At 35.3% G+C, this 144,179-nt stretch overlaps 3 protein-coding genes across 3 annotated transcripts; 1 reads left to right on the top strand and 2 right to left on the bottom strand.

Annotated features, from left to right (window-relative positions):
• Positions 1-14,538: 14,538 nt before the first annotated feature.
• Positions 14,539-15,533, bottom strand: LOC101892201 (uncharacterized). The gene is made up of 2 exons (XM_005176319.4): positions 15,252-15,533; positions 14,539-15,182 (listed from the first exon to the last, which is right to left on the bottom strand). Exons 1-2 carry the CDS (start codon positions 15,276-15,278, stop codon positions 14,646-14,648), a joined length of 564 nt encoding a protein of 187 aa, XP_005176376.1. The 5' UTR covers positions 15,279-15,533; the 3' UTR covers positions 14,539-14,645.
• A 16,398-nt stretch (positions 15,534-31,931) lies between these two features.
• On the top strand, positions 31,932-35,431 carry LOC101892368 (adhesion G-protein coupled receptor G6). The gene is made up of 2 exons (XM_059123811.1): positions 31,932-33,023; positions 34,354-35,431. The coding sequence occupies exons 1-2, from the start codon at positions 31,949-31,951 to the stop codon at positions 35,412-35,414; spliced, it is 2,136 nt and encodes a 711-aa protein (XP_058979794.1). The 5' UTR covers positions 31,932-31,948; the 3' UTR covers positions 35,415-35,431.
• Positions 35,432-53,423: 17,992 nt separating this feature from the next.
• LOC101892540 (uncharacterized) lies at positions 53,424-123,149 on the bottom strand. The gene is made up of 4 exons (XM_011297697.3): positions 122,523-123,149; positions 57,114-57,692; positions 54,294-54,381; positions 53,424-54,227 (listed from the first exon to the last, which is right to left on the bottom strand). Exons 1-4 carry the CDS (start codon positions 122,623-122,625, stop codon positions 54,035-54,037), a joined length of 963 nt encoding a protein of 320 aa, XP_011295999.1. The 5' UTR covers positions 122,626-123,149; the 3' UTR covers positions 53,424-54,034.
• Positions 123,150-144,179: the final 21,030 nt, after the last annotated feature.

Genomic DNA, 144,179 nt, shown 5'->3' with positions numbered 1-144,179 from the left:
ACTAACAGCACGACGGAGTGCGTAAATATTGGGCAAATGTCCCTGGTAAAAATGCTAAATTTAATATCTCGGCAGTGCTCCGTAATATAATTTCAAAAGCGAAATCTTCCAAAATGGATTTGGACATAAGGAGGCTTCTAGGGTATCACATGGTCGGCCCCGCACGACTATAGCCTTTGGTTACATGTTGAATTTTAGAATTGAACTCATCGTTAAAAATAATTAATAATAATCTTTACTCAGACGCTATACACAAAAATTGAACCGGCAAGATCCATTTTTTGATAAAATGATTCCCAAAGTAATCAAAAGCTCTCAACATAATTTCATAACTGTTATTAAAATTATATATTTTTTTTCAAATTTTTATTAAATGTTAGGAAATATAGCTCAAAACTAAAATACTATACCCTACAATACTATATGTTGTGGATATTATAAGTTTGATTGGCCAAAAAGTTGATATACGATAACGTGAATCGATATATCTCATTTTCAATAGAAACCATCCGAGGAAGTACACAAACTAATATGCCAAATATCAAAGCTCTTAAAAATAGGGACTGTAGCGTTATTTCAACAGAAAGACGGACGTTGTTAAATCGATTGCTGATTGAAATTTGTCATTACGTTTGTAATGACCGACTGACTGTGTGGAGGATATAAAAATATTAATTATTTTTCTGTCATATATATATTCTGATATTCTTTTATTTTTTGTCATATTTTTTATCGCATAATTTTTTTTTTTTTAATCTGAATAATAATAGTGAGTTGTAAATTTTGTAAAACTTTTTTTCACCTTACAACACTGTGTGTTGGTGGTATTATATTCAGGTCGCAATAATCGTCCGATCCTCACAAAATTTTACCTGGAGATAGGGTAAGGATCAAAATAGAAGCCTATTGTTATGGAAGATGTTCGGAAAATATTTAAGACTCCAAAAAAAAAACATATAAATTGTCTAATGAATACTGGTGTCGAATGAATAAAATCGCAATCTGTGTGCAATTTATGTAAATGCAAAATATAATTTTATTTCAAGGCAATCGATGGAGAGCCGTTATGTGCATCTTCATTTCCACCATAAAATATAGACAAAAACCATGTTCGTCTCAACCTAATGTACGTACGACTATATATTAATTAATTATTTGTTTACACAAATATCTCATAATCTTGACATGTGAAAAGGTTTTGTACGTCTCAACCTAATGTAGCCGCAACATATTTGTACAATTGTTATTGTGATTGTTAGTGTTGTTGTTGTTATTGTTGTGGCCAATTTGTATAAACAAAACAAAAAGATCAGCAGAATTGAATACCAACTGTTCGTTAGTTGGACGATACTCGTACATACGTTTGGAAGATACAACGTGTGAAATGTCCGATTACAGATAGCAGATTATTAGTGATTTGTAGGTTTGTCGATATATGAGCGATTTTCAGGGACAGGCCAACAGTGGATGTAATGAAATGTGCAGTATTTGTAAATATTTGTGCAATGCTTTTATTCAAATAGAAAAAAAAAATAAAAATAAATAAATAAATAAATTAAAATTAAAATAAGAAAATACCGAAAATCATTAGTTACTCTAATATGAAGATGAATATGAAGATCTATATTGGAAATTATTCCCAATGGGAACCTGAAATGTCTAGTTTTAGTGTTTTTTGTTTGACATTGTGATAAAAGCTTTCAAAATACTGATAATTATTATGGATGTTTTGACCTATACTGTCACGTTTTAGGGTCTTCGATAACACAAGTTTATGCTTTGAAAACCGAACACTATCGTATGTTGAACTGTATAAGAGTGTTATAACCAAAAATGAGATTCAGATTTAAGTCGGAATCCATTCTAAATAAAGTTCATATCCAAGCCAGATCAACAGTATAACATTCAAATAAAATTAAATATGGCCTCCAACTGACCTATAGTATGTCGAAATAAGGATGATTCTAGCATTTTTCAAAAAAAAAAAAAATAAATAAATAAATAAATAATATAAAAAAACATATAAGCTCGGCCGGGCCGAAATTTTAATACCCTCCACAATTTTGAAGGAACTTGAAAAATGACAAAAAATTCATCCAAAAATACCGCTCAAAGAAGGCCAGTTATATGGAGGCTATACGAAGACGTGGTGCTGCATATTATTTTGTCATCGGCTTTAGTACCCACTACGAACTTTAAATTCGAAATTAGAAACAATTCCGGTCAATAATATCGCTATTATCGTCAAAATATATAATTATGGAAGGTGTCGTTATATGAAGACGTGAACCTACATAGACAATTTTCCGTCGAAATTTTAATAACCTCCACAATTTTGAAGGAACTTGAAAAATGTCAAAAAATCCATCCAAAAATACCGCTCAAAGAAAGCCAGTTATATGGGGGCTATACGAAGACGTGGTGCTGCATATTTACGAATTTTAAATACGAAATTTGAAACAATTCCGGTGAATAAGACATCGTTGAATGGAGCCTATACGAGGGGGTAAAGTGCTCAGAAGGAACTCTCTCTCTGAATTTACAGACAATTCTATTGAAAAATGTCGCTAAAGTTATCAAAATACCGCACATCGAGGGTTACCGATGTATGGGGGCAATACGATATCGTGGCCCCATATTGACAATTCTCTTCCAAGGGGTAAAGTTCTCAGAAGGAACTCTTGGGGTAATTTTTTCTTATAATTTCATTGATAATGTGGCTTAAATCATCAATATATCGAATATCGAGAGGTACCGTGGATGTCGGGGACCTATACAATTCTCTTTTGTGTGGATTTTCAGACAATTACAATAAAAAATGTGGCTAAAATCATCAAAATACCGAATATCTTCGAACTTGACCTGCCTGCAGACAAAAGACTGATATGTGCAAAAATGTTCCTATCTTAATTCGTTTTTACTCCTGCGTGATTACAATAGACGGGGGGACAGGCTTAGGATTTTACGATGATCAAGAATATATATACTTTATTTGGTCTAAAATTACAATTTCGTTGAGTTACAAAAGGAATTACGAACTAATATAAACTCCATACTAAATTTTACATTTTTTGTTTTCAAATTTTATTGAACAAAAGCAAAAAATGTCGGAAATAGCTTCAAATTTTAGAATAAGTTTAGATTTGTTCGATTTTGTCACTTTTGGCACGAATTATGGCCTTCAAACGGCCAATGTAACCGTCACACGCTGCCCGAATGTTGCTCTGCGGCATTTTGCCCCATTCCCGGCGAAGCGCTTCCTATAGGTGATCGACACTTTGGTATTTTTTATTGCCAACCTTGCTTTCCAAAGTACTCCAGACACAATAGTCCAACGGATTGGTATCCGGAGATTTTGGTGGCCATTGTCGCTGGAAATGAATCGAGGAACCTCATTTTGTAACCATTCTTGGGTGGGTCCTTTTAGAATGTCCAAGGACTGCGGCAAAAATGTTTGCATTCCAAAGGCTTTTATACACCCTCCAGAATAGTTTCGCGATAATATTCGACATTTATTCTAATGTCACTGTCGATTAATACGAGCGGAGAGCTACCATCGGCTGTTATGGCGACCCACACCATCTCCATGGCCGATTGAGTTCTGGTGGCCAGCCGAAAGTGCACATTTTCAATAAAAGTAAACACGATCATTTTGTTTGTTTACAAACTGCTGGACAACGAATGTTTTCTCATCGGAGGAAACCAAATTCGACAGTTCGCCACTTTCGGCCAAGCGAAGCAACTCTTAAGCTCTTTTGGGTATATTTTCTTTCTGTTGCTGTGTAAGTTCTTGCACTTTTTGGAATTTCACTGGCTTTACCCCGAGCTCATTTTTCAATATTTGCTGAATGGAATATTGCGATATGTTCAGCTCACGAGCCATTTTTCGGCCACTGCGACATGGGTTTCGATCAAGTCGCTTCTCTACTTTTCGAAACATTTCTTTCGTCCATTTCCTATGATAGAGTTCTTCTATACAGCATTACTTCCGTTCGACCACAATTTTCAAAGGAAATATTAGTAATAGGGCACCGACATTGGTCAACGTTTCGAAACTGGCCTTGCATAGAACAATTTCGGCATGGGAAAGTTGTTGCAATATAAAATTTGGAACTTATATATACAATTTGCCTGTTTTTCTACATTATAAGCTATTTTATATTCAGTGTAAGGGTCTCTCTTTGTAAGAAAATACGATAGAAAATGCGAAAGAAAAATAACATTATAAATATGTTTTTTTAGAATTTTTGAAGCTCGAAAAATTTATTTCGTTTTCTTTCGTAGTGACTCTTTTCAAGTCATACCGAAATAGACCCTATGTAGAAAAAGAACATACTTTTAAATATTACCCTACCACCAAGTTCTTGTAGCGTCCTAATAATATTTATTTATTGTTGTTATTCAGTTAAACAGATATTTGATCTTTTACTTTTGCCAATTACCTCATTGTCCAAAACTATGATCAAACATATTTTCAAGCTTATCATACCAAACATATCCTATAAATCGTTCCATACACAATCAGCTCTTTTTATATTTGGGCGCCACGCGATAATTTATAGATTTCCAGTCGCATATCATATTAAATTTATATGTTCCAAATGTGAGAAATCAAAGTTTCAGTGGAACAATAAATTGTACATTATTTTAAATCAAAATCAATAACTCTCTATATTTAAATAGAAACAGTTTTATTGTTGCATACAAGACTGTAAATCGAAAATTTGAGGTGGTGGAAAATTTCTCTTGGATATGAAAGGCCTTAGATAATATATAAATAATTCCTAAGAACTTTGATTTGAACTTCTGAGTTAAAGCGTAGTGAATTTCTCGATTTGGGATTCGGAATACAATACGAGGGCACTTCTTAGCCTAGCACAAAAAGCGCGATTTAAACAGAAAAAAGTTAAGTGTTTTGAAAACTTCCATCTCTGTTATGAACACATGTTAAATTTTGTATCGATATTGCAATTCATTCATATAGAAACAGGTGTTCCAAAAACACGCGTCTGCGATTTTTTTACAATGGAAAATTAGAAATGCGTGCTGTCATTACATATTTACATAAACAAGCTAAAACAGTACCAGTCGGTTCTGCCGACAGACGTATACCCTCAGCCAGAGTTTGATTATTCAAATTTATTTTAACTTCTGATATGATTATTCAAACTCTTGACCCTCTTTTCGTATCGGACCTAAATAAATACGATATAAATATTGCAACATGCCAAATTTGAACTATATTGGTAACTTATTTTACTTTACATCAGACATGTGATAATTTTTAGAAAATGTTAACAAGTGCGTGAGGTACCAGATATTGTCGACGGAAGTATTCAATTTTCATGCTTAATCTAACACACATAAAAATATTGAATTGGCCAAAATTCAAAATAAGCAAATCGAACATTTATATCCAATCTATGTCAAATCATAAATTCATCTTAGGTTTCTGGTTATCCATAATCGCTGTCTTGTTTCGCAAGTTATCACAGATCAAAGTATTGAAAAAAGATATATATCATCTGCACAACAGATAGCAAACATGTTTGTATATGCGAAATTTGAATAGTGTTGAATGCTTATTTCGGTTTCTTTGAGCGTTTTGTTTTTCAAAATCTTGAACCCTATGTGGACAGAAAGCAAAAGAAATGGTCCGATCTCTACCATCTTTATAATAGATCTTGTGTTGATGGAAATATTGAGATGTACAAAGTCTTGAATGGAATTGGATGTTAATTTGCTTTTTATGAGCCTCATGGATATTCAAAATTTTGAGCGGAGCGGACCGATATATCCCATATTCACAACATATCTTTAAAGCAAAACTGATGCTTATTTCGGATTTTATAAACGTTTTGGTTATTCAAAACTTTGACCCTTTGTGGGGGAGGTACCAGAAGGAATGGACCGATCTCTAACGTATTTATAACAAATCCTGTGTTGATAGAAATATTCAGATGTGACAAGTCTAAATAGAATTGGATGTGAATTTCGCGTTTTATGGGTTTTATCTATATTCCAGATTTCCATCTTTTGTGGGAAAATTACCAGAAGGAGTGGACCGCTGTATTCCACCTTTACACCAGATCTTGGGTTTATAAAAATATTGAGATGTGTGAAATTGGAAGACAATCGGATTCTTACATCACATTTTTTAAGAGTTATAATTAATCATAATATGTACCCTTTGTGGGGGAGGCACTTGGTGGAATAGACCGTTATTATCCATTTTTGCACCTAAGCTAGAACTAATGCAAATATTAGTATTTGCAAAGTTGGGGCAAAATCGGATTATTGCTTCTCTTTATGTGCAGAAAATATATTTTTTGAAAATTTCGAGCTTTTGTGGGGGAGGTACCAGAAAGAGTGGACCGATATGTTCTGTCTTAACACCAGATCTTGGGTTAATAAAAATATTGAAATGTGTAAAATTTGAAGACAATCGGACTCTTACTTCACATTTCATAAAAGTTGTAATTATTCATAATATTTACCCTTTGTGGGGGAGGTACTTGATGGAGTGGACCGTTATTGTTCATTATCGCACCTGTAATAGCAAATATTAGGATTTGCAAAGTTGGAGCCAAATCGGATTATCGTTTCTCTTTCTGTGCAGAAAATATGTTTTTTTTTTTTTGAAAATTTCGACTTTTTGTGGGGGAGGTACTAGAAGGAGTGCGCCGATATTGCCCATCTCCGAACTCGATCTAAGTTTGACAAAAATATTACGATGTACCAAGTTTGAACCAAATCGGATACTCCCTTCGAGAGTTATCGTGCGCACCACGACAGACGAACGGACGTCGCTAGATCGACTCCAAATATCCCGAAACGGATTTGGTCCAAAGAGACCTATGTTCTTAAATAATTATTTCGATGAGGCACGTTTTGGCCGGAATCAATTTATATATACCCTCTATAGCCATATGACTGAGAGTATAAAAAGGGTTTATCGGGACAAGAAAATCATAGCGTTATGGAGAATGTGTTAGGTGAAAGTTCTCCTTCATATGCAAGAGTAATACATTGAATTTCTGAATGCTTTAAACGTGGTCGTACAAGCATTGAAGATTTACCACGTAGTGGACGTCCAAAAACAGCAAGAACAACCGAAATTGTAGCCAATGTGCGTGATATCGACAAATAAAAGTGCGTGAAATTGCCAATATCATGGGCATCTCACATCATCGAGTCCATTTAATTTTGCATGAAGAACTACCGATGAAAACGCTTTATGCAAGATGGGTACCGCATTTGTTAACAGTCGATCAAAAAAGCATAAGAATGAACATTTCTCAAGCTTGTTTGGATCGTTTTAAGCGAAATAAAATAGATTATAAGGGTCGTTTCATAACTGTTGATAAGACATTGATCCACCACTATACTCCAGAGACAAAAAAAACCTTCCAAGTATCGACTGGTAAGGTCCTGGCAACGGTTTCTTTTTTGTGACTTCAACGGTGTTTTATTAATTGTCTATCTGAAAAAGGGTAAAAAACTCGATTCAGAGTACTATTGAAAACTTTTGGACCAATTTAATGTACAAATTCGAGAAAAACGTCCTGGCTTACAATACAAAATAATAATTTTTAATCAAGACAACGCACCAGCGCACGTGGGTTTTTTGACAATGGCTAAAATCAACGAATTAAAGTACGAGTTGCTGACCACCCACCTTATTCTCATGATTCAGCTCCCAGTAACTTTTACTTGTTCGCGAATTTAAAAAAATGCCTTTGTGGCATGCCTTTTACCTAAAATGAAGATGCAATTATTTTGAAGACCTTGAGGAAAACTATTTTATCAAGGCATAGAATTGCTAGAAAAGCGTTGGACGAAGTGTATTGAAGTTTCAGGAGATTATATTGGAAAATAAAAATATTTTTGAAAACTAACTATTTTCTTTCATTGATAGGCTAAGAGGTTTCCGAACCGCCCTCGTTAGCATTTTAGAAACTTCCGAATTTGTATATTTTCTGAACATTTTTTTTTGTGATTTTATTGTATCATGTTTCATATCAGGTCTTAAGTGAAGAGAGAAACAACCATGGAACAGCTTAGCAATAAAGTCAAGTCAAGTTTTGATAATATTAGACTTCAATCTGCTATCCATAATACATCTATGGCCACTATTCACGGCCCTTGGTAGGGAGATATATATTTTAAGTAAACCGATGTTAAATTAGCCAGACATCCTAAAATCATACTCAAATAATGTTTCCACGTTCTTTTAAGACTTGAAGTTTATTAAATTAATTTTATAGAATGCTATAGAAGATTAGTACCACAATGGAACAATCTGATAATAGCAAACCGAAAAACGTATTTAATGTAATGCGATTTATTTTGTCTTTTTTTTTTGTTAGTTCACACAGTACAAAGGTTAAATAATTTGTTAATTTTTTTATTTTTGTACTTGTTGTTTGTTCAAGTCAAATGACTAACTATTTGCTCTTCACATCACAATCAGTTCCTTAATATTCTTGGAATTTATTTGCAAAAATTGTAGGGGTATTAACAAATGGCGGGTGGAATGTCACGCTGGTAAATAAATCATATCGATTTTTATCTAAAAAAAATCGATATGAAAAAGCAAGTTAAGCAATTAACTAAAATGTTTGCACAATGTCACAAAGTAAAGAGACGTATTTAGAACTTCGCGGGGATTTTTTACAAATTTCTCACCATATAAATTTCTTGGATTTCTTAGTGTCAAGGTATATTACAAAAAACAATAGAGCTTACAGTTTTTATACCCTACAACACTATGTGTTGGGGGTATTATAAGTTTGATTGGGCCAAAAATTATGTAACACCACGAAATATTGATTTCCCACATAGGAAAGTATATATGGATCCTCCTATCTCGCCGAGCTTAGTCGATCTAGCTATGTATGTCCGTCCGTCCGTCTGTCCGTCTGTCCATGTTAATTTGTAATCACTCTACAGGTCGCAATTATGGCCCGATCTTCTCGAAATTTAGAATGGAGGTGGGGTTGAGGTCAGAATAGAACCCTATTTCTTTTGGAGATGATCGCCAAATGTTTAGGGGTTGAAATGGACCAAATACTGAAAAAATGTCGGATTTTGCAGTAGCTATACAGGTCGCAATTATAGACCAATCGACGCGGAATTTCGCATTTCGGTAGAGTTTAGGGCAGGGAAGAAGCCTCCCAATTTGGGTGGTCATCGGATAATATTTAGCGGGTAAAATAGACCATATCTTTTGTGTTGAAAAAATTCAAAATTTTTCTTTAAACCGCGAATATTTGAAATCCCGGCTAAATCACAAAGCCATGACAAGGCTACTTCTGATCTTTACATTGATGTTAACATCCAACAAATCGGATATATAGCAAAATATGTGCGATATATATGTCTATCAAAGAGGATATGCTTGAAAGATCTCTTATATGTCGAGAACGGCTGAATTGATTTCGACAGTTCTCATTAATTCAGAATGGCCTCTTGGCAGGAAAGAAAAAACGTCTAAAAAAATCGCGTAAAAATATCTCTCTAAAGTTGAAAATATCGATTTTGTAACATTTTTTCAAATTTGTCATATTTTTGGCATATTTTCATTTTGAATTAAACATTTGGTAATATTTCTACAGTTAACAAAACTAAGTAGTTAGGATATCACGATATCATATACAGATCGCATTTATCGCCCGATCCTTAGGAAATTTTGCATGGAGATAAGATGAGGGTCAGAATAAAAGCCTATTCTTTTTGGAGATGTTCGCCATATATTTAGAGGTTGAAATGGACCAAAAAACTGCAAAATTGTCAGCAGGTCGTAATTATGGGGGTTACCGGACATTGCAAAAGCCAAGCAGTTTTGGATGGCCATTCAAAAATATTCAATGTGTGAAGGCATTTGCCAACTTTTGTAGACAAAATACGAAAATGTCCATTCCAGTGACTTTTTGGAGAATTCACAAATACAGGAAAGACGCACTTCTGACTATTTCGTTAACGCTGATTTCGTTGAAGAATATAGTCAAATGTCTGTATCTCATATAGATGCGTTTCAGTCAAAAACCAATAATAAATGTTAATCTTTTGCCACTTCTGAGAGATTATAGGTCTTTGGGAAATATTGCTTCCAGATCTAGGAAGACCATTTAAGTGCAACATCTACCAATAAATTGGAAATGAGCAGATTAGTTTAAGTTGCTATTATTCGAAAATTAAAGAACGAAGCTGATGGTTTTCTTTTATTATTTGTCACAATATCTTGTGGAATTCTTTCGAGTATCTCGCCTATATAAACTGTATCGTTTATTATAGTGTTGTAGGGTATTCAACGGTCGGCCCCGCTCGACTGTAGCCTTTGCTTACTTGTTTTTTTTTTTAATTTTGTGAAATTGACTGACGAAAATTTTGATTTATTTTCTAAAATAAAAAAAATAAGTATATCGCGTTAAAGCAATATGTAAAACCTTTGGCATTGCTGTTATAATGATTTAAAGTAATTTTCAGCAGACTTCCTGAGAGATAATTTGTTGTGTAGGATTACAAGTGTGTAATTAAATTGTTTAAGTCATATTAACGAAAAATCAACTCTCAACATTATTACATTAAACAAAAAACAAAAGAAGGCACGAATGTGTGCAATTACGTTCAACATTAAATGTTCAAAGAATTGATACTACGCTCAAACATGCTATGGAGGCTATATAAATTTTGTCTTTCCGTTTGTAACTCCTCAAAATACATAATCATGTTAGATATTACGATGTATATACAGAGTGACCAACCAATTTCAGCCTGCTGTCATTTCGAAGCCACTTGTCCGACAGCTGTTAAAATTATTCCAGTGACAGCTTATATATTGTTTACAACCGTGCTAAAGCATTGTGGTGAGCATTTTCCAGAAAAAAGTTATTCGTAATGGATTTCAAGCGTCATAGAGTGATTTCTTAATATTTGGCTGGAAAACCACAAGTGGCTATCGTTAGAGCACTCCAGCATTTAAATGAGAATAAATATTTTGTGTCTCGAACCATCGCTCGTTACCGTGATACTGGTTGCGTAGCCCAACGTCAAGGAAGTGCACGGAAGAAAACAGCAACACCAGCAGAAATGGTTCGAAAAGTAAAGAAGCGACTTGATCGAAACCCGCGTCGCAGTGACCGAAAAATGGCTCGTGAGCTGAACATATCGCAATGTTCCTTTCGGAAATATTGAAAAATGAGCTCGGGGTAAAGCCATTGAAATGAAGAACTTACACCGCAACAGAAAGAAAATAGACTCAAAAGAGCTAAAGAGTTGCTTCGCTTGGCCGAAAGTGGTGACCTGCCGAATTTAGTTTTCTCCGATGAGAAAATGAGTTTGCACACAAACAGAATGATCCTGTTTACTTGCCAAATAGGTCAGCTGAAAATGTGCATCTTCGGTTGGCCACCAGAACTCAAGCGCTCGCCATGGTGATGTTGTGGGCCGTAACAGCCGATGGTCGCTCTCCGCTCGTTTTAATCGACCGTGGCATCAGAATAAATGCCGAATATTATCGCGAAAATATTCTGGAGGGTGTATTAAAGCCTTGGGTACGCAAACATTTCGGCCGCAGACCTTGGTCATTCCAACAGGACTCAACACCATCGCACTCAGCACGCACCACCCAAGAATGGTTACAAAATGAGGTTCCTCGCTTCATTTCCAGCGCACAATGGCCACCGAAATCTCCGGATACCAATCCGTTGGACTATTGTGTCTGGAGCATTGTGGAAAGCAAGCAAGCGCTTCGCCGAGAATGGGTCAAAACACCGCAGAGCAACAATCGGGCAGTGTGTGGCCATTCGTGCCAAAGGTGACCAATTCCAGCAAATCTAAACTTTTTCTAAAATTTGATGCTATTTCCGACATTTTTTGCTTTCATTCAATTAAATTTAAAAAAAAAAATTAAAAATTATGGCGTTTGACTTTGTTGCAGTTTTTTTATCTCACTCTGTACATAAGTTTTCAGAATTTCAGCTCTATTCTTCACCCAATACTAAATTTAGTATTTATACCCTACAACACTATGTGTTGGGGGTATTATAAGTTTGATTGGGCCAGAATTTATGTAACACCTCGAAATATTGGTTTCCCATATAGGAAAGTATATATATATATAGCTATGTATGTCCGTCCGTCCGTCTGTCCAGGTTAATTTGTAATTACTCTACAGGTTGCATTTATGGCCCGATCTTCGCGAAATTTAAAATGTAGGTGGGATTAATGTCAGAATAGAACCCTATTTATTTTGGAGATGATCGCCAAATGTTTAGGGGTTGAAATGGACCAAATACTGAAAAAATGTCGGATTTTGCAGTAGCTATACAGGTCGCAATTATAGACCAATCGACGCGGAATTTCGCATGTAGCTAGGGTTTAGGGCGGGGAAGAAGCCTACTAATTTGGGTGGTCATCGGATAATATTTAGCGGGTAAAATAGACCATATCTTTTGTGTTGAAGAAATTCAAAATTGTTCATTAAACCGCGAATATTTTAAATCCCGGCGAAATTAAAAGCCATGACAAGGTTACTTCTGATCTTTACATTGATGTTAACATCCAACAAATCGGATATATAGCAAAATATGTGCGATATATGTGTCTATCAAAGAAGATATGCTTGAAAGATCTCTTATATGTCGAGAACGGCTGAACTGATTTCGACAGTTCTCATTAATTCAGAATGGCCTCTTGGCAGGAAAGAAAAAACATCTAAAAAATCGCATAAAAATATCTCTCTTATGATGAAAATATTGATTTTGTAACATTTTCTCATATTTTTTCAATTTTGTCATATTTTTGGCATATTTTCATTTTGAATTAAACATTTGGTAATATTTCTACAGCTAACAAAACTAAGTAGTTAGGATATCAGGATATCATATACAGATCGCATTTATGGTCCGATCCTTACGAAATTTTGCATGGGGATAAGATGAGCGTCAGAATAGAAGCCTACTCTTTTTGGAGATGATCGCCATATATTTAGGGGTTGAAATGGACCAAAAACGACCAAATTATCAGCAGTCGTAATTATCGCCCGATCCTCACGCACATTTGAATGGGGGTTACCGGACATTGCAAAAGCCAAGCATTTTTGGATGACCATCCAAAAATATTCAATGTGTGAAATAGTTTGCCAACTTTTGTAGACAAAATACGAAAATGTCCATTCCAGTGACTTTTTGTAGAATTCACAAATACAGGAAAGACGCACTTCTGACTATTTCATTAACGCTGATTTCGTTGAAGAATATAGTCAAATGTCTGTATCTCATATAGATGCGTTTCATTCAAAAACCAATAATAAATGTTAATCTTTTGCCACTTCTGAGAGATTATAGGTCTTTGGGAAATATTGGTTCCAGATCTAGGAAGACCATTTACGTGCAACATCTACAAATAAATTGGAAATGAGCAAATTAGTTTAAGTTGCTATTATTCGAAAATTAGAGAACGAAACCTGATGGTTTTCTTTTATTATTTGTCACAATATCTTGTGGAATTCTTTCGAGTATCTCGCCTATATAAACTGTATCGTTTATTATAGTGTTGTAGGGTATTCAACGGTCGGCCCCGCTCGACTGTAGCCTTTGCTTACTTGTTTTCTTTTGAATTGTAGTATATATTTCTAAAACCACCCCCATATCTCATTTAAAGGTACCAACAGAGACGTCAATATCAATTTTTAGAACATTTTTGTACTTTTCGTACCCGTTTGGAACGAATTTCCAAAAACCCAGCCTTATCAAAAACTGATCCTTGTGCATAATTTTAAGATTCTAGCTTCAGGCGTTTCGTCTGGGCGTTGATTCTCATTTAGTCAGTTATGGGTTGGGACCCAAAAAGCCTAATGATGTCACACATTAGCAAGAGGATTTTAATTTTACTGGCACCAGACTTAATAGTTTTAAGGGTCTTATACCATTTGGGCAGCCTTCTTAATTGAATCTCTGCTTGAAAAATGCCACAATTATATTCAAGTTTATTTCATGGTAAAATAAGCCAGTTATAGACCAAACGTGTCCATCTCTTATTACATTTAAGTAATTGAAGTCGAAAAAGGTGGACATGAAATCGTCATTCAGACAACATTTTTGGAATTCTATTGTAAGTGGGACATATGAATACCAATTTATTCTGAGTTTTTCAAGAATCCCTAAACCGAATTTTGTGAAAGATTTATTGGAGAAAAGTTACCATCTTACCTTTCCAAAAACAATTACTTACAATTGCTGTTCAAAAGTTGACTGGGAATGACTATTCTGAACCACATTTCATTTCCCCCTTTTTAGCAACTTTTGTCATAATATAAACATAGCCGCCGTAAGGAAATCAATTCTCTTAATTCCATGAATACTTTTCAATTTTTTCCTATCGTTTTATATTATATTCCCGACAGTTTCTCACATTGTCATAATATAAATTAGATCGGTTGATTTTTCTTGGCTCTAATCCACAATATATTGATGTAATCCAAATGACAACCCTATTAAGCAGAACATGCCAACACTGGAATACTAATTAGAATTCAATTTGCATTTAACACAGACTTCTGTACAGTAAGTTATCTGCTGAATGACATTTATTGAAAACAAAAAAAAAAAAAATGAAAAATAATTTGAATGCAAACAACAGCATTAGCCAGAGTACGAGATTTGAACATTGCCTCCGTATTGTTGAATGATCTGAGCTTTAATTCGTTCAGCATCGGCCGGTTGGTTGTAGGTAACATAGCGAACCTCGGGCTTCTGATAGACTGGCTGGGCTGCCGGTTGAGTGTTGTATGTAACGTAGCGGAGCTGTGGATTTTGATAGACCTGACGATAGATCTGTTGGCTAGCCTGTTGTTGTATTGGGCGGGGACTGTAATTGGGATCTTGAACTAAAACATAAATGAGATTTTTGGGTTCGGCAGCACTGGGTGCCTGCACGGCTTGTTGCGCATACTGTTGGCGTGGTACCAGACGCACTTCAGGATTTTTGTAATACACTAGATTTTGCTGGAATTTCGGTGGTGCCGGATACGTTTGAGGTGCCAATGCTACCGGCCTCTGCTGGATGGGGTATTCATAATGAACATTGTATCTCACGAAATTGTGTTGGGCCTGGTTGGCCGGTATTACCACGGCTGCCGTTGCTCCTAACCAACTTAGTACAACCAAACTACACACCAACTGTAATGATATAATAATTGTTGAGTGAATTTATGCAAATCATTTAAGTAGAACATCAGCACTTCATACCGCACACGAGAGCTTAAATGCGAACATTTCGGTAATTTCAAGTGCCCACTCAAGCGCTTATTCACTGTAACTTCCTCGTTAAATGGTTTGTTATTTGTTTTTTTTTGCTATGTACTCCACTTCACGTCACATCAAATGTAGCACTCCCCGTGTTTGTTTGTCTGCCTGCTTGCCTGTCTGTCTGTCTGTCAAACAATCGAGTAAATCACTCAAATATTCACTCACTGTTTGACACAATTCGTTCGCCTGCAACCGACGATTGGTAAATGACTCTGCCCAGCAGCATGACTTTCTCATTTATTTATTTGTTTTCGAATTAGAACAACATGCATTCACCCCAATAATGCCCAAAATCGCTGCATCATTAATATGCTAATAAGCGGGATGATAAATTTTTACATTGCCAAGATCAAGGTTAAACTCTCTCCCTGTCGTCGTCGTCGGTGGCTGTGTAATATGGAATTCCACTTTGGTATAATGTATTCAAAAAATTCGGCCATAGACCACATAAAGTGTTTTACTCAAAACAAGCAAACGACAACAACATTGCGCCGGTAACCGGTTATGGTTTTTTCTTCTGGCCAGTGGCGTTAATAATGGCGGTGTTATGTGAGGGAAATTAATATTTTAATTATTCATTTCCCTCAATATTTTAATTAGATGAGTTTAGTTTATCAAGTATAAGTATATAAAGTCTTCGGCAAGATTACGGATAACAATGCGAAAACTATTTTGTTCACATATTTTAACTGGCAAACGAGTCAACGAAGTGGTCGTATTTACATGGGATTGTTGCATGTCATAATATTATACAAAATCGGACTCCTCTTTCACATTTTATAAAAGTTATAATTATTCCAAATGTTGGACCTTTGTGGGGAGAAGGAATAGTCCGATACATTCCGTCTTCACACCAGATCTGGTGTTGGTAGAAATATTTGGATTTGCAAATTTTAAAGACAGCCTGACTCTTATTTAACATTTTAGAAGAGATTATAACTTCATATTCCAAGTGTTGACCTTTTGTGGAGGAGGTACTTTATGGAGTGGACCGATATTATCCTTTTACGCACTTGACTTAGCACTGATAAAAATATTGGGATTTGCAAAGTTTGCATAAAATTGGATGATCCTTTCTTGTTATATGAGGTAAATTATTTCCCGTGAAACTGTTGACATTTCGTGGGGAAGCACCAGAAGGAATGGGCCGATAATGTCCATCTTCGAACTCGATCGAAGTTTGGAAACGTTTCCCGGCGATTCGTTCGCAAACGATACAGCTCGGCAACTCACAGCCGAATTACATTAAGGCAATCGTATTGTTTGTGTACTACTGCCATTGAAATATATGTGGTTTTGTTAGTAGTACAAAACGATTGAAAAAACAAGTAAAAAAGCTGTAAGTTCGGCCGGGCCGAACTTTTAATACCCTCCACCATTTGGTACAAATTTGGCAATTTCAAAAAAAAAAAAAAAAAAAATACGTTAAAAATTCTGTTAAAATCTTAAAAATACCGATTGCTTATACGACGACGTGGACCTGCATAGGCAAATTTTGTCATAAGTTATTACAATATTTAAATGCGTAACGTGAAGAAAAATCTGTTTATAATGTAGCTAAAATCATCAAAATACCGAATATGGGGGGTAACGTTATATGGGGGCTATACGAAGACGTGGACCTGCACAGACAATTTTCTGGCATGGGCTGAAGTATCCATTACGAACTTCACATGCAAAATTTGAAACATTCCCGGTAAATAATGTCGCTAAAATCATCAAAATACCGAATATCGGGGGGTACCGTTATATGGGGGCTATATGAAGACGTGGACCTACATGGCTCATTTTTTGACTTAGGATGTAGTATCCATTACGAACCTCAAATACCAAATTTGAAACGATTCCGGTAAACAAGTCGCACAAATCATCAAAATACCGAATATCAGGGGGTACCGTTATATGGCGGCTACACGAAGACATGGACCTGAACAGATAATTTTCTGTCTTAGGCTGTAGTTTCCATTACGAAATTCAAATGCCAAATTTGAAACACTTCCGATGAATAATGTCGCTAAAATCATCAAAATACCGAATACCGTTATATGGGGGCTATATGATAACTTGGACCTACATGACCCATTTACGAATTTAACCTGCCTACTGGCAAAATATACATGTGTGCAAAATTTTAGCCTTCTATCTCATTTTTTTCGAAAGATAGCGTGATTACAACAGACAGACAGACAGACAGACGGACAGACAGACAGGCAGACAGACGGACATGGCTAAATCGTCTTAGAATTTTACGCTGATCAAGAATATATATACTTTGTTGGGTCTGACATGAGTATTTCGAGGAGTTACAAACGGAATTACAAAATTAATATACCCTCCATAGTATGGTGGAGGGTATAAAAAATATTAGTTTCTGACTACGTGTGAGCGGTACGTTATTAGTTTCGTTTGTTTTCATTTATGGTGTTTGAACCAAATCGGATGCACCCTCTGAGAGTTATCATGCACACCAGCCGGTTAGACAGATAGATAGACGGACGGACGGACAGACAGACACCTACAGTTCGAACCCAAATGCCCTGAAACGGATTTCGTCCAAAGTGACCTGAAATCAAAAATCGTTTTTTCGATGAGACACGTGGACCCATAGATACTTTTGAGGATCTTCTTAGAATCACTTTCAGAGTCGATTTATGCATGATAGTCCGTCCGCCTCTCTATGTATTTTTGTGAACAAAATCCGATTCCGATTGAGATGAAATTTGGCCCAAAGATGAACCCAATTGAAATTGGTGAGAATCGGTTCAAATTTAAATATAGATATTCAATCGATTTCGCATTAATTGTGCACCAAAGGGCAAATATCAGTCCAAATTTCCTGGATTTTGGCACATTCGACCGAATTCAGTCTAGAATCAAGTACATCAAGAAAATCGATTTAGATATAGCTATATCTCCCATATATATTTTTCATACGATTTGGGGATTTCAGTCCATCACAAAAGAATGATATTTGGTACCAGATAAATTGTGGAGCCCAAAAATACATCTGTTAGGATATAGCTCCCATATATATATCTTTATCCGATATCAGGTTTATAGTGTAACAAAATGGGTAATATCAGCCCAAGTGCACTGAATTTTTGAAATACCAACTGAATTCGTCCTTGAAACAAGTACTTCAAATTTGGTGGAAATCGGTACAATAAAAGCTATATTCCAATATATATGTTTCATCCGATTTGTGGTTCTAAGTCCCTCGCATGAGCAATATGGACTCCACAACAACGATCTTTGGTACCAGATATCAGATACAGCTTAGAAATATATGTTTCAAATTTTGTCAAGATCAGTTCAGATTTGGAAATAGCTCCCATATATATCTTTATTAAATTTCAGGTTTGCAGTGCACTAAATCGCTAATAATAGCCCAAATTGACTGAATTTTGACATATCCTATCGAAATCATTCTTCAACCGATTTGGGTTAATTGTGCACCAAAGTGCCAATATCAGTCCAAATTACCTGAATTTTGTCATATTCGACCGAATTTAGTCTAGAAGCAAGTACGTTTAATTTTTGAGGGAAAATTGGTTCAGATATAGCTATAGCTCTCGTATAACCATCCGAGTTGGTGTTTAAGTATCTCACATTCGTAATATGCATTCAAAAACAGTTATATTTGGTACCAGATATCTTATAAAGCTCTGAAATACATTTGCAAAATTTTATCGAGAACGGCTAAGATATTTCCCATTTTGCGCATCTCGGTTTCGATATATATTTTTTAATATGATCCTCCTCCAAGTGATATAAAAGCCAAATTTTGATAGATGGTATGATCTACTTGAAATAAGTTCTTTTGTTACGAGAGCTCTACTCAATATGCATAGTGGTGTAAGGTATCATATAGTCGGCCCCGCCCGACTTTTGACTTTTCCTAACTGGTTTCTTTTATGATTTTAAAAAAATAAATTAAATTGACAATAAAAAATATAATCATTTGTGGGGAGGTACCAGAAAGCATGGACATATATGTATTATCCTCGCACAATGTCTAGAACACAGAACTTGAAGACGGACACTGATTTCAAATTAACTATTAAAATTCAAACCAAGGTTGTTGTAGAGTACCGGAAGGAATGGTCCATATTGGTCATCTTCAAATTCGATCAATGTTCGATAAAGATATACCCTTCGAAATTTATCGGCCGCATTGCTATAAATGTCCACAAACAGATTTCGTCCAATAAAAGCGGGGTCTAAAGTCGTTATTTCGTTGATACATATTATGACCGTACCAGATAAAAAATACCCCATTGGGCTGAGGATATAATAAAAATCTTGTTTTTTTGAGAAATATTATCGATACCATCAAGCTCATTATACTCTACAACACTTTGTGTTGGGGGTATTATAAGTTTGATTGGGCCAAAAATTATGTAACACTTCGAAATATTGATTTCCCACATAGGAAAGTATATATGGATCTTCCTATCTCGCCGAGCTGAGTCAATCTAGCTATGTATGTCCGTCTGTCCGTCTGTCCATGTTAATTTGTAATCACTCTACAGGTCGCAATTATGGCCCGATCTTCACGAAACTTAAAATGGAGGTGGGGATAAGGTCAGAATAGAACCCTATTTCTTTTGGAGATGATCGCACAATATTTAGGGGTCGAAATGGTCGAAAAAAATCTTAATTTTGCAGTGGCTCTACATGTCGCAATTATGCAATTATTTATTGGGTGAAATAGACCATTACATTTGTGTGAAATAAAATTCAAATTTCCCATTAAACCGCGAATATTTTTAATCCCGACGAAATCAAAAATGGACAAACAGGTCAATTCTGACCATTACGCCAATGCCGATAATAAATATATCGGATTATATAGCAAAATATATGCAATGTATATATACAAAGGAAGGGAATGTTAGCTAGAATGTTTATATATTAAGAATGGCTGCAGCGATTTTGACAAATTTTGTCAATTCAGAATGCCCTCTTGGCATAAAAGAATAAAATCTAAAAAAATCGCATATAAAGATGTCAAAAATGATGTTAATATAAATTTTTTGGTCTTTTGTGACATATTTTTATTTTTTCATATTTTTTATCGCATGCGATTTTTTTAATTTGACTTAAAATATTGAAGTGTATAAATTTGTAATATTTTTTCATATTACAACACCGGTTGGGGCTGTTATATACAGATTGCAATTATTATCCGATCCTCACGAAAATTTTCACAAGAAGGGATATGCCTATTGGTTTTAAGATGTCCGCAATATATTTGGGGGTTGAAATGGACTAACAACTAAACATTTTCCTGATTTTGAATCCGTTATAAAAGTACCAAATAGAAACCAAAGGTGACGAAATCTCGCATGAAATTGGAGTTTAGGACAGTAAGTAGAATGGACCACTACTTTTGTGTGAAAAATACCAGCACTACTTACAAGCGATATCCGAAATACACAAAAGCCGAACTTTTGGCTCTTTTATGCTGATTTCGTTGACGAATATAGCCAAATATCGTAGACAAGCAAATCATATAGATGAGTCTTAATTTAGAGATACAGAGCGGACTCTTGCTTTTGGAGATGATCGCAAAATATTTAGGGGTTCAAATGAACCAAATACAGAAAAAAATTTCTTGATCACACAATTGAAGCCAATTGACACGCTTGAGAAGAGAGTTTAGGACAGGGAAGGATTTAAGCATTTTGGATGGAAAATTGACCACAACAACTAACTGCATGACGGACTGCTTAAATATTGGGCAAATGTCCCTGGTCAGGTCAGTGCTCCGTGACATAATTTCAAAAGCGAAATCTTCAAAAAATCGTGTTGTAGGGTATCACATAGTCGGCCCTGCACGACTATAACCTTTGCTTACTTGTTTTTATTATCCACTTGTGGCTACAGAAGTCTATCCAAAATATGTATACTATGCAGATTGTTTTTTCAATTAATCATTTCGAAAAATATAAATTTTGCATTGGCAACTTGAATGTCATAGAGAATGTCAAAACTAAAAAAATAGTTTATTTCCGAAAGCAGGCGCTAGTTGTATATTTGAATAAAACGTCCCCGAAATTTTCTGAATTAAAAAGTTTCCATCAAATAATTCCCTACGCCAATGACTTTTCAAAAATATTTTTTATTTATTAATTTTCGAATCAATTTAAATACCAACAAAACACGTCACAATGAAACATTGTTTTTTTGTCGCGTATGCCTTAATTATTCAAATTGTCGCATTTTATTAAAAATTGGGTAATAAAAGAATTATTTGAAATTAAATTATACTAATTAAATTTTTTCAATTTTTATAAATTATTTTTTTGAAAAATTGAATGAACTGTGCTGATTAAGTAAGCATGAAAACAAAATGTTTATTTAACACCTACGTAAACATTGATTTATTAATTTTTTACAGCCAATGACTCCATAATAAGAGCCAGATTAATTCAATATTTTTGTTGGTATGAAAAACCGTATCTGATATTTTGAGTCTAACAAAAATAATGCTGAAGGTATTGAATGAATTACTGTAGATATAAAATACAAATTCATAATTAAAAAAATGATTAAAATTTAATTTTTACGCAATAAGGAGTATTAAATTAAATTGAAGCATAAATCTTTCTAAGGTTTCCTATATTTTAAAATGTGAATAAAAGTTCAAAGACTTGAACTCAAGATAAGAAAACAAGTAAAAACGATGTTAAGTTCAGCCTAGTGGAAATTTGTATTCCCTTCACCATGTGAAAACTTGATTTATGAAAAGATCGGATACCCTCAAAATCTATAAAGTTTGCCATTACAATAGAATATTGGCAAACAAATAAGGTGACGTGAGTGTTGTTGGTGGCAGGTAAAAATAGCCAGACTAATATACGCATTTTGGAATACCTGGGACAGAAATTTGAAAAACACAGGGGTGGTATTTGCGCCACACAATATTTTTTTGTGGTGACCCATGGGCCATTTTTTTGGGAATTACTGGTATATATGTTGTATTTGAAACAAGTAAGAAAAGGCTACAGTCGAGTGGGGCCGACCGTTGAATACCCTACAACACTATAATAAACCATACAGTTTATATAGGCGAAATGCTCGGAAGAATTCCACAAGATATTGTGACAAATAATAAAAGAAAACCATCAGGTTCCGTTCTCTAATTTTCGAATAATAGCAACTTAAACTAATTTGCTCATTTCCAATTTATTGGAAGATGTTGCACGTAAATGGTCTTCCTAGATCTGGAACCAATATTTCCCAAAGACCTATAATCTCTCAGAAGTGGCAAAAGATTAACATTTATTATTGGTTTTTGACTGAAACGCATCTATATGAGATACAGACATTTGACTATATTCTTCAACGGAATCAGCGTTAACGAAATAGTCAGAAGTGCGTTTTTTCTGTATTTGTGAATTCTCCAAAAAGTCACTGGAATGGACATTTTCGTATTTTGTTTACAAAAGTTGGCAAACTATTTCACACATTGAATATTTTTGGATGGCCATCCGAAACTGCTTGGCTTTTGCAATGTGCGGTAACCCCCATTCAAATGTGCGTGAGGATCGGGCGATAATTACTACCTGCTGAAAATTTTGCAGATTTTTGGTACATTTCAAAATATATGGCGATCATCTCCAAAAAGAGAGGGCTTCTATTCTAACCCTCTCCCTGCAAAATTTTGTAAGGATCGGGCCATAAATGCGATCTGTATATGATATCCTGATATCCTAATCACTTAGTTTTGTTAGCTGCAGAAATATTACCAAATGTTTAATTCAAAATGAAAATATGCCAAAAATATGACAAAATTGAAAAAATATGAGAAAATGCTACAAACTCAATATTTTCACCTTTAGAGAGATATTTTTATGCGATGTTTTTAGACGTTTTTTCTTTCCCGCCAAGAGGCCATTCTGAATTAATGAGAACTGTCGAAATCAGTTCAGCCGTTCTCGACATATAAGAGATCTATCAAGAATACCTTCTTTGATAGACATATATATATCGCACATATTTTGCTATATATCCGATTTGTTGGATGTTAACATCAATGTAAAGGCCAGAAGTAACCTTGTGATGGCATTGTGATTTCGCCGGGATTTAAAATATTCACGGTTTAATGAAAAATTTTGAATTCTTTCAACTCTAAAGATATGGTCTATTTTACCCGCTAAATATTATCCGATGACCACCCAAATGGGTAGGCTTCTTCCCCGCCCTAAACTCTAGCTACATGCGAAATTCCGTCGATTGGTCTACAACTGCGACCTGTATAGCTACTGCAAAATCCGACATTTTTTCAGTATTTGGTCCATTTCAACCCCTAAACATTTGGCGATCATCTCCAAAAGATAGGCTTCTATTCTGACCCTAACCCCACCTTCATGCAAAATTTCGTAAGGATCGGGCAATAATTGCGACCTGTAGCGTGATTAAAAATTAACATGGATAGACGGACGGACGGACATACATAGCTAGATCGACTCAGCTCGGCGAGCTAGGAAGATCCATATATACTTTCCTATATGGGAAACTAATATTTCGAGGTGTTGCATAAATTCTGGCCCAATCAAACTTATAATACTCACAACACATAGTGTTGTAGGGTATAAAAATGAAAGAAAATAGAACCATTGTTTTTTTAACGATCTTCATAGAATCATATTCTTTTTTCGATTTATGCATTTCCGCCCATTCGTCCGACTCTTCAAATATTTTTGTATGAAAAGTAAAGGTCTCATTTATTGTTCGACAAAAATTGATAAAATTATAATGCTTATAATTTCGGTAACTAACGAAATTATAAGCTTGCGACGAAAATAAAGTAGGCTAAGGACTACCGATATATTCCAATGTTGTCAACTTTTATTTCTTTTTATACCCTCCACCTTAACTCTGTCACTCAGTTTGTAACACTCCCAAATATTCATCGTAGACCCCATAGAGTATATATAATCATAATCAGAATAAGTCGATTTGACGACGTAGAGCTTCAAAATTTGGCACAACAATATTGTGTATATGTTAAAATTATTCAAATGACAGCTCATTATATTGTTTACAAGCATACAAAAACATTTTGGTAAGAACTTTCCAGAAAAAAAAGTTATTCCTGTTGGAATCTAAGCGTGATAGTGTGATTTCTTTTTACAGAGTGGGATGAAAAAACTGCAACCAATTTCAGACTGTTGTCATTTCTAAGCCACTCTTCCGACAGCTGTGAAAATTATTCCAGTGACAGCTCATTATATTGTTTACAAGCGTACAAAAGCATTTTGGTGAGAATTTTCCAGAAATGAGTTATTTATGATGGAATTCTAGCGTGATAGTCTGATTTCTTTATATTTGGCTGGAAAACCACAAGTGGATATTTTTCGAGCAGTCCAGCATATAACTGTGAATAAATCTTTTGTGTCTCGTACCATCGCTCGTTACCATGATACTGGCAGCGTAGCCCGACGGCAAGGAAGTAGACGGAAGAAAACAGCAACATCAGTAGAAATGGTTCTAAAAGTAAAGAAGCGCTTGATTGAAACCGGTGCCCGAAAAATGGCATCACAATATTCCATTCGGCAAATATTGAAAAATGTTCTCGTGGTAAAACCATTGAAATTCCAAAAAGTGCAAGAACTTACACCACAACAGAAAGAAAATAGACTCAAAGCTAGAGAGTTGTTTCGCTTGGCCGAAAGTGGTGAACTACGAATTTGGTATTGTCCGATGAGAAAACATTCATTGTTCAGCAGCTTGTAAACAAACAAAATTATCTTGTTTACTTGCCAAAGAGGTCAGCTGAAAATGTGCACCTTCGGTTGGCCACCAGAACTCAAGCGCCGGCCATGGTGATGGTGTGGGCCGCCATAACAGCCGATAGTCGCTCTCCGCTTGTATTAATCGACCGTGGCATCAGAATAAATGGCGAATATTATCGTGAAAATATTCTGGAAGGTAAATTTGAGCCTTGGGCACGCAAACATTTTGGCCGCAGACCTTGGACTTTCCAACAGGATTCAGCCCCATCACGCTCAGCACGCGCCACCCAAGAATGGTTACAAACTGAGGTTCATTGGCCGTTTGAAAGCCATAATGTGTGCCAGAGGTGACCAATTCGAGCAAATCTAAACTTATTCTAAATGTTGATGCTATTAACGACAATTTTATACCCTCCGCCATACTGTGGAGGGTATATTAATTTTGTCATTCCGTTTGTAACTCCTCGAAATACTCATGTCAGACCCAACAAAGTATGTATATTCTTCTAAGACGATTTAGCCATGTGCGTCTGTCTGTCTGTCCGTCTGTATGTCTCTCTGTTGTAATCACGCTATCTTTCGAACAAATTGAGATAGAAGGCTAAAATTTTGCACACATGTATATTTTGCCAGTAGGAAGGTTAGGTTAGTAAATGGGCCATGTAGGTCCAAGTTATCATATAGCCCCCATATAACGGTACCTCCCGATATTAGGTATTTTGATGATTTTAGCGATATTATTCACCGCAATTGTTTCGAATTTGGCATTTGAAGTTCGTAATGGATACTACATACTAAGTCAAAAAATGAGACATGTAGGTCTACGTCTTCATATAGCCCCCATATAACGGTACGCCCCGATATTCGTTATTTTGATGATTTTAGCGACATTATTTAACGGAATCGTTCCAAATTTGGTATTTGAAGTTCGTAATAGATAGTGCAGCATAAAACAGACAGTGAGCCATGTAGGTCCACGTCTTCGTATAGCCCCCATATACAGTACCCCCCGATATTCGGCATTTTGATGATTTTAGCGACATTATTTACCGGAATTGTTTTAAATTTCGCATTTGAAGTTCGTAATAGATACTTCATCCCATGCCAGAAAATTGTCTGTGCAGGTCCACGTCTTCGTATAGCCCCCATATAACAGTACCCCATATATTCGGTATTTTGATGATTTTAGCTACATTATAAACCGATTTTTCTTCAAGTTTCGCTATTAAATATTGTAATACCTTTTGTCAAAAGTTGCCTTTGGATATTTTTAAGATTTTAACAAAATTTGTAACGGATTTTATTTTTTTTTTTTTCTTTTTGGAAATTGCCAAATGGTGGAGGGTATTAAAAGCTCGGCCCGGCCGAACTTACAACTTTTTTACTTGTTTTGCTTTTATGCAATAAAATTAAAAAAAAAAATAAAAATTATGGTGTTTGACTTTGTTGCAGGTTTTTTATCTCACCCTGTGCATTGGGTACTTCATTTTCTCAACAAGAAACTTCTATTTTAGGTTTGTAAAATTTGGTAACAATACTAAAATGAACCAAGTTTGGACCAAACCGGTTAAAAAAAATCGACTCCAAATGATCTGAAACCGATTTTGTCCAAAGAGATCTGACGTTTGAAACGATGATTCTATGAGGCACCTTTAGGCTATATAAAATGATATAAAGGCATATGTATTCCCCTTTTTTCGTATTCCATTAAAAATAAAAAAAAATCAATTTTCCAAGTATCATATTTTCCAAAAATTGCCACTTTTATCCATTTGCGTTTTTAGATTTGGTTGTTTCGGTCTGGTACCGCGTTTATTTTTTTTTTTTTTTGGGAAAAATATTTTATAAGCGCTAAGAGGTAAAACGGTTTATATATAGTCGAAGCTATTGGTCAAGCGAATGTGTAGATAACAAACAATGAAATGGATAAGGCATTGAACATTTTACGTCTATCAATTTTAGGTATCTAATTTTTGTGTGTTCGAGATTTTGTTGTGTTGCGAGATCTGCAATCATATACATGATCTTTAAAAGTTCCTGATCGCGCGTCACGAATTGACCTAAATTGAAAAAAAAAACTTTTAAAATTGACTTTTAAGATGTGAACGTCATTTAATCGTTGATTAAGATATTATTACACAAATATATATTCCTCATTTAGCACGCTTCTACTTGCATTCCAATTGGAAAACCATAAAAAGTGTGGTTTAGTCATAAATTGAGAAAAAACATTAAAAAACTCGTTTGCTTCAACCGATTTTTTAATATTAACACAATCACTGCTTCTAAGCCAATTATTTTCGGGTCAATATTTTTTCGATATACAAAAATAGCCAATTTTTTTTTTGGAAAAATATTAAATTTGCATAAACATGTTGATGTTTTTTGACTGTAATTAAAACAAGTAAAAAACATTAAGTTCAGACGGGCCCAACTTTTATTACCCTCCACCAATTGGAAGGAACTTGAAAATTAAAAAAAAATCGGAAAATCACCACTTAATTGAAAACCCTTATATGGGGATTATACGAAGACGTGGACGAACTTCGTATTACGAACTTCAAATACGAATATTGGGAGGTACCGTTATATGGGGGCTATACGAAGACGTGGACCTGCATAGACAATTTTGTGTCTTAGGGTGTAGAACCCATTTCAAACTTCAAATACCAAATTTTTAACAATTCCAGTGAATAATGTCGCTAAAATCATCAAAATACCGAATATCAGGAGGTACTGTTATATGGAGGTTATATGAAAACGTGGTCTTACAAAGCCCATTTACGAACTTAACCTGCCTACTGAAAAAATAAACATGTGTGCAAAATTTTAACCATTCATTCGAAAGATAGCGTGATTACAACAGACAGACGGACAGATAGACAGACAGGCAGACGGACATCGCTAAATCGACTTAGAATTTTACGCTGATCAAGAATATATATACTTTGTTGGGTCTGGCATGAGTATTTCGAGGAGTTACAAATGGAGTGACAAAGTTAATATACCCTCCATAGTATGGTGGAGGGTATAAAAATAATTGTCTATATAGGGCTACGATATTGTATATCCACCATACCTTCCGACAACATTCAGTATTTTAATGATTTAGCAACATTTTTAAATTGAATTGTCTGAAATTCTACACAATGAGTTCTCTGTAAGTACTTTATCCCCTTAAAGAGAATTTTCTATATAGGTCCACGATATCGTATAGCCCCCATACAATGGTGCCCCCGATATTGGGTATTTTGTTAATTTTAGCCACATTTGTTAATGGAATTTGTTAATGGAATTGGTTTAAAATCCACACAAGAAGTCCCTTCTGAGTACTTCATCCCCTAAAAGAGAATTTTCTAAATAGGCCCACAATATATCCCCTATATAACTAAACCTCCCGACATTCAGTATTTTGATGATGTTAGTCACAGTTTCAATGACATTTTCTTAAATTCTACTCCAGAAGTTCTCTGTGAGTATTTTACCCCCTGAAAGGGAATTTATATTTAACGATATCGTATAGCCCCCATACAATGGTACCCCCATATTCGGTATTTTGATGATTATATCTACATTTTCAAAGAAATAGTCTCTAAATCCACACAAGGAGTTCTCTCTGAGTATTTTATCCCCTGGAAGAGAATTGTCTATATATAGGTCTACTTTTAGTATACCACCCATATAACACTACCCCGAGATATTCGGTATTGCCAGGATTATCGCAACATTATTCACCAGAATTGCGTCAAATTTCGTATTTAAAGTTCGGAATCGGTACTACAGCCTATGACAGAAAATTAGTTATCCACATATCCACCACGTATTCGTATAGCCCACATATACATTTTTTTACTCAAACGGTATTTTTCGACGAAATTTTTTGTTTGAAAATTTTCAAGTTCCTTCCAAATGATGGAGGGCCTAAAAAGTTCGTCTCGGCCGCTGCTTTTTTATGTGTTCTATTCTAGTTCGTGTTTCCCCTTTTCAATTTTTCTACCCCTAAGGCTGATGGTCCAGGTTTGAAAATTCACTTATAAAGCGGTACCCCGACTGAGCTGGTTGGAACCCCACCATAGCGCTTTATTAGGTGGTACGCATCAATAATAACAGAATGAGCTAAATTTGAATGGCAGTCACTGGTGGAGTGTGGGATCAAAGGATATCAAAGGGTTTTTGGAAATTCGAACTTTTAGGTTATGAAAAGTTCTAAAATGGTACCATTTGGTATTTTGTGAACGGATGTAGCCAAAAATTGGAATTTGGTATGAGAATCAAAGTAAGTGTGATCTGTACTAAATTATACGGGTAAACAAAAAGTCTTCATGTGTAGCCTGGACATATGAAGGTGAGAATTACTAAATGGTACTAAATTTGGTATTGGGTGAAAGCTCTATGAAATCATAGATGTCACTCTTGGAGTCTGTGGTTAAGATATGGTTATGGTTATGAAAATGCGTGCTGCATGGTAAAAGCATTGTAAAAAAAAATGGGATTGGGTCCTAGAAGAGAGCTGGAATTCTTAAATTTTATATGGAGGCCACTGTTGGTATACAGTTTTGAGAGAAGGAGATAGATTTGAAAGATAGAATGCGTAAGTAATTCGAAAAATACTAAATGCAGCCCTGCTCAAAACCATGTGCTAGCACATGAGTCGAAAAGTATTAAAAGTATTGGGCACCTATACAGGGTGAGATGATAAAACAACAACCAAATTCAGACTGCTGTCATTTCTAAGCCACTTGTCCAACAGCTATTAAAATTATTTCGGTGACAGCTCATTATATTTTTTACAAGCGTATAAAATCATTTTGGTGAGAACTTTCCACAAAAAAGTTATTCGTGATGGAATTCAAGCGTGATAGTGTGATTTCTTCATATTTAGCTGGACAACCACAAGTGGCTATCGTTAGAGCACTCCAGCATCTAAATGTGAATAAATCTTTTGTCTTGTAGCATTGCTCGTTACCGTGATACTGGTAGTGTAGCCCGACGTCAAGGAAGTGGATGGAAGAAAACAGCAATATCAGCAGAAATGGTTCGAAAAGTAAAGAAATGATTTGATGGAAACCCGCGTCGCAGTGAAATGAAATTCCAAAAAGTGAAAGAACTTACACGGCAACAGAAAGAAAATAGACTCAAAAGAGCTAAAGAGTTGCTTCGCTTGCCCGAAAGTGGTGACTTGCCGAATTTGGTTTTCTTAGATGAGAAAACATTCGTTGTCCAGCAGTTTGTAAACAAACAAAATTATCGTATCTACTTGCCAAAGAGTTCAGCTGAAAATGTGCACATTCGGTTGGCCACCAGAACTTAAGCGCCTTCCATGGTGATGGTGGGCCGCCATAACAGTCACTCTCCGCTCGTATTAATCAACCGTTGCATCGGAATAAATGCCGAATATTATTGCGAAAATATTCTGGAGGGCACTCAAACATTTTGGCCGCAGACCTTGGACATTCCAACAAGACTCAGCACCACCGCACTCAGCTCGCGCTACCCAAGAATGGTCACCAAATTAGGTACCTCGCTTCATTTCCAGCGCACAATGGCCACCAAAATCTCCGGATAAAAGTCCGTTGGACTATTGTGTCTGGAGTATTTTGAAACCAAGATTGGCACTAAAAATACCTCCTCAGGTGACCGATTGTAACAAATCTAAACTTATTCTAAAAGATGATGCTATTTCTGACATTTTTTGCTTTCGTTCAATAAAATTAAAAAATATCCTCCATCATTTGGTACAAATTTAACAATTTTCAAAAAAAAAAAAAAATCCGCTGAAAGTTCTGTTAAAATCTTAAAAATACCAAATGTAGCCGTTTATTAGAGTCTATACGACGACGTGGAACAGCATAGGCAACTTTTGTCACAAGCTATTACAATATTCAAATGCGAAACTTAAAAAAAATCTGGTTATAATGTAGCTAAAATCATCAAAATACCGAATGTAGAGAGGTACCATGGGGGTTATAAAACGTGGACCTGCACAGACAGTTTTCTGTCATAGGCTGTAGCTTCCATAATGAACTCTAAATACGTAATTTGAAACAATTCTGGCGAATAATGACGCTAAAATCATCAAAATAACGAATATTGGGAGGTACCGTTATATGGGGGCTATACGAAGACGTGGACCTGCACAAACAATTTTCAGTCATAATCTGTAGTATCCATTACGAACTTCAAATACCAAATTTGAAATAATTCCGGTAAGTAATGTCGGTAAAATCATCAAAATACCGCATACTGGGAGGTACCTTTATATGGGGGCTATGCGAAGACGTGGCCCATTTTCAATACCTGTCCTTCAGAAATAATACACATTTGAGTAAATTTTTTTTCGTTCGGAAGCTGGGGAGATTTCCACAGACGGATAGACTGACAGACGGACGGACATTAATAAATCGACATAGAATTTTATGCTGATCAAGAATATATGTACTTTGTGGGGTCTAAAATGTATATTTCGAGGTGCTACAAACGGAATCACAAACTTAATACACCCTCCATACTAAAGTGGAGGGTATAAAAAAATTTAAAAATTACGGCGTTGGACTTTGTTGCTGTTCTCTCACCCTGTAAATATATATACTTTAACTAACTTTAACTATCAAACAACCCTGCTAAAACCTGTGTACTACCACACCACAGCACTGCTATCAAAAGCGAGACTATATATAGGCTTTATTTAATTATTTTTACATCACATGAAGTCGTATTTATATATTCATATTTTTATTGCTGTTTAAAAAGATATATAGAAAAAATATACCCTGATTCTGTGGTTACGATGGTTACGATCATTTAAATATTTTTATAAAATTAAATGATCTCATTGCATTCGAGGTTAGTATAACACATTCTTGCAGTATATTTTTTCTACACAAAAGAGGCACAATGAATTTATTCTACCTAACAATACTACTATGTTTCGAATTTGGTGAAAACTTCGTACAGCGAGGTATAGAAGAAGTCTTCACGAAAGTGTCACATTCATGTGAAAAAGGAAAACGGTCATTTATGTGTGAGTCACAAAGTTTTGAAATATCTTATCTGTTGCTTAGAGATGGTCTAACACAAAGGAAAACTAATAGCTGGCCGGCAGCAAGAACTGGTGAGCTAGTGAGACCAACGGAATTCTGCCTACTGCCGACAGGCCTGCCTTTGGTGCGGAAATGTAATTCGATCGAATGTACGGCAGAGTGGGAGGAAATGAATTATGGAACTGTAACATGCATTGGTTATGAGGACGACAAAAATGCTCTGACTTTTGAACTGCAGAAACTCTATAAGGAAATAAGACACCTCCGATTTGATCGCATCTCTTTCGAAATCACTTCATATTTTCTAAATCTTTTAAATAGACGTTGTCTCAAACTTACTGCAGCAGATCTGGAAATATCATTGAGTTTGTTGCGAGTGATAACACGTTCACGGAATATTCAATTGCTTCCACAAATTGTGGAAATTGCCAATTTTCTGCTGCAAAGTGATGATGATGCCACAGCTAAATTTAATCAGTTAAGCGGCACACCTGCTCTTCTTATAACTTTGGAAAACTACCTTATTCCAATGGCAAAATCGGTCTTACCTCCTCAAAACTGCCGCAGCAACTTTGCAGATGGGAAACACTTCGGCGCGGAAAACATTAAAGTGTTCTATACATGGCCCATGTGTTCCGATGTCACGGGAATTGTGGTGTATAAAAAATCACGCATGCAGTCGTTGAAGAATGACGTAAATTACGACTTTCAATACATCTATCTGAATCAATCATTCAATGATCTTCTTTTGCAATCAAATGTTGATGTAGTGGCATATGTTCCCCAGGAGTTGTGGAAGATGGCGAAAAAGAAAAGATTCCGCCTAAAGTTCTCATGGTACAAAAATTCAAATTTCTTCTTAAATCACACAGCCAGCGACGATCAGGAAATGGGAAGTGCTTTGCTACCCGCCATATACGGTAACAAAGGTAAGTTGAAAAGTAGAATATCGAAAATGAGTGTCCCTCGCCGTTGGCCAAGTAAAAATATTAGGTGTCTCAAGGCCATATCTCAATCGGCAACCTCGTGCAACACAAAAATTAATTAAAGAAAAGATCAGTCGATTATGAAACTGAGTTAAAAATAGAAGACATGTTTCGTTTACATTGTAAAGTCACCCAAGTAGAGGTATATACAGGGTGAGATTAAAAAAACTGCTACAAAGTCCAACGTCATAATTTATACATTTTTTTTAATTTTATTGAATGAATTGGTCACCTTTGGCACAAATTATGCCCTTCAAACGGCCAATGAAACCGTCACACGCTGCCCGAATGTTGCTCTGCGATATTTTGGTCCATTCCCGGCGAAGCGCTTGCTTGAGGTGATCGACACTTTGGTATTTTTTAGTGCCAAACTTGCTTTCCAAAATATTCCAGACACAATAGTCCAACGGATTGGTATCCGGAGATTTTGGCCATTGTGCGCTGGAAATGAAGCGAGGAACCTCATTATGTAACCATTCTTGGGTAACGCTTGAATTCCATCACATATAACTTTTTTTCTAGAAAATTCTCACCAAAATGCTTTTGTACGCTTGTAAACAATACAATGAGCTGTAACTGGAATAATTTTAACAGCGGTCGGACGAGTGGCTTAGAAATGACAGCAGTCTGAAGTTGGTTGCAGTTTTTTCATCTCATCCAGTATATATCAAATTTCAGGATTTCCGCTATATTCCTTCACCCAAAACCAAATTTAATAGTATTTAGTACGTTTCGTATTTCATATTTCCCAAACCTCCTGCATATCTCAATTGCAGATACCAACAGAGAATTCAATATCAACTTTGAAGATTCCAGTTATATCGCTTCACCCAATACCTCCAACATAGATACCATCAGCAATATCAAATTTCAGATTTTTGTTTCTATCGCTTCATACAATACCAAATACAGTACTATCCACCACTTTTCGTTCAATTATAGTACACATTTCCGAGACCACCTCCATATTTCAGATTTCAACCAATATATGTTTTATTCCTTCCCAAAAACGAGATTTTGCATACAACAGAAGAAGCAATCCCCATCAATTTTAGTGGAAATCCACTTAGCTCAAGAAAGACTTGGCCCCATATATTATTTCGATCCGATTGCAAAGCATAAACACACCCAAATAAACGTGACGTATTTCGCACAAATTCCCATTATAAAAGTTCATGTTATTTGCTTGCCTTTTTTCTCTCCTCACTGGTTTGAATAAAACCATTTACTTCTATATTCTTCCTCGTTAATCTGTTTCTTTTACATTTTCTAGATTTACAACCAAAATATATCCCTCTCCCTGTGGATGAGACTAACTCCAATGGACATTTTCAATGTTTTCAGTGGCAAGGTTCTTTCTGGAGATTGGCACAACCAACAACCGTGGAAAACTCTACATACCTAGCATTATGCCGAAATAGAGTCAAAGCGACAAAACAACTGTCGTTGGAAAGTGATAAGTCAACACTGTCATCGAATTTGAATATCCTCCGGTTTGTACGTTCCATTATTGGCTGCATTTTGTCACTGTTCGGTTTATTCTGTATCTTTCTAACGGCACTTTTCTACGACAACTGGCGTCATCAGTTTTCGAATAAGCTCCTTCTCAACATAAGCGCAATTCTTTTGCTTGTCACCAGCTATTTTATGCTACTCAATATGCCAAATATTCGTGCGGCCATCGATCACGTTGAGCATCCAAAGCGTTGCATAGCTGTGGGAGCATTCTTCCAGTACTCCATGTTGGTGTTGTTCTTGTGGATGTTGTTTATAGCAGTCTTGCAGTATAAGCGCTATGTTCGAGTTTTTGCAGCAAAAGTGGCCAGACATACTATAGTCGGCTATGCCTTGGCTGCATGGTGTCTCCCATTGATACCGACACTATTGGTGACATGGCTGGACTCACAGTCATATATGCGATCTCTACATGATCGCACCGAGGGTCATTTCATGTGTCATCCAAGTGGATTCAGTTGGCTTTTGGGTATATTGCTGCCCGCGTCCAGCATCATGTTAATCTGTTTTGGCATTTTTGGCTACATCCTATGGAACATACGGCGCGCATCGAAGAAATTTCATTCTACGCTGGAGCGTGATGATGTTATTCTACATGTCCACCGTTCGGCCATTTTAATTTTAGTCCTAAGTATAACATGGATTTTCGGACTACTGGGTCACATGGAAACTTTTGGCTTTTTCGAGGTATTATTTTGCTTTACATCAACGTTACAGGGTTTCTTTCTGTTTGCCTATTTTGTGGTAATGGATAAAAATGCTCGTCAATTCTGGCGAAAATATTTATGCGCTGGAAATTATAGCTATAGTGTGGAATAATTATACCTATGGTGTGTGAAAATTGAAAAAAAAAAAATAAAAAAACATGAAAATATGAATTAAAGTTGAAGGGGCCATGCGTTGTCTTTAATGCTAAATTTGCGCTCGAAGGCACGCCGATAATGTTAACATTGGGAAGAAACGATTTAAATATATTTTGTTCATTCAAACTTTTAACCCTTTAAGGGGTAGGTTCGAAGGAGTGTACCGATAAACTCCATATTCACATCATATCTTTGTTTGAGAGAAATATTTAGATAAGTTTGAAGAGAATCATTGAAAAAAATTATGACACTTTGTAGGGTACTTTAGGGGTTGAGCAAAATGTTGAGGTATCAGAAGGATTGGGCCGATATATTCCATCTTCATACGATGTCTTTTGTTGATAGAAATATTGGGTTATGTCAAGTTTGAAAGTAATCCGATGATAATTTCGCATTTTATGAGCGTCATGGTAATTCAAAATTTTCGAATCGTTGAAGTAAAGAAAGAAGTGATCCAATCGACATCTTGTGTTGGTAGAAATATTACGATAAGTCAAGTTTGAATAGAATCGGATGCTTATTCATGACCGTCATGTATATTCAAAATTTGGCTATTTGACCCGTTGGGTGGGAGAGGTACCAAAAGGAGTGGCCTGATTTATCCCATAGATGGTCTGTCAGAGATTCTGACGTATATAACGTATCATACATACGTCGAAAAGTCGTAAGCCTACCTAATGATAAGAGTTTTTGACAGAAACGTGGTGGTACAAAGGCATATAATATGTGGCGGATGGCGGTGGATATAATAGATGGTGTGGCGCCGTTTTTTGCGATATCAGAATAACATATTTGTATAATGGATTTTTGGCATGTCGTCGGCCATCTATTTCTTGTTCGAGGCATTAAAAGGTAATATCCAATTTGCCCAATCTTTACAGTTTTATGTCTTTGGAAAAACTCCAGCTTGAGGTTTTATGCTCTCTGCAGTAACTTTGCAAGATTTTGAAGACTTACACAAGGAAACTAACCTCATTAACCCATTACCGCCCACTGTCCCCATATGAGGACACCTATTGAAAGGCTGATAACTCTGACTTAAACCGTTATATATCTTAAAGTAAAAATACATATCACTTCTTTTGGCTCAATTGAGATTATTATCGGGGGCACGTGTGACTAAATAAAAAATAGAGCAATTTATAGTGTTTTTAATTTCGTATTTCGATCGGGTTTACTTTGCTAAGACTATTTGAGTATTTTTATTTAATTCAAGTGTTCTACAGTTATTTAAACTTCTTAAATATATTGTAATTACTCTATTTACAAGAAGCGCGCAATACATTTAATTTTAACAAAAAGAGAAAAATTTTATAAGTAGGACTGTCCCCAATTGGGGATAATGGGCGAAACTAGTAATAAATTTAACAATTTTACAAGGTTTCTATTGTCTTCATTATGGCGTATGGAAAGATTTTTAGAGGTCAAAATGACTTTTTGCGACTTCAAGAAGATGCTAATTACATAATGGAAAACGATGACGATGAGGCATATGATATATTAGTTATGCCACCAGATCCTGCCTCTGTAAGTGATGCCGACCAAGGTAATGAAGACAATTTATTGTGTACAAATATGCCAAGTGATGTGCCGGGTACTATTGAAATTGTGGGCAACCGGTACAATACGAGAAAATAGAACAAAAAAGTTTCCACTTGTACCGGTAAAAAATATGAAAAACAAGTAAGCAAAGGCTACAGTCGAGCGGGGCCGACCGTTGAATACCCTACAACACTATAATAAACGATACAGTTTATATAGGCGAGATACTCGAAAGAATTGCACAAGATATTGTGACAAATAATAAAAGAAAACCATCAGGTTTCGTTCTCTAATTTTCGAATAATAGCAATTTAAACTAATTTGTTCCTTTCCAAATTACTGGTAGATGTTGCACGTAAATGGTCTTCCTAGATCTGGAACCAATATTTCCCAAAGACCCATAATCTCTCAGAAGTGGCAAAAGATTAACATTTATTATTGGTTTTTGACTGAAACCCCATTTGACTATATTCTTCAACGAAATCAACGTTAACGAAATAGTCAGAAGTGCGTCTTTCCTGTATTTGTGAATTCTCCAAAATGTCACTGGAATGGACATTTTCGTATTTTGTCTACAAAAGTTGGCAAACTATTTCACACATTGAATATTTTTGGATGGCCATCCAAAACTGCTTGGCTTTTGCAATGTCCGGTAACCCCCATTCAAATGTGCCTGAGGATCGGGCGATAATTACGACCTGCTGACAATTTTGCAGTTTTTTGGTCCATTTCAACCCCTAAATATATAGCGATCATCTCCAAAAAGAGTAGGCATCTATTCTGACCCTCATCTTATCCCCATGCGAAATTGTATATGATATCCTGATATCCTAACTACTTAGTTTTGTTAGCTGTAGAAATATTACCAAGTGTTTAATTGAAAATGAAAATATGCCAAAATTATGACAAAATTGAAAAAATATGAGAAAATTTTACAAAATCAATATTTTCAGCTTTAGAGAGATATTTTTATGCGATTTAGGCGTTTTTTCTTTTCTGCCGAGAGGTCATTTTGAATTAATGAGAACTGTCGAAATCAGTTCAGCCGTTCTCGACATAAAAGAGATCTTTCAAGCATATCTTCTTTGATAGACATATATGTCGCACATATTTTGCTATATATCCGATTTGTTGGATGTTAACATCAATGTAAAGATCAGGAGTAACCCTGTCGTGGCTTTGTGATTTCGCCGGGATTTAAAATATTCGAGGTTTAATGAAAAATTTCGAATTTTTTCAATGCAAAAGATGTGGTCTATTTTACCCGCTAAATATAATCCGATGACCACCCAATTTGGTGGGCTTCTTCCCCGCCCTAAAGCTACATGCGAAATTCCGCGTCGATTGGTCTATAATTGCGACCTGTATAGCTACTGCAAAATCCGACATTTTTCAGTATTTGGTCCATTTCAACCCCTAAACATTTGGCGATCATCTCCAAAGGAAATAGGGTTCTATTCTGACATTAACCCCACCTACATTTTAAATTTCGTGAAGATCGGGCCATAATTGGGACCTTTAGAGTGATGACAAATTAACATGGACAGACGGACGGACGGACATATATACTTTCCTATATGGGAAACCACTATTTCGAGGTGTTACATAAATTCTGGCCCAATCAAACTTATAATACCCCTAACACATAGTGTTGTAGGGTATAAAAACATTAAGTTCGGCCGGGCCAAACTTTTAATACCCCCCACCTTAGCGTAATGGAAACATTAGAGCCTATATACCAATTTTTAGATATATTCATGGGAAAATGTGCCAAAAATCATCAAAATACCGAATATCGGGAAATACGGCTATATCGGGCTATACAAAAACGTAGACCTATACATACAGTGTTTCGCCAAAAGAGCTAGAACCCATTAAGACCAACAAATACCAATTTTAGACAAATACGTGTAAAATGTGACAAAAAGCATCAAAATACCGAATATGGGGAGGTACCGTTATATGGGGGCTATACCAAATCGTGGACCTATAAATGCAATGTTTCGCCCAAGGAGCTAGAACCAATTAAGACCAACAAATACCAATTTTCAGAAAAATACGTGAAAAATGTGACAAAAATCATCAAAATACCGAATATCGGGAGGTACCGTTATATGGGGACTATACCAAAACGTGGCCCTATATTTACAATGATTCGCCACATGAACTGGGACTCATCATGACCTACAACTACCAATTTTTCGAGAACTCCGTGAAAAAATGTGTCAAAAAGCATCAAAATACCGAATATGGGGAGGTACCATTATATAGGGATTATACCAAAACGTGGACCTGTACATACAATGTTTCGCCACACGAACTAGGTCCCATTATGATCTACACATACCAATTTTTAGACAAATCAGTGAAAAAATGTGGCAAAAACCATCAAAATACCGAATATCGGGAGGCACCGTTATATGGGGGGTATACCAAATCGTGGACCCATACATGCTATGTTTCGCCACCGGAGCTGGAACCTATTATGACCAACTAATACCAATTTTTTGACAAATCCGTGAAAAAATGTGGCAAATATAATCAAAATACCGAATATCAGGAGGTACCGTTATATGGGGACTATACCAAAACGTGGACCGATATATCTCATTTTCAATACCAACCATCCTAGACACAATATAAATTGCCCTGCTAAACTTTGGTGCTCTACGTCAAATAATCTGGGCTGTATCGTGATTTAAACAGACAGACGGACGAACAGACAGACAGACAGACGGACATCGATAAATCGACTTTGAATTTTATGCTGATTATGAATATATATACATTATGGGGTATACGACGAATAATTAGACATGTTACAAACGGAATGACAAAGTTAATTATTATTATTATTTTATTTCGTCTTTTGTTTTTTTTTTCCATTATGTCGAGAATATGATGTCATGTAAATAGCCTCCGCCACAGTTTATTGTCATTTGAGCCCTTTTCATGGCATTTTCCATCACTTTGGCCAGAGCTTCCAGTGATAGGTCCTCACATTCTTGACGTATATTGTATTTAAAAGCTGAAAGAGTCGGAGGCTTGTTGACATAATACAGCGCATTCAAAAAAATTCCACATAAAAAAAAAAAAAAATAAAAAACAAAAACCCTCACAAAAAGAAATCTGGAACGGTCAAATCAGGCGATCTTGCTGGCCAAAAAAAATCGCCAAAACGGGAGATTAGATTGTGGCACGTGCAGTGTGTGCCGTTGCACCGTCCTGTTGGTATCACATGTTTTCCAAACCCAACTCATCAAGTTGTGGCAAGAAGAAGTCGTTGATCATTGCTTTGTGACGCTCACCGTTCAAAGTAACAGTTTGGCCCGCGGCGTCAGCGAAGAAGGAAGTTGCGATGACTCCTCTAGCGAAAACACCACCCCTTACATTGACTTTGAGCGGATGTAATGGCTATTTGTGGGTTACACGCGGATTTTCAGTGCCCCTAAGGCATAAATCTTGCTTATTTTCGTATCCGATAAATTGAAAAAGGCCCTCATCACTCATGATTAATTATTTATGTTAGACGCGATTGGCGATCAGCAGCTAACAGCTGATGCATCATCTCTACTTTGTACGGAAACATCTTCAAAACTTGTACCAAAATTCGCTGTATAGACCCTCGGTTAATACCCCTTTGTGTGGCACGTCGTCTGTTCACTGTCGACGGCGCGTGCATGGCATCCTCGGCTACATCAGCAATATTCTCTGCAGAACGGATACTCCGGGCCTGCCACGTGTGGCAGCTTCTTTTGTTGTGGAAGCCTTTTCGAGGCGTGCGAGACGACCGATTATTTATCAAATAAATAGTGACCAATATTCTGTATTCTGGAACAGTGTAGCGTAACATTTTTGATTAACGTGTATTTCTCATGTGTTTACTACAAAAATTTCAAAACAGAACTGACATTAGGGCCAATTGTAAAATTTATAGCATTTTCTGATAGGAGGATTACTTCTACGCCACCTTGTATATGAAACGTTAAGGTCTATGTTCATAATTTACAATTTGAAATTGTTATACTATTATACAAACCGCAATCTCATGTTGACTTCATGACCGATATGGTAACACTTAATATTGGTTTGAGAACATGAAATACATAAATAGGGTTGCCAGTTCATTTTTGCTACATTTATTGTAGTTCAGACAACAACCAACATTTTACATTTCCACCAACTACTTTACTGTTATAATGAGCAAAGACTTAAACCAACAAACATATCGTCTGTATTATGCTCGAGCATTTATACCCAGTACCACACTGTGATACACTGTGGTTTGTTTGTAACACGCAAAAGGAAATAAGACAGTTCCTTTAGATGATCTCCTCAGAATCATATTTTGAGTCGATTTATGCATGTCCGTCCATCTGTCTATGTATGTTTGTAAAAACAATTTAAAAAGTATTAATTGGTTCTGCCGACAGACAAATACCCTCAGCCGTTGTTCGATTATTCAAATATATTTTGACTTCTGTTATGATTATTCATATCAGAAGGGGGTCCGCAGATTAATATCATCTTCACAACAGATCTTGTATTAACAAAAATGTTTGTATGTGTAAAATTTGGGGAGAGTTGGATGCCTATTTCGCTCTCTTTAAGCGTTTTATTTTTCAAAATCTTGAACCCTATGTGGGGCAGGTAGCAAAAGAAATTGTCCGATCTCCACCATCTTTATATTAGATCTTGTGTGGATGGAAATATTGAAATGTACCAAGTCTGGAATGAAATCGGATGTTAATTTCGCGTTTTATGAGCTTCATGGCTATTTAAAATGTTGAACCTTTGTGGGGGAGGTATCAGAAGGTATGGACCGATACATCCCATCTTCACAACAGATCTTGTGTTAGTAGAAATTATGGGATGTGTATGAGAACTTGATGCTTATGTCGCGTTATATGACCTTCATGGATATTCAAAATTTTGACCCTTTGTAGGGGAGGTACCAGAAGGAATGGAACGATCTCTACCGTTTTTATAAAAGATAATTAGTTGATGGAAATATTCAGATGTGCCAAGTCTGGAATGAAATCGGATGTTAATTTCGCGTTTTATGAGTTTAATGGATATTTAAAATTTCGACCTTTTATGGGGGAGGGACCAGAAGGAGTAGACCGATTTTGCCCATCTTAACACCAGGTGTTGGGTTAATAAAAATATTGGGATGTGTGAAATTTGAAGACAATCGGACTCTTAAATCACATTTTATAAGAGTTGTAATTTTTCAAAAGTTTAACCTTTTGTGGGAGAGGTACTTGAGTATTGCGCATTTTCGCCCCTGACCTAGAACTGACGCATATATTATGATTCACTAAGTTGGATCAAAATCGGATTATCTCTTTTTGTGCAGAAAATATATTTTTTTTAAAATTCCGATCTTTTGTGGGGGAGGTACCAGAAGGAGTGGACCGATATTGCCCATCTCCGAACACGATCTAAGTTTGACAAAAAAAAATACGATGTACCAAATTTGGACTAAATCGGACAGACAGACGGACGGACATAGCTAGACCGACTCCAAATGTCCTAAAACGTTTTGACCGTATCAAATGATACATACCGTCGCTGTGTAATTATGTTGAGGGCGTAATTATGTTTTAAAATTTCGATAACATCATAAATTTAAATTTTGAAAAAATATATATGAAGGATTGGATATAAACTTGGATTTTTACCGAACTATTTCTCAGAACATTGAAATTTTTAAATTTCAAAATAGTATACGGCATTTTCCATCATTTTGGCTAAACCTTCCGGCGATAGGTCCTCAAATTCTTGACGGATATTATATTTAAGAGCTGAAAGAGTCTGAGCCTTGTTGGCATAAATCCGGGACTTAAAAAGCCCCACAAAATGAAGTCTGGAGCGGTCAAATCAGGCGATATTGCCGACCAGTACAAATTACCAAAACGGAGATTAGCGACCGAGAAATGCATCCTTTACCACATCAATTGTGGCACGTACAGTGTGTGCTGTTGCACGCTCATGTTGGAACCACATGTTTTCCAAAACCATCTTATCAAGTTGCGGCAAAAAATATAGTTAAAAAGAATTTTGTAGCGCTCACCATTCACAGTAAACCTTTGGCCTCGACGTCTTTGAAAAAAATGTCCCATGACCACTTCAGCGAAAATAGCACACCATACAGTGACATTGAGCTTGTTACACGCGGTTTTTCAGAGCCCCGGAATCGTAAATTTAGTTTATTTACGGTCCCGCTAAGACGAAAAAGACTCCCATCACTCTTTTTTTGATGAAAAATCATCTTATTCTTGTTGGTGATTAAGGATGGATTGAGTGTATGTTACACACGATTAGTGGTCAGCAGCTAACAGCTGATGCGCCATCTGGACTTTGTACGGAAACATCTTCAGATCTTGTACCAAAATTCGACCATCGACTGATAAACATTTGCGTGACACGTCGTCTGGTCAATGTTGACGGCGCTTCCATGATATCCTCGGCTACAGCAGTAATATTCTCTACAAAACGGATACTCCGTTCCAGTCTGCTACGCCTGACAGCATCTTTTTTTGTGCCGTCGCAGTGTTTCTCCAGTTGGCGTTGGACGGCCAGAAAAGCTACGACAAAAATCACGTTGTGCCAAAGTGACCGACCGATTATTTGTCAAATAAATAGTGACCAATAATCCGCGTTTTGGAGTAGTGTAGCGTAACATTTTTATTAACGTGTTTTTCGCATGTGTTTACTACAAAAATTTCAAAAAAGAACTGACATTAGGGGCTAATCGTAAGTTTTATAGCATTTTCTGATAGGATGATTACCTTTGCGCCAACTTATATATATTAAAAAATAAAAAATTTAAAAATTTACTGTTATATTGCAAATAGACCCGGAAATTATACTCGATGGTACACTCTCTTATTGTCCTTGAGAAGTTTTAGAAAAAGTCAACTATTAAACAAATTAATTGATCAAAATTTCCCATATTCAATTTGAAACAAGTAAGAAAAGGCTATAGTCGTGCGGAGCAAACTATGTTATACCCTACAACAAATTCATATGGGAAGATTTCGCTTTTGAAATTAGGATTTTGACTAGGGACTCCGTCGGGCTGTTAGTTTTTGTAGTCCATGTTATAGCTAAATATAATCCAATGGTCATCTAAAATGCTAGAATTCTTCCCTGTCCTTAACTCTCTTCACAGGCGTGTCGATTGGTACAATTGTGTGATCGAAAAAACATTTCTGTTTTTTGGTTAATTTGAACCCCTAAATATTTTGCAATCATCTCCAAAAGCAAGAGGCCCATCTGTATCTCTAAATTTAGACTCATCTATACGATTTGCTTGTCTATGATATTTAGCTATATTCGTCAATGAAATCAGCATAAAAAAGCCAGACGTTCGACTTTTGTGTATTTCGGATATCATCTGTAAGCAATGTTGGTATTATTTCAGACAAAATTAGTGGTCCATTCTACCCGCTGTCCTAATCTCTAAGTTCATGCGAGATTTCGTGTCATTTTGTTTCTATTTGTGGCGTTGTGGGTCCATTTCGACCCCTTATATATTGCAGACATATTTGAAAACAATAGGCCTAGCCCTTCTGAGCCCAACCCTACCCTTGTGAAAATTTTCCTGAGGATCGGACGATAATAGCCCCATGCTAACTTTCGCTATAATTGCGACCTGTAGAGGACCTACAAAATCAGGATATTTTTCAGTTTTTGGTCCATTTCAACCTAAATATTATGCGATCATCTCCAAAAGAAATAGGGTTCTATTCTGACCCTAGCCCCACCTCCATTCTAAATTTCGTGAAAATCGGGCCATAATTGCGACCTGTAGAGTGATTACAAATTAACATGGACAGACAGGACGGATTTACATAGCTAGATCGACTCAGCTCGACGAGATAGGAAGATCCATATATACTTTCCTATGTGGGAAACGAATATTACGTGGTGTTACATAATTTTTGGCCCAATCAAACTTATAATACCCCCAACACACAGTGTTGAAGGAAGGGTATAATTACAACCTTATTTTGTATTGTCCTAATTATACCCTGCACCACAAGGTGGTCAGGTTATTATATCTTTGTGCATTTGTTTGTAACAGGCAAAAGGAAACGAGATAGACCCATAGTTCCTTTTGATGATCTGCATAGAATCACATTCTGAGTCGATTTATGCATGTCCGTCCGTCCGCCTGTCCATGTATTTTTGTAAACAAAGTACAGTTCGCATTTATTGCCCTAACCAGATGAATTTTTGCATAAATCATTTGGTTGGCCCAAGGACGAACCCTATTGAAATTGGAGATCAAAATTTAGATATAGCTCCCATATATATCTTCGTCCGATTTGCCTTTTATTGTGCACCAAACGTGTATTATCAGTCCGAATAGTATGGAATAGTATACACGTACGATCAAATTGGACCTGAAAATAAATATGCCAAATTTGATCGAAATCGGTTCAGATATAGCTATAGCTCTCATATATATTATTCATCCGATTTGTTATTTTTGTCCTCCGCAGCCGTAATATGCACTCTGTAACAACAAACTTTGGGCAAATATATCAAATGCAGCTAAGAAATACATTTGCTAAATTTTATCGAGATCGGTTCCGATTTGGATATATATCCCACATATAACTTCGTCCGATTTACCTTTTATTGTGCACCAAACGTCTGATATTTGCCCAAATGGGACTTTGGCACTTACGACCGAATTGAGTCTAGAAGCTAGTATGCCAAATTTGATGAAGATCGGTTCAGATATAGCTATAGCTCCCATATATATTGTTCATCCGATTTGTAGTATTTGTTACCCACAGCCGTAATATGCACTCTGTAACAACGATATTCAGGGAAATATATCAAATGCAGCTCAGAAATATCTTTGCCAAATTTTATCGAGATCGCTTCAGATTTGGATATATCTCCCATATATATCTTTATCCCATTTCAAATTAATTGTGCACCAAATGGGCAATACAAGTCCGAATTTAAAAGATACAAATGCTTCGGCATTTTTAGTCCTTTGAATTTTAAATTATAATTATAATCATAGCGTGTATGATTGAATTCACTCATAAAAACTTTTAATTATTAAGTGGCCCCGCCCGACTTTAGGACTTTCTTTACTGGTTTTTTAGTTCCAACCTTGCTTTTAAAAATACTCCAGGCACAATAGTCCATTTTTTCCGAAAAATGTATGTCCGAAAATGTATGTCAGATATTCCTTAAAATATATAATCCACGATCATAGTAGTGTTATTCATTGAAATTTATTCTCTGAATACTCAAGAGCGCATAGCTTCGGGTATCATTGAGAAACTGTTTCTTCACTGATTAAATAAATAAGAAAAAACAAATTGTATTTTAAAATATATATTTATTTTCTTATTTTACCAAACAATAGCATTTATTTGGACATCATAGGTTCATAAATTTTTGTTAAATATGTGTGTGTGTGTGTCCTTAAATACAATACATACAGTAGATGTGTTATTCAATACTAAAACATACATTTTGGTAGGTAATTATGTATGCATATATGTACATACATCTATAGATATCTATGCGACTACATACTTACTTGTAGACAAATGATTATGATTGTTTGTTTTAATAAAACAAAAGAGAATTCTACAAGTAGGTCTTTTGTCTCATAACGCCTTGGCTTAGCTTTGGGATTTGTTCTTCTAACAATTAACCTTAAAGTAGTAGATCTCTATATGTAAAATTTATGATAATTGCATTTAGATTTAGATATATACGTATAATATTTGTACACACTCATAAATATGTATATGTATGTTGTTGCACATAAACTTTGCTTGAGGGTTTTGTTTGTGGGTGGGAGGGAGTTTGGCTTTGGTTAGATTTCATTCAAAGTAAGCATTTTTGGAAAATCGAAAAGTTTAATTGGTCTCTGACCACATTTTCTTTCAATGCTGTGTAGATTTAGTTTCTTTGAACTACTTGAAATGCATTTTTCTCTGGGGTTTTTGATATGCTGACAGATTGTTTTGTTCTTCTTGTGTGGCTGGGTTTGTTTAGCTCATTTGTTGTTTAGGTTTTTTTTTTTTTTTTTGGTTTTTGTTATGCAATATTTCATCAGAAAATTATATAAAAAATAAATAATAAAAAAATACACATTGAAAAATATAAGCATACGAATCATTTTGTAAAGCCATTATTAGAAAAGTGAGATGGGAAACTATATTCATTTCGTGTGAGATTTAAGAATTTTTTTCCTAAAATTATAGCACTATGTAGTGTGAAATACTAGAAAAATTAAAATATCAGAATATAATAGACGTGCATGTACCCGGTATTTGTACCGAAAATGCACATTATATTGAGTTTGAAAAATTTTTTTAATCAAAACTTCATACATCGTAATAAATTTTCAGATTTTCAAGGTTTTATATATTATTCAAGTGTTTTCTTCACACAAAGAAGTATTGAAAATCTTTCATTTTCAACTTTACAGAGGAGGCTATTAATGGAACCTAGAAACTAATAGTGATCTCAATATCAAATTTCATTCCAATCTTCCTCTCTACATCCTAAACGCCAACAATGATCCGAAATTGGTACCATTTAGAACTTTTCGAAAAATTATAGTATCCACTTGAAACACAGATTCCAGCTCTATACATTCACTCAATACCAAATATACACACATTTTTGAACCACCACCATATATCCAGGCTACACATTAACAGCGACCCTATTACCAAATTTAAGATTTCAAGAACATTGTGTTAGTCCAATACCGAATTGTACCAAATATATTACTATTTTTATGCATTTGTAGTACACATTAGCAAGTCACCTAATTACAAACATACCGCCGACAGATATCCCAATTTTTATAGGGCAATTTTTATATGTGCAGGGTTGCCCATATTCGACGGACCCATATGTCAACGCCATAACTTTTGACAGAGATGTCACATCGCTTAATGACATACCGCGTTTGAAGCGTCAGTCCAAGCAGATTTTTACAATGAACCAATACATGCCACGCGTGCGCTCTGAAATAGTTGAAATTCACATTCAACAGAAGAAGTCAATAGTGAAAACTCTACGTGCTTTTAAAACATTAAAAACTGTGAGAAGTGCGCCTTCTAAGAACACCATTAAGCGTTTATACGAAAAATTTTCGACTGGTAAGGCTCTTTCTAATCCGTAGAGGCCATATAAAAGTCGACCAAGGCCGAGAATATCGCTGCCGTACGAGCCAGTGTTGAGAGGTCCCCAAGAACATCCCAAAAACACCGTTCTCGGCAGTTGGGCATGGCTCGGTCCACTTTACAACGGATTATTCGCATTGATTTGCATTTGTTCCCGTACAAAATTCAATTGACGCAAAGAATGTTGCCTGCGGACAAGCCTCGTCGATTGGTATGGGCCCAAAGAGTCATCGAAATGGCCGAAGATGACTAGCAAGTTTGGAACAAAATTATCATGTCCGATGAAGCCCATTTCACATTGAATGGGACCGTAAATAAGCAAAATTGCCGGTTTTACGCCACTGAAAATCCTCAGGAGATTCAAGAAGTGCCTCTTCGGTGCGGCGTTAGTGCGAAAATGGTCATTGGGCCGTTTTTCTTCCCAAATGAAAATGACCATGCTGTTATCATCAATCAGGAGCGTTATCGCGACATGATGACCAATTTTGTGATGCCAATTATTCGTCGAAAGCGTATGAGTCAGTTCTGGTTTCAACAAGACAGCGCTCCACCGCATACAAGTCGCATAACAATCGATTTTCTGAAGAATTTGTTTCCGGGCCGTTTGATGTAGAAAAGTGGTGATTTGGACTGGCCACAGCGTTCGCCCGATTTGACGCCGCCTGACTTCTTCTTATGGGGATATTTGAAGTCAATGGTTTACGTTAACAAGCCAAGGACCGTAGAAGAGCTCAAGGACAACATTCGTGAAGAAATAGCCGCTATTCCGGCCGATATGTTGGCAAAAACGATGGAAAATGCAGCAAAAAGGGCACAATACGTCATCAACGCCGGAAGCGGCCATTTGAGAGATATCATATTCAAAAATTTATGTAAACAAATCTACTTGGAACAAATTAAATGATTAACATTGCCAACCGCCAAATTTTTAATTTTTTCTTTGATTTTTTTAAAAAAAAAAACATGGGTCCGTCGAATATTGGCAACCCTGTGCACCCAATAGATATTTAGATACGGAGTGAAGCGGCCGTGACGGACATGAGGCTCAGTGTGACGGACGAGCTGACAAATAAATGCCACGGGGCATACCATCAAAAACTTTACAGTTAACAACTGGAGAACAATGGAAAACTTTGTATCAGACCGTATACCTGAAACAATTTTAGCTGCCTTGGGAGAAACATCAACTCATAACAGAGATTCGTGAATTGACGGATTCCTATCACAAATGCCGACTAAAAACTGTTGTTATACAGACGGCTCAGTGCTAGGGTGTAGAACGGGACCGCGACTTTTTTATTGAAGAAACAATTGCCGCAATCTCTTTGCGTCTGCCCGAACATATTACGATCCTTCGAGTTTGCGGAGTGTCAGAAGACGAGACCTAACCGACATTAAAATCGCTATAAAAACTATAACTTCCTAAACAGTATTTAAAAAAAAAAAAAAAACTGTTTGATAATCTATTTATTTAATCAACAACTACTCTCAACACGGCTCAGTACGTATTAGACCTCAAGGTCTTCTACAGGTCATCCGGAAATTAGAGGTAAATTAGATCGCTAAATGCTAAATGTGCGTAAAGTTGAGGAATTTTTTATGGCAATTGAATTTCTACTGTAATTGACTGTAAACTGCAGTCATAGTCTAGAATGCACAACAGGTCTACACTGGCTTCAGTGTATGTCGACCAATGCATGTGGCAATTGTTTCGCCCCTCTGTTTAACCTAACTCACCTTTCAAGCTTTATTACATACCAGATTTCCAGTTTTTAGCTTTATCGATTCACATAATACCAAATGGTATAATTTAGAAGTTTACAATCATTTTAGAACTTTTCTTAACTCTAAAGTTTGAAATTCCGAAAACCCTCAACTTCACCAGTGACTCTTATGCAATTTTTAGAATTCTAGCTCATTCATTTTGTCCAATACAAAATATTAAATTTTTAATAAATTCTAGTACTTTTCGTACCAATTCAGCCATTTCACTTTCATTTTATACACTCCATCATTTCTACGGAGGGTAGATTAACTGTGTAACTCCTCGAAATATTCATAATAGAGTATATATATTCTGAATCAGCGTAAAATTCTAAGACGATCTAGCGATGTCCGTCTGTCTGTAGTAATCACGCCACCTTTGGAAGAAATTGAGATAGAAGGCTAAAATTTTGCATACATTATTTACCGGAATTATGTCAAGTTTCATATTTGAAGTTCGTAATGGGTACTACAGCCTATGACAAAAGTTGTTGTATGCTGGTCCAAGTCTTCGTATAGCCCCCATAATACGATAGCTTCCAATATTCGGTACTTTGATGATTTCATCAACATTATTCACCGGAACCGTTTCAAATTTCGTATTGGGAGATCTTAATGGTTACTACAAACTATGAAAAAATGTCGTAAGCAGGCCCACGTCGTCGTGTAGCCCACATATAGAGGTACCTCTGATATTCGGTATTTTGATGATTTTAGCGATATTATTCATCGGAATTGTTCCAAATTTGGTATTTGAAGTTCGTAATAGGCAATACAGCCTTTGACATAAAAATTGTCCGTGCAGATCCACGTCTTCGTATAGGCCTCATATAACGGTACCTCCCGATATTCGGTACTTTGATGATTTTAGCGACATTATTCATCGTAATTGTTCCAAATTTGGCATTTGAAGTTCATAATGGATACTACAGCCTATGACAGAACATTTTCTGTACGGGTCACGTCTTCGTATAGCCACAATATAATGCCACCTCCCGATTTTCGGTATTTAGATGATTTGAGCCACATTTTTCAACAGAATTGTCAGAAAATTCTCACAAGAAGTTCATTGTGAGTACTTTAACCCCTAGAAGAAGATTGTCTATATAGCTCCACGATATCGCGTAGAGGTACCTATATAAAGGTACCTCCGATATTCGGTATTTTGATGATTTAAGGCAAATTTTTCAATGAAATTGTTTTAAAATCCACAAAGGGAGTTCCATGTGAGTACGTTTCCCGCTGGAACAGAAATGTATATATAGGTCCACGATATCATATATCCCCTAACGATATCTCCCAATATTTGGTATTTTGATGATTTTTGCCACGTTATTCACCGAAATTGTTTCAAATTTTATATATAGAGTTCGGAACACTTACTACTGCCTATGATAAAAATTACTTATGCAGGACCACGTATTCGTATAGCCCCCATAGAACGGTTTTCACTTGAGCGGTATTTTCCACTTCGTTATGTACCTTATATAGGAGCTATACCAAAAATATCACTACCAAATTTTAAACCTTCATTAAAAGTTTTGCAACTAAAGACCAAAATTTTCCGAGATCCTTGTTGAAAGGTAAAGGTTATATATGTGGTTTTTAGAACATTTTTTAAAGAAAATCCCAAACTCTAATGGGGTTTAGATCTACTAACCGAATACCATTATCTTAAATTCCCAGACCCAGACCATGACCAGAACTAAGAGTTGCATCAACGTCTTAATTTATTACTACTCTATTACTCTTTGAAGGTAACCTTTTTCAGGACATGTATAATCGATTCAATCATATCCATCTTCCTTTCTGATTGTTCCAAAATTTAGATCGCGTTCAACTGTCTGTTAGTTCGCGCATCTGTCCACTCCCTCTAAACAAAACCGCCAAAAACCCGATTGAAACATTGCAAATTTCCGTGCACTCATTATACCCTACAACACTATGTGTTGGGGGTATTATAAGTTTGATTGGGCCAGAATTTATGTAACACCTCGAAATATTGGTATATATGGATCTTCCTAGCTCGCCGAGCTGAGTCGATCTAGCTATGTATGTTCGTCCGTCCGTCTGTCCATGTTAATTTGTAATCACGCTACAGGTCGCAATTATGGCCCGATCCTTACGAAATTTTGCACGAAGGTGGGGTTAGGGTCAGAATAAAAGCATACTTCTTTTGGAGATGATCGCCAAATGTTTAGGGGTTGAAATGGACCAAATACTGAAAAAATGTCGGATTTTGCAGTAGCTATACAGGTCGCAATTATAGACCAATCGACGGAATTTCGCATGTAGCTAGAGTTTAGGGCGGGGAAGAAGCCTACCAATTTGGGTGGTCATCGGATAATATTTAGCGGGTAAAATAGACCATATCTTTCGTGTTGAAAAAATTCAAAAATTTTTATTAAACCGCGAATATTTTAAATCCCGGCGAAATCACGAAGCCATGACAAGGTTACTTCTGATCTTTACATTGATGTTAACATTCAACAAATCGGATATATAGCAAAATATGTACGATATATATGTCTATCAAAGAAGATATGCTTGTCGAGAACGGCTGAACTGATTTCGACAATTCTCATTAATTCAGAATTGTCTCTTGGCAGGAAAGAACAAACGTCTAAAAATCGCATAAAAATATCTCTCTAAAAATGAAAATATTGGTTTTGTAACATTTTCTCATATTTTTTCAATTTTGTCATATTTTTAGCATATTTTCATTTTGAATTAAACATTTGGTAATATTTCTACAGCTAACAAAACTAAGTAGTTAGGATATCAGGATATCATATACAGATCGCATTTATGGCCCGATCCTTACGAAATTTTGCATGGGGATAAGATGAGGGTCAGAATAGATGCCTACTCTTTTTGGAGATGATCGCCATATATTTAGGGGATGAAATGGACCAAAAGAACTGCAAAATTGTCAGCAGGTCGTAATTATTGCCCGATCCTCACGCACATTTGAATGGGGGTTATCGGGCATTGCAAAAGCCAAGCAGTTTCGGAAGGCCATCCAAAAATATTCAAAGTGTGAAATAGTTTGCCAACTTTTGTAGACAAAATACGAAAATGTCCATTCCAGTGACTTTTTGGAGAATTCACAAATACAGAAAAAACGCACTTCTGACTATTTCGTTAACGCTGATTCCGTTGAAGAATATAGTCAAATGTCTGTATCTCATATAGATGCGTTTCAGTCAAAAACCAATAATAAATGTTAATCTTTTGCCACTTCTGAGAAATTATAGGTCTTTGGGAAATATTGTTTCCAGATCTAGGAAGACCATTTACGTGCAACATCTACCAATAAATTGGAAATGAGCAAATTAGTTCAAGTTGCTATTATTCGAAAATTAAGGAACGGAACCTGATGGTTTTCTTATATTTTTTGTCACAATATATTGTGGAATTCTTTCGAGTATCTCGCCTATATAAACTGTATCGTTTATTATAGTGTTGTAGGGTATTCAACGGTCGGCCCCGCTCGACTGTAGCCTTTGCTTACTTGTTTTTTTATTGGAATTTTATAAAATGCAAAAAATACTTTGCAGTTTTTCCACCAGTGATGAATACTATATTTATATTAAGTATCAACACAAGATCTCGAATGAAAACGAAATATACCATTCCAAAATATTCGTTTGAGTTTCTTCAAATGTGATGTATTTTAATATTTTTATCAATACGAGATCTTGTATGAAAATGGAAACCCAACATTTTTCTAATAACGGCTATCAAAACATTGATTTTATCTACAACGTAGACTTATTATTAGTAATCACCTTAACAATTTAACTTATTTATAAATATCATACATTTTCCTAGGGAATATTAAAGGATATTTCTTGTTTTATTTAGTTGAGTGTAGGAAACTTTCTGTTTTCTTTTTTTTTTCATAACAAATAAATACACATATTCTTTATACAAGATACATTCTATTTGCTCCATTATATTCTGAGTAAAAAAGAAACAACAAAACATTCCAAGGGAGCAGTATTGGGTTAAAGATATGGATTTGTTTCTTAACTATACGGGGAGTAGAAAACATCGTTCATGTATTTGTTTTGAATTAACCAATTTATAACAGCCTTTCTAAATCTTCACTTTCAGCATCGCTGGTAAAGGAATCGGTATCGGTAAAGTAATCATCGCCACGATTTCGACGACAGCATACTCGTCGACTGATTTCGTCATCGCTCCAGTGTTCGAACTCTTCTTTGTGGTGTTCCAACAGCATCAGAGAGGGGAATAAACTATCGCAGCCGCTGCACCTGTAAGACGGCAATAATTCAAGTATAAGAAAGTAACTTAAACCAAAGTTGCGAAGAGGGTGTTACCCAAAATGCCGCTTCTTTTGTTGATGTGAAGCCAATTGTCGATGACAATGAAATGCCCGATCGCATACATTACAGGTAAGTGATTCATCTGTGCATACAAAGATGAAGAGAAAAACAAAATATGATTACTACAGTAAAAGAGATTGGTTCTAATAAAGCAATTAGTAATATAACAGATAATTTGCTATGGAAGACCTTGACGAAAGAAAACCATGAAGTCATCTACTGTCAATAAAAAACCCTTGAGGTCTTCTACTGCCTCTAGGGGGCCTTGAGGTCTCTAATTGTCTATAGGAAACCATGGGGTATTCTAGTTCAAGTTCCTTGAGATTTCCTACGGTCTATAAATGCCTTGAGGTATTCTACTATCTACTTTGAGGTGTGTAGGAGACTTTCATATCTCCCACTGTATGTATGTAGGGGACTGTCTGTAGAAAACGTTGAGGTCTTCTACTCAAGGTCTTCTACTTATGGTATTCTACACTTGAGATCTTATACTGTTTGTAAAAGACCTTGAGGTCTTCTACAGCCTATGAGAGACGTTGAAGTCTTCTACTGCCTATAGGAGACTATGAGATATGAGATCTTATGCTGTCTCTTGAAGACTTCTACTGTCTAAAAAAGCATTGAGGTCTTCTAAAGTCTATAGAAGACTTTGAGGTCTGTGGGAGTCCTTTCCATCTGTCTGTAGAGGACATTGAGTTCTATTGGCTGTCTGAGGTATTCTACAGGGTGAGATAAAAAAAAACTGCAACAAAGTCAAACGCCGTAATTTCTACATTTTTTTATAGAATGGAAGTAAAAAATGTCGGAAATATCATCAAATTTTAGAATAACTTTAGATTTGTTCGAATTGGTCAACTTTGGCACAAATTATGGCCTTCAAAAGGGCAATGAAACTACTACTACTCGAATGCTGCTCTGCGGTATTTTGGCACATTCCATAATATTCGGAATTTATTCTGATACCACGGTCGATTAATACGAGCGGAGAGCGACCATCGGCTATTATGGCGGCCCACACCATCACCATGGCCTGCGCTTGAGTTCTGGTGGCCAATCGAAGGTGCACATCTTCAGCTGACTTCTTTGGCAAATAAATCACGATCAAACTGCTGGACAACGAATGTTGTCTCATCGGAGAAAACCAAATTCTGTAGTTCACCACTTTCGGGCAAGCGAAGCAACTCTTAAGCTCTTTTGAGTCTATTTTCTTTCTGTTGCGGTGTAAATTCTTGCAATTCTTGGAATTTCAATGGCTTTACCCCGAGCTCATTTTTCAAGATTTGCCGAATGGAATATTCAGCTCACGAGCCATTTTTCGACCACTGCGACGCGGGTTTTCGATTAAGTTACTTCTTTATTTTTCGATCCATTTTTGCTGATGTTGCTGTTTCCTTCCATCCACTTCCTTGACGTCGGGCAACGCTACCAGTATCACGATGGTACGAGACACAAAATATTTATTCACATTTAAATGCTGGAGTTTTCTACCGATAGCCACTTGTGGTTTTCTAGCCAAATATAAAGAAATCACGATTGAATTCCATCACGAATAACTTTTTTCTGGAAAATTCTCACCAAAATGCTTTTCTACGCTTGTAAACAATGAGCTGTCACTGGAATAATTTTAACATCTGTTTGACCTCAAGGTCTTCTACAGCCTCTAGGAGACCTTTAGGTCTATAATTGCCTATAGGAAACATTGGGAATTCTAGCTTAAGTTGCTTGAGATTTTCTACTACTGATTTCCTACTGTCTGTAGACGACATTAAGGTCTACTGTCTGCAAAAGACCTTAAGGTCTTCTACTCAAAGTATTCTACACTTGAAGTCTTCTGTATAAGACCTTGACCTGTCTGTATAAGACCTTGAGGCCTTCTACAGCCTCTAAGAGACATTGAAGTCTTCCACTGCTACTGTCTATAGAAGAATGGGGTGTTCTACGGAAGTCCTTTGGGTCGTCTGCTGTCTTACAAGACTTCGATATATTCTACTTTTTTTGAGACCTTGACGTCTCCTACAGTCTATATAAACCGTGAGGTCTTATACTGAGTTGACCTCAAGGTCTCCTATAAAAGGCTGCTACCCTCAAGGTCTCCTTTAGACAATAGCAGCCCTCAATGTCTTCTTCTACTCTCTATAAAAGAACTTGAGGTCTTTTTTTGTTAAATATGGATGCCCGTGAGGCGTTTTACGGTCTTCCTTGATAGAAGTCCTTTAGGTCTTCTGCTGTCTATAGAAGTCTTTGAAGTCTTCTTGAGGTTGGTAAATAGTGACCATTTGTAATGCATTCGTTAATTCAGCTAAATTGACATTCACATTTCACAGTCGCATAATCGCCCCAACTTAATTTCATTCCATTTTCTTTTTATCCTATTTCGAGTATCCATTGTCATTGATTTCTCCTCACAACCGATACAACAACTTTTATTGGCTTTCAGACACTCTTTTAATGTATTTGTGTTTGTTAAGCTCTTAGATAATATAATTATAACCACGTTTTAATGCCAGCCACTTCGTTGTGTCATCTGCCCAAATACTTTTTGGCCAAAATGAATTACCGACTTTTAATGGCCATTAATGATACTCCGACCGACAAAGTCCTGGCACTTAAACTTGTCCAACTGTCGACTGTCTGTTAAGTCCATCAAATGGCAAAGTGCCACACACAGCGCTATGAATTGCTTGCAAAAAAATAAATCCAATCGAGTTCCTCACCATTTCTCATTAAAATGCAATGCACGCTTTTGACGTTATTGTCAAAAGACAATATTCAAATTTTTCCGAAGGTCGTAAGAAAACCACCAAAAATACTTACCATAGTCATCGTCGTCTGACATCGCCATGGACTGTAAGCGGTTTATTGTGTTTTCATTGAGTTCCTTGCTGCTGAGACGGGATGCGGTCGAACTGGAGGTTACTTTTAAAATTCCATTTGCGCTACTGCCGCCACACAAGCTATTCATGTTGTATCCACATAAATTACTATCGGCATAATTTCCTTGACAATCAGCTGCGGTACAGTGTCCCCCACCGACGCTCCCGTCGTTGATGTTCGAACCCTCGAGGCAAGAATTTTGTAAACCATTACCACCACACAGGCTGCAATCGCTATCCACAACACCGTGGCAAGCGGCTTCACAGCAACTATCACCACCCCCACCGCCGCCACCATCATCCTCATTTGTGGCCGAGTGATGGCTGTTGTGATGATGGAGATGGCATCCATTTTGGTTGCTGGTCGTCGTACCAGCATTGCCATTCGTGGGTGTTATCAATTCAAAATTATCGATTTCCTCAAAAGGATCATCAATTTTGTGTTTCGCCGAGGAAGCATCATCGGAGTCAGCACTTAAGCGGCCGTAGGCTTTGCGTGGCGGTCTCTTCACATATTTGTCTGCAAAAAGGGAGAGAAAGAAATGATGAAATTATCTAATTAGTATGAGGTAAAGTTAAATGGGGACACACAAACTAATCGATTTTCGTAAGGGGGAAATTAAATTTTTGGACAATAAAGGTGGAATTAGTTTAGGTTAGGTTTTATACCCTTCGCAAAGGGAGCTTAATTACATTGCGAAGGAAAATTGAACGCAGTGTTTGGGTGTACTTTTGGGAATGATAGGACTATTTGGTTATTAATTTAGAATAAAATAAAAATCGTTATGCACAGTATTGCTTGTAGTTTTTATACCTTCCACTATACATAGTATGGTTCGTCATTCCGTTTGTAACTCATCGAAATAATAATTTTAGACACAAAAAAGCATTTATATTTTTGATAAGGTAAAATTCTAGGACGTCCATCCGTTCGTCTGTTTTAATCATGCTAGAGACAAAAGAAATAGAAATAGGAAGCTAAAATTTGGCACGGATCAGTCTTTTATCTTCAGGCAGGTCAAGTTCGAAGATGGGCTATATCGGTCTACGATTTCGTATGGCCCCAATATAACGATATTCGGTATTTTAATGATTGCAACCAAATTTTAAATTGTCTGAAAATTAACTGAAGAAGTCCCATCTGAGTACTTTACTCGCTGGAAGAGTATTGCCTATATCGGTCCATACAACGGTATCTCCCTATATTCGGTATTTTGATGATTTTAGCTACATTTTTCAACGCAATTGCCTAAAAATACATACTAGAAGTTCTTTCTAAGCACTTCACCACCTGGAAGAGGAATGTCTATGTAGGTCCACGATATCGTATAGCCCACATACAACGGTACCTTTCGATATTCGGTATTTTGATAATTTTAGCGACATTATTCACTGGAGTTGTTTAAAATTTCGTATTTGAGGTTCCCAACAGTTACTGCAGCCTGTGACAGATAATTGTCTATGCAGGTCCAGGTCTTCGTATAGCCCCCATATCACCGTTATATGGTATTTTGATGCCGCCATTATTCGGTATTTTGATGGTTTTAGCTACATTATTCGCCATTTTCTTCAAGTTTCTTTGAATATTGTAATGGATTATGTCAAAGGTTGCCTATGCAGGTCCACGTCTTCGTATAGACCCCATTATGACATATAGACTCCATTAATTTGTAATCACCCGATCCTCCCGATAATCACGAAATTTAGCATGGATGTGGCGTTATGGTCAGAATAGAAGATGATCTCGACAAAATTTGAAATACTTATTTCTAAGCTGTATCTGATATCTGGTAATAAAGATTATTCCTTGGAGTGCATATTACGCATGTGAGGGATTTCAACACCAAATCGGATAAAAAATATATATGGAAGCTATAGCTATATCTGAACCAATCTACATTTCAATTTGAAGCGCTTGCTTTTAGGCTGAATTCCGTCGGATTTACCAAAATTTAGCCCATTTGGGCTGATAAACCCTAAATCGGATGAAACATATAGTATATGGCAGTAACTGAACCGCTTTTCACCAAAATTTGAAGTATTTGTTTCTAGACTGAATTCGATCGGATGTGCGAACCGATATTGTCATTTGGTGCAAAATAAACCCGAAATCCGTTGAAGATATATATGGGAGCTACATCTAAATTTGAACCGATTCTCACAAATTTCACTAGAGTTTGTTCTTGGGCCAAAAAAATATTGTTTGCAAAAATTCACATCAATATGGACCTGCATTTTGTTCACAAGAATACATGGACAGACGGACCGACAGCTATTGCTCGATCTTCACGAAATTTTAATGCAGGTAATGCTAGAGGCAGAATAGAAGCCTATTGCTTTTGGAAATGATGGCATAACATTTAGGGGTTGAAATTGACCAAAACTGAAAAATTTCCTGATTTTGTAGTTGTTCTACAGGTTGCAATTATAGGTTGCAATTATTATAGACCGACGCGGAAGTTAGCATGGCGCTAGAGCTTAGGGCTGGACAGAAGCCTTTCAATTTTGATGGCCATCGGGTAATATTTAGTAGGTGAAATAGACCATAACATTTGTGTTAAATAAAAGTGAAATGTTTGATTAAACCGCGAATATTTTTAATCCCGGCGCAATCACAAGTAGATGAACAGGTCAATTCTGACCGTTACATAGATATCGATAGTAAATAGATTGGATATATATAGCGAAATATATACAAAGAGAAGGGATGTTAGCTAGAATGCTTATATTTCAAGAATGGCTGGACCGATATTGACAATTGATATTTTGTCAATTCGGAATGCATTGCATAAAATCTAAAAAATCTCATAAAAAGATGCCAATAATGATGTTTATATAGATTTTGTGATTTTTTTTATGTTCTCATATTTTTTTGTCTTCTAATATTGAAGTGCACATTTTGTAATATTTTTTCACGTTACAAAACAGGTTGGGATTATTATATACAGATTGCAACTGTTGTGAACAATATCGGTCCACCCCATCAAGTACCTCCCCCACAAATGGTCAACATTTTGAATAATTACAACTCTCATAAAATTTGATGTAAGAGTCCGATTGTCTTCAAATTTCACACATCTCAATATTTATATTAACCCAAGGTCTGGTGTTAAGATGGATAATATCGGACTACTACTTCTGGTACCTCCCCCACAAAAGGTCGAAATTTTCAAAAATATATTTGTGCACAGAAAGAGAAAGGATAATCCGATTTTGCTCCAACTTTGCAAATCCTAATATTTGTGTCAGTGTTAGGTCAGGTGTGAAAATGGACAATATAGGTCCACTCCATCAAGTACCTCCCCCACAAATGGTCAAAATTTTGAATAATTGCAACTTTTATAGAATGTAAGTTTATATTAACCCAAAGTTTGGTCTTAAGGTGGAATATACCGGTCCACTCCTTCCAGTACCTCCCCCACAAAAGGTCGAAATTTTGAGTATCCATTAAGCTCATAAAACGCGAAATTAACATCTGATGCCGTTTAGACTTTGCACATCTGAATATTTCTATGAAGACAGGATCTGTTAAAAAAAAAAAAAAAAAAAAAAAAAAAACGTTAGAGATCGGACCATTCCTTCTGGTACCTCCCCCACAAAGGGTCAAAGTTTTGAATAACCAAAACGTTTATAAAATCCGAAATCACATTATCTCACATTATTATCATTATCACATCACATTATTTTCACTAACAAAAGATCTGTTGTAAAAATGGTATATATCGGTCCACTCCTTCTGATACCTCCCCCTCAAAGGCTCAAAGAAAGCGAAATAAGCATGCAACTATCCTCTCTCTCAACTCAACTCTCCTCAAATTTCACACATACAAACATTTTTGCTAATACAATATATGTTGTGCAGATGATATATATCTATGAACCCCTTCTGGCACCTCATTCACAAAGGTGTCACAATTTTCCATATTTTTATCTGTCATAACTTGCGAAACAAGTCAGCGATTTTTATAACTTGCTATATCTAAATATATCTCTCTTTGCCACAAACCTGAGATGAATATGGAATTTATGATTTTCCATAAATTGGATAAAAATGTTTGATTTTCTTGTAATACTGCCCATACCAATATTTTAATATGTATTAGATTTTGGCCCATTCCTTCGGAACCCACAGCATATGAATGATCATAACAAAAGTCAAAATATTTTTGATAGCCGTACATTGGCTGAGGGTATACATCTGTCGGTAAGCCGTAGAGATACTTTTTAACTTGTTTTTGCTTATATTTTTTCCAATATCGATTAGATTCAAATTCCCCGTAGGCACGTATCCTGTTTAATTATTTTCACAGATTGTTTCAGATTTATTTAATTGGGTTATATACTTATGTGTGTTTACGAGTATCAGTTTTGCCCCCTAAACTCCCAAAAATTCAATTGATTTCTTCATTTCGATTTTTATCGATATATAATGTAGTCAAGTCATGTTCCTAACATTTAACCGACTGTCATATAACCGACAATTATTTTTGGCAAACGTTTTGTGTGTCTGTTTTTATTGCCCTTTGATTGATTGATTCTCTAAATGAAATCCCTTTTCGATAATCGCATACGACGACTAACTTGTCTAATTAAATGAATATTTGAAATAGTCACGCACCTATAATTATTGGTTTTGTTCATTAAACCAATCACGTAGACAATAAAGCTATTCCCTACTCTTCCCGAAGCAGACAAAACTTTAAGCAACAAAAAAAAAAAAAAAATCAAATTTATTTACGCCCTTTTGAATTGATGAGATATGAGTTTAAAAAAAAGCTAAATTCCGTGTTAAACCAGTGTCATCTGTATCTAATACAACTTTATTCCAATAGTACATCAAACAGATGAGAAAAGGAATTGAGTATAACACGTCATACCTCTAGCAGGTTTATATATATCAAATCGTTATACACGAAGAAAAACTGATAAAACCACATAGCCAAAAATAACAAAAGACAAATATTTCACTCGCACATTTTGGTATGAATATTCTAACACTCAAGCTCCTCTTGTCCCCACTATGAGTAGATTTTGATTTTTGTCAACACTTAAATTCGAACAGTTCTATTAAAAGTTTATTGACAAATAAATATACATACATACATTCATTCATTTACAAAAAAAAGACAAGGAAATGCCAGAGGTTGATGTGTGAAAGTGAACAAAGGTTGTCATAAACATTTACTCCCAACACGAATTTCCAATTAAGAGATTTTTGTCAATGGTAGAATTTTTTTCCTCTTTCCAATATTAATGGGATATTTGTTTTCTGTGTTATAATGAAATGAGTTCTTTAAAAAGCTGTAAAGAAATTGTATTGATGAAGTGAAAATGTGGTGATGAAGGGAAGAATAATTTTCCAGGATTAACGGACATAAAAGTGTGAAATCTAAGATATCGGTTAGGCTGTTAAAAAATACATGAAGCATGAATCAATAGTAAACAAGAAAAAAACTGTAAGTTCGGCCGAGCCTCCACCAATTGGAACGATGGCAATTTTTAAAAAATAAAATCCGTTAAAAATTCTGTAAAAATCTTAAAAATATCGAATGTAGACCTTATATTAGGGTCTATATGCCGACGTGGACCTGTCATAAATTTCAATATTTAAATGCGAAACTTTAACAAAGAATATCGGTGAATAATGTAGCTAAAATCATAAAAATTCCGACTATATGGCGGTACCTTTAAATGGGGCTATACCAAGACGTGGACCTGCACTTACACTTCTCTGTCATAGTCTGTAGTATCCATCACGAACTTTAAATACCAAATTTTAAACAATTCCGGTGAATTATGTCGCTAAAATCACCAAAATACCGAATATCCGGAGGTACCGTTGAATGGAGGCTATACGAAGACGGGGATTTGCACCGAAAATTTTCTATCTTACGTTGTAGTATGCATTACGAACTCCAAATTCTAACTTAGAAACAATTTCGGAGAATAATGTCGCTGAAATTTTTAAAATACCGAATATCGGGAGGTAGTGTTATATGAGGGCTATACATAGGCGCAGACCTGCTCGGACACTTTTCTGTGTTAGACTGTAGTATCCATTAAGAACTTCAACTACCAAATTTGAAACCATTCCGGTGGAAAATGTCCCTAAAATCATAAAAATACCGAAAATTGGGAGGTGGCCTTATTGGGGGCTATACGAAGACATGGACCTGCACAGACAATCTTCTATCATAGTCTGTAGTATCCATTATCAACTTCAAAATCAAATTTGAATCAATTCCTGTGAATAATGTCGCTAAAATCATCAAAATACCCAATGTCGGGAGCTATAAGAGGGCTACGCGAAGCCGTGGACAGCACAGACACTTTTTTGTCTTAGGCTGTAGTACCCATTACGAACTTCAAATACCAAATTTGTGATGGTTCCGGTGAATACCGAATATTGGAAGTTAACGTTATATGGGGGCTATACGAAAACATGGACCATCACTAAATTCATCAAAGTACGGAATATCGGGATGTACCATTATTTTGTGGTTATACCAAAACGTGCCCGTTTTCAATACCAAAAGTCCTGCAGACATAATATGTACAGGGTTGCCCATATTCGACGGACCCATCTGGCAACGCCATAACTTTTGACAGAGATGTCACATCGCTTAATGACATACCGCGTTTGAAGCGTCAGTCCAAGCAGATTTTTACCATGAACCAATACACGCCACGCGAGCGCTCTGAAATAGCTGAAATTTAAAAGAAGTCAATAGTGAAAACTCAACGTGCTTTTAAAACATTAAAAAATGCGAGATGTGCGCCTTCTAAGAACACCATTAAACGTTTATACGAAAAATTTTCGACTGGTAAGGCTCTGTCTAATCCGAAGAGGCCATATAAAAGTCGACCAAGGCGATCAGCCGAGAATATCGCTGCCGTACGAGCCAGTGTTGAGAGGTCCCCAAGAACATTCCAAAAACACAGCAGTTGGGCATGGCACGGTCCACTTTACAACGGATTATTCGCATTGATTTGCATTTGTTCCCGTACAAAATTCAATTGACGCAAAGAATGTTGCCTGCGGACAAGCATCGTCGATTGGAATGGGCCCATGGGTCCGTCGAATATGGGCAACCCTGCATTTGAGTTAAATTTTAACAACCTTCCTCATTTCCTTCGGAAACTAGAGTGATTTTCACATTCGGACAGATGGACGGATATCGCTAAATCGACATGTTACAAACGGAATAACAAACAAAACCGAATACCGTAGTTCAGGTTTCAAGCACTATCTTTTAACAAAACTCCAAATTGTGCCAAATTTAGTAAGATTTTGTAGTTTTAGAACCTCTTGCTCTCAAGACTATATACTAACAGTGGCCTCCATTAACATTTCAAAATTCCTGTTCTCTCCCTTCGCCCAATACCAAATTTAGTACTTTTCGTACAATTATAGTACACATTTCCAAAACCACCTACATATATCAAACTTACTTTCCAATTTTAAATCGTATCCAAATTTCAAGTTTATAGCTCCATCCGTCCACGTAATAATAAATGGTAGAATTGGAAAAGTCTAATACCATTTTAAAACTTTTAATAACCTTAAAGTTAAAATTTCCAAAAATCCTTTGGCACATCTATCCTGCACTTCAAATTTCTTTTTCCGTTTGTCCAATACAAGGTATTCAATTTTTGGTACATTTTAGTACGAATTGCATGTCATTCGTTCCTCATTGGACGAAATCCGTCTCAGGATATTTGGAGTCGATTTATCAATGTCCGTCCGTCTTTTCGTTGTGTGGACGATAATTCTTGATTTCGTACAATCTTCGTATATCGTAAAATTGTTATACTACTTACACTGAGTTCGGAGTTGGCCAATATCGGTCCATTCCTTCCAGTATTAACCCCCCTCCCCCCACACCAAATACATCTACATTTTGAATAAATATCATTAACCTAAAATCGACAGGGTTCGTCCATGGGTCAAATATTGTTTGCAAAATTTCATCTCAATCGGATAATGAATGTGACCTGCATTTTGTTCACAAAAATACATGGACGTACGGACAGATGGCCTGACATGCATTAATCGACTCAGAAAGTGATTCTATGAAGATCCTCAAAAGTAACTGTGGGTCTATCTCGCTTCCTTCTCCATGATACAAACAAATGCACAAAGACATAATACCCTTACCACTATGTGGTGTAGGGCATAAAAACTGCGTAAACATACTCTTTGCCTCTCAATCCTATCTACAGAATTTTTATACCCTCCACCATACTATGGAGGGTATATTAACTTTGTCATTCCGTTTGTAATTCCTCGAAATACTCATATCAGACCCAACAAAGTATATATATTTTTGATCAGCGTAAAATTCTAAGTCGATTTAGCGATGTCTGTCCGTCTGCCTGTCTGTTGTAATCACGTCTTTCATCTTTCAAATGAATTGAGATAGATGGCTAAAATTTTGCACACATGTTTATTTTTCCAGTAGGCAGGTTAAGTTCGTAAATGGGCCATGTAGTCCACGTTTTAATATAGTCCCCATATAACGGTACCTCCCGATATTCGGTATTTTGATGATTTTAGCGACATTATTCACGGGAATTGTTTAAAATTTGGTATTTGAAGTTTAAAATGGATACTACACCCTAAGACAGAAAATTGTCTGTGCAGGTCCACGTCTTCATATAGCCTCCATATAACGGTACCTCCCAATATTCGGTATTTTGATGATTTTAGCGACATTATTCACAGGAATTGTTTCAAAATTGGTATATGAAGTTCGTTATGGGGACTACAGTCTGTGACAGAAAATTGTCTGTGCGGATCCAGGTCTTCGTATAGGCCCCATATATCAGTACCTCCTTATATTCGGTATTTTGACGATTTTAGGCACAATACCCACCGAAATTGTTTGAGATGTGGTATTTGAAGTTCGTAATGGATGCTACAGCCTGTGACAGAAAATTGTCTATACTGGTCCAGGTCTTCGCACAGCTCCAATTTAACGGCACCTCCTTATATACGATATTTTGATGATTTTAGCTACATTATTCACCGTTTATTTCAAGTTTCGAATTTGAATATGGTAATGGCTTATGACAAACGATGCCTATGTATGTCCACGTCGTATAGACCCCAATATAACGGCTATATTCGGTATTTTTAAAATTTTAACAGAATTTTTTAGGGATTGTATTTTTTAAAAATTTCCAAAATCGTTGCATATGGTGGAGGGAATTAAAAGATCGGCCCGGCCGAACTTACTGCTTTTTAACTTATTAATTTTCTTTAAAATCCTATTCTATTTTTAAATTGTGTAACATCCCCAACTGACCACAGGGAATTTCGAAGGCTTACTAATTCAAGTTGCGTGACTTATTTTTTTGAAATTACTTTAAGTAATTGTCTGTCTTTCCAGCTGTGAAAAACTTATTTATAGAATTTTTACTTAAAATACAGCGCAGCACCTGCACGCCAACGTAAAAATGCCTTCGCATAAAAGGCCAAGAAGAAAACGCACCTTAAGCCATAAAACACAGATAAAGTTTTAAAGTTTAAACTTTGGGTGGTAAATACATATATTCGTATATTAAACGTAGCAGGGATGTAAGCTGTCAATGTCTTATCGAGTTGCTGACGTGGCAATGGCTGCAGTAACGTACACACATACACTCGTACATTTTTCAAATGCCAGTTGGAAGTGAAAAACAAATAAACAAATCAATTATACCCTGATGACAGAAAACTCTAACCATTTGCCTTCATGCATCATCTCATCACTTGGTTTTCCATTCCATTTTGCCATTTGACAACTGGTATTTGCTTTAGCGTTTTTTTTTTTTTTTCTCTATTTGGTCACATAAAAATTGATCATAAAATGTTTATAGTTTTTCTTTATTGTCCAGCAATGCAGCCCAAGGATGATACTTTATCACGCAATTCTCGACGTTATTTGTATTTTGTTCTTCTCGTATTGTGTTGAATTAACTGTTCGTTTGTAATTAACGATATTTTGGAGACTTGAAGAAGTTTTCTCGTAATTTTGTTACTATTCTCTTTAATCAACTCAGAAAAGCAACAGTTCATTTTATTTCAAGCAGTCCTTCCTTAATTATTGGTGCGGTTTGAAATTTGGAATTACTATGTGAAAAGCTAAAAAAGGACTGGGATTTTAATTTTGATGGTCATCTGGTAATATTTAGGGGGTGAAATAGACCATAAATAAAAGTAATTTTTTTCATTAAACTGCGAATATTTTTAATAAAGACGAAAAGGTCAATTCTAAAAAATATTGCAACAAAAGATGCCAAAAATGATGTTAATATAGATTTTGTAGTATTTTGTGACATTTTTAATCGCATGCGATTTTTATACCCTCCACCATACTATGGAGGGTATATTAATTTTGTCATTCCGTTTGTAATTCCTCGAAATACTCATGTCAGACCCAACAAAGTATATATATTCTTGATCAGCGTAAAATTTTAAGACGATTTAGCCATGTCCGTCTGTCTGTCTGTCTGTCTGTCTGTCTGTCTGTCAGTCTGTCTGTTGTAATCACGCTATCTTTCGAACAAATTGAGGTAGAAGGCTAAAATTTTGCACACATGTATATTTTGCCAGTAGGCAAGTTAAGTTCGTAACTGGGCCATGTAGGGCCAAGTTATCATATAGCCCCCATATAACCGGAATTGTTTCAAATTTGGCATTTGAAGTTCGTAATGAATACTACAGCGTAAGACAGAAAATTATCTGTGCAGGTCCACGTCTTCGTGTAGCCCCCATATAACGGTACCCCCCGATGTTCGGTATTTTGATGATTTTAGCGACATTGTTTACCGGAATCGTTTCAAATTCGGTATTTGAAGTTCGTAATGGATACTGCATCCTAAGTCAAAAAATGAGCCATGTAGGCCCACGTCTTCATATAGTCAACATAAACGGTACCCCCCGATATTCGGTATTTTGATGATTTTAGCGACATTATTTAGCGGAATTATTCCAAATGTGGTATTTGAAGTACTGCAGCATAAAACAGAAAATGGGTCTTGTAGGTCCACGTCTTCATATAGCCCCCATATACCGTACCCCCCGATATTCGTTATTTTGATGATTTTAGCGACACTATTTACCGAGATTTTTTTTTCAAATTTCGCATGTGAAGTTCATAATGGATACTTCAGCCCATGCCAGAAAATTGTCTATGCAGGTCCACGTCTACGTATAGCCCCCATATAACGGTACCCCCCATATTCGGAATTTTGATGATTTTAGCTACATTATAAACAGATTTTTCTTCAACTTTCGCATTTAAATATTGTAATAACTTATGACAAAAGTTGCCTATGCAGGTCCACGTCGTCGTATAAGCATTCGGTATTATTAAGATTTTAACAGAATTTTTAACGGATTTTTTTTTTTTTTTTTTGGAAATTGCCAAACTTGTACCAAATGGAGGGTATTAAAAGTTCGACCGAATTGTATATTTTGTAATATTTTTTCGCCCTATCGTCCAATCCTCACGAAAATTTTCACAAGGCTAGGGTTAGGCTCAGAAGGTCTAGGCCTGTTGATTTCAAAGATGTCCGCAATATATTTAATTGTTGAAAATGTTCCTGATTTTGCAGCCGTTATAAAGGTCACAAATAGAAACCAGAGGACACGAAATCTCGCACGAAGTTAGAGTTTAGGACAGCGGGTAGAAGAGACCACTACTTTTGTGTGAAAAAATACCAACATTTCCATTCTATCGAAAATCTGAAAATAACTTACAGGCGAAATCCAAAATACACAAGAGGTGAACTTCTGGCATTCTTATGCAGATTTCGTTGATGAATATCGTAGAAAAGCAAATCATATAGATGACTCTAAGATAGAGGTACAGAGGACACCTTGCGTTTGAAGATGATTGCAAAATATTTAGGGGTTCAAATTACCCAAAAACAAATAAAATTTCCTGATTACACAATTTAAGCCAATCGACACGCCTGAGAAGAGAGTTCAGGCAGAAAAGAGTTCTAACATTTTGGATGACCATTGGATTATATGTAGCTGTAAAATGGACCACAACAACTAACAGCACGACGGAGTGCGTAAATATTGGACATATGTCCCTGGTCAAAATGCTAAGGGTAATATCTGGGCAGTTTTCCCTGACATAATTTCAAAAGCGAAATCTTCCAAACTGGATTTGAACATAAGGGAGCTTCTAACATACTGTACTGTTGTTGCGGATCACATGGTGGGCCCCGCACGACTATAGCCTTTGCTTACTTCTTTGTGATGTTTTTTTTTTATTTTTCTTAATTTTAAATATCCCATGACTTTTTTTTGAGTTGACATGCTTCATTTAAATTGACATTTTTTTTGTTTGTTTGTATTCTGAATGTAAGCTAAAGAAATTGAGATTAGTGCACAATACTATGTTATATTTTGATCTTCTGCAAACAAACAAAAAATGGCCGACACAGCTGAATAGGGGTTATATTAAAACGTGGACCTGCTCCCTTCATTTGGTTGTAATACGCCTATGACAACTCGAAATTCAAATATGAAGAGAATATCCCGAATATAAAGAGGAACTGCAAAATGTGGACTATACAAAATGGTAGATCGAATTAAAAATTTAGTGAGAAAAAAATACATATCCTCCGAAAATTGTTCTTAAACCATCAAGATATTTAAATCGCTGGTACCATTATACGGGGGCTTATGCGCAATAGCAAGTAATATTGGCATTGTGCAACACCCTATCTAGGGGTTGGAAAATTCTAAATGCTATTCACTCGGTTTCGGATTCGGTTAGTAGACCAAAATCCCGAAAGGGGTTTGGGTTCCCAGCCCAACTTCTTTAGGGCCCATTATATATAGCCCTAACCATACACAAAGGGTCTCAAATATTTTTCTCTAAATGTGATATAGTCCTAGGGGTTGCATGTAGAATCATTTGTACAAAATATGGGTCATGTCGGTCTACGATTTGGTATAGCCTCCATGTGAGGGTATTTTTAATAATAATATTTCAGTCGTATTTTTCAAACTAATAATAATTTCGAAGAAGAAAACGTCTTTTCGAAAATTAGAAGTATGGGTCCACGTTTTGGCTATTGCCGGGCTCTTGGAAATTATTTGGCATCATTTTTTTTCAAAAATTTCGAATTTTCGGGTGCTATGCCCATATAAAGGTACCACCTGATTTTACCTATTTCGAGGGTCTCGACCACATTTTCTAATCGATTTGGCTAAAAAGGCGTAGTTAGGCTACTTTGGGAGTAGAGAACAATCTTACAGGAAAATTTCAATATATGTACATATTTTGGTATAGTCTCGATGGAATAGTTTGGTATACCTGGGCACCGATTTTGTTGTTGTAGCAGTAGTAAATGCAAGTGTTTGCGTTCTACTAATCTGGTTCCAGCTCCAGGTTTAGAAATTCGGCTACTTTAATGGGCTGTAGCCAGAGATCTTCTGGAGTGAGTTGGGTAGGTTTGGCTGTGCAATTAAAGAGGTGCAGCGTATTGTGCGGGCCTGTATCACACGCCGGATAGGCGTCACACACATCTTCATCAATTCGTGCCCAATACGAATTGAGACGACTACACCATTTTGAAAGTAATTGCGACAAAACTATCCTGGCTTGTCTAGGCAGCTGACGTTCTTCAGCTGCAATGGCGTGGGCGGCATTCATTTTATAACTGCTAATAGCATCCGCGACTGCATCGGTATGAATGCCACTCAGACCAGCCTGATAGGTTTCTTGATCTAGAGGTTCTCTCTTGTAGAGTTGGACCTCCGCCTCAATCTCCCTCACCTAGGCGTGTCAGGAAGGACATACACGATCTAGAGAGGGAGGTCCAAGGTCTGAGTCTGAGACGTAAGGGAAGGACTTTCGACTCCTCATGTAGATGGTCCACCGATAGTGATGTCTACTGATTCGCGGACAAACGGACATACAAAAACATAGACGTTATTTGGACTCTAACGCACAATTTGAGGTGTTATGGTAATGCGTGTAACTATTGACTATTCTCAAGTCATTCTGTCCTTAATTATGAGGTGGACAAAACTAAATGACACTCATCATGTGGCACGATTTGCAAAATAATACCAAATCCAAATTACAACTCATTTGAATGGAATGTTTAGGTTTATAACTTTCAAATTAAAGCTTATGGCTGAGAAATAGGGTCAGGTATTCAAAACACTTTATATTAACCCGTACATGAATATGTACTCGTATTGAATTTTTTGCTATGTGTAATAAAATAATCCCATTTATATGAGCCAGATCTGTGAACCATTATGTTTAAAAAATAAGAATAAACCCCGGCCGCAACACGCAACGGGTGCCATTTCGGGTGAAAAAAAGGATTTAACATAAATTCCCACTTCTGTTTCAGAATATCTAAATTATAAAGATTTGGAGATTATAAGATGTAAGTAAATATACAAAAGTAGCGTATTTTGTTTAGTACCAAAGAATTAGTACCAGAATTTAGAATAAATGTACCTTCCTACAAAAAGGCGAATTTGTATTATATATGTAAGCACTGTTCCTGTTATACCCTACAACGCTATGTATTGCGGGTATTATAAGTTTGATTGAGCCAAAAATTATGTAACACCTCCTCGGATCTTCCTATCTCGCCGAGCTGAGTCGATCTAGCTATGTATGTCCGTCCGTCCGTCTGTCCATGTTAATTTGTAATCACTCTACAGGTCGCAATTATGGCCCAATCCTCACGAAATTTAGAACGAAGGGGGGGTACGGCCGGAATAGAACCCTATTTCTTTTAGAGATGATCGCATAATATCTGGGGGTTGAAATGGATCAAAAACTGAAAAAATTCTTGATTTTGTAGCTGCTCTACAGGTCGCAATTATGGACCAATCGAAACATAAGTTAGCATGGAGCTAGAGCTTAGGGGTGGCTGGAAGTCTTCCAATTTTGATGATCATCGGGTAATATTTTGTGGGTGAAATAGACCATAACATTTGTGTTAAATAAAAGTGAAATTTTCCATTAAACCGCGAATATTTTTAATCCCGACGAAATCACAAATGGACGAACGGGTCAATTCTGACCATTACGTCGATGCGGATAGTAAATATATCGGATATATATAGCGAAATATATACAATGTGTATGTACAAAGGAGGAGGGTGTTAGCTAGAATGCTTATATCTCAAGAATGGCCGGACCGATTTTGACAAATTTTGCCAATTCAGAATGCCCTCTTGGTGTGAAAGTATAAAATCTAAAAAAATCGCATAAAAATATGCCAATAATGATGTTAATATAGATTTTGTAGTATTTTGTGACATTTTTTTATTTTTTCATATTTTTTATCGCATGCGATTTTTTCAATTTGACTTATAATATTTTGTAATATTTTTTCACTTTACAACACAGGTTGGGGATATTATATAAGTATTGCAAATATCTTCCGATCCTCACGAAAATCTTCACAAGGATAGGGTTGGGCTCAGAAGGACTAGGCCTATTGTTTTCAAAGATGTCCGCAATATATTAGGGGTTGAAATGGACCAACAACTAAAACTTTTCCTGATTTTGCAGTCGTTAAAAAGGTCATAAATAGAAACCAAAGGACACGAAATCTCGCATGAAGTTAGAGTTTTATACAACGGGTGAATGGACCACTAATTTTGTGTGAAAAAATACCAGCATTACTTACAGGTTATATGCGAAATGCACAAAAGGCGAACTTCTGGCTATTTTATGGTGATTTCGTTGACAAGATGGGTAGATGGGTCTAAATTTGCTTTTTGGAGATCGCAAAATATTTAGGGGTTTAAATTAACCAAAAACAGAAATGTTTTTCCGATCACACAATTGAAACTAACAGCATGATGGTTTGCATATATAATGGGCAAATTTCCCTAGTCAAAATCCTAATTTCAAAAGCGAAATCTTCCAAAATGGATTTGGACATAAGGGGGCTTCTAACATATTGTAGTGTTGTAGGGTATAACATAGTCGGCCCAGCACAACTATAGCCTTTGCTTACTTGTTTTATATTCTCTTTGGTTTTTTCATTTTCTCACTTCGATGTATACACATCTCACTTTCGCCAACATTGCCAAGTATTGATGTAGATAATCGCCAAAACAAAAAAAGAAAAACGATAAAAATCCTTTAACGAAATGGCAATCCATATGCCTTGGTGTCGATGGTTATATGCTCTTGACGGCGAAAACAATAGACGTTTCTTAACAATACCAATTTTTATCATTCTTCAATGCGGGTTTTATTGTGTTCTAAGAAATCTCACAGAATAGCAAAGAAGACTGTATGCACACCATATTGATGTGAGTGTGTGGGTGTCTTTTTTCGTAGATTCTTATACAAAAAAAAAAAAAAAAAAAAAAACTTTTTTTCAATAAAAAACTACAGGTGTGAATTTTCTACAAAAGGAAAAGGAGGAAAATCGTATGGCGTTAAGTAGAAATATCCTTTCCCACACCCCTTGTACTCAGCATGAATTTCGAACAAAGTGAACTCAAAGAATAATAAAATGTATGCGGTTGTACAGTAGAAATCGATATTTATTGAAATCCAAAGATCTATTGTGTTACAGAAGAGAATTTATTTATTTCCAAACGCAAAAAATGTGGTTAGCAAACATATTTTCTTGTTTTTTTGCATGTTTTTTTTGTATATATATAACATTGCAAATCACATCTTGTGCCTTGCAAATTGAATTTTCTGTGAAATTCTTTAAGGCTCTCAAATGGATTTTGTTTTGAATAGGAAGTTTATTCAATGCAATTGGATAATGCTATAATAACAATTATTGACCCCAGTAGAATTACACATGAATTCTTTAATTAGTTTTTTCTTTCTTTATTCTTTTTCCCATTGCTAGGCGTACAAGAGATGAACCATACCATGCGAATACATTGCTTGTAGTCTTTTTTTGGGCCTAAGTACTGCCTTTGTAAAGTTTGCAACATATTTGTCGACTTCAGGTATTTAAAATTTTTACCCCGGATTTATGGTTTTAAAAGGAGATAATACTGTCCCTCTGTTAAGACCAACCACCCTAAGCCATGCTATGGACTATGTCGAAAAGGGCTATTTCGAAATATGTAAATAACATTTGATTTGGTTAGAAATTGCGACCGACAATTTAAAAAAAAAAACCGAAAACAACACATTCTTTTATATGGGAGCTATACCAAATAGATCTGTTTTTATACCCTACAACACTTTGTGCTGGGGGTATTATAAGTTTGATTGGGCCAAAAATTATGTAACACCACAAAATATTGACTTCCCACATAGGGAAGTATATATGGATCTTCCTATCTCGCCGAGCTGAGTCCATCTAGTTATGTATGTCCGTCCGTCCGTCTGTCCATGTTAATTTGTAATCACTCTACAGGTCGCAATTATGGCCCGATCTTCACGAAATTTAAAATGTTATTAAGGTCAGAATAGAAACCTATTTCTTTTGGAGATAATCGCATAATATTTAGGGGTTGAAATGGACCAAAAACTGAAAAAAATCCTGATTTTGCAGTTGCTCTACAGGTCGCAATTATAGACCAATCAAAGCAGAAGTTAGCATGGGGCTTGAGCTTAGGGCTGGGCAGAAGCCTTCCAATTTTGATGGTCATCGGGTAATATTTAGTGGTTGAAATAGGCCATAGCATTTGTGATAAATAAAAGTCAAATTTTCCATTAAACCGCGAATATATTTAATGCCGGCGAAATCACAAATAGACGAACGGGTCAATTCTGACCGTTACGTAGATGCCGATAGTAAAAATATCGGATATATATAGGGAAATATATACAATGTATATATACAAAGGAAGGGGATGTTAGCTAGAATGCTTATATCTCCAGAATGGCTGGAGAGATTTTGACAAATTTTGTAAATTTAGAATGCCCTTTTGGCATAAAAGTATAAAATCTAAAAAAAAAAAATCGCATAAAAAGAGGCCAATAATGATGTTAATATAGATTTTGTAGTATTTTGTGACATTTTTTTTTAATTTTCATATTTTTTATCGCATGCGATTTTTTCAATTTGACTTACAATATTGAAGTGTATATTTTGTAATATTTTTTCAGCTTACAACACAGGTTGGGGTTATTATATACAGATTGCAATTATCGTCCGATCCTCACGAAAATTTTCATAATGGCAGGGTTAGACTCAGAAGGGCTAGGCCTATTTTTTCAAGGATGTCCGTAATATATTTAGGACCAACAACTAAAAATTTCCTTATTTTGCAGCCGTTATAAAGATCACAAATAGAAACCAATGGATACGAAATCTTGCATGAAGTTAGAATTTAAGACAGCGGGTAGAATGGACCACTACTTTTGTGTGGAAAATTACCAACATTACTTAAAGGCGATATCCGAAATACACAAAAGACGAACTTCTGGCTTTTTGTGTTGATTTCGTTGACGAATACAGCCAAATATCGTAGATAAGCAAATCATGTAGATGAGTCTAAATTTGGAGATACAGAGAGGCCTCTGACTTTCCCAAAATATTTAGGGTTTCAAATAAACCAAAAGCAGAAAAAAATCGTGATTACACAATTGAAGCCAATCGACACGTCTGAGAAGAGAGTTAAGTACAGAGAAGAATTTTAGCCGTTTGGATGATCATTGGATTATATTTAGCTGTAAAATATACCACACAACTAAAAGCACGGCGATGTGCGTAAATATTGGGCAAATGTCCCTGGTGACATAAATGCAAAAGCGAAATCTTTCAAAATGGATTTGGACATAAGAGGGCTTCTAACATATTGTAGTGTTGTAGGGTATCACATGGTCGGCCCCGCACGACTATAGCATTTGCGTACTTGTTTTTTTTTTGTGGTATTGAACCAAGGTAACGGTATATGAAAGTTATTTCTAAACGTGGACCTATATACAGTTTGAGATGAAGAAACTGCAACCAACTTTAGACTGCTGTCATTTCTAAGTCCCTCGTCAGCTCTTAAAATTGTTCCAGTGTTTACAAGCGTACAAAAGCATTTTGGTGAAAATTTTTCGGAAAAAAAGTTATTCGTGATGGAATTCAAGAGTGATAGTGTGATTTCTTCATATTTAGCTGGACAACCACAAGTGGCTATCGTTAGAGCACTTCAGCATTTAAATGTGAATAAATGTTTTGTGTTTCGTAACATCGCTCATTACCGTGATACTGGCAGCGTAGCCTGACGTCAAGGAAGTGGACGGAAGAAAACAGCAATATCAGCAGAAATGGTTCGGAAAGTAAAGAAACGACTTGATCGAAACCCGCGACGCAATGCCCGAAAAATGGCTCGTGAGCTGAACACATCGCAATATTCCATTCGGTAAATATTGAAAAATAAGCTCGGGGTAAAGCCATTGAAATTCCAAAAAGTGCAAGAACTTACACCGCAACGTAAAGAAAATACACTCAAAGGAACTAAAGAGTTGCTTCGCTTGGCCGAAAGTGGTAAACTGCCGAATTTGGTTTTCACCGATTGGCCACCAGAATGAAAGCGCCGGCCATGGTGATGGTGTGGGCCGCCATAACAGCCGATGGTCGCTCTCCGCTCATATTAATCGACCGTGGCATCAGAATAAATGCCGAATATTATCGCGAAAATATTGTGGAGGGTGTATTAAAGCCTTGGGCGAGCAAACATTTTGGCCGCAGACCTTGAAAATTCCAACAGGACCCAGCTCCCTGCACTCAGCACGCGCCAGCCAAGAATGGTTAAAAATGGTTAAAAATGTCTGTAGTATTTTGGCAAGCAAGGTTGGCACTAAAAAATACCAAAGTGTCGATCACCTCAAGCAAACCCTTGGCCGGGAATGGTCCTAAATACCGCAGAGCAACATTCGGGCAATGTGTGACGGTTTCATTGGCCGTTTGAAGGTCATAATTCGTGCCAAAGGTGACTAATTCGAATAAATCTAAAATTATTCTAAAATTTGAGGCTATTTCCGACATTTTTTGCTTTCATTCAATAAAATTAAAAAAATGTAAAAATTTTGGGGTTTGACTTAGTTGCAGTTTTTTTTTTTTTATCTCGTCCTGTATGTTTCATCCGATTTAGAGTTTAAGTCCCTTGTATTCGCAATGTGCACTCCCAAACAATGATATTTTTTCCCAGATGTCAAATACAGCTCAAAAATACTTCTGCCAAATTTTGCCGAGATCATTTCAGACATCCGATATTTTCAAACGATTTCACCATCATTGTGCATCAGCTCAAATTATATGGATTTTTGCACATCTAACCGATTTTTTTCCATTTTTTGAATGTCAGAAATTGTGTCGTATATGATGCACTTTTGGGTAGTGTCATACATACGTCAAAAAAAGTCGTTAATCTAGGCAAATAATACGAGTTTTTGGAAGAAACACGGCCATTGAATATTTGTCAAGCTGATTATAATTGTTAATGCCCGCATTGTTATCATCTGGGAAATCTACTAAATTAATATCTTGCAAAAACAACACAAAGTTGCTAAGTTCTTGTTCTGTGAAAATCTGAAATGAAAACTTAAATAAAAGCGACAAATGTCAAATAAAAATTTTTATTAAGAAAATATTTTTCATTTCATATTTTTATAGAACAAAAATTTAGAAAATATGAAACGTTTATCGAACAACTTGGGATATATAATGCGAATACTTTATTGTCGTCGCCAACTTTCCGATAAGTTTCGCAAACTACAAAAATTATTTGAAAATCCAAAAATTGCAGTTATCAACAATTGTTTTAAGGAAAATACAACAACAGGTACAAAATAAGAATAAGAAACAAATCTGTTGTTGCATTAAATTTTCAAGTTTTAAAACATATTTTTTTCTTTCCAAATTATTCTGCCGGCATTCAAGCGAACAATTGCAATGATTTGCATTTGTTCTGCATTTTTATGCAAATAATGCCAGTAAAAAGTCCATGAATACAGCGACACAGAAAAAAGAGGCGAAATATTTGAAATTCCTGGAATAGTATTTGATACGGTTAGCTGCAACAGACAGAATATTTAACAAACAAACACACACATGCAAGTAATAGTTTTATGTAGTTTTGGCTGAAGAAGGCGTAGTTTTGAAGGGTAGTTTTTTTTTACACTCTTCACATCCATAGTATAGAGGGTATATTAAATTTGTCGTTCCGTTAGTAACAATTATTAAAGACCCAACCAAATTTATATATTCCTGATCAAAGTAAAATTGTAAGTCGATTTATCCATGCCCGTCCGTTCATGTGTTGTAATCACGCTGGAGTCCGAACGGAATGTGATATAAAGCTAAAACTAAGCAAAGAGTTGTCTTCAGTCTGCAGTTAGGTCAAGTTCGAAGATGAGCCATATCGGTCGACGTTTTCGTATATCCTTCTATATTATACCTCCGCATATTCGCTATTTTTTACCCTCCACCATACATAGTATGGAGGGTATATTAAGTTCGTCATTCTGTTTGTAACTCATCGTAATAATAATTTTAGACCCAACTAAGTATATATATTCTTGATCAGCGTAAAATTCTAATTCTAAAATTTAGCCCTGTCCCTGTGACCGACGGACGGTCTGTCGTTAGTCAAAATCGGTATCGGTATAGCCCCCATATAACGATACCCCCGATATTCGGTATTTTGAGAATTTTAGTCACATTTTTCAACGGAATTGCCTGAAAATTCACGAAAGGAGTTCCTTGCGATTACTTTATTCCTTAGAAGAGAATTGTCTAAATGGGTCCACAATATCGCATATCCCCCATGCAAGGGTATCCCCGATATTCGGTATTTATATGGTTTTAGCCACATTTTGTAACGGAATTGTCTGAAATTGTACACAAGGAGTTCCGTGCGAGAACTTTATACCCTGAAATAGAATTGTCTATACAGTCCCACAATATCGTATATCCCTCATATATCGACACCTTCCGATATTCGGTATTTTTAAGATTTTAACTGCATTTTTAATGGATTTTATTTTTTTAAAATTTCGTAATTCGTCCCAAATGGAGGGTCGAACTTGGCCCAGCCGAACTTACTGTTTTTTTACTTGTTAAGATATTAGCCTCATTTTCTAAAGAAATTGAAATTCCGTACATAAAGTTCGTAATAGGTACTACTTCCTGTGGCAAAACTTCGTCTATATAGATCCACTTATTCGTATAGCCCCCACATATTTGTACCTTCCGATATTTGATATTTTCACGATATTTTGCCACACATTCTAACGGAATAGTTGAAAATTCGGTATTTAGAGTTCGTAATAGGATCTACTTCATATGACAGAACATTGTCTGGCCAGTGCAAATCGTCAAAACGGAGGATTAGGCGCTCGGGAAATACATCCTTCAGCATATCGATGGTGGCACGTGCAGTGTGTGCCGTTGTACCGTCCTGTTAAAACCACGTTCCTTCAATCCCAACTCATCAAGTTGGGGCAAAAAGAAGTCGTTGATCATTGCTTTGTAGACTCCTCCAGCGAAAACAAGTCACTATACAGTGATTGTGAGCGGGTGTAATAGCTCGTGGGTTACAACCGGATTTTCAGTGCCCCAAAAGCGTAAATTCTGCCTATTTACGTATCCACTAAGATGGAAATGGACCTCATCGCTCAAGATATTTTTGTTTTGATGATAAATCATCTTCTTCTTGGTGGTGACTAAGGATAGCTTGAACGTATATAAGACGCGATTGGCGGTCAGCAGCTAACAGCTGATGTACCATCTGGCCTTTGTACGGAAACCGCCGACTGATACCCATTTGAGTTGCACGTCGCTTGGTCGATGTCGACAGCGCTTCCATGACAACCTCGGCTACAGTAGCAATATTCTCTGCAGAACGGATACTCCTGGCAGCTTCTTTTGTTGTGCCAGTCTCTTTGAGGCGAGCGGCTAAACGTCCCAGTGTTTCACTAGTAGGCGTTCGACGGCCAGGAAATCTTAGACGGAATTCATGTTGGCCAAAATCACAGACCGATTATTGGTCAAATTAATAGTCACCCATATTCCGCGTTCTGAAGCAGGGTAGAGTAACATTATATATTCACGTGTATTTCGCATGTATTTACAACAAAAATGTCAAAACAGAACAGACATTAGGGGCGAATCGTAATATTTTTAGGATATTCTGATAGGGATGTTACTTTTGCCCCACCTTGTATAGACCTTCAAAATCATCCAAATACCGTGGGGTACGAAAACGTGAACCTGGATAGATTTGGGGTCCCATTTCATACTCCAAATACCAACCATGAGAAAGTTATAAAATCATACAAATTCCAAATATTGGAGGGGGGGGGGAGGGGGGTGTATTGCTTTACGTGGCCTAACCGAAAAAGTAGACCAGTATAGATAAGTATCTGTCACAGAAAGTGGGGCCTATACAAAAACATGAACCTACATAGACAATTATAGAAAATGGTAACTATTGTGAACTCAAAATACAAACATTGAGAAAATTTCGTTTAAAATACCGTAAAAGACTCTAATTTTACTTTGAGCTTCATTTAATCGCATAGGCAGATTTCCATTAATTTACTTTTTTGTCCACAGCAGAAAACTCCATTCGATTAGAACGAACTATCATTATTTTTCTATTCGCTTCCCTTACGCAATTTTCTAATTTTAAATAAATGAGAAATATATTAACACCAAACCACCATTCATTTTTTATTCTCCACCATCTCCGTCCAAAAGTCCACTCTTAATTAATTGAAGATTACTTCCATGTCCATTCGACTGGCCGCGTTTTATTTCGAAATGTTGATGGACACGTTCTAAGCTCTGTCCATTTCGAAAACACTGGAAGCCACCTGTAAAACCACTTCAATAGAGGAAACACGTTCTGCTGCTTGCTGCCCTACTGCTGTTGTGTTGTGGTATTAAAGCGTATGGTGGTGGTGGTGGTGCGATAGAACCTTGTTGTTTGTATTTTAGCTAGGTACGTGTGTCTGTGTGTGTAGGTGTTAAGGCATGTGAACACTCACGTTTGTTGTCCACCTCTTTTGAAAATATCCTTTATCAATGTCGACCAGCAAATGTTTTCGTTGCACGGAATGAACTTAATTATTGAAGTCCATATTGGTGTGACGATGAAATTGCAGGATTGCTCTTGGTGTTGTTGTTGTGCTAGTTATTGTTTTGTTGTTGCACATTCATTTGGTCGGGTTTACAGACGAATGGTTTCGTTTATTTGTTTGGATTATTTGTTATTCGATTTATTCAGTCATAGGATTAGTTAGATGTGTTTTTCTTTTTTTATTTTGACACACGTTCTAATATTATAATGGAATTCACATAGTGAGAAGTGAAAATATAGCTATTAAACATTTAGTAGATCGTAAATCCATATGGAGGAAACGACACAATTTAATACCTAAACTTGAACTATAAAAATTTTCCCTCTCAATTGAGTGTGGGAATTATATTTTGAATAAATCCTGCATTAATCTATTGACTTTCACTAAACCGACCTATTGGTTTTTTAGAAGAAAACCTACTGATCTTCTATGATACGATTCATTAGACATAAGAAGTAGAAGACATGTTTGCCTTTTATGAGAAGGTCTGTTGGACTTCTATGACAATCTATGCTAGTCTTAAACGAGAAGTCTTCTTGATCTTTTATCGGTAGACTTATAAGCCTTCCATGATAAGACCCATTGGTCTTCTACGAGAAAACCTTCTTCTATTAGAAGTCCTTTGGGCCTTCTACTAGAATTCCTGCTCGCCTTTTATGAAAAGGCCTGGATTTCTATGAGAAGTTTTTCTATGAAAAGACGTTTTGGTCTTCTAGAAGAAGACAATTTGGTCTTCTTGAAAAGGACTCTTTGATCCGATGGCCTTGGTCTTCTAGGAGAAGATTGTTTGGTCTTCTTGGAGACGACCCTTTGGTTTTCTAGGAGAAGACCCTTTGGTCTTCTAGGAGAAGACTGTTTGGTCTTCATGGAGAATACCTTTTGGTCTTCTTGGAGTAACCCTTTGGTTTTCTAAGATAAAACCCTTTGGTCTTCATGGATAATACCTTTTTGGTCTTCTTGGAAAGGGCCCTTTGGTATTTTGGTCGAGGACCCTTTTGTCTTCTAAGAGAAGACCCTTAGGTCTTCTATGAGGAGACAATTTGGTCTTCTATGAGGAGACCCTTTTGTCTTCTCAAAGAAGACCCATTGGTCTTTTGGAGAAGACCCTTTAGTTTTTTGAAAAAGACACTTTGGTCTACTATGAGAAGACCCTATTGGCCACCTATGAGAAGACCTGTTGCTCTTCTATTAGAAGAGAAGAAGAACTGTTGTTCTTTTTTAGAGGATCATCTATGAGAAGACCTGTTGCTCTCCTATGAGAAGACCTGTTCCTCTTCTATGAGAAGATCTGTTGCTCTTCTATGAGAAGACCTGTTGCTCTCCTATGAGAAGACTTTTTGCTCTTCTATGCCTTGGTATTTTATGAGAAGACCCTTTGCTGTTCTATGAGAATACTTCTATGAGGGACCTATTATTTTCCATGAGAAGATTTGTTGATCTTTTATGAGAAGACCTATTGATCTTCTTTGAAACTACATCTATGAGAAGACGATTTAGTATTCTATGGAAAGTCCCTTTGGACCAATAGATCTTCTTCTCATTGATCTTCTGCTGGTTTTCTATGAGAAAACCACCTTACTTCTATGAAAAGGTCTGTTGCTGTTCTATTAGAAGACCTGCTGCTCTTCTATAAGAAAACCAATTGCTCTCTATGAGAAGCTCTTCAGAAGATCCTTTGGTATTTTATGAAAATATCCTTTGCTCTTCTATGAAAATACCCTAGGATTTTCTTTGGGCTTCTATGAGAAGACTCTTTAGTTTTCTATGAGGAGTCCTGTTTTCTTTTACCTACGACCTACGACCTATTTTTCAGCTATCAGAAGACACATTTCTCCCCCGAAATCATAGTGAAAGTAATGCCATATTTGCCAACCATTAACTATTTTATGTAACAATTCTATTTTCCCTTTTTCATTGAATTCTAGTGGATTTGTTGTAATCTGGTAACATTTTTATGTTATGCAAATTGGCGATGAAATGGATATGAAATCAAATGCAAATATCAGTTTAACTAAATTTTCCCCGAAAAAATGGTATTGCTTTGTTTAAATTGTGGAATTTATTTAAAATTGATATTCATCGATTACAAGCGATTTGCATAGCTTTTCGTATGAGGGCAACGAATATGTTGGTTTTAGTTTCGAAAAACAATAATAAATTCAGCTATAATTTAATTTTTTTTACATCACCTGGTTCGACGATTTCAACAATTTTCCCTTTTTGTTGTAGGACAATATGTTGGTTATGTATATGGTGAAATGCCTCTGTGGCGGATTTATTTTTTAAAAACATAATTTAATTGAGTATTATAAACAAAAATATATTTTTTTTATCCACAAAGGTAGAATATGACTTTTAACTTCTTGGAACAAACAACAATATTTTCTTGGAAACATAAAATATTCATTGAAATGCCCGTTTATTGAAGCTACACTGTTTTTAACTTAATTCTATGGAAATTTCAATTGGCTGAAAACTTCATATAAACAAAATATAAATCACTAAATCTATACATATAAATGAAAGTTGTATTAGTTACTATGCTTATAACTCAAGAACGGCTGGCCCAATTTTGATAACTCGCACAATTTCGGAATGGTCTCTTTGCAAAAAAGGATACATTTCAGAAATTCGCGTAAAAATACGCCAAAAAAATTGTGAGTTATATTTTTTGGTGATTTTTTTATAATTTTAAATTTCCCATGATATTTTTTCAAATTGACATGCTTTATTTAAGTTGACATTTTTTTGTTTGAATTGAATGTAAGCTAAAGAAAATGAGATGTTAAATTGTGATCTTTTGCAAACAAACAAAAAATGGTCGATACAGCTGAATAGGGGTCATATTAAAGCGTGGATCTGCTCCTTTCATCATTTGGCAGTAATATGCCCATGAGAACTTGAAATTCAAATTCAAATTTAAAGAGGAACTACAGGTAGATCGAATTGCAAATTTAGTGAGAAAAGAATTACTATCCTCCGAAAATTCAAACTATTTAAATCGCAGGTACCATTATCCGGGGGTCTGTGCGCAATAGCAAGTAATAATGGCATTGTGCAATACCCAATCTGGGGTTTGGGAAATTCTAAATGAATAGTATTCGGTTAGTAGATCAAAATCCCGAAAGGGTTTTGAGTATTTTAGAAGCTTAGATAGATAACAATTCTTTAAGTACAAAATTGTCCATAGAGGTCCCCGTCTTGATATGGCCCCATATAACGGCCTCATTCACGTTATTGTTTAATGTTTTTATACCCTCCACCATACTATGGAGGGTATGTTACCTACAAAGTATACATATTCTTGATCAGCGTAAAATTCTAAGTCGATTTAGCCATGTCCGTCTGTCTGTCTGTTGTTATCACGCTATCTTTCAAACGAATTGAGATAGAAGGTTAAATTTTGACACATGTTAATTTTTCCAGTTGGCAGGTTAAGTTCGTAAATGGGCCATGTAGGTCCACGTCTTTGTATAGCCCTCATATAACGGTACTTCCCGATATTCGGTATTTTTTAGCGACATATTCACCGTAATTGTTTCAAATTTGGTATTTGAAGTTCGAAATGTATACTACAGCCTAAGACAGACAACTGTCTGTGCAGGTCCACGTATTCCTATAGTCCCCATATAACGGTACCTCTCGATATTCGGTATTTTAATGATTTAAGCGACATTATGAACCAGAATTGTTTAAAGTTTGGTATTTGAAGTTCGTAATGGTTACTACAGCCTAAGTCAGAAAATTGTCTGTGCAGGTCCAAGTCTTCGTATAGCCCCCATATAACGGTTCCTTCCTACATTCGGTATTTCGATGATTTTAGCTACATTATTCACCGGAATTGTTTTAAATTACGTATTTAGAGTTCGTTATGAGAACTACAGTCTGTGACAGAAAATTGTTTATGCAGGTCTAGGTCTTCATATAGGCCCCATATACCAGTACCTCCCTTTATTCGGTATTTTGACGAGTTTAGGTACAATAACCACCGAAAATGTTTGAGGCGCGTATTTGAAGTTCGTAATGGATGCTACAGCCTATGGCAGAAAATTGTCTATGCCGGTTCAGGTCTTAGCACAGCTCCGATATAACGCTGCCTCCCTATATGCGATATTTTGATGATTTTAGCTACATTATTCACCGTTTATTTCAAGTTTCGAACTTGTATATGGTAATGACTTATGGCAAACAATGCCCTCGTTGGTCCACGTCGTAGACACAAATATAACGGCTATATTCGGTATTTTTAAAATTTTAACAGAATTTTTTAGGAATTTTATTTCCAAATTCGTTCCAAATGGTGGAGGGTATTCAAAGTTCGGCCCGGCCGAACTTACTGCTTTTTAACTTGTTTTAGTTTTTGCCTTGCATTTTTAATTTATATTCATTAACAACAATTAATAAAATTTTTTTCACACAGAAATATTAAATTTGCGGTACTTGCTGTCATTCATAGCCTATGCGGCCAAAATTTGCATCGGCATGTGAGAAATAAATTGGCTTAATTAAAAGCTAAAATTTAAAATTAAGCAGTAAGCCTCACACACTTACGTATAAATGCAGAAAAAAAATTGTTTAAAACAATTTATTTCATTATACATTAAAATTAAATATTAAACATTAATGTCCTTCCTAATGACAATTTAAATAATGTGCGGTACAACTTCTGGCCATTTATTTCAAATTAACAAACATAAATAAAACAAAGTATAATCATACATTGTATATAACTGATTCATGTATTGACACATTTCATTTCATCGCGGAATAAATCATTGAATGCAAATATTCAATTTCCTATATTTCAGATTTTGTGGTGGTAGCAATCAATGTTAGTGTTGTTGTTGTTGTTATCTTTTTCCATGATAACACCAAAATCAGGAAATTACCTTGGTTTGTGATTGAACTACGTCCACTGATAGGATAATCAAATGTCCATTTAGAATAATATTTTGTTATGCATGCCAATCACCACTCTTGCCATCTGAACAATTTCATTAAAATGCAAATCGAATGATTGATATTACATTTGACGATAAGAGCGCTAAAGACAAACATGCGTTTATTTGCATTATTTCCTATTCGGAAATTATATTATCTGGTGGAGAATATGTAAATTAGATGGTAACATTAGGTGATATGAGTTGGTAATTTTAAAATACAACAAGGATTAAACGAAATGCAGTTAAATAATCTTCAACTTGAATTATAAGTAATTTTGCAACCTCTGCATCCTGTCGGCATTTTGAAAATAAAGCTTCAAAGATCCAAGGAAATTACTATTCCTAGCTAATGCCATATTTTATATTCTGTCAACCCCTCACCACATATTATTATCCATGTGGTCAGGGAGGGATCGATGGAGCCCTGAATAAAGTTCCTACCATAAATCAAAAACTTCAAGTAGTTCAGAAAAAAGTGCAAAAACCTTGAAGACTAAATTTGGTTGGATGGGACTTGCTTCTTGCTGCAATTTAATCAAATGTTTCAGACCTGTATAAAAAGAGGTCCCTTCCATGCGATACATAAATACAGGGTGAAATAAAAAAACTGCAACAAACTTCAGACTCCTGTCATTTCTAAGTCACTCGTCCGACAGCTGTTAAAATTATTCCAGTGACAGCTCGTTATATTGTTTACAAGCGTACAAAAGCAATTTGGTGATAATTATCCCAAAAAAAAAATATTCGTGATGAAATTCAAGTGCGATAGTGTGATTTCTTTATATTTTTTGACTGGAAAACTACAAGTGACTATCGTAAGAGCACTCCAGCATTTAAATGTGAGTAAATCTTTTGTGTCTCGTACCATCGCTCGTTATCGTGATATACGCTACCAGTATCACGATAACGAGCGACGTCAAGGAAGTGATCGGAAGAAAACAGCAACATCAGCAGAAATGGTTCGAAAAGTAAAGAAGCAACTTGATCGTAACCCGCGTCGTAGTGGCCGAAAATTTGCTCGTGAGCTGAACATATCACAATATTCCGTTCGGCAAATATTGAAAAATGAGCTCAGGGTAAAGCCATTGAAATTCCAAAAAGTGCAAGAACTTACACCGCAGCTTACACCGAAAATGGACTAAAAACAAGTAAGCAAAGGCTACAGTCGAGCGGGGCCGACCGTTGAATACCCTACAACACTATAATAAACCATACAGTTTATATAGGCGAAATGCTGGAATGAATTCCACAAGATATTGTGACAAATAATAAAAGAAAACCATCAGGTTTCGTTCTCTAATTTTCGAATAATAGCAACTTAAACGAATTGGCTCATTTCCAATTTATTGGTAGATGTTGCACGTAAATGGTCTTCCTAGATCTGGGACCAATATTTCCCAAAGACCTATAATCTCTCAGAAGTGGTAAAAGATTAACATTTATTATTGGTTTTTGACTGAAACGCATCTATATGAGATACAGACATTTGACTATATTTTTCAACGAAATCAGCGTTAACGAAATAGTCAGAAGTGCGTCTTTCCTGTTTTTGTGACTGCCCCAAAATTTGCAGTTTTTTGGTCCATTTCAACTCCTAAATATATGGCGATCATCTCCAAAAAGAGTAGGTTCCTATTCTGACCCTCATCTTATAAACATGCAAAGTTTCGTAAGGATCGGGCCATAAATGCGATCTGTATATGATATCCTGATATCCTAACTACTTAGTTTTGTTAGCTGCAGAAATATTACCATATGTTTAATTCAAAATGAAAATATGCTAAAAATATGACAAAATTGAAAAAATATGAGAAGATGTTACAAAATCAATATTTTCATCCTTAGAGAAATATTTTATGCGATTTTTTTAGACGTTTTTTGTTTCCTGCCAAGAGGCCAATCTGAATTAATGAGAACTGTCGAAATCAGTTCAGCCGTTCTCGACATATGTGAGATCTTTCAAGCATATCTTCTTTGATAGACATATATATCGTACATATTTTGCTATATATCCGATTTGTTGGATGTTAACATTAATGTAAAGATCAGAAATAACCTTGTTGCTTTGTGATTTCGCCGGGATTTAAAATATTCACGGTTTAATGAAAAATTTTGAATTTTTTCAACACTAAAGATATGGTCTATTTTACTCGCTAAATATTATCCGATGGCCACCCATATTGGTAGGCTTCTTCCCCGCCCTAAACTCTAGCTACATGCGAAATTCCGTCGATTGGTCTATAATTGCGACCTGTATAGCTACTGCAAAATCCGTCATTTTTTCAGCATATGGTCCATTTCAACCCCTAAATATTATGCGATCATCTCCAAAAGAAATAGGGTTCTATTCTGATCCTATCCTATCCTATCCCCACCTTCATTCTAAATTTCGTGAAGATCGGACCATAATTGCGACCTTTAGAGTGATTACAAATTAACATGGACAGACGGACGGACGGACATACATAGCTAGATCGACTCAACTCGGCGAGCTAGGAAGATCCATATATACTTTCTTATATGGGAAACCAATATTTCGAGGTGTTACATAAATTCTGGCCCAATCAAACTTATAATACCCCCAACACATGGTGTTGTAGGGTATAAAAACTTTCTGCATTTTTTGTTCCCAAAGATATTTGTCTGGAGATCCCAAAGGTAATTGATGGATTTTAACAATTCCACTCAGATATGTTTACAGAATTTTCAATCGGCACAAAGCAATTTAAGATGAAAACATTGAATGAGGTTTTTCTCAAAACAGGTAATTGCCTTTTTGCGCGAAATGCAAAATCCCTAAAAAGGTCCATAAAAATAACATTAATTGGCAATTTCATAGAATTTGAAAGGTGAGTGCAATTCGCATACCATACTTCACTGAGCTATGCATTCAATTAATTAAACCTAAATTTTATTTTTTCCAAACGAATTCGAAGAATTTATGCATTCAATTAAGTGATAAAAGAAACGCACAGAAAAAAGTATTTAATAAATCACGTCCACTTCACACCTGCCGAGCAATGACAAAGGTGCCACCCATCCTTTGGCATTTCAGTGGATTTTTTTCTATATGTCCAAACATATTATTAATGAAAAATTAAATATGGAGAATCGCCGTGCAGTATAATGTTCGATTAAGTCATGCTTCACATTTTTTTGTTTGCAATACTTCTGAGTAAATACCGTCACAAAGCGTAGTGACGCTTTCAACCTCAATTCAAAGAAACCTGCGTTGATGAAAATGTTGTGATATTTATTTCACATCAGTCTGTTTTTTCATTGGAAGTCCGAATTGCATTACACAGCGTTTACTTAATACATGTATGTGCCTGAATGTGTTGCTGTTGGGTGTCGTTAAAAAACTATTAGCTATTTACTTAAGATCCGGCTGTGTATGCGCGCAAAATTTGGTTTTCATTACTCTCCACCATAACATGAAAGTTATGTTAATTATACCCTACAACACTAAGTGTTGGGGGAATTATAAGTTTGACAGGGCCAAAAATGAAGTAACACATCAAAATGTTAGTATATAGGATAGATCTAGCTATCCGTCCGTCCATCCGTCTGTCCATGTTTATTTGTAATCGCGCTACAGGTCGCAATTATGGCCCGATCCTCACGAAATGTTGCATGGGGTGACGTAAGGGAATCGCAAAATATTTGGGAATTAAAATGGAACTAAAACAGAAAAAATTCCCGATTTTGCAGTTGCTCTACAGATCGCAATCATAGACCAATTGACGCGGAGGAGCTAATGGCTCGTGGACTAAGGTGTTCCACTTCATCTATCTTTATCTTCATCTGCATTGTCTTTATGAGAATAATTCTGAATCAAGAATTTAAGCTTTTATGGCTGAGGTACAAGATGTTGTGAATCAATACCATATTCACTTCAAGTTTAAAAAAAATCAATTCAGATATAACTACAGGGTGAGATGGAAAAACTGCAACCAACTTCAGACTGCTGTTATTTCTAAGGCACTTGTCCGACATATGTTAAAATTATTCCAGTGGCAGATCATTATATTGTTTACAAGCGTACAAAAGCATTTTGGTGACAATTTTTCAGAAAAAAAGTTATTCGTGAATGAATTCAAGCGCGATAGTGTGATTTCTTTCGTTATCGTTAGAGCACTCCAGCATTTAAATGTGAATCAATCTTTTGTGTCTCCGATAGTTACCGTGATACTGGTAGCGTAGCCCGACGTCAAGGAAGTGGGGGAATGAAAACAGCAACATCAGCACAAATGGTTCGAAAACTAAAAAAAGCGACTTGATCGAAACCCGCGGCACAGTGGCCGAAAAATGGCTCGTGAGCTGAACGTATCGCAATATTCCATTCGGCAAATATTAAAAAAAGAGGTCGGATACCAATCCGTTGGACTATTGTGTCTGGAGTATTTTGGAAAGATCACCTCAAGCAAGCGCTTCGCCGAGAATGGGCCAAAATACCGCAGAGCAACATTCGGGCAACGTGTGACGGTTTCATTGGCCATTTAAAGGCCAGTCGTGCCAAATGTGGCCAATTCGAACAAATCTAATTTTATTTTCTAAAATATGATGATATTTCCGACATTTTATGCTTTCACTCAATAAAATTAAAAAAAAAATAAATAAAATTATGGTGTTTGACTTTGTTGCAGTTTTCTTATCTCATCCTGTAGGAGTTGAAATGGGTTAAAAAATTTAAATATTTCTGATTGTCAAATAATTGTGAAATGTCATAATTAAAGATCAATCGACCCGGAATTTTGCCACAGCTTTTGTATGAAATTGTTTTGGATAACTATCAGTACGACGGAGGATGTAAATATATAGCAAATGGCACCAGTCAGTAGCCAAAGGTAATATTTTTGCACGATTGTATGGCATTATTGAAAAAAAATCGAACAAAATTGGTTTGGACCTAAGGGGGGTTTCCAATATATTACAGTATAGTACAGGGTTGCCCATATTCGACGGACCCACCTGACAACGCCATAACTTTTGACAGAGATGTCACATCGCTTAATGACATACCGCGTTTGAAGCGTCAGTCCAAGCAGATTTTTACCATGAACCAATACACGCCACGCGAACGCTCTGAAATAGTTGAAATTTACATTCAACAGAAGAAGTCAATTGTGAAAACTCAACGTGTATTTAAAATATTAAAAAGTGTGAGAAGTGCGCCTTCTAAGAACACTATTAAGCGTTTATACGAAAAAATTTCGAATGGTAAGGCTTTTTCTAATCCGAAGAGGCCATATAAAAGTCGACCAAGGCGATCGGCCGAGAATATCGCTGCCGTACGAGCCAGTGTTGAGAGGTCCCCAAGAACATCCCAAAAACGCCGTTCTCAGCAGTTGGGCATGGCTCGGTCCACTTTACAACGGATTCTTCGCATTGATTTGCATTTTTTCCCGTACAAAATTCAATTGACGCAAAGACTGTTGCCAGCGGACAAGCCTCGTCGATTGGAATGGGCCCAAAGATTCATCGAAATTGCCGAAGATGACGAGCAATTTTGGTACAAAATTATCATGTCCGATGAAGCCCATTTCACATTGAATGGGACCGTAAATAAGCAAAATTGCCGTTTTTACGCCACTGAAATCCTCAGGAGATTCAAGAAGTTCCTCTTCATGACGAAAAAGTCACAGTTTGGTGCGGCGTTAGTGCGAAAACGGTCATTGGGCCGTTTTTCTTCCACAATGAAAATGGCCATGCTGTTACCATCAATCAGGAGCGTTATCGCGACATGATGACCAATTTTGTGATGCCAATTATTCGTCGAAAGCGTATGAGGCAGTTCTGGTTTCAACAAGACGGCGCTCCACCGCACACAAGTCGCATAACAATCGATTTTCTGAAGAATTCGTTTCCGGGCCGTTTGATGTCGCCCGATTTGACGCCGCCTGACTTCTTCTTGTGGGGATATTTGAAGTCAAAGGTTTACGTTAACAAGCCAAGGACCGTAGAAGAGCTCAAGGACAACATTCGTGAAGAAATAGCCGCTATTCCGGCCGAAATGTTGGCAAAAACGATGGAAATGCAGGAAAAAGGGCACAATACGTCATCAACGAAAGAGGCGGCCATTTGGGAGATATTATATTCAAAAATTGATGTGAGCAAATCTACTTGGAACAAATTAAATGATTAACATTGCCAACCGCCAAATTTTTATTTTTTTCTTTGATTAAAAAAAAACATGTGTCCGTCGAATATAGCCAACCCTGTATAGTATCACATGGTCGGCCACGTACGGCTGTAGCTTTTGCTTACTTGTTTTGATCTTCCGTTTTAACACTCGAAAAACTTATTTAAGAATTCATGGAGTAGCATGAAATATTTGTGGACATCGTAAGATTTGAAGGTGTTGTGTTCACTTAGAATCACGGAGTCGTGCAATTTAGCTAGTTTCATAATCATGAAAAAAATACTTGATTCTGGATGCAGTTTCAGTTATATCCTCAGCCATATGACTACAGAGGTTATATTTGATTTGATACGGCAAATATGTACCTTATCAAAATAATGGTTTTAGACCCTAAGTAACTTTGTACGAAATCCTGTTCAGGATATTTAGAATATATCTAAACATGTCCGTTCGTCTGTTCGACATATATTAATAGAAATTATTTGAATTTATACGAAAACTTCTGACAAGAGTTCTAAAAAATATTCCCATTTTGATTGAAATGACAAAACCAAACATATTTTTATTGCTGCCATTTTCCGGGAAAACAGGTTTCTCCCTAAAGGCAAGTAACAAATGTTACAGAATATTTCAACAATTTGTTATTACTGTGACATTTGTCAACGTGTTGATGATGTTCTCAACATCTTCTTGTTGTCTGTGTCGATGTTGTTGTGTGTGTTTGTATTGTATCTGACTGAAAATTACAAATTGAAAATTCATCATTTGTGATACATTTTCAGAAATGAACGTCTGTCGGTCTGCCTGTCTGTCGGTCTGCCAGTACAGCTGTTGCCAGCAGTTTTTGAAATGTTTGGTAGACATTTTTTTGATTTGATATTTACTTTTTTTTGTTTATTTGCTTGCCTTATACAAACATTGTGCTGAAAATCACGATATGGAAATTCTTCCATTCTAATCAGAATTTGAGTGATTTGCGGGAGATTTGCCACAACTTTTCCGTCACTTCTGTTGCATGACAAATCGACGCTGGCGACGTGGCGTACAACAAAAGAATGAATGAAAAATTGAAAAATCATTGAAATCGAAAGAGAATTCGCACACACACATATTTGAGTCTTGGCAGGCGGTGGAAATGTAACAGACTGGAAATTAAGAAGCCATTAAATAAACAAACCAACAGAAGCAGATTTACATTGAAGAGATACAACCAATTGATATTTCTTTTGTGCGTATTATCAAGTATTTCGCGATTTGCATTTGAAGCCAGTTGAAGGGATTAATGGCGGTGGTATTGAGAATATGTTGAATTCAAAAGGAAGCATTAATTTTTTTTAAATAAATCTGATTTTAATGCAGTGACTGAAAGGTGATGATATTCTTTCATTTACATTCTGTGTAGAATTATAGAGATTTCGTGGTAATTTGCATTTTTATTTGAGGATTATTACATTTGAATTATTAGTACGAAATTTTAAAATCAATTTATATGTACGGGAAAAGTTATAGTAGAAAGGGGTTGTCATCATTTACAAGTAAGGGCTTTATAATACCTTACACCACTATGCGTATTTAGTAGAGCACCCGTAACAAAAAGTTTATATTGGGAATTTATGTGAAGTAAATCATACCATCTATGAATCCAATAGCATTGCTGTACAGGATGAGATAAAAAAAACTGCAACAAAATCAAACGTCATAATTTTTACATCTTTTTTTAATTTTATTGAATGAAAGCAAAAAAATGTCGTAAATAGCATCAAATTTTAGAATAAGTTTAGATTTGTTCGAATTGGTCACCTTTGGTACGAATAATGGCCTTCAAACGGCCAATTAAAGCGTCACACGCTGCCCGAATGTTGCTCCGCGGTATTTTGGCCCATTCCGTCACTTTGGTATTTTTTAGTGCCAACCTTGCTTTCCAAAATACTCCAGACACAATAGTCCAACGGATTGGTATCCGGAGATTTTGCTAGCCATTCTGCGCTGGAAATGAAGGGAGGAACCTCATTTTATAACTATTCTTGGGTAGCGCGTGCTGAGACCTGTTTGAATGTCCAAGGTCTGCAGCTGAAATGTTTGCGTGCCAATGTTTTAATACACCCTACAAAATAGTTTTCGCAATAATATTCGAAGGTGCACATTTTCAGCTGTCCTCTTTGGCAAGTTAACACGATCATTTTTTTTGTTTACAAACTGCTGGACAACGAATGTTTTCTCATCGGAGAAAACCAGTTCACCACTTTCGGCAAAGCGAAGCAACTCTTTAGCTCTTTTGAGTGTATTTTCTTTCTGTTGCGGTCTTGCACTTTTTGGAATTTTAATGGCTTTACCCCGATCCCATTTTTCAATATTTGCTGAATGATATATTGTGATATGTTCAGCTCACGAGACATTTTTCGGTCACTGCGACGAGGTTTTTGATCAAGTCTCTTCTTTACTTTTCGCACCATTCCTGCTGATGTTGCTGTTTTCTCCCGTCCACTTCCTTGACGTCGGGCAACGAGCGATGGTACGAGACACAAAAGATTTATTCACATTTAAATGCCGAAGTGCTCTAACGATAGCCATTTGTGGTTTTCCAGCCAAATATAAAGAAATCACACTATCACGCTTGAACTCCATCAGGAATAACTTTTTTTCTGGAAAATTTTCACCAAAGTGCTTTTGTACGCTTGTAAACAATATAATTTTAACCGCTTTCGGACGAGTGGCTTAGAATTGACTGCAGTCTAAAATTGGTTAGCGTTTTTTCATCTTACCATTTTTAAGCCATGGTATGACTTCGATAAGAGTGATATAAAAAATATTTATTGGACCAAGTTTCAACAGATGATAAAATTTTGTTGAATATGAAAAAATCTATGCAATTTTTGCTGATATTATTTATTGTGAACGATAATTGTAAAATCGGATGAAGATATTTATTGAAGCTATATAAAAATCTGAACCGGTCACGATAAGATTTGGCAGATGTATTTGCGAGCAGTATCAAATATCATTGTTGCCTGGTATCACATATGGTTGGTATCACATATCGTTATATTACGCGTGTCGGGGACTTAAACATCAAATCGGATGTACCATATATATAAGAGCTGTAGCCATTTATGAACCGATTTTTATCAAAATTTGAAGCATTGTCTCTAGGATCAATTCAGACGGAATTTCCAAGATTCAGTTCATTTGGGCTGATATTGGTCATCTGGTGCACAATTAACCCAAAGACAGTTGAAGATATATATGGGAGCTATAACTTAATATGAACCGATTCTCACCAATTTCCATAGAGTTTGTCCTTGGGCCCAACATTGTTTGGAAAATTTCATATCAATCGGATAATAAGTGCTACCTGCATTTTGATCTTAAAAATATATGGACAGACGGACTGACATGCATAAATTGACTCAAAAAGTGATTGTATGAAGATCCTCAAAAGTAACTATGGGTCTATCTCGTCTCTTCTCCAAGTTACAAACAAATGCACAAAGACATAATACCCTTACCACTGTGTGTTGTAGGGTATAACAAAATGTAATTGGGTGGTAGCTCTCCTTGCATTTTGATTATACCATTGTTCTAGTCTATATCCTAAAGCCCTTCAATACCAAATATTTGTACCAGATAGTTTTTTTTTTGTCGTTAATGAAAGCTAAATACAAACTATATCCCATTAGTTCAACAAAGTGACAACGTCCAATTGGGGCCATACAGTTATAATTGGAGTCCAAATTTTTAGTGACCTTACCTGAGAAGGCTATAAAAAACCAAAAATTCGACTGTGTCAATTCCGGATCTTTATATCAACTGCTTTAGCAAAATTTTTTCATAAAACTGCCTTGCTTTTCTTGAATTCCGAATGTACATACACGCATACAAATAACCTTTCTTAAAGGTATTTAAATCCAAAGAAAACATTTACATTTATTTTCTTATTTCATTTCGTTTCGCATTCCATTTTCCATGACAAAAATATACCCTCGGGTGGCAAATGTTAATTAAATTAGTTCAAGAAAGTGGGTGAATGAATGAAAGTAAACAGCTTCATTTGATTTTATTCGTATTTGTTTTTCAAATATTTGATTATTGTGGCAAATTGTTTGTTTTGACTGCAGTAATTGAAGAATTCGGTCTGTTTGCACAACAAGTGTGCAAATACTCTTTGCAATCTAACTCTGAAGGAAAATATCAATGAAGAGTTGGACGTATTAATAAGAGAGCAATTAGTTTTTTGTTGTTTTTTATGTTATATATATAAACAATGACATGTTTTATTATTAGAATAATAAAGATATATTTAAGTATTACATAAGTTATTTAATAATATTAATACGTAAAAATTACTATATTGTACAGATAATGTAGAACGAAGTTTTATGGCTCAGACGCCAATTTAGTGGGCTTTTAATATTAATGTATAAAAACAGAAATTATTGAAGTCAATTAATTTAGATAAGCTCCAAAATAAGTATGCCACACACAAATGTTTTAAAAGCTGACAATGTAAATATTAGGCCAATATCTTCAATATTATTATTTTTATTATTATTATTATTATTATTATTATTATTATTATTATTATTATTATTATTATTATTATTATTATTATTATTATTATTATTATTATTATTATTATTATTATTATTATTATTATTATTATTATTATTATTATTATTATTATTATTATTATTATTATTATTATTATTATTATTATTATTATTTAGACGAAAGTGTAAATAATCGAACCCTGTCTAACCTATTTGATGCAGAAAATTTTCTTTTCTATTTTTTATTAGAAGTTCTACTTCCAAAAATTTTAACCTGCTGCTTCCTTCAACGAAAATAGCTACGACTAAAGGTGCCGCCATAATGTACCTTCACATTGATCGGTTTCAAAAATGAAGATTAAGAAAAAAAAAAAACAAGTAAACAAGCTGTTTTTTCGGCCGGGCTGAACTTTGAATACCCTCCACCATTTGGATCGTATTTAGCAATTTTCCGTAAAAATTCTGTTAAAATCTTAAAAATACCAAACGTAGTCGTCATATTAGCGTCTAAACTACGACGTGGACCTGCATAGGCAAATTTTGTCATAAGCCAATACAATTTTCAAATGCGAAAATAGAAAAAAATCGGTGAATAATGTTGCTAAAATCATCAATATGGGAGGTACTATTATATGGGGACTATACCAAAATGTGGACCTGCACAGACAATTTTTGCCTAAAGCTGCAGTATCCATTACGAACTTCAATTTTTATTCTGATCAAGAATATATATACTTTGTGGGGTCCAAAACGTATTTACAAACGGAATGACAAACTTAATATACCCTCCATACTATGTTGGAGGGTATAAAAGTCTTAACTGTTTCCTGTTACGTATCAATTATAGTCGAATGTTCAAAAAACTTAGCGCAAACCCCTTCGTAAAGCATATTCCAAATTCTGAGTTGTTTGGAAAATTCGTTCAAACAAAATCAATATTAGTATTCCAAAAAAGGTTATTTTAGGTAAATGAATGTACGCTTTCCTTCCAAAAAATTTATTATTTGTACTTTACGATCTTTTTGTACCCTTTTAATACCTTATTCAAATTTTATCTTTTCCAACTTGTTTCAATTTTCGGATTAAGATTACCTAGAACCATTTTTAAAATCTCCCTTAGCAAAATTCAACAGAAATTCCAAAAAAAAAAAAAAAAAAAAAAACCAAAAAAAAAAAAAACACGAATTTTCTGCCAGGAGATTCAATAATAAACCCACCATATTTTAGCCAAGAACGTTTGCGAAATTGGCCTAACGTTTATGGTAGGGCATGCTTACAAAATCTTTTTTAAAATATCACGATTTATTTTCAAAAATATCTTTTTAAACAATTAAGTTTTCTGAGATTAAATAAGGTGGAATTAAATTTTTGACCAGGAGATCGGTCAGAAAATATTTAAACAAATCCAAAATCGTTTCAAATTTCGTTCGTAGTGGGGACTATAGCCTATGACAAAAAAATTCGTAAGCATGTCCACGTCTTCGTATAGTTTCCATATTAGGTTTTTTTTTTGAAAATTTTCAAGTTCTTCCAAATGGCGGAGGGTGTTAAAAGTTCGTCCCAGCCGAAGTTAGCTGTTTTTTTACTTGTTTTCTTTTTATACCCTCCACCATAGCATGGTGGGTATATAAAGTTTGTCATTCCGTTTGTAACACCTCGAAATATAAATTTTAGACAGCAAAAAATACACACATTCTTGATCAGCATAAAATTCAATGTCGATTTAGCGATCTCCATCTGTCTTTCCGTCTGTGGAAATCACTCTAGCTCCCGAATAAAATGAAGTGGTTGATAAAATTTTACTCAAATATTATTATGTCAGCAGGACTTTTGGTATTGGAAATGGGCCATGTAGGTCCACGTTTTGGTATAGAGCCCATATAACAGTACATTTCGATATTCGTATTTGGTATTTGAAGTTCGTAATGGTAGTACAGCCTAAGACAAAAAAATGTTTGTGCAATTCCGAAAAAATCGATTTTTGGATACATTTGTGCTCAAAATCGTCGTAAATTTTTCAACAATTTTTTTTTGCCAGAAATCATGGAAAAAATATTCTTTGAAAATTTAAAATATTTTTAAGCAGAAAATCTTAAAAAAATTGTTAGAAAATTCACGAATTTCGATAAGGAAGTTCTTGAAAAATCCACGATATCTTGAAATGAAATCCTCGAGAAATTCTTGAAAATCCTATGGACATTTGTCATGAAGTTTCGTTAAACTATATGGAAGAATATACCGTTTCTGTCAAGGGTTCCTTGAAAAATAGTGCTAAATATCCGCAATATTTTACCAAGAAGTCCTTGAAAATGTACTTGAAAACTATAGTGAGAAAGTTCTTTTGATCGCAACTTCAGTAAAGAGATCCCAGAAAATGTTGGCCCATATACATTTTGATATAGTTACAAAATGTGCGACATCTTGATTTGAGGTCATTCGTTTTTTTTTCACTTTTTTTGAACCAATTAAATATTTAAATTTCCTTACATTTGTCTATTGAAATGAATCACTTATTGCGGAAATTTGGGCAAGCATGTCACTTTTTCTAAGCAAAAATGTTATTAATTATTAGGCAATAATTTTCAAAAACTTCTCGTTGACATTCACCTATGAGACATCGTTTATCCAAAATAATAAAACCAGCTAGAAATGCCCCTTTGAACACAAAATATCGCATGCAGTTAAAGTGTACATTCTCACGTATGTATATATATACACCCATGAATGTTCCATGTTACCATAACCATAACATGTAATATCCTGGAGATATCAAATTTCATGTTATTTTTTGTTAAATTGAAACCAAAATAACTGGTGAAAGGATATTAAACTATGTTTATCTTAATCCAATTTATTCACTTCGATAACATGACACTGACGGTCATGTGTGGATGCATGAAAAAGGCAAACATGTAATCCGAGCCGAGCTATAGATGGATATATGTAAATGGATATGTATATTGATATTTATGTGTATGGCAATATATAAACAAGTATGTATATTTGTATGATAGAAATCAGTGTAGAATACATATTGAAAGGAGTAATGATCTGTGTATTTGTACATTTTATTTTTAAAGGATACCAAGTTCAAATATGTTACATTCACTATGAAAATATATAATTAATGTTTTGATAATATAATATTGTTGCAAATTAAAATTGTATTTGATGATTAAAGGCTCCTTATAGAATGAACAACAACAATGTAACAACTTGAAATAAATATTGTGTACTAAAAACAGACCATTAGGAAAATCATCACATACATAATACGCATATGAAGCTTGTAAAAAACCAGTAAGGAAATGTCAAAAGTTGGACGGGGCCGACTATATGATAATCTACACCACTATGCACATTTTAGTAGAACTCCCGTAACAAAAATGTTTACTTTGGGAATTTATGTGAAGTAGATTATACCAACTATGAACCTAATTTGAATGCGTATCAGGGTTTTAGAGAAGTCACAATCAAAATCTGAATCGATTTTCAACAAATTTAACGGAGGCTTTTGTGCCTGTAGACCAAATAACATTTCTGTATAGTGCATGATATGACTTCGATAAGAATTATATTAAATAATATTTATTAGAGCAATAGATACACCATAACGAGTTTCGCCAAATGGATAAATTTGGTTGACTATGAAAAAATCTTTCCAATTTGGGTCCATATATGGTGGACAATAACCGTGAATTCGTATTAAGATGTATATCGAAGGTATATACAATTTGGAAGTGCGATTCTCGAGCAGTACCTGAGGCCCGGTATCAAATATCATTGTTGAGGAGTGCATATAACCCATGTAAGGGACCTAAACACCAAACCGGATGAAACCTATATATGGGAGCTATAGCAATATCTGAGCCGATTTTTAGTAAAATCTGAAGCGCTTGTATTTAGGCTGAATTCTGTCGGAAGTGCCAAAATGCTGTCCATTTAACTGATATTGGCCATTTGGTGTACAGTTAAACCGAAGTGGGTTGAAGATATATATGTGAGCTATATCCAAATCTGAAACGATTTTGACAAATTTGAAATACTTTTTCAGAGCTCTTTCTGATATCTGGTAGCAAATATCATTCTTGTGGAGTGCATATTACTCATGTGAGGGACCTAAAACCACAAATCGGATGAAACATATATGGGAGCTATAGCTATATCTGAACTAATATTTATAAAACATTACGATTGTACATTTCAAAAGTCAAAATGAAATTTTTTCAGTTTCACATTTTACGCGTTTTATTATACTCTACAACACTATGTGTTGGGGGTATTATAAGTTTGATTGGGTCAAAAATTATGTAACACCTCGAAATATTGATTTCCCACATAGTATATATGGATCTTCCTATCTCGCCGAGCTAAGTCGATCTAGCTATGTATGTCCGTCCGTCCGTCTGTCCGTCTGTCCATGTTAATTTGTAATCACTCTACAGGTCGCAATTATGGCCCGATCTTCACGAAATTTAGAATGGAGGTGGGGCTAGGGTTAGAATAGAACCCTATTTCTTTTGGAGATGATCGCGTAATATTTAGGTCGAAATGGACCAAAAACTGAAAAAACTCCTGATTTTGCAGTTGCTCTACAGGCCGCAATTATAGATCAATCAAAGCGGAAGTTAGCATGGGGCTAGAGCTTAGGGCTGGGCTAGAGCTTTTGATGTCCCTCGGGTAATATTTAGTGGGTTAAATATGCCACAACATTTGTGTTAAATAAAAGTCAAACTTTCCATTAAACCGCGAATATTTGTAATCCCAGCGAAATCACAAATATACGAACAGGTCAATTCTGACCGTTACGTAGATGTCGATAGTAAATATATCGGTTATATATAGCGATATATATACAATGTATATATACAAAGGAAGGGGATGTTAGCTAGAATGCTTATATCTCAAGAATGGCTGGATCGATTTTTTTTGTCAATGCAGAATGCCCTCTTGGCATAAAAGTATAAAACCAAAAAAAAAAAAATCGCAGAAAAATATGCCAATAAATATTTTAATATAGATTTTGTAGTATTTTGTGACTTTGTTTTTTCAATTTTTTATCGCATGCGATTTTTTCAATTTGACTTATAATATTTTGTAATATTTTTTCACCTTACCACACAGGTTGGGGATATTAAATGCATGTTGCAATTATCGTCCGATTCTCACGAAAAGGGTAGAGTTAGGCTCAGAAGGGCTAGGCCTATTGTTTTCAAAGACGTCCGCAATATATTTAGGGGTTGAAATGGACCAACAACTAAAAATTTTCCTGATTTTGGATCCGTTATAAAGGTCATAAATAGAAACCAAAGGACATGAAATCTCGCATGAAGTTAGAGTTAAGGACAGTGGGTAGAATGGACCACTATTTCTTTCTGAAAAATACAAACATTACTTACAGGCGGTATCCGAAATACACAAAAGGCGAACTTCTGACTTTTTTATGCCGATTTCGTTTACGAATATAGCCAAATATCGTAGAAAAGAAAATCCTATAGATGAGTCTAAATTTGGAGATACAGATCGGCCTCCTGCTTTTGGAGATGATCGCAAAATATTAGGGGTTCACATGAACCAAAAACAAAGAAAAATTCCTGATCACACAATTGAAGCCATTCGACACGCCTGAGAAGAGCGTTAAGGACAGGGAAGAATTCTAGCATTTTGGATGACCATTCAATTATATTTAGCTGTAAAATGAACCACATCAACTAACAGCACGACCGCACGACTATAGCCTTTGCTTACTTGTTATTATTATTATTATTATTATTATTATTATTATTATTATTATTATTATTATTATTATTGTGAAACTGAAAATTATTATTATTATTATTATTATTATTATTATTATTATTATTATTATTATTATTATTATTATTATTATTATTATTATTATTATTATTATTATTATTATTATTATTATTATTATTATTATTATTATTATTATTATTATTATTATTATTATTATTATTATTATTATTATTATTATTATTATTATTATTATTATTATTATTATTTTGAAAAGTTTACATCAGACTTTCGGTTCTTCACTTATTAGTAGTAATTAATCAGCAACAAAACGTATACTTTTTGGATAAAACAAAAGCAATTGTTGCTTGTTTAAAAAGTTTATTTGACATAATAAGAAATTTGGGCAAGCATGTCACTTTTTCTAAGCAAAAATGTTATTAATTATTAGGCAATAATTTTCAAAAACTTCTCGTTAACATTCACCTATGAGACATCGTTTATCCAAAATAATAAAACCAGCTAGAAATGCCCCTTTGAACACAAAATATCGCATGCAGTTAAAGTGTACATTCTCACGTATGTATATATATACACCCATGAATGTTCCATGTTACCATAACCATAACATGTAATATCCTGGAGATATCAAATTTCATGTTATTTTTTGTTAAATTGAAACCAAAACAACTGGTGAAAGGATATTAAACTATGTTTATCTTAATCCAATTTATTCACTTCGATAACATGACACTGACGGTCATGTGTGGATGCATGAAAAAGGCAAACATGTAATCCGAGCCGAGCTATAGATGGATATATGTAAATGGATATGTATATTGATATTTATGAGTATGGCAATATATAAACAAGTATGTATATTTGTATGATAGAAATCAGTGTAGAATACATATTGAAAGGAGTAATGATCTGTGTATTTGTACATTTTATTTTTAAAGGATACCAAGTTCAAATATGTTACATTCACTATGAAAATATATAATTAATGTTTTGATAATATAATATTGTTGCAAATTAAAATTGTATTTGATGATTAAAGGCTCCTTATAGAATGAACAACAACAATGTAACAACTTGAAATAAATATTGTGTACTAAAAACAGACCATTAGGAAAATCATCACATACATAATACGCATATGAAGCTTGTAAAAAACCAGTAAGGAAATGTCAAAAGTTGGACGGGGCCGACTATATGATAATCTACACCACTATGCACATTTTAGTAGAGCTCCCGTAACAAAAATGTTTACTTTGGGAATTTATGTGAAGTAGATTATACCAACTATGAACCTAATTTGAATGCGTATCAGGGTTTTAGAGAAGTCACAATCAAAATCTGAATCGATTTTCAACAAATTTAACGGAGGCTTTTGTGCCTGTAGACCAAATAACATTTCTGTATAGTGCATGATATGACTTCGATAAGAATTATATTAAATAATATTTATTAGAGCAATAGATACACCATAACGAGTTTCGCCAAATGGATAAATTTGGTTGACTATGAAAAAATCTTTCCAATTTGGGTCCATATATGGTGGACAATAACCGTGAATTCGTATTAAGATGTATATCGAAGGTATATACAATTTGGAAGTGCGATTCTCGAGCAGTACCTGAGGCCCGGTATCAAATATCATTGTTGAGGAGTGCATATAACCCATGTAAGGGACCTAAACACCAAACCGGATGAAACCTATATATGGGAGCTATAGCAATATCTGAGCCGATTTTTAGTAAAATCTGAAGCGCTTGTATTTAGGCTGAATTCTGTCGGAAGTGCCAAAATGCTGTCCATTTAACTGATATTGGCCATTTGGTGTACAGTTAAACCGAAGTGGGTTGAAGATATATATGTGAGCTATATCCAAATCTGAAACGATTTTGACAAATTTGAAATACTTTTTCAGAGCTCTTTCTGATATCTGGTAGCAAATATCATTCTTGTGGAGTGCATATTACTCATGTGAGGGACCTAAAACCACAAATCGGATGAAACATATATGGGAGCTATAGCTATATCTGAACTAATATTTATAAAACATTACGATTGTACATTTCAAAAGTCAAAATGAAATTTTTTCAGTTTCACATTTTACGCGTTTTATTATACTCTACAACACTATGTGTTGGGGGTATTATAAGTTTGATTGGGTCAAAAATTATGTAACACCTCGAAATATTGATTTCCCACATAGTATATATGGATCTTCCTATCTCGCCGAGCTAAGTCGATCTAGCTATGTATGTCCGTCCGTCCGTCTGTCCGTCTGTCCATGTTAATTTGTAATCACTCTACAGGTCGCAATTATGGCCCGATCTTCACGAAATTTAGAATGGAGGTGGGGCTAGGGTTAGAATAGAACCCTATTTCTTTTGGAGATGATCGCGTAATATTTAGGTCGAAATGGACCAAAAACTGAAAAAACTCCTGATTTTGCAGTTGCTCTACAGGCCGCAATTATAGATCAATCAAAGCGGAAGTTAGCATGGGGCTAGAGCTTAGGGCTGGGCTAGAGCTTTTGATGTCCCTCGGGTAATATTTAGTGGGTTCAATATGCCACAACATTTGTGTTAAATAAAAGTCAAACTTTCCATTAAACCGCGAATATTTGTAATCCCAGCGAAATCACAAATATACGAACAGGTCAATTCTGACCGTTACGTAGATGTCGATAGTAAATATATCGGTTATATATAGCGATATATATACAATGTATATATACAAAGGAAGGGGATGTTAGCTAGAATGCTTATATCTCAAGAATGGCTGGATCGATTTTTTTTGTCAATGCAGAATGCCCTCTTGGCATAAAAGTATAAAACCAAAAAAAAAAAAATCGCAGAAAAATATGCCAATAAATATTTTAATATAGATTTTGTAGTATTTTGTGACTTTGTTTTTTAAATTTTTTATCGCATGCGATTTTTTCAATTTGACTTATAATATTTTGTAATATTTTTTCACCTTACCACACAGGTTGGGGATATTAAATGCATGTTGCAATTATCGTCCGATTCTCACGAAAAGGGTAGAGTTAGGCTCAGAAGGGCTAGGCCTATTGTTTTCAAAGACGTCCGCAATATATTTAGGGGTTGAAATGGACCAACAACTAAAAATTTTCCTGATTTTGGATCCGTTATAAAGGTCATAAATAGAAACCAAAGGACATGAAATCTCGCATGAAGTTAGAGTTAAGGACAGTGGGTAGAATGGACCACTATTTCTTTCTGAAAAATACAAACATTACTTACAGGCGGTATCCGAAATACACAAAAGGCGAACTTCTGACTTTTTTATGCCGATTTCGTTTACGAATATAGCCAAATATCGTAGAAAAGAAAATCCTCTAGATGAGTCTAAATTTGGAGATACAGATCGGCCTCCTGCTTTTGGAGATGATCGCAAAATATTAGGGGTTCACATGAACCAAAAACAAAGAAAAATTCCTGATCACACAATTGAAGCCATTCGACACGCCTGAGAAGAGCGTTAAGGACAGGGAAGAATTCTAGCATTTTGGATGACCATTCAATTATATTTAGCTGTAAAATGAACCACAACAACTAACAGCACGACGGAGTGCGTAAATATTGGGCAAATATCCTGGTCAGAATGCTGAGGGTAATATCCGCGAAATCTTCATATTGTAGTGTTGTAGGGTATAACATGGTCGGTCCCGCACGACTATAGCCTTTGCTTACTTGTTATTATTATTATTATTATTATTATTATTATTCTTATTATTATTATTATTATTATTATTATTATTATTATTATTATTATTATTATTATTATTATTATTATTATTATTATTATTATTATTATTATTATTATTATTATTATTATTATTATTATTATTATTATTATTATTATTATTATTATTATTATTATTATTATTATTATTATTATTATTATTATTATTATTATTATTATTATTATTATTATTATTATTATTATTATTATTATTATTATTATTATTATTATTATTATTATTATTATTATTATTATTATTATTATTATTATTATTATTATTATTATTATTATTATTATTATATTATTATTATTATTATTATTATTATTATTATTATTATTATTATTATTATTATTATTATTATTATTATTATTATTATTATTATTATTATTATTATTTTGAAAAGTTTACATCAGACTTTCGGTTCTTCACTTATTAGTAGTAATTAATCAGCAACAAAACGTATACTTTTTGGATAAAACAAAAGCAATTGTTGCTTGTTTAAAAAGTCTATTTGACATAATAAGAGTCCAGTATAAAGGTGCATTTTCCTAGTTTCCTTGAAGTTGAGCAACCTTTCTTCTTGAGCCATGGGTAATACCTTCACTGGTACATATCCACTTTTTCATATTCGGCGATATAAAAAATGAAGTCACCTTCTTCAACGGAGCCTCTATATTTAATAATTATTGTCGTGTAAGAATTCTCCCAATACTTTGCATTAGTTTCTGGATTGATCAAGTCTTATACATTTCAAAATCTCTTTTGTCGTAATTAACAACTTGCAAAAAAAAAAATTGGAAAAGAAAAAAATATTTTAAGTTACTTTGTCAATATTTGAATTAGAATTAAGTCAGGCTCGGAAATGGACAATTGTGATGTTTTCAAACAAACTATCCCATAAATGCAGAAAAAAAAAGTTACCTTAACGTGCTGTTTATGTCCCACTACCATGGTGTAGCCTTCGCCCTTAATAATATTTTGGAATATCTCTTACTTATCCATCTGCTTCATGGATACGTCTCACAACTTTAGTTTGACATTTCATATTTCAGTACCCAACCCTGTCTCCGAAATTGTTCCACAGTGTTATTTGTTAATCTAATTTCCATCCTGCTAGCATAATTTCGGAGAATACAATTTAATTTTCCATCAAACATGTTGACGGCACATTCGACAAACCAACAATTATATTTCTTCATTTATGATTTATACATAATTAACTAGCATTTCACCTTCATTCATACGTACATAAACAACAACAACAACAACGACAACAAATCAACCAAATAATAATTTGGATTATTTGTTTATGGAAATTAATTTCATTTAAAATTAATTCAATTTCTTTGTAATCAAATTTAATGAATTTATTTTTCTTCAGCTTTTCAGACAGCAGCAAAACCCAACGCCTGAGTTGCATTGGAAAAAGAAGTTAGTACATATGGACCGATGTACACATATTCATTTATGTAAATTTTGCAATTCATGAAGCAATGACCTATTTTCAATATTAAAACGTACCTAAATTCGTTATCCCGTCTTCAAGGTTACGATACAAGTTTATGACATTTGATATTCCATAAATTAATAATTTATATATGTTATTTTTTTGGAAAACATTGAACGTGCTGTATGTTTGGTATTTAAGGGTGAATGTATCGTTTAGTTTTTCATGAGTAACCGCTAAATATAATATGATAAATATGATAGATAACCAGGCAAAATGATAGGTCTCTGCCCAGCCCTAACTTCATAATCCGCTTTAATTGACAGGACATTTTTCTGTTTTTGGTCCATTTCCACCAGAAAACCATTAACTTCAAAAGAAAGCTTCTATTCTGACCATTATCCCACCTCCATGCACCTTTGGTAATGATTACAATTGAATGGACGGAGGAACCCATATAGTTAGATCAACTAATTTTTATACCCTACAACACTATGTGTTGGGGTATTATAAGTTTGATTGGGCCAAAAATTATGTAACACCTCGAAATATTGGTTTCCCACATAGGAAAGTATATATGGACCTTCCTATCTCGCCGAGCTGAGTCGATCTAGCTATGTATGTCCGTCCGTCTGTCCATCTGTCCATGTTAATTTGTAATCACTCTACAGGTCACAATTATGGTCCGATCTTCACGAAATTTAGAATGTAGGTGGAGTTTGGGCCAGAATAGAACCCTATTTCTTTTGGAGATTATCTCATAATATTAAGGGGTTAAAATGGACCAAATACTGAAAAATTTCCTAATTTGGCAGTTGCTCTACTGGTCGCAGTTATAGACCAATCGACGCGGAAGTTAGTATGTGGCTAGAGCTTAAGGCTGGGCAGAAGTCTTCCAATTTTGATGGTAATCGGGTAATACTTAGTGGATGAAAAGCCCATGACACTTGTGTTAGATTAAAGTATATTTACCATTAAACCGCGAATATTTTTAATCCCGGCGAAATCACAAATAGACGAACAGGGCAATCCTGACCGTTACGTAAATGCCTATAGTAAATATATCGGATATATATAGCGAAATATGTACAATACATATATACAAAGGAAGGGGATGTTAGCTAAAATGCTTATATCTCAAGAATGGCTGAACCGATATTGGCAAATTTTGTCAATTCAGAATGCCCTCTTGGCATAAGAGAATAAAATCTAAAAATATCGCATAAAAATATGCCAATAATGGTATTATTATAGATTTTGTAGCATTTTGTGACATTTTTTTATATTTTCATATTTTTTATCGCATGCGATTTTTTCAATTTGACTTATAATATTGAAATGTATATTTTGTAAAATTTTTTCACCTTACAACACGGGTTGAAGTTATTATATACAGATTGCAATTATCGTCCGATCTTCGCGAAAATTTTCACAAGGGTTAGGCTTAGAAGAGCTATTGCTTTCAAAGATATTTATGGGTTGAAATGGACCAACCACTGAAAATGTTCCTGATTTTGCAGCCGTTATAAAGTCGCAAATAGAAACCAAAGGACAACGGGTAGAATGACGTCTTTGTTTTGTGTGAAAAAATACCAACATTACTTACAGGCGATATCCGAAATACACAAAAGGCGAACTTCTGGCTTTTTTATGCCGATTTCGTTGATGAATATAGCCAAATATCGCAGACAAGCAAATAATATAAATGGATCTAAATTTTTAGATGCAGAACGGCTTCTTGCTTTTGGAGATGATCGCAAAATATTAATGGGCTCAAATAAAACAAAACAGAAAAAAAATTACTGATCACACAACTGAAGCCAATCGACATGCCTGAGAAGAGATTTAAGGATAGGGAAGAATTCTAGCTTTTTGGATGACCATTGGATTATATTTAGCACGACGGAGTGCCCAAATTTCCCTGGTTAAAATGGTAAGGGCAATATCTGGGCAGTGCTCCATGACAAAATTTCAAAAGCGAAATCTTCCAAAATGGACTTGGACATAAGGTTGCTTCTGACATATTGTAGTGTTGTAGGGTATCACATGGTCGGCCCCGCACGACTATAGCCTTTGCTTACTTGTTTTTTTTTTTTTGTTTCTGACCCTGTATATACTTTATGGGGTCTATGTCGAATATTAGAGGAAAGACAAATTTAATAAACCCTCCTTTCCAGGGTGGGGGTATAAAAAGTGCAGTCTAGTCAGTTGACATAAATTCACAAATAAATCATGACTTTCTAGTTTAAACAAGAGATATATTTGAATTAATAATTCTCAAAACAGCAACTACCGACGCCAGTGACATTTGAACATTCTACAAATTTACACAATTTGTGAATATGTTCACACTAACATGCGATTTCAATATTCAATTATAAGTAATATGATTTAAATGCGTAATTACCGTCTCGCATTAATGAAATGTCAAAATTAATTTGAGTTACACTTGCACTCGATGAATGCCACCCTGCTGCATTCATTAAACTTTTGCCAATGCAAAAATGTTAACTCGCAGTGAAATGTTGTATTCTCAATGAAATTACATTAAAATTGTATAACATCTTCTGGAGAACATCCATCCATCCATCCACTCGAAGACTATTACCTAACATAAAGTTGCATTCGCAAGCGGCTGGCATTCCACGTAACTAGAGAACTCATGCCATTGCGAAAAGGAAATAACCATAGAAATGATTTATATAATCATTGCAACATTTTTGCACATGTTTCAAATGCGAATAAAATTTTAAGTATTCTCGAGATATGGGTAGAAGGAAGGAGGAGCAACAGAAAAGCGAAAAAAAGGAGAAATGTCATGTCCTTGAAGTGGAATTATGGAAAAGATTCCGGTATACGTTTTTTTTTTTCTTGCATATTATTATTGCGTATGTGTGGAGAGAAACATCAGGTGTTTTCCAAAACAAACTTATTTGAATGTATAAAATGTGAGTGGGTTGGCTTATGAGGAAGAACTTTTGCCTGGTGTGTAGGCATAACAAAAAAGGAGGGTTAAAATCACATAATAAATCAGGAAGATACAAGATGAAAGAAAATACAATACACCACTTGGCAAAACAGACATAGAGAACCCCATTACGGAATATGAATAGTTTTAGAACAACAAAGTTTTCTTTTCTACATCACCTGTTGTAGCCAAAGGAGATTGAATAGAGATATTTTTTCCTGAAGGAAATAACAAATTTGACCGTCTTCGATTATATTACCTAATCAATCAAGCATTTTTTATTTATCTTGTGAAAGGGATGAGAAGCATTGTGGCTATATCCTCTACAAAAGGCCTCAACGACATATAAACCAGGAAAAATAACAAATTGTAATATTTTGTGAAAGAAAGTAGTTTTGTTGAGATTTGGTAATCGATAATGGTATATTGTTTCATAGGAGGAAAATATATAAGCTTTTGTTAAGAATCCTGTGTAAAGAGAATACCATGGAAATGCCAAAATGAGGAAGTACCAATATTATTGGCTATTACAGTTCCGTTGAAGAATAAGATTAGAATTATTTAAATTTAGAACATTAGCAAGTAACGTTATTTAGTGTGAAGGATTGGGACCAGTAACGAACTTAAAATGCCAAAATTTTAAATAGTTCTATCGAAAAACAAGTAAGCAAAGGCTACAGTCGTGCGGGGCCGACTATGTTATACCCTACAACACTACAACATGTTCGATGCCCCCTTATGTCCAAATACATTTTGGAAGATTTCGCTTTTGAAATTAGGATTTTTACTAGGGACAATTACCCAACATTTAGGCACTCCGTCGGGCTGTTAGTTGCTGTAGTCCATTTTATAGATAAATATAATCCAATGGTCATCCAAAATGCTAGAATTCTTCCTTGTCCTTAACTCTCTTCACAGGCGTGTCGATTGGCTTCAATTGTGTGATCGGAAAAACATTTATGTTTTTGGTTAATTTGAACCCCTAAATATTTTGCAATCATCTCCAAAAGCAAGAAGCCCCTCTTTTTCTCTCAACAAAAAAAGCCAGAAGTTCGGCTTTTGTGTATTTCGGATACCGCCTGTAAGTAATGCTTGTATTTTTTCACACAAAATTAGTGGTCCATTGTACCCGCTGTCCTAAACTCTAACTTTATGCGAGATTTCGTGTCCTTTGGTTTCTATTTGTGACATTTATAACCGCTGCAAAATCAGGAAAATTTTAGTTGTTGGTCCATTTCAACCCCCTAATATATTTCGGACATCTTTAAAAACAATAGGCCTAGCCCTTCTGAGCCCAACACTACCCTTGTGAAACCTGTGTTGTAAGGTGAAAAAATATTACAAAATATTATAAGTCAAATTGAAAAAATCGCATGCGATAAAATATATGAAAAAATAAAAAAATATCACAAAATGCCCAAGAGGGCATTTTGAATTGACAAAATTTGTCAAAATTGGTCCAGCCATTCTTGAGATATAAGCATTCTAGCTAACATCCCCTTCCTTTGTATATATATCGCTATATTTATCCGATATATTTACTATCGGCATCTACGTTAGGTCAGAATTGCCCTGTTCGCCTATTTGTGATTTCGCCGTTATTAAAAATATTCGCGGTTTAATATAAAATTTGACTTTTATTTAAAAGAAATGTTATGGTCTATTTCACCCACTAAATATTACCCGATGACCACTAAAATTGGAAGGCTTCTGCCCAGCCCGAGGCTCTAGCCCCATGCTAACTTCCGTTTCGATTGGTCCATAATTGCGTCCTGTAGAGCAACTGCGAAATCAGGAATTTTTCAGTTTTTGGTCCATTTCAACCCCTAGATATTATACCATCATCTCCAAAAGAAATAGGGTTCCATTCTGGCCCTATCCCCACCTCCACTCTTAATTTCGTGAAGATCGGGTCATAATTGCGACCTGTAGAGTGATTACAAATTAACATGGACAGACGGACGGACGGACATACATAGCTAGATCGACTCAGCTCGGCGAGATAGGAAGATCCATATATACTTTCCTATGTGGGAAACCAATATTTCGAGGTGTTACATAATTTTTGGCCCAATCAAACTCATAATACCCCCAACACATAGTGTTGTAGGGTATAAAAATGGCACATATTATCAAAATACCGAAAACCGGTAGATGAGTGATATATGGAAACCTGGATCTATCAACAAAATCTTTAGCCAGAAGGTGAAAATATGTCGGAAGGGACTGATAAATGGAGGCAATACAAAAACGTGAACCTATGTAGCAAATTTTGTACCAGAGTTAATACTTTTATTTTTACGAACTTCAAGAACTAAAATTTGAACAATTCTGTTAAAACCATCAGTAACCGGATGTTTGGAAGTAACGTTATATTGGTGCTATATAATATTGTTGAACTTAACATGCCTGTAGGTTAAAGACAGCCCTTTGTCGTTTGGATTAAGGCGTGATTACAAAAGACGGACGGATAAAAAAAATGCATACTTTGTTGGATCTAAAATTATTACTTCCATTAGTTACTAAATAGCTATTTCACACGAAAGTTATGGTCCATTAATGCAGCCAAATATAATCCAATGATCATTCAAAATATCAGACTTCTACCCTGTCCTTAACTCTCTCCTCACGCAAAATTCCGCGTCGATTGGTTTTCAATTGCTATCTGTCGATTTTCTTAGATTTTATACTTTTCTGGCAAGAGACGACTCCGAATTGTTGAGAATTGTGAAAATAAGTCCAGCGGTTGTTGTCTTATAAGCGGAACAACTAACACAATTTTTGTACATATAGATTTTAACTATTTTGCTATATATCCGATATCATGGCGGAAATATCAGCTTAATCCGCGAAAGGTTGATGCAACAAATCTCGACATATTGGTTGTAGACCGACAATTTTAAATATGTATTTACCTACCTCGCCAAGCTGGGTCGATTTAGCTATGTATGTCCGTCTGTCCATTTTTATTTGTAATCACGCTACAGGTCACAATTATGACGCAAACCTCACGATATTTCGCGTTGAGTCAGGATTAGGGTCAGTATAAAAACCTTTAGGGCTTGATATGGACCAACAAGAGATTTTTCTGATTTTATAGTTTCTGAGATCATAATTGGTAGGATATATGAGCCGACATATTTAAAATACCAAAAATCTGGAGGTTTAAGTATATACTAATGGAATATTTTTTGCGAGAAGGTAAGAACCTGATATGGTTGTAAATTGAACCGAATTCTTTCAAAACATTGAAAATATACGGTTTTGTAGGGCTACACCAAAAGCGTACCGGCATTGTATATTTTTTTGCGTGGGCTTCAATTTCTGAACGAGAACCCAAAATAACAAGTTACTGTTGTTGATTTACTTAATAATATGGCCCAAAAACACTTTGAAATACGGAAAATCATTAAATACTTTTGTATGAACGCTTAACCTAAATGTTGACCAATAAAGTCTATTTCCAATACCAAACATCTTAAGATTACTACAAAAATTTATGCCATAATTAATGCATATATCTTGAAACTCTGTCGTTAAATTTATTTATGAACATTATATGTTATCCCGCGACTATTTTGAGGTGTTTCAAACAGAATGATATTGTTCATTTAGCATTTAATGGGAAATGGCATAAGAATACACGGATGTCCTTTAAAAATATTCCTATAAATATATAAATATGAACCTTAAAAGTTCCTGATGACCCTTATGAAACCATTATTTAAACACCCGAAATGACCCCTGAAACCAAAAAGTAATAAAGTCCAACTATTATTTTCTTGAAAATTTATTTAATTTATTCGAAAAAAAAATTAAAAAAGGAACCATGTTGCGTATGAGTTATATTGTATGGGTATTACGTATACGTACTAATATTACAAAAAATATATTTATATATATATTTATAATATATATATATAATATATAATATATATATATAATATATATATAATATATTTATATATATTTGGATAATGAAATGTATTTAATGGAATTGGTTGTGGTGTGTGTCCACCATCACCACAAGGAACGTTTAGAGGTGAAAATGATATCCAATGTTTTGCAAAGGTAAGCAATGGACATACCAGTGATTGTAAAAAATGTTTTGCTTCTGATATCCTTCGGAATTAAAACATTTGCTCACAATTTTGTCATTTTCTAACGAAAGAGAAGATAGAAGCTTATAAAAGTATCTTTGCCTAAAAATTCTTCTTCAATACACGAAATTTCCGTTATGACCACGACTTTTTACGAATGTTCTTGAAGGAAAATTTGTTTATGCAAGACTGAGAATTGTTACGCAAAGAAGCCTTTATTACGCTTCAAACTTCTCATTCTTTAGAAAACGACGAAATTATAAGTATTTGTTTAAGTTCCGAAAGATGTCAGAAACAAACCATTTTCTACAATCACCTATGCCAGTGGTTGTAGCAAAGTGGTTTGTTCATGATATCCAACGCTCAGACATTTGCAAAATATTGGATATCAATCTCATTTCTAAATGTTCTTGGTGTTGATGATGTACACACGCCCAGCCCAATTCTATTAAATAAATTTCATTAACCAAATGTCAACTTTTTTTGTAACATAAGTGCGTATAAGTAATTCCCACACAATATAACTCATACGCAACATGTTTGGTTGGTTCAATTAAAACGTCACGTTCACATTTAATTGCCTAACACAGCGTTAATGTATTTGACTTCTATTTTGTTTTTGTGGCCTTCAATGCACATTTCAACCCTGCTTATTATCTCAATTGTCAACAACAGGGACATATTGAATCATGTCCGAACACAAACGAGTCAACAGATATGTTAACAGACTATTTTCATATTTGACCCCTCCAACGCACCCAACAAGCTATCCATGTATGGGACAAAAATACATGGCATGGAGTTTGGTATATTAACTTGAAGTTCGTGGTCAGCATATTTATTTACTTCAGACAATGCTGGACATATGTACGAGAATGTATATCAGTCAGGGTGTCAGTCAGTCTGTCCGCCCGCCAGTTGGAGCTCATTCATATTTGAATAAAATTTGATTACAATGACGCTCATTGATGGACACTGCCATTGAATACTAATAGCATATCATAAAGGATTCTTGTCCTGTCATTTGCCAAACGCTCTCATTGTAGTGGGGGATGAGTGTTTTTCTATTCCCTTCTTCCCACTTACTTGCTGAGCACAGTGTATGTTTCACACTTCAGTGATGAGTTATACATAGCACCATGTGATTGTTCAGCAGAAAAAAAAAGAGGATTTGGTTCGTTGAAAGTGCCCCCGGGGAGGAAGATGACTGGAGTTGCTTAAACATAGACGACGAGGCCGACGACGACGACGATGGTGATGATGTAGCATTAAAATCTACTTTCACCACTGCTATTACGTGCGTGTGTATTTAATGCATGTCCATACATAAGATTTTTTGTTTGTATGTGTTTAATACAGATATTGGATATTGAACTAGTTCAGCAAATTACTTATTCCTGGGATTCATGAAATATGAAACCTGGCAATGTCAGGCTATTGTTTTGGTTAATCGAAGAATAAAGCTTGTGTCTATCACCTGTCAACATGAAATGGTCAAATCTCCAATAGAAACAAGAATAGTATTGACAAGGAAATTTTGGATATTATATTCACTTCCCCATTGGATAAATAAATGTTTTGTTAAGGAAAACGCCATTGGCTGTGAGTGGATTACACTTTCTTTTCTGTCCGTAATGAAAAGTTAGCTGGTACAATATATTTGTCAGTTAAGCGAGGTAAATTTTTATAAGAATCTTTAAATTGTATCCATTAAACAAAACAAACGGAAATCCGCACGTAGCTAAGATACTGAATATTGTTAAAAAACGGACACATGGTGGTTAAATTAACTTGACCTTCAGCTGACCTAAAAATTTGAGAGAAAAATTGGAATTGGAGTATTTTCCTATTTTTTAAACACCATTTACCGAAATAAAATTTGGCTTGATGATCGAGTTAACTATGGCCATGTTTCCTAAACGGCACTTGCATGAATAAATGCTAAGAAAATATTTGAAGTTACTGGCAAGACACTTTCATTGATAGCTGACATGGGAAAATTGTCGGTAGTGAAAAGTAATTTGTTAGTATCGAAAGTAAACTTGTGTACATGAATAGGTTATTTTGAACTGTATATAACTTTCAGATGTTCCTAATATCCGCCATATCGTACAAAAATACCCACCACTGTAAACTGTTTCATACAACCCAAATACGCAAGTTCTATATCCTCAAAGCAACCGAATAAAGAACCAGAAAAACTTTAAAAATTAAACAATTCTTACAAATTTAGCATTTGCTTATATGAATATTAAATGAAATTTACATAAAATGTTCCTTCCATCAAAAGTCATAACATCGAACATTCATTTTAAGATTTAGATTATCATATGCTACCTGTTCATCATTCCATCAGCCCGATCATTTCAGTCGATGTAGTTCGTGATAGAATTCAAGCGTAATAGTGCGATTTCCTTATATTTGGCACAAGTGACTATAGTTTGGGCACTCCAGCATTTAAATGTGAACAAATGTTTTGTGTTTCGTACCATCGCTCGTTACCGTGATACTGATAGTGCAGCCCGACGCCAAGGAAGTGGACGGAAGAAAATAGCAACATCAGCAGAAGAAGCGTCGCAGTGGCTGAAAAATATCTCGTGAGCTGAACACATCGCAATATTCCATTCGGCAAACATTGAAAAATGAGCTCGGGGTAAAGCCATTGAAATTCCAAACAGTGCAAGAACTTACACTGCAACAGAAAGAAAATAGACTCAAAAGAGCTAAAGTATTGCTTCGCTTGGCCGAAAGTGGTAAACTGCCGAATTTTGTTTTCTCCGATGAGAAAACATTCGTTGTCCAGCAGATTGTAAACAAACAAAATGATCGTGTTTACTTGCCAAAGAGTTCAGCTGAAAATGTGCGCCTTCGGTTGGCCACCAGAACTCAAGCGCCGACCATGGTGATAGTGTGGGCCGCCATAACAACCGATGGTTGCTCTCCGCTCATATTAATCGACCGTGACATTAGAATAAATACCGAATATTATCGCGAAAATATTCTGGGGGGTATTAAAGCCTAGGGCACGCAAAAATTTTGTCCGCAGACCTTGGACATTCCAACAGGACTCAGCACCATCGCACGCAGCACGCGCCATCCAAGAATGGTTACAAAATGTGGTTCCTCGCTTCATTTCCAGTGCACAATGGCCACCAAGATCACCGGTTACCGGATACCGTTGGACTATTGCGTCGATCACCTCAAGCAAGAGCTTCGCCGGGAATACCTTCGCCAAAATACCGCAGAGCAACATTCGGGCAGCTTGTAAGGCCATAATTCGTGGGGTAAAGCAATTGAAATTCCAAAAAGTAAGAACTTGCACCGCAAAAGAAAGAAAATATAAAATTGTTTCGCTTTGCCGAAAGAGGTGAACTGCCGAATTTGGTTTTCTCAAGTCGAATACCTCAAGCAAGCGCTTCGCAGAAATGGACCAAAATACCGCAGAGCAGCATTCGGGCAGAGTGTGACGGTTTCATTGGCTGTTTGGAGTCATAATTCGTGCCAAAGGTGACCAATTCTAAGAAATCTAAACATATTCTCAAATGCAAATCAATGCGAATAATCCATTGTAAAGTGGACCGAGCCATACCCAACTGCTGAGAACGGCGTTTTTGGGATGTTCTTGGGGACCTCTCAACACTTTGTCGTACGGCAGCGATACTCTCGGCCGATCGCCTTGGTCGACTTTTATATGGCCTCTTCGGATTAGAAAGAGTCTTACCACTCGAAAATTTTTCGTATAAACGCTTAATGGTGTTCTTAGAAGGCGCACTTCTCACATTTTTTAATGTTTTAAAAGCACGTTGAGTTTTCACAATTGACTTCTTCTGTTGAATGTAAATTTCAACTATTTCAGAGCGTTCGCGTGGCGTGTATTGGTTCATGGTAAAAATCTGCTTGGACTGACGCTTCAAACGCGGTATGTCATTAAGCGATGTGACATCTCTGTCAAAACTTATGGCGTTGCCAGATGTGTCACATACAACATAACAATACCTCAGTCAAGTTCAGTGGAAACCGACTAGAAGTAAGATTAAGCTTCCACAATATGGTTTCCTTCGATTTCAAATTTAAACCTCTACAAAACAATCTATGATCACAGTTTAAACTTAATTTCTATTATATGTATATTAATTTGCTTCAGGTAGCTCTACTAGATATGTATAGCGTTGTAGAATATCACATTGTCGGACCCGCCTGACTTTTTCTTAGCTACTGCTTATTATTCTAAAAATTGGCATACTGTAGCGGAGGTTTCGAAGAAGCGACCCAATATTGTCCATACTGGTGGGATATTTGGAGTTTGATGGAAATCAGGCTCGCACACTCCCTTCATGTGTACAGAACCGGTCGCATTAATTGTAAAATTGTGATAAATAACACAGTTATTAATAAACAGTTATTTCAGTAATGCGTAAAACCAAAATAGAATATTTTTTTTAATATTCCACCGAAATCAGCCTACAACCAAGTTAAGAAATAACACCTCCATATATATATATATATATATATATATATATATATATATATATATATATATATATATATATATATATATATATATATATATATATGCATACTGGTGACATATAGTCTTATTTTCCACCAATTTTTGCCAATATTTCACTACATCAAATTTCCATTCCTTTACCAAATGCTGTTGCTATTTATTCGATTTCCCATATCTTGTTCCTTCTTTTTTGTATTTTCATCAATTTTACCCTTGTTTGCTTTCGAAGTACCAGCCAGCTTAAGCGTATAATGTGTTCGATGAATATTAAATGCACATTTCAACTTATATATTAATTTTTGTCGTGGATACTGCGACGACAGTTATGGAAAATATGCGTATATGGCGAGAGCTAAAAATAAAGCTGCGGGTTTATACGATGTAAACTCTTGTTTTCCCTACACACACATACACTTACACATGTAGTAGTATTTTTGCTACATCATCAGTGTTTATTTTTTGCCGTTGTTCCGTTTCCCAAAACATATTATAAATAGTTGAGGAAATATAATGTAGTGAACTTAAGCCGTACATAATTATGGAAAGTGAAATATTTCGCTGAAGAGCTGTTACAATCGCAATGTGGAAAATTGGTAAAAAAAGAAGCATCGGCGACAACTCATGCTGTGAACATGTACTATTTTTTAATTATTAAAATATTATATAAGTATTTATTTATTTGGCTTCACTTAAAAGGTTAGAATGCAGTACAATAATGAAAGTAGACCCACATCCACATTTTGTGATTTTGAAAAAAATATATAAAATATCTTAAAAAAATAATACTTTAAAAATTCACAGAACTATAATCCTTACAAAATTTTCTTCAAAAATAGAAACTTCAAATATGGTGAAAATAATAAATCTTTATTATTACCGATCTTTAAATATCCTGAAACAAATTTGGTAATTTAAAAAAAAAATCTGTTATAATCTTAAAAATACCGAATGTGGACCTGCATATGCAACTTTTGTCATAAGCCAATATTCAAATGAGAAACTTGAAAAAAATCTGTGAATAATGTCGTTAAAATCATCTAAGTACAGAATATCGGGAAGTACCGTTGTATGGGGCTTTTACCTGTACAGATTATTTTCTGTCTTAGGCTGGACTATCCATTATGAACTTCAAATACCAAATTTGAAATATATCCGGTGAATAAGTCGCTTAAATCACCAAAAGACATAGATCTTATTTATTCTTCTTATAAGTCAAGAACCGCTGGACTGATTTTAACAATTCTCAACAATACCGAATATCCTTTTGCCAAAAAATATAAAATCTATGAAAATCACATAAAAATGTGACAATAAAAAAGTGAATATTTTTTGATACATTTTTGTCACATTTTGTATCGCATCCGACTTATGTGACTTACAATTTTGAATTGTAGATTTTGTAAAATTGTTCTACACCCCGCAACACTATGTTTTTGGGGTATTATTTACAGGACGCAATTATCGTTCGATCCACACGAAATTTTGCATGGGGTAGGGTTTTTGAAGATGTACTTTTAGGGGTTCAATTAGACCAAAAAATCAAAATTCTCCTCATTTTTTAGTCGTTCTACAGGTCACAACTGAAAACCAATCGACGTGCAATTTTGTATGAGAAGAGAGTTAAGGACACGGAAGAAGTCTAGCATTTTTGACGTCCTTTGGATTTTGTTTAGCTGTAAAATGAACCACAAATTTCGTGTAATTATTTTGAATATCAGACAACACGACGGTGTGCGTAAATATTGGGCAAATGCCCCCGGTCAAAAAGCTAAGGGCACAATTCAATGACGTTATTTCAAAAACTAAATCTTCCAAATTGATTTGGGGGGGCTTCCGACATTTTGCGAAACCCATATTATCATCTAATTTGATTTGAAATTGTGGCAGAAATCTTCAAAATATCGAAAATCTGGAGGCATCATTTTTGGACCATTATAGCCTATTTTCAATACCGATCAGCCTGCATATAGTGTAAACTTTTGCGCCAAGTTTCAGAACTCTTAAATAATGTGATCTCTATCTTTATTTCAACAGACAGAAGAACACAGACAAACCTACTAAAAATATAACGGATATTTCGAAGTGTTACAAACGAAATTGGAGGGTCAATTCTATGATGGACGTAAAAATTCTCATTTGTAGGTCCTTGAAAAAAGTATACAGGGTTGCCCATATTCAACGGACCCATCTGGCAACGCCATAACTTTTGACAGAGATGTCACATCGCTTAATGACATACCGAGTTTGAAGCGCCAGTCCAAGCAGATTTTTACCATGAACCAATACACGCCACGCGAGCGCTCTGAAATAGTAGAAATTTACGAGAAGTCAATTGTAAAAAATCAACGTGCTTTTAAAACATTAAAAAATGTGAGAAGTGCGCCTTCTAAGAACACCATTAAGCGTTTATGCGAAAAATTTTCGACTGGTAAGGCTCTTTCTAATCAAAAGAGGCCATATAAAAGTCGACCAAGGCGATCGGCCGAGAATATTGCTGCCGTACGAGCCAGTGTTGAGTCCCCAAGGAACATGTCAAAAACGCCGTTCTCAGCAGTTGGGCATGGCTCAGTCCACTTTACTACGGATTATTCGCATTGATTTGCATTTGTTCCCGTGCAAAATTCAATTGACGCAAAGAATGTTGCCTGCGGACAAGCCTCGTCGATTGGAATGGACCCAAAGGGCTCAAAGGTCCGTCGAATATGGGCAACCCTGTATATTCCTATATTCGGCGAGGCCGATCATTTGATACCCTACAACAATACAATTAATTTAATATTTCTGTATATCTGAAGCTCTTTTGACTGAATAGCCTGCCCGTTCGATATTTATTTAACTTCAATACTCTTCCATATGCAAGCAGACATCTCTTACTACACTTAACACCTTGAAATTATGTCTAAAATATGCCCTTCGTTTAAATATTTTTTTCGGTTTGTTGTGGCTGTTGTAGTTCCTGTTGCAATTTAATAAAACAAGTATCATAAGTTAAGGTCATGTATTCATGATTCAAAGAATCCGGGAAGTGGCTTTCCTTTGTCTTTTTTTTCTCTCTTCTTTTTCTGTTGCCTTTCCTTGAGTTTCTTCGGCACAACAATATTTTCTTTAACTTACCCATCGTTGTTTGACTGCCTCCAGGACCTTTGGATGTGCTGCAGTTGTTGTTGAGCGAATTGAAAAAGTTCGCCGCCCCAGTGCGTCGTAAAATCCAAAACATTTTTTGTTCACAGCTTCTTCGGTGTTTTGATAATAGTTGATATGATTTTGTTTCTTTTCTTTTTTTTTAAATTTACTCTTCACTGCACTGTTCGTAGCTGGTGTTTTCTTTTACGTTCGTTGGTTTTTTTTTTTTAAATTTTGTTTCTCCTTTAGCTTTTCGTGGAATATTTCTTGCAAAGTATTTTATTTTTCATTTTCTCGTTTTATCTGTTTCCAAAAAGAAGGAAATATTGAAAATTTATTCTTCTTTAGATTGTTTGGCCAGATTTCCTTAAAGAAGAGACAAGAATTCATTTCTTTTTCAATGGGATTTTATTGTCACACTGAAGTCTGTTGTAGGTGATGTGTTATAGCACGTTACGTTCTGTTACGGAAGAACACCCCACTTGAGGTGATGGGAAAATTAAAAAAGAAATCATGTCCTTTGTCACATTCTACAATTGTTAGCCATTAAATAAATGTGTGCGTGTGCATGTCATGTTTGTTATCTGTAAATATGCCCCATTGCCTGAGGAGTCAATGTAATCAAGAGGAACCATCGTTTTCCTTTTTATACCCTACACCACATAGTGGTAAGGGTATTATGTCTTTGTGCATTTGTTTGTAACATGGAGAAGGAAACGAGATAGACCCATAGTTACTTTTGAGAACCTTCATAGAATCACTTTCTGAGTCGATTTATGCATGTCAGTCCGTCTGTCCGTCCGTCCGTCCATGTATTCTTGTGAACAAAATGAAGGTCGCATTTATTATCCGATTGAGATGAAATTTTCTAAACAATATTTTTTTGGCCCAGGGACGAACCCTATTGAAATTTGTGAGAATCGGATCAAATTTAGATATAGCTCCCATATATATCTTCATCCGATTTCGGGTTAAATGTGCACCAAATATCCACTATCAGTCCAAATTATCCGAATTTTGGCACACCCAACCGAGTTCGGCCTAGAAGCAAGTATATCAAATTTGGAGAAAATCGGTTCAGATATAGCTATAGCTCCTATATATATATCTTTCATCCGATTTGATCTTTAAGTCCCTCACATTCCTACTATGCACTTCACAACCGTGATATTTGGTACCAGGTATTAGATGGAGCACAGAAATAGCTGTTTTAAATTTTATCGAAATCGGTTCAGATTTGGATATAGCTCCCATATATATCTTCATCCGATTTCGGGTTAATTGACCACCAAATGGCCAATATCAGCCCAAATGGCCCGAACTTTGGCACATGTAACCGAGATTAGCCTTAAAGCAAATACAACAAATTTGGAGAAAATCGGTTCAGAAACAGCTATAGCTCCCATATATATATTCATCCGATTTCGGGTTAAATGTGCACCAAATGTCCACTATCAGTCCAAATTACCTGAATTTTGGCACACCCAACCGAGTTCGGCCTAGAAGCAAATATATCAAATTTGGAGAAAATCGGTTCAGATATAGCTATAGCTCCCATATATATCTTTCATCCGATTTGGTGTTTAAGCCTCTCACATTCGTAATATGCACTCCACAAGAATGATATTTGGTACCAGATATAAGATACAGCCCAGAAATAGCTGTTTGTAATTTTATCGAAATCGGTTCAGATTTGGATATAGCTCCCATATATATCTTCATCCGATTTCGGGTTAATTGTGCACCAAATGGCCGATATAAGTCCAAATGGACTGAATTTTAGTACATCGGACCAAATTCAGCCTAGAAGCAAGTATATCAAATTTAGTGAAAATCGGTTCAGATATAGATATAGCAACCATATACATGTTTCATCCGATTTAGAGTTTTAGTCCCACACATTCGTAATATTCACTCCACAACCATGATATTTGGTACCAGGTATTAGATGGAGCACAGGAATAGCTGTTTTAAATTTTATCGAAATCGGTTCAGATTTGGATATAGCTCTCATATATATCTTCATCCGATTTCAGGTTAAATGTGCACTAAATGGTCAATATCAGCCCAAATCACCAGTCTAGAAGAAGAAGAAGAATACGTAAAATTTGGAGAAACCCGGTTCAGAGATAGCTATAGTTCGTAAAATGCACGATAGAATTAGATAGATTTTGATTTTGTACCAAATATCTCATAGAGCTCTGAAATGCCCTGTATAAACCTTTTTACGAGAGCTCTACTAAATATGCATAGTGGTGTAGGGTATCATATAGTCGGCCCCGCCCGACTTTTGAGCTTTCCTTACTGGTTTTTTTTGTTATCAGTGGATATTTAAGTGGGAAGTGTCGCTTTCCCCCAAATTTAGCACACAGTCCTCATACAGCCTCTGGCTGTAGTTGCCACACATATATTCTATTTGCTTTGTTACATTTTAAAAATATTGCTTTTTATTGTTGTATTTAATTTATATGTTTATTATGGTTCTCATAAAGAACAAATAGTTGTTTTTTGAAAATGCCAATTCTTATTTTTTATTTAACAAAGCATATAAAGAAGAAATCATATCGAAAATTTAAGACACAAGTTCAGTCACAAATTCTGTACCCTACTCAGTTGAGAGGGTGATATGACTTTTGATTGGGATCCAAATGTTTTTTGTATTATCTCTAAATATTATTTCTAAACATAGGATGCGAAAGTACATATTTTTTGGAGCTTTTCTACTTTTTTTATACCCTCCACCTTGCAAAGGAGGGTATATTAACCGTATCATTCCGTTTGTAACATCCCTAAATATTCATCGCAGATCCCATAAAGTATATATATAAATGATCAGCATACAATTCTAAGTCGATTAAACGATGTCCGTCTGTCTGTTGAAATCACGATACATTATTTGACGTGGAGCATCAACATTTAGCAGAACAATTTGTACTGTGCCTAGGATGGTTGGTATTAAAAATCAGATCCTCGATCGATCCTCGTTTTGACATAGCCTTTCGCTACTCGGTATTTTATTGATTTTTTCCACATTTTCCACGGATTTGTCTAAAAATTGGTATTTGTAGGTCACAATGGGTTCTACCTAGTGTGCCGAAACATTATATGTATAGGTTCACGTTTTGCCCCCATATAACGGTACCTCTAGATATTCGGTTTTGTTATGATTTTTGCACATTTTTTTTTTCAGGGATTTGTCTAAAACTCGTTATTTGTAGGTTACAGTGCGTTCAAGCTTATAAGGGGAAACACTGTATGCATAGGTCTACGTTTTGGTATGGCCCCATATAACGGTACCTCCCAATATTCGGTATTTTGATGATTTTTGCCAATTTTTTTTTCACGGAATTGTCTAAAAATTTTAATTTGTTGGCCTTGATGGGTTCTAGCTCCGGTGGCGAAACATTGTATGTATAGGTTCACGTTTTCGTATAGCCCCGTATAACAGTTCCTCCCGATATTCGGTATTGTGATAATTTTTCCACATTTTCCCATGAATTTGTCTAAAAAACGTATTTGTAAGTCATAATAGGCTCTAGTTCGTAGTATAACCTCCATATAACGGTACCTCCCGATATTCGACGTTTTTAAGATTTTTGCAAATTTTTTAACGGATTTGTTCAGAAATTGGTATTTGTAGTTCGTAATGGGTTGTAGCTACTGTTGCGAAACATTGTATGTGTAGGTCCACGTTTTGGTATAGCCCCCATATAATGATATTCGATATTTTGTTAAAAGTTGGTATTTTTAGTTCATAATAGGTTCTAGCCTGATGGCAGAACATTGAATATTTAGTTCCACGTTTTCCTATAGTATATAACGATACCCACCGATATTCGGTATTTTGATAATCCTAGTCAAATTTACCCACATAATTGTTTCCAATTTGGTATTTTAGTAGATTTATTTATTGGCTATAGATGTTCCCGTTTTGGTATGGTCCTATATAACGGCCTCACTCACTTTATGGGTTTTTTGATAAGTTAAACTGTATTATGCAAAAGGTCTCACTGGTATATGAAGTTTAAAACACGCTTGAATTCAGATACTTTTATTTAAAAATGTTTCCTTTACCTTAAGGTGGAGGGTACTAAGAGTTCGGCCCGGCCAAACTTAATGTTTTTTGTTATATAGTTAATATTTTTGATATAATTCTTAAGTAATTTGAAATATTATTAAATAATTGAAATGTTAAGGCATATTTTTCAAAAAATTAAATATACTTTTTGACGAATTGACAATACAGTAAATCTCGATTCCAGGTATTTCGAAAGTTTTGGCAACATTTTTCAACGTAGTTATTTATAATTTAACGATTTTGGCTAAATTTTCCGTCTTAATTTAGTATTTCATTCTCGTTGACAACATTTACTTTTTACAAAAATAATTCATGTCAGTTAAAAATGAAACACACAAAATTTCAGTCAATAATGTTCTTCAAAATCCATAAATCCGTCGGGACCGTTATACGGGAGATACATCAAAGCATGGACCCATATGTTCCATTTTCAAAACCATAAATGCTGTAGAAATTAACCTCTACATTCATTCAATAATTATTTGTACATTTTTAAGTAAAAAATTAACATTTTACAAATGTAAATGAAAAGACAAGTAAAAAGCCGCAAAGTTCGGCAAGGTCGGAATTTGCTAAATTAAAAGTATGCCTATATAATTAAGAAAAATATCGAATATAAGGTTTTACAGTAATATAGGACTATGCGAAAACGTGGACCTCTATTGTTGTGCTGTTGTGCTGTATTATGTTTCCGAGTAAATCTCCTACGAACGATGCAAATTAACACGTAGTGAATGGAAAAACATAATTCCGAGTATGTCGATTTCCTGTGCAAAAAAAAAAAAAAAAAAATATATATATATATATATATATATGAAAAGAAACCGGTAAGAAAAGGTCAAAAGTCGGACAAGGCCGACTATATGATATCCTACACCACTATGCGTATTTACTAGAGCTCACGTAACAATAAAGTTTATATTGGGAATTTATGGGAGTGATATGACTTCGATAAGGATTATATCAGAAAAAAAATATTGGAGCAATACATATGCCAGACCGAGTTTCACCAATTGGTAAAATTCGGTTGAAGATGCAAAAGATGGGCACATACTACATATATGGTGAGCAATAACCGTAAAGTCGGAAGAAAACGTATACCGAAGCTATATAAAAATCTGAATGGATCTCGATAAAATTTGGCAGAGGTATTTTCGAGCAGTATCTGATGTCAGGTATCAAATATCGTTGTTGTGGAGTACTTATTACGCATGTGAAGGACTTAAAACCCCAAATCGGATGAAACATTTATATATATATGGGAGCTATAACTATACCTTGTATTTGATGTACTTGCTTCTACACTGAATTCGGTCGGATGTGCCAAAATTCAGGACATTTGGACTGATATTGGCCATTTGGCGAACAATTAACCCGAAATCGGTTGAAGTTCGATTCCCACCAATTTCTATAGGATTCGTCATTGGACCAAACAAATATTGTTTGGAAAATATCATCTCAAATGGATAAAAAATCGAACCTCATTTTGTCCACAAAAATACATGGACAGACGGACGGACTGACATGCATAAATCGACTCAGATCCTCAAAAGTAAGTAGGGGTCTATCGCGCTTCCTACTCCCTATTACAAACAAATGCACTCCGAACTACAATCACGCACGCTGTTCTGCACCCAACAAATATACGTTAGTTTTGGAATCTTGTGTGAAGTAAGTCAAACCGTATGCACATATCTATTGATCGATAATAGATACCGTCTCTAAATTTGGAATGCGTAACGGAATTTGAAACAAAATAAATTTGCTAAATTATATTGAAATTGGTTCTGATTTTGATATAGCTCCCATATACATTTTCGGCAGATTTCATGTATTTGATGCATTAAACTCTCTGTGTACGCCACATTTCAATGAAATTTAGAATGTTTGATGAAATTTGTCTAAAAATTTTGTTTGTCAAATTATATTGAAATCGGTTCCGATTTAGATATAGCTCCCATATACATGTATGTCCAATACCAACGAAATTCAATTCCAATGTGTGACTGAATTTGGGTACAATAATAATTTGACAAATTAATTAGGAATCGGTTAAGACTTGCCTTAGCTCCCATATATATTCTCGGCCGATTTCACATATTTGATACACCAAACACGGTATGTACCTCCAGTTTCAATGAAGTATGAAAGGTGTGACGGAGTTTGGTGTAAAAGTAAATGTCCAATTATTCAGATTGGGATATGATTTTATTAAGAAGCATTGACCCACAACGCCTTTGCAATGTCATGATCCTGCTTTTCTCATTGTCAGCTGTTGCTGGAATGTTCACGCGTTGGAAGACCGAGCTATTTGTTTCTTTATGCATAAAAGTACTACAATAATTACGTTTTTTAAATTTTTGAATTTGTTTTATTTTTTTCACCAACAAATATTCGTATATAAAATTTTGAATGCATATAAAATCATTAGGGTGGCGAAATTTAGCTAGTATGAAACATAACTCAAAAATAGATCTCATATATATTTTTATCAGCTTATTGTGCCCCAAATCGCTTATATAAGTCGATTTTGGTAGGTTTGTGATAAAGAGGTGGTCTATAGAAATCTGTACTAGAAGTGCACGAAATCGTAAAATTTGGTACTGGATGAGCAGATATAGCTTGAGATCTGATGAACAATTTGTCCATTTTAAGTGCTAAAAACTCCTATTGGAACTTATCAAAAATTTTCAGATAGACTTTTCGCTGACGAAATGTGAAAATGTGTTGTTATCGTGAAAATGTGTTGTTACCTTCAACGAAAAAATCGACTTTGCGATTTTAACTATAGGCAAAAGTCAATTCCGCCTTAAGACCTTTGCAAGTACTTGTTGTTGTCAAACACTAACTTAGAAATTAATTGTGTTGATAACATATTTTGCTGGTCATGCAACCTAACCTAACATATATTTCATTCATTCGAATTTCTCAGAAATAAATTGAACTCAATACAAAAAGTGATTTTCATGAACAATTCTACTTCATGCTTTTATAAGATTTCTTTAATCAATTCAAAATCTTCATAGGGTTTTTCGGTTATAAATTTCAAAGATTCATTGATTTTCTCTGGAAATGAAGCCACGTCGATTTGTAATTACAAATACCTCCGGTTAGGTATGGCCAACGAACAAGTTACACAGAAAACACAATTGGCCCAAAATTTTGCAGTCAACATATATAATTGTGATTTCAAAAACATAAAATTTAAGAATTGTTTCGCTAATTCATCTTCTGGGAAACTTGTTCAGAAGCCATGAGTATAATGTTCAGACACATATGAACGAATTGATGTTCTCTGGAATGTGTGCAGACCGATTTTGTTCCTGCAAAATTTATTAGATAAGGTATTTATTTATAAACGGTGTCTGACCTATTTTAGTGAACACTGCATTTATTTGCACATTTTCGCAAAATACTAAGGGTTTAAAATTTATCAATACTTAAAAATTGTTTACAGCGTGAGATGAAAAAACTGCAACCAACTTCAGACTGCTGTTTGAAGCCACTCCTCCGACAGCTGTTAAAATTATTCCAGTCACAGCTCAGCTCAACAGCATATTGGTGAGAATTTTCCAGAAAAAAATTATTCGTAATGGAATTTAAGCGTGATAGTGTAATTTCTTTATATTTGACCGGAAAACCACAAATGGCTATCCTTAGAGCACATCAGCATTTAAATGTGAATAAATATTTTGTGTCTCGTACCATCGCTCGTTACAGTGATACTGGTAGCGTTGCCCGACGCCTAGGAAATGGACGGAAGAAGACAGCAACATCAGCAGAAATGATTCGAAAAATAAAGAAGCGACTTGATGGAAACCCGCGTCGCAGTGACCGAAAAATGGCTCGTGAGCCGAACATATCGCAATATTCCATTTGGCAAATATTGAAAAATGAGTCATTGAAATTCCAAAAAATGCAAAAACTTGCACCGCAACAGAAAGAAAATAGACTCAAAAGAGCTAACGAATTGCTTCGCTTGGTCAGAAGTGGTGAACTGCCGAATTTGGTATTCTCCGATGAGAAAACATTCGTTGTCCAGCAGTTTGTAAACAAACAAAATGATCGTGTTTACTTGCCAAAGATGTCAGCCGAAAATGTGCTCCTTTAGTTGTCCAAAAGAACTCAAGCGCCGGCAATGGTGATGGTGTGGGGCGCCATAACAGCCGATGGTCGCTCTCTCCGCTCCGCTCGTATTAATGGACCATGACATCAGAATAAATGTGTAATCGCGAAAATATTCTGGAGGGTGTACTAAAGCCTTGGGCTCGCAAAAAATTTTGACCGCAGACCTTGGACATTTAAACAGGACTCAGCACCATCGCACTCAGCAAGTGCCACAAAAGAATGGTTACACCGCTTCGCCGGGAATGGTCCAAAATACCGCAGAGCTACATTCGGGCAGAGTGTGACGGTTTCATTCGCCGTTTGAAGGCCATGATTCGTACTAAAGGTGACTAATTCGAACAAATCCAAACTTATTCTAGAATCTGATGCTATTTTCCACATTTTTTGTTTTAATTCAATAAAATTTAAAAACAAATGTAAAGATTATGGCGTTTAGCTTTGTTGCAGTTTTTTTTTTTTTATCTCACACTGTGCATGGGTGCTATAGCTACACCTTAACCGTTTTTCACCAAAGTATATAAAGTTACTTAAAGCTAAATTCGGTCATGTGTGTTAAATTCAATCCTATTTGGACTAATATTACCATTGGGTATACAATAAAATTCAATGTACCAAAATACATGGACAGACTGAGAAACATGCATAAATCGAATGTGATTTTATGGAGATTGCAGAGGGGAACTATCGCATTTATTAAACTTTCGACCCGGTTGAACTTATCAGCTTTTTTACTTGTCTAGAATTAATTAGTTATCAATATAATAATTATACCCTACAACATTATGTGTTGGGGGTATTCTCAGTTTGATTGGGCCAGAATTTATGTAACACCTCGAAATATTGGTTTCCCATATAGGAAAGTATATATGGATCTTCCTAGCTCGCCGAGCTGAGTCGTTCTAGCTATGTATGTCCGTCCGTCCGTCTGTCCGTCTGTCCATTACGAAATTTAGAATGGAGGTGGGGCTAGGGTCAGAATAGAACCCTATTTCTTTTGGAGATGATCGCATAATATTTAGGGGTCGAAATGGACCAAATACTGAAAAAATGTCGGATTTTACAGTAGCTATACAGGTCGCAATTATAGACCGCGGAATTTCGCATGTAGCTATAGTTTAGGGCGGGGAAGAAGCCTACCAATTTGGGTGGTCATCGGATATTATTTAGCGGGTAAAATAAACCATATCTTTTGTGTTGAAAAAATTCAAAATTTTTCATTAAATCGTGAATTTTTTAAATCCCGGCGAAATCACAAAGCCATGACAAGGTTACTTCTGATCTTTACATTGATGTTAACATCCAACAAAACGGATATATAGTAAAATATGTGCGATATTTATGTCTATCAAAGAAGATATGCTTGAAAGATCTCTTATATGTCGAGAACGGCTGAACTGATTTCGACAGTTCTCATTAATTCAGAATGGCCTCTTGGCAGGAAAGAAACAACGTCTAAAAAAATCTCATAAAAATATCTCTCTAAAGATGAAAATATTGATTTTGTAAAATTTTCTCATATTTTTTTCAATTTTGTCATATTTTTGGCATATTTTCATTTTGAATTAAACATTTGATAATATTTTTACAGCTAACAAAACTAAGTAGTTAGGATATCAGGATATCATATACAGATCGCATTTGTGGCCCGATCCTAACAAAATTTTGCATGGGGATCAGATGAGGGTCAGAATAGATGCCTTCTCTTTTTGGAGATGCAAAATTGTCAGTTTTTGCCCTATCCTCACGCACATTTGAATGGGGGTTACCGGGCATTGCAAAAGTCAAGCAGTTATGGATGGCCATCCAAAAATATTCAATGTGTGAAGAAGTTTGCCAACTTTTGTAGACAAAACACAAAAAGGTCCATTCCAGTGACTTTTTGGAGAATTCACAAATACAGGAAAGACGCACTGCTGACTATTTCGTTAACGCTGATTTCGTTGAAGAATATAGTCAAATGTCTGTATCTCATATAGATGCGTTTCAGTCAAAAACCAATAATAAATGTTAATCTTTTGCCACTTCTGAGAGATTATAGGTCTTTGGGAAATATTGGTTCCAGATCTAGGAAGACCATTTATGTGCAACTCTACCAATAAATTGGAAATGAGCAAATTAGTTTAAGTTGCTATTATTTGAAAATTAGAGAACGAAACATGATGGTTTTCTTTTATTATTTGTCACAATATCTTGTGGAATTCTTTCGAGTATCTCGCCTATATAAAATGTATCGTTTATTATAGTGTTGTAGGGTATTCAACGGTCGGCCTCGCTCTACTGTAGCCTTTGCTTACTTGTTTTAGAATAACTATTCCTTAAATAACACAAGGAAGACACATTGTTTTCGAATGCAAAACTCCCCACTGAATTTAACTTCACACAAATGTATTTTATTTGCCATAAATGTGGAGATCGATTCGATTGTTTCTTTACTGTGGTTAACCGGAAATCTGTGGTCTCAAATGTGGCAAGGAAATGAGTCTGTCGGCGACATATTAAATAAAAGATTTTCTGCAAATGCACATGGGAAAGATATTACACCGGTATCGGTTTTATTGTTGTAATTAAATTAACAAAGAAAAAAAATACCACAACTTTAATAAGTTTACATGAATTTTTATACACAGCAATTCGAAAATGTTGTAATTTTTTCAATTTCAATTAATCTTCTTATCAATTCCTTCACACTTTTTAAGTGATTTTACTTTGATTTCACTTGAACTTCACTCGCAGCATTACATTGCGATTCACTTGAATTTTTAATTCGAAAACACAACAGAAACATTCGCCGTGGGCCTTGTTGTTGGTTACATCCTTTTAACAAACTTAATTACATTCTCTGTTCAACGTTCGTTTGTAATCCACGGAATGACGTGCCAAATGAAACGAATGGTCAGGCAGGGTGAATTGTTTGCACGTTTTAATGTAATTTATTCCCGTATGTGCATTATATCGTCATATTGGCAGTTCCCAAAGCGTGTGTCGTGGCAGAAACCAAGCCACCAAGCCGCCGCCGGCTTGGGTACTAAAAACAAAAACAAAACCCGAAAGGGCAAACAAACAACAACACCAAAATTGAGCAACAGACTAACACTTATATACAGTAGGAATACAAATTTCAATTCCTTTAATTACAGTTTGCGATTCTCATGATTCAGGACAACACAGAGAGCCAAGTATAAAATTCCGTTTGTAGTACCTTCTCGCACGGTTATCTATTTCGTACTGAATGCGATTGGGACCATTGTTGCGTATTATTGTTATGTTGTCCTTTGATGTTAGCATTTAACAGAGAGTGAGAGTAAACTGTTAAGTTTGTTGCTCTCTGGAATGTGTAACATATTCTCTTAGGATAAAAGAGTATGCACTCTTTCATCCTTCGAGAAGAACGTGTAACAAACCAACAGCCACTTAACAAATTAAAGTCTATTTTTCGTCAAGGTAAACAATAATCGTTCTTTAACTATGGTAAAATTCTTAGAAATTTAAAAACTTGTAAAAACAAAGACACAAACAAATACGAAAATAAATACATAAGTCGGTGCATACTGGATTAGAGATTCGTTTTGTTTTACAAAAAAAAAAAAAAAAAAAAAAAATAAATAAATAAATAAATAAATAAATAACTGTAGCTTTTGACCTGATAAAAATATTTAAATATTTCTTTGACATACAATATGTTAAGATTTTTTCAGACCAAATTTTATAAAAGTGCTTGTCGAAATATTTGAGTTCAAAATATAGCATATGAATAAAACCAAAACTTGATTCATGGCCAAATTTATTATCCTCAGAAATAAAACTACCCAATGAGAACCCGAAGTATGCAATCACAGCTTATTTAGTTGTAAATAGAGGCCAAAAAATAGATCGAAATCCCGAAAATCTGGAAGACAGCTTATCCTAAAAGTGAACCACCATTAAATACGTTTTTCGAGAAGATAAAGTTGGACACTGGTTCAGAACTGGATAAAACGGATATTGTACACGAAATTTCGAGTCGAATAACCGTGTAGCCAGGGATTTACCCAACTAAAAAATGACTTTGTCGTAAAATCAGAGCATAGCTCATAAAATTAACATAAGCCCAAAATGTCCATTGTAAAGATGAAAAAAGTAAGCAAAGGCTATAGTCGTGCGGGACTGACCATGTGATACCCTACAACACTACAATATGTTAGAATCACCCTTATGTCCAAATCAATTTTTGAAGATTTCGCTAAAAATTTTGAAAGTCATTCAAAATGCTAGACTTCTTCTTCATTGTTTTAAACTCTCTTTTCACGCAAAATTCCGTGTCGATTGGTCTCAATTTTGTGATCAGGAAGTTTTTTCTGTTTTTGGTTCATTTGCGATCATCTCCAAAAGCAAGAGGCCCCTCTTGTCTACGATATTTGCTATATTCGTCAGCGAAATCAGCATAAAAAGCCAGAAGTTCGTCTTTTGCGTATTTTGGTTATGCCGGTATTTTTTCACGGAAAAGTAGTGGTCCATTCGTCCCCTGTCCCAAACTTTTACTTCATGCGAAATTTCGTGTCCCTTGCTTTCTATTTGTGAAATTTAAAACAAAATCAGGAACATTTTAAGTTTTTGGCCCATTTCAACCCTAAATATATTGCGGATATCTTTGAAAACAATAGGCCTAGCCCTCCTGAGCATAATCCTACCCTTGGGAAAATTTTCGTGAGGATCCGACGATAATTGCAATACCCCAACCTGTGTTGTATGGTGAAAAAATATTACATAATGTACACTTCAATATTATAAGTCAAAATAAAAAAAATCGCATGCGATAAAAAATATGAAAAAAAAAACAAGTAAAAAAGGTGTAAGTTCGGCCGGGCCGAACTTTTAATTCCCTCCACCATTTGGTACAAATTTAACAATTAAAAAAAAAAAAAAAAACAAAAAAAAATCCCTTAAAAATCTGTTAAAATCTTGAAAATACCTAATGTAGCCGTAAATTAGAGTCTATACGACGATGTGGACTTGCATAGGCAACTTTTGTCACAAGCTATTACAATATTCAAATGCGAAACTTGTAAAAAAATTTGTTTATAATCGACAGGCAATTTTCTGTCAAAGGCTGTATTATCGAACTTCACGAACTTCAAATGCGAAATTTGAAACAACTCAGTTAAATAATGTCGCTAAAATCATGAAAATACCGAAGATCGGTAGGTACCGTTATATGGGGGCTATACGAAGGCGTGGACCTGCACAGACAACTTTCTGTGATAGGCTGTAGCATCCATTATGAACTTCAAATGCAAACGTTCGGAAGCTAGAGTGATTTCCACAGACGGACAGACGGATAGATGGACAGACGGACGGACATTGATAAATCGACATAGAATTTTATGCTGATCAAGAATATATATACTTTGTGGGGTCTAAAATGTATATTTCGGGGTGTTACAAACGGAATGACAAACTTAATATACCCTCCATACTATGGTGAATAAAAAAATATCACAAAATACTACAAAATCTTCATTAACATCTTTATTGGCGTCTATTAATGCGATTTTGTTTATATTTTATTCTTTTATGCCAAAAGGGCATTCTGTATTGACAACATTGGTCCAGCCATTCTAGCTAACATCCCCTTCCATTATAAGTTTGTATATAAGTTTGTATATTCCATTGTTTATATACATTGTATATATTTCGCTATATATATCCGTTATATTTACTATCGGCATCTACTTAACGGTCAGAATTGACGTTTTCGTCTATTTAAGATTTCGCCGGGATTAAAAATATCCGCGGTTTAATGGAAAATTTGACTTTTATTTAACACAAATATTATGGCCTATTTCACGAACTAAATGTTAACCGATGACCTTCCAGGCCTCATGCTAACTTCCGTTTTCATTGGTCTATAATTGCGACCTCTAGAGCAATTGCAAAATCAGGAAATTTTCAGTTTTTGGTCCTTTTTTTCCATTTTTGGTCAACCCCTAAATATTATGCGATAATCTCTAAAAGCAATAGGCTTCTATTCTGGCGTGGTACTAAGGCCATTCTAAATTTCGTGAAGATCGGGTCGTAATTGCGACCTGTAGCGTGATTACAAATTGATATGGACAGATGGATGGGCGGATATTCAAGATAGATCGACTCAGCTTGCGAAATAGGAAGATCTATATGTACTTTCCGATGTGAGACACATAATTTTTGGCCCAATCAAACTTATAATACCCCCAACATATAGTGGTTTAGGGTATAAAAATACAAGATATAAGTTTGTATATCTTTAAAAAAAATTCAGTAATTAACATTGCGGTATTCTATAAAAATTCTCGGGTTCCTTTTAAAAATCTAGGATTTATTTGCTATGTGCCCATTAAAAGTGTATGAGCCGTAGAAAATCCAGTACTTAAATTCTTGATGTCCTTTAGAAATCCATAATTTTTCTGTCAGGTGTCCTTTGAAAATCTATTGTGGAAATGATGGGCATATACAAAATTACAAATTAATTTCTGTTTGTTTTTTAACCAATCCAGATTTTTTTTTTTTATTTCTGCATATACTCAAAAAAGAATTCTCCAATTTTTAAAAATCACGATTCTGGATATCCTGCAAAACTTCTAGATGCAATTTGATAATATAATATCCTAATATTCTTTAAAAATTCTTCTTTTAAACAATGTCATTACTTAAATTCTACAGTTTTTTGTAAGTTACTTTTTAAATTCTTTTGGTCTATGAACATTCTCTAAAAATATCAAAAGTGAAAAAATTTCCTTCACTTTTCATTTTATTTCCGCGAATTTAATCATAAGGGTGTACAAAAATCAGGCTGCTGTATTTTGCTACTCATCAAAGTCAAATATCTAGAAAATATAATGTTTCTTTCAAATATCGTTAGAAATTATAAATTTGGCGTGGAATACTAATACGAAACAAAGCTTGCTGTTTAGTTGATATTTACCAAAAATTGTCAAATTAAACCGAACAATTGTATATAATTTTAAGGTTATGCTTTGATTACAAAATGTTCTTTCATTTCAGAACTTCATTAAATATATTAGATTGTGCTATTGTCATTACTATTGCCCACAAATTTACTACACATTTTGGTCTCCTTACTAACGAATGAATGTTCAACAAATTGTAATAATTTTCACTTTGTCTTCTGAGGTTATCTTTAATACAATTTATGTGCCAATATTAAAGCAACATCTTTACAAAACTGCTGGTCCCGAAAAGGCCAGCGCACTCATCTGTCGTTATTAAAGAATTTATTTTGTCTAGCGAAAATCGACGACTCTAGCACTTGCCGAAAATGTACGAGTGTATGCCATTATTTATTGGGTCTTTCCCTTTGCATCGCAGTCTCCCTCCTCACATTCACTCTCATTATAATTTGGGAACAGCATAACGGAGATAAAAATAGATGAAACAACAACAAAGAAGAAAACCTACTACCAAAAACTTGACCTTTGTACCCGCCGTGCATACATACATACGCCCTAAGATATGGTTATTAGTTCAATATAATGGTGGTTCATCCTCCTTTGTTACTTGTTCCTTTTGCTGGCTGTGTGTGGTTGATTTTCTCTGTGTGTGTGTTAGGATAGGCGTGGAATAACGTAATATGACCTTGAGTCAAAGAAACCAAGCCATTACCACTAATGGTCGTGTAGACAGCGGAAACAGAATAGATTATAATGAGACCATATTCCAGAATCCACACAAGCTGCAGATGTTTTAATTGAAGTTTCAATTTCGGTTGTTATTTTATCTCATTTTAATGGAACGTGGAACACGAAAAAGGGAAGGAAATTGGAAAAAAATGCAAACAAGGGAATTAAAATAAACACAATCTCATGTTAAGAGGAATTTTTTAAGTAATGAGCAAATATAATAACTTGAACTACAACTAAATGTGTGAAATGATGGAACTTCAAATTTGAATGCGTGAAATGATAAAATCGTATTTGCGATGGACAAAGTTGGTTTGTTGGGATTGATGTTAAGACAGATTTTGGGAATATAGATAAAATAGATGTATTATGTGATCAGGATTTTTTTGTGTTTTTGGTTCATTTGAACCTTAAATATTTTGCGATCATCTCCAAATGCAAGAGGCCCCTCTGTATCTTCAAATTTAGACTCATATATATCTATGATATTTGGCTATATTCGTCAACGAAATCAGCATAAAAAGCCAGAAGTTCGCCGTTTATGTATTATTATTTTGCCTCTAAGTTCTTTTCATCGTTTCGGTAGAATGGAAATGTTCAAAATTTTCATATAAAAGTAGTGGTCCATTCTACCCGCTGCCATAAACTTTAACTTCATGCGAGATTTCGCGTCCTTTGGTTTCTATTTCTGACCTTAATAATGGCTGCAAAATCAGGAACATTTTTAATTGATGGTCCATTTCAACCCCTAAATATACTGCGGACATCTTTGAAAACAATAGTACTAGCCCTTTTTGAGTCTAACCCTACCCTTGTGAAAATTTTCATGAGGATCGGACGATAATTGCAATCTGCATATTATAACACCAACCTGTGTTGTAAGTTGAAAATTACTACAAAATATTTACTTAAATATTGAAAGTCAAATTGAAAAAATCGCATGCGATAAAAAATATGATAAAATAAAAATATGTAACAAAATACTACAAAACCTATATTATCATCATTATTGGCATATTTTTCTGCGATTTTTTTAGATTTTATACTTTTATGCCAAAAGGGCATTCTTAATTGAAAAAATTTGTCAAAATCGGTCCATCCAATCTTGAGATATAAGCATTCTAACTAACATCCCCTTCCTTTGTATATAAATATTGTAGATATTTCGCTATATATATCCGATATATGTGCTATCGGCATATACGTAACGGTCAGAATTGACCTGTTCGTCTATTTGTGATTTCGCAGGGATTAAAAATATTCGCGGTTTAATGCTAAATTTGACATTTATTTAACACAAATGTTGTGGCCTATTTCACCCACTAAATATTACCCGATGACCATCAAAATTAGAAGGCTTCTACCCAGCCCTAAGCACTAGCCCCACGCTAACTTTCGCTTTGATTGGTCTATAATTGCGACCAGTAGAGCAAATGGAAAATCCGGATTTTTTCAGTTTTTGGTCCATTTCAACCCCTAAATATTATGCGATCATCTCCAAAAGAAATAGGGTTCTATTCTGACCCTAGCCCCACCTCCATTCTAAATTTCATGAGGATCGAGCCATAATTGCGACCTGTAGAGTGATTACAAATTAACTAGCTAGCTAGATCGACTCTGCTCGGCGAGATAGGAAGATCCATACATACTTTCCTATGTGGGAAACGAATATTTCGTGGTGTTACAAAATTTTGGGCCCAATCAAACTTATAATACCCCCAACACAAAGTGTTGTAGGGTATACAAATCCCATGCGATAAAAAATATGAAAAAAATAAAAAATGTCACAAAATACTACAAAATCTATTTTAACATCATTATTGGCATCTTTTCATGCGAATTTTTAGATTTTATTCTTTTATACCAAAAGGGCATTTTGAATTGACAAAATTTGTCAAAATCGGTCCAGCCGTTCTTGAGATATAAGCATTCTAACTAACATCGCCTTCCTTTGTATATATACATTGTATATATTTCGCTATATATAACCGATATATTTACTATCGGCATCTACGTTACGGTCAGAATTGACCTGTTCGTCTATTTTGGATTTCGTCGGGATTACAAATATTCGCGGTTTAATGGAAAATTTGACTTTTTTTAACATAAAGGTTATGGTCTATTTCACCCACTTAATATTTCCTGATGACCATCAAAATTGGAAGGCTTCTGCCCAGCCCTAAGCTCTAGCCTCATGCTAACTTCCGCTTCGATTGGTCTATAATTGCGACATGCAGAGCAACTGCAAAATCAGGAAAATTTTCATATAGGGTTCTATTCTGGCCATAGCCCCACCTACATTCTAAATTTCGTGAAGATCGGACCAAAATTGCGACTTGTAGAGTGATTACAAATTAACATGGACAGACGGACAGGGGGACGGACGGACATACATAGCTAGATCGACTCAGCTCGGCAAGATAGGAAGATCCATATATACTTTCCTATGTGGGAAACCAATATTTCGAGGTGTTACATAATTTTTGGCCCAATCAAACTTATAATACCCCCAACACATAGTGTTGTTGGGTATAAAAATTAAGTTATTCCATAGTAACAAAAATAAAGTAAGGAAAAGACTATATCCAGTTTATATTGGGAATATGTCTGAAGTAAATCATACCAACTATGCTCGTTAAGGCCATATAGCAGTGGAACTTTGAAATTGGATTGAAATAAAAGAATAGGAATTAATTCTTCATTTACACCTATTTCCATTGAATTTGCCAGAGGCTTTGCTTAACTCTGTGTAGTCTTTCGTTGCAAAAAATTTGGCTAAAATCGTGAATGTTCCGTGAATCGTGAATGTTCGGGAGGTATACTTATATGGAGGATATACGGTGACGTGGTCCAATACAACAGATCTATTTTAAGGTTGTTCGTAAGCACTGGGAACATAAACAAAAAATACCCCCTCCCAAAAAAAAAAAAAAAAAAAAAAAACTTTGATCAGCCGGCCATTTTAATATTTGCCATTTTCAATATCAAAAAATCTATGGATCTAAAATTCATCTAAGCTACATTACCTACATCATTTCATTCGGACATAGAGTAGACATTTTGAGATGTTACAGGACTGTTTTTTTATAACACACACCACATAGTGGTAAGGGTATTATGTCTATGTACATTTGTTTGTAACATGGAGACGAAAGCGAGATAGTCCCATAGTTACTTTTGAGGATCATCATAGAATCACCTGCTGAGTCAATATGTGCATGTCTGTCCGTCCGCAGTTATTATTATCCGATTAAGACGAAATTTTCCAAACAATATTTGTTTGACCCAAGGACGAATCCTATTGAAATTGGTGAGAATCGGTTAAAATTTAGATACCCATATATACCTTTATCCGATTTAAGGGGTTTTTGTGCACCAAAGTGCTAATATCAGCCCAAGTGGACTGAATTTTGGCACTTCCGACTTATTCTTTATCCTAAAATTCCATAAATGCTCCAAATTTTGGTTAAACTCTGTTTAGATAAAGCTATAGCTCCCATATATATATATATATGTTTAATCCGATCTGGTGTTAAATTCCTTCACATGAGTAATATGCACTCCACAACAATGATATTTGATACCGGGCATTAGATAATGCGCGAAAATACCTCTGCCTGATTTTATTGAGATCAGTTCAGATTTTTATGTAGCTTCAATAGACAAAAATTGGCAATGTATTCTTGTTGAACTCTCTTACCATTTGGGCTACCTTCAAGATTGCAACTATTTCATACTGAAATATGATAATTCAGATCATATATGACATCACCGCTCCATCAACCATCAACCTGGATCTGTATAAATATCCACACTATCCACAAAAGATTTACTACCAGTCCAAACTTTCCTATCTGATATAGTTATCATAATAAAATTTAAGTCGAAGAAGGTTTACATGTAATTTTATCACCTACTCCTAAGATATTCCGCCAGAAATGCGAAAAGTGTCATTTGGTTTTCTCCGATGAGGAACCATTCGTTGTCCACCTGTTTGTAAAGAAACAAAATGATCGTTCTTGCTTGCCAAAGAGGTCAGCTGAAAATGTGCACTTTCGGTTGGCCACCAGAACTCAAGCGCCAGCCATGGTGATGGTGTGGGCCCCCAAAACAGCCGATGGTCGCTCTCCGCTCGTATTAACCGATCGTGGCATCAGAATAAATGCCGAATATTATCACGAAAATATTCTGGAGGGTATATTAAAGCCTTTGGCACTCAAACATTTTGGCCGCAGACCTTAGACATTTTAACAGGATTCAGCACCTTCGCGCTCAGCACGCGCCACCCAAGAATGGTTACAAAGGTTTCTCGCTTTATTTCCAGCGCACAATGGCCAGCAAAATCTCCGGATACCAATCCGTTGGACTATGGTGTCTGGAGTATTTTGGAAAACAATGTTGGCACTAAAAAGTACCAAAGTGTCGATCACCTCAATCAAGCGTTTCGCCGGGAATGGGCCAAAATACCGCAGAGCAACATTCGGGCAGAGTGTGACGGTTTCATTGGTCGTTTGAAGCCCATAATTCGTGCCAAAGGTGATCAACTCGAACAAATCTAAACTTATTTTAAAATTCGATGCTATTTCCGATATTTTTTGTTTTCATTCAATAAAATTTAAAAAAAAAAATGTAAAGATTATGCCGTTTGACTTAGTTGCAGTTTTTTATATCAAACTGTATTGGTCCACTCCTTCTGGTACCTCCCTCACAAAGGCTCAAAATTTTTAATATCTATGAAGCTCATAAAAAGCGAAGTAACATCCGATTCTTTTCCACACTTGGTACATCTCAAAATTTCTATCAACAAAAAATCTTTTATAAAGGTGGTAGAGATCGATTCGATTTTCTTGTAATTTTTCCAATACCAATATTTTTATCTGCATTAAATGAGGTATCAAAATGGAAAACTTCGGTCGACTATATGTGGTACCATGCGCACGATTTTAACATTTTCTAAAAATTAGCACATACCACATATAAAGTGAAGGATGTAGCCAATATAGTCCAAACCTGGCACGTCGCAATATTTATATCATATTTATTAAGATCCGCCAAGAAATGGACAATATGGACAAACTTTTTGAATAATCATAACAGAAGTCAAAATGTATTTAAATAATCGAACATTGGCTTGCAGAATACATCTGTCGACAAAACCGACTGATATTTTCTAACTTGTTTGGCTGAAAAACATGTCATCGGCCCCATAGTGCAGTGGTTGAGTGCATGGCCCGACTACAACTCAAAAGATCGCCTAGGAAATAAAGGGCAATTTCCACGAATTTTTTATTGTCCTTTGGCCCGGGTTAAAAAGTAAAATAATCTTTTGACTTTGACTATAATAAATTGGAAATTAATATATTAGTTTTAACCCCTAATAATCGAAAATTAGAGAAGTGAATTTCTTAGTACTTCATTTTGATGATTCATCAATTGAGTTTAATTTGTAATTGCCCTTCCATTAGCAAATCTGGGAATACTTTTTTATGACTTTGAATATTAATACGGCCCGCTGTAGATAACTTCTGATAATTATTTTCCCAAATATAAATAGTATAAAATTTGTTTTCAAAAAATGTCCTTCGGAAAGGGAATCTGCTATCCACACCACACCAGACAATCTCATGGCAATGCTACAACATTCGAACAAACAAACAATTTCTCTGCTCAAACAACAGGCACATTTTATATGTACGAATGTGCTCTACACGTCATATTAAATTCGTTACGTATATTATGAGAAATGATGGAAATAAATACGAAAACATGACGTCAATATAAATGCACATC

This window comes from Musca domestica, unplaced genomic scaffold (assembly GCF_030504385.1).
Source record: "Musca domestica strain aabys unplaced genomic scaffold, Musca_domestica.polishedcontigs.V.1.1 1, whole genome shotgun sequence".
Taxonomy (NCBI): Eukaryota; Metazoa; Arthropoda; class Insecta; order Diptera; family Muscidae; genus Musca; species Musca domestica.
This window is presented reverse-complemented; position numbering and strand designations above follow the sequence as displayed.

What these genes read in the sequence shown, in the direction of transcription:
- LOC101892201 (XM_005176319.4), bottom strand. Translation starts at nt 15,278, where the DNA reads ATGTTCGCATTTAAGCTCTCGTGTGCG. An exon ending in CATTTAAGCTCTCGTGTGCG is followed by an intron (nt 15,183 to 15,251) that starts GTATGAAGTGCT and finishes ATATCATTACAG; the next exon opens with TTGGTGTGTAGTTTGGTTGT.
- LOC101892540 (XM_011297697.3), bottom strand. Translation starts at nt 122,625, where the DNA reads ATGTTTTGGATTTTACGACGCACTGGGGCGGCGAACTTTTTCAATTCG. An exon ending in AGGCAGTCAAACAACGATGG is followed by an intron (nt 57,693 to 122,522) that starts GTAAGTTAAAGA and finishes CCCTTTTTGCAG; the next exon opens with ACAAATATGTGAAGAGACCG. An exon ending in CAAAAGAAGCGGCATTTTGG is followed by an intron (nt 54,228 to 54,293) that starts GTAACACCCTCT and finishes GCCGTCTTACAG; the next exon opens with GTGCAGCGGCTGCGATAGTT.
- LOC101892368 (XM_059123811.1), top strand. Translation starts at nt 31,949, where the DNA reads ATGAATTTATTCTACCTAACAATACTACTATGTTTCGAATTTGGTGAA. An exon ending in CGCCATATACGGTAACAAAG is followed by an intron (nt 33,024 to 34,353) that starts GTAAGTTGAAAA and finishes TACATTTTCTAG; the next exon opens with ATTTACAACCAAAATATATC.